The sequence below is a fragment of the Serinus canaria genome, chromosome 5, assembly GCF_022539315.1.
Source record: "Serinus canaria isolate serCan28SL12 chromosome 5, serCan2020, whole genome shotgun sequence".
Lineage (NCBI taxonomy): Eukaryota > Metazoa > Chordata > Aves > Passeriformes > Fringillidae > Serinus > Serinus canaria.
The window spans coordinates 28,628,251-28,771,703 of NC_066319.1; the positions used below are offsets into that span (position 1 = coordinate 28,628,251).

A 143,453-nucleotide genomic window follows, 5' to 3' on the forward strand; every position below is an offset into this window, starting at 1 on the left:
CTGAAGTTTCTCCTAATGCCAGGGGAATTCTGTTTGCTAAACAAATGCTGAATATGCAGTACTCACAGGTTTGAGAGGGGACTTAGTTAAAGACATCTACATGTCTTTATTAAGCCAAGGCTGGACAGGGAGTTGTGGGAAACAGAATTTGCAATACACAGCCTGGCTTATTATATCCTACCTGAGGATGGCTTCTCATTGCCGCAGTTGTTGCATCAAAGAAAGACCGTCTTTCAGCTGTGGGCGTTCTTCTGCAGGTAAAGACAAAAATGTAGTAGTTGAAATGCCATTTCAAACGGTTTCTTGTTTTTTTGGGTTTTTTTTTGTTTGTTTTGTTTTGTTTTTTTTTTTTTTTTTGTGCTTCTTTTGGTCTTGTTGGGGTTTTGTTTTAACGAAGATGCAGGGAGATGTAAGGATGAGATACAAAGCTAGTTAGATGCAGGACATTACAGATGGTAACTGTTGTCTTCACACATAGTTCTGCTCTGTGGACCTGAGACTGTGCTGTTTAGTAGGGCAGCCACTACATCCAGGAGAGCACAGGTGCTCTGGGATCTATTCTCAGATCACACAGGCTCCCTTCAAAGCAATCCAGTGTAAGCTCTAAGGCTTTGTTGAGTCAAGCTCCAAGGGAATGTAGTTTGTTAGAATTGGATTTAGCCTGCATAGTTGTAAAAGAAGGCTGTCATAGGTAAAGAAGAGGAAGACACTGGCTTAGACCAGTCCTTCTGGAAGTCAGCCCTGGGACACCTGCTTTGCAGTGCAGTACAGGGATGTAGTGGTGGGAGCTGACAGAGCTCTAATGCAACTAACTGGGGGTGTGCAGCCCCACAAATCCTTGGCAAGCAAGTAGCACCCACTCTGAAGAGCCAGTACAGAGGCACGGTAAGAAAAGCATAATGTTCTGGCTTCTAGGCAGGCAGCAGCTCTGCCCTTCTTTTTGGTGAGATTTGACTAGGTGATGGTTTGAAGAGAAAACACTGGGAACAAGAAAAAAAAAATGCATAACTCTTCCAACACAAGATACCTGGAAAGAGATTCTCCATTCATGGAGACCATCCAGCACTCTGGGGAGGCCAGTCTTCAGAGCCTTCATAAAGGAACATGCCCCCCATCCCACATGGCTCTTTACACTAGGACATGAAAAAAAATTTGTTTCTAGTCTGACTTCTTTGTCCTTAGCCCATTATTTGAGCATGCATCTTTACTGTGAAACATTACCTTGTTATTTATTGTAAGATTCTAGTCTGAAAGGACCCAAGTCTTTCTCTGGTAACTTTGCACTCATCTCCTACGTCCCTGCCATTCAGCAAGGAATCCTCTGCATTGCAAAACCACTGTGGCAGTAAGAATCATCCTGTATTACAAAACCAAACTGCCAGTGCTGTTTTGTTCTTATGTGATTTACACAGCTTCCTGCATCTTATCTCAGGACCTGGCTGTGAGGTAAACTAGTTATTGCCCCCAGCCTAAGTACAAGCAAAGTGAAGCAGAAAGAACTGATGTGATTTGCCCCAGGCCATGCTGGCCTCCCTGATCTAGCTGGAGCTGTCACTCATGTCCTCCGTAATCCCCATGCAGTCCTCTAATTGACCTCTGCTGGTTGCAGTGGAGGGATATCCCTGTGTCCCTGCTGTGGCAGCTCCCCTGACTCCTGATCTGCTGCTGATGCTTCATGGAGGATAAAGGTTTTAAACCACCAGCCACCACTTCTAGACATTGTCTCCAACCCTGGGGGTATGGTGGGGGAGGAGGGTCTGAAGGTTATATAAGGCTGTGCTGGAAGCCCAGGCCAGGGCAGGATGAGAGAAGGATGCATTAGCAGAAATGGGCAGGAGCTACAGATGGAAATGTTAAATGAATGAGTAAACATGGACTGAGTATCCTTATACCACCCTGGCTTGCTAGAATCACTTAGATCTCTATGTGACAGCATACAATAACACTTTCTTTCAGCACATTAAACTTACAGGGCCCAGTTCATCCCATTAGTTACCTCTCTAGGGCCAGCAGAGTTATTCCAGGAGTGAATACAGTCTAGATATATTAAACTTTTCATTATTTATGTAAATCACAGTGGCTTGGCAGAGCTTATGCTTTCAAGAGCTCAGTGGAAATTTCCTCCTGCCTGAGTAGTACCCATGCAATGGGATGGGAGGGTCACATATCAGCTGATATTTTTAGACTGGGTGACAAATTTGTCAATACCCTGGTGCTGGACGCTGTGTTCTTGGGTGTTTACAAAGCAGTGTCTGCTTTAGCAGCTCAGTGCAGCTGAGGGGAAGAGCAGCTGGCACAGAAGTACCTTGTCAGACAATAAGTTAAACAGTTGGGAGTAAGAGATTTGGCTTTTGTCTGTGGGGCACTACTGGGAATGTTTTGGTTTGTAGGAGGGTGATGTGATAATTTAATCTCTTTTTTAATCACCTCCAAAGTAAGCTGTGCTATTTTTGACAATTATTTAATGATTTATGAGAGGCAGGAATATAAATGAAGGGAGCACAAAACACAGATGTGTAGGTAAAGCTGAAAGCCATTTTTCTTTCCCTTCTGAAAATAGCCATATTATCCCAGCAAGTGAAGGTTTTGTTAAGTGCCACGTTCTGTGCAATTTCTTAGACCCTAGGAGGGGACCACTCTGTTCACAAGCTTTGCTACTTATACACCTGTCTCCTGTGCATGCTGACAAGACAGGCTTCATGTTTACCTCCCAGAAACAGCTATTTCTTCAGGTTTCAAGGAAAATGTGAGATCCATGAATAGGCACCCTTTTCACTATAGAGTGACCACTACACAGCCATCCTGGCTGGACTCGATCCACATCTGACATGAACCCTAATGGAAGAGTGGTACTTTGTTCTCATCAGCCCTCATCCACACAGTCTAGGAGCCTCTGAACCATTTTCGGCTTCCAGCTGAAGCTGTCAAGATGTCCTTGTGTCCTAATCTGATCCTGAGGCTCCTGCTCCCGTTGCCTGCAGCTAGGTAGCTGCGGGGCTGACCATAGGGTGCAGCCAAGTCTCCACATGTCTGCAGAGGCTTCAAGAAAACTGAATTGCCCTGTTCTTCCTTGAACTGGGGCATGTCTGTGCACAAGCAACTACAAGAACTCTCTGAATCTGGGCTTTGGGTGCAGATTGAAAACCTACAGAACTGGGGTGTAATTTACTTCCCCTGCATTGCTTTCCCAGGCAGTACCATGAATGGGGCAAGCATTAACAGCCCCAGTGGAAGTGCTTAGCTGTTGCCCACTTAGACCAATACTTGGCATGGGAAATGGTGTCCCTTCTTGCCTGAGAGGGAAGCTTTCCTTTCTGTAGTCAGCATCACATCATACACAGGTGCTCTGGGGCAGGCTGGCATCCTAAGATACATCCATCCTATGACCAGCTTCTCCTTATCACCTGAACTCTACCAATGAATTCAGACCTAGCTCATAAAGGTCTGCATGACCTGTCATGACAGGGATTTTAGGTATGTTGTGACAGCTATACTTCATGATGTTGCTTTTTCTGTTATCAGTTTCACCTACTGCTGCTCAGGAGGAAGTAAAGCCAGGGAGGATTGTTTCAGTAAACCAGAGCTGATCTGCCTGCTCTCAGAAAATGGTAGGCAGGTAGGCAAGCTGAGAGCTTCAGGGCTTTATGCAACACAAGAACACCTGATGTCTTAGGTTACCTTTAGATATACTCCATACCCCTTTTCATGGTAGCTGTCACTCCAACTTACATCTTTTGGATGCTGTGAGTCCTAATATTTTCCAGGCAGAAAGAACTCTGTCTTGTAACAGAAGTTTTCTGTGATTTCTACAATTTTTTAAAAAACTTGCAAAATCTATTTGCAGAATCAGGTATTTCAATGCATTTTACTTTTGGTTCCATCAAAAAAAAATGTAGTAGAGATTCCTGAATGCAATGATGTTCACACCCAGAGCTGCTGTCCTCTCTAAGTGTCTCTGATCAGACTGTACTGTGCTACTCCAGAGATTTCTTGCAGCTCCTGCTGTCCCTGATAAGCTGCAGATCCCTCCCTGCAAAGCCACTGTACCATAAGGTAGCTGCCACGCAATTCAGTTGCAGCCTGCAAGTCCCCAAATGCACAGAAAACTTGCTGTAAGCTACCAGGGGAATTTCTGCAGTCTCCTGGAACCCAGAGGGCCCTTCCCATCCATCCTGATGCCAGGGCTGTATAAACTCCCCACACAGAACCTGCTGACCCAGTAATGCTGTCTGAGTCCTCTCCATGGCAACGCACTGCAGTGTCCTCAGCTACAGGGAGGCATCCTGCAAGCAGGCAAGGATGGCAGGGAGTCCATGGATCAGATGTATAGAGAATAAGTCTAGCATCAGTTCTTCCATGGGGAAATTGGGGTCACAAAATTACTCCCCAGAGGAAATGAAAGAATGTCTGAAGAAGAAAGAAATAACAAAATTAGTTATTTAAATATCCCTAAAATCATAGGAGATGTGGTTTATATGTCTAATGCAAGAGATGTACATGGCCAAGCAGCTTCACACATTTTAGGTACCTTTGGGGAATGAAGAATAGTGGAAAGTACTTAGGACCTCAGGTGAGAAAGGAATGATGTTTCCCAGCAAGAGTTAGGGCTGGGCAGAGTGGAAAATTGTAGGAAAACTGTTCTAAACATCTCCAGCTATGATGGCTCTCATACCACTACAGCAAAGAAACATGTCCTGAATGAATGGTGGGAGTAAGGATGGAAAAGAGAAGCCTGGCATAAGCACATACAGGACTTAAACAAATGTGTAAAATAACGAAAATAAGACTGGGACTCTACCTGAAAGTCACGAGAAATTGTGAATTTTTTAGGTTTCCTTCCTGGTGAAGGCTCCTCCATTACAGCAGCAGAGAAATGCCTTCTGGAGCACCCTAGCCCAGTGGCTTCCTCTACCCCAGGCCTGCATGGGTGCTGCTCCAGGCAGCTGTCAGGCAGCACCCCACAATGTTAGGAAGGAGCCTGAGCTAAACCACCTCCCTTTGGGCTCTAGGGCAACAGCCAAGAATGCCCAGGGCTCTCCTGTGAAGCAGGTGATGAGGAGCCCCTCTTTTAGTATTTGAATCTGGGCTGGCAGAGGAAAGATTTTACTGTGTTTCAGTGCTAGGATCAGGAGGATGAGCTAAGAACAGGTACGTATCTCAAGACCACAGGATTAAAAAAATCACTTTTCTACTAAAGACTGTTTTAATTCTGTCTTTTTTTTTTTTTTTTTCAGAGTGGGGAAGATGTTGGGTTTTTTCTGGTTGGGTTTTTTGGGGGGGGGTTTTGTTTAGGTTTTTGGGGGTTTTTTGGTTTTGTGGTTTTTTGGGGGTTTTTTTGTTTGGTTTTGGGTTTTTTGTTTTATTTTCTTTTATTTTTCTTTTTAAGTGGTTTGGTTTTTTTCTTCCTCAAAGACCAAATTTAATATCAAACTGCCAGGGTTTGGTAGAGACCCACAGCATGCCCATAGTCCTGTTCTCATTAGGGAACTGGATTGCTGGCTGCCAGTGTTTTGCAAAGACCAATCCATACCCGCCTTTATTTGTAATCAACCATTTCGATTCAGCCACCAGACTCGGGATTGGTTCCTGCCTACTAAGGTCAATTGCCCAAGGGCAAGCACATGGTGACAGCTAGCACATTCCTGTGCCAAACAGAGGAGGCACCACAGCCAGAGTAATCTGAGGCTGGGGCTGTTTCCAAAGAGAGCAGGGACCTCGTGAAAGGGAAAAGCCAGATTAAAAGGGAATCATAATCCTTAACTATGCAGTGACAGTCTGGGAAGAGAGGTTTGCTCAAAAAACCCAAGGGTCTTCCCTCAAGAATAATAGTGCCTCACTGCTGGCAAGCTGGATGTGGGCTCATGTCTCCATCTTCTCCTTCTCTGGCAGGGGTAAGAAACAGAATTACAGCAAAAAGCAGGGGACAGAAGTCTGGCTGTGGGGATGAAACCTCCTAGGTGAAACCCTGTCAGTCAAAGCTCTCCCTGATATCAGTTGCAGACAGAACCCTAAATACCACTGGAAGAGTGGGCTTCAACCCTCAGTTTGTACAACATGAAACCTGGTCATGCACCCATGCTCTCATGCTTTTGCTTGCTTGGAATAAGGCAGGCTTGTAGGACATTCCAGCATGCCAGCTGCATGCTTCACAGCCATATTCTAGCCACAGCTTTGAAACAGCAGGAAAGGTTCTATCTCGTTCTTTACCAGTTCAAATCAGCAGGATTAGTTGTTTATTTAGGAATCCCTTCCCCCATCAGCAGGGGAAAATAATGATAAACCTTCTTTTCATATGTGCCAGCTAGCAGACAGGATCAGTACGCAGAGGGACTCCCTGATTTCTGACATGCCTAAGCCCTCAGACAACTGTGGGGTTTTTGCACCATATGGCTCTATCACTTGACAAAATAGTGCCCTAGATAGGCTGGTTGTTTTCCAGCCTGCCACCAAATTAACTTAGGAGGAAGGGCACACACAGCCACAGTTTCTGCATTGTTGCCACCATTTCTGAGGTCTCCAGACCTATTGCAAGCCACTGCATTTTTGCAGCCCCTCCTGCCCCCCTCCAGGACCAGCTACCAAAGGGATTAAACACAGCATGTTATCTACTGCAGTGGCTTAATCACTAAGCAAAGCTCTCATCCCCTGACCACAAGGTCAAGGAATTATCTTCCTGACAGATAATGCAGCCAGGGCTTGGAACAAAATGAAAGGCTGAACTGTCATTGCCAGCCCACAGGCCACAGTTTTATTGCTGCTTCTGGGGAAGTAGTGCTGCTAAGATGCTGTGAAGTGCAGCGTGACTCTTCACACCTGCCCCAAATGTCTCTTGGTGTCAGGGGAAGAGAAACACAGGAAAAATGGTATTCAATTTTGGGTACATACATCCCCCTCTCTTAAACACCCCTTATTCCAAACCTGGCCCTGTGAGAGCAAGAGGTTGTGATGGTTAGATGTTTTTGGCACTGTGTACTAAAGAAACTGAAGAACTAACTGAGCACTAAGACTGGGCCAAAAGAGAAGTGACCTTGGGGGACACATACATATATAGAAATACAGTTCCAGAGGACATAGATTCTACCCATCAGTTTCAGCAGAAGGTGGGAAGTCCTGTTCCCATGTAAGGTGGCCTGTTAGGGCAGAGCTGCAGGGCCTGCCAGCCCCACAGCTCACTGCACAGCAGTGGGCTGTGAGAGAGCAACTCACACCTATGGGGGGAAAGTTCTTCATTGGAGACTTAAATATAGAGAGCCCAGGTCTTCTGCCACCATGAGAGAGTGGGGAAAACTGACACAGCTACGAAGTGAGGTTCTTGCTAGGCACTAGCACAGGGCATCAGCTCCCTCAGCATTGCTGTGAGTGCCTCAGGACCCTCTGCACACAGCCAGGCAGGATGAGCCATGGTCTCCTGCCTGGTGGCTGCCAAGAGCAGTGTCTTTTCATAGAAGAGAAAGGTGTAAACTGAGATTACAGAAACAGGCTGAGAGGATGAGGCTCTCTACCCGAAGCTGGGTAATACAAATAGCTTGCAGCTCTCCAGATGACTTCCTCATGGTCACATACATGACAGGAACTCCAGAGGAGGAATCCTCGTCTCTACAAGAGTCTAGATCCTGAAGATGCTTGTTGTGGCTTTCAAAAACAGCTAAGCAGTCAAATGACATCTTCTCACCTCCCTCAGTACATCTTGCCTTTTGCAGTCCAGCTGCTCCCTAAAGGGCCTGGTTGTTACCATTTGTCTGTGAAACATTCACACTCTGCCAAGTCTGTGTTCCTTACCTGTGAACAGCAAGGGCCACACTGCAGCCAGAGGCGCTGCTCTTCTCCATCTTCCCACTGGGAGATGCTTCCTGCAGCACTGGTGTGGAATGTGAGAGAAGCAGGTCCCACCTTAAAGCAGAAGGTTAACACATCTTGGCAAATTTCACCGTTCTTCAGCTATAAATCAAAACCAAAAAATGGTTTTGGTTACTTTAGCTCAGAACATGAAGGGTCTGATTGTCTGTCTCTATTAAGCTTGGTGGATCCTCCAGAGAGCTCACTGAGGTTATGTGCATGCTGTTCATCCTCCTGGGACAGGGCGCAGGTATCAGAGCCCTTTCCATACACCCACCTCCACCCTAACAGCTAAGGCACAGCAGAGACACAGGCAGGACAGGCAGGCAGAGTAAATAACCTGCCTGCTGTGCAAGGGGACTGGATGAGCTAGCTGAAAATAAAGGTCCTTTTTCCCTATCTCTTACCTCAGGCAAAGGGGATAACACCCCACAGCACTCTGTGGAAAACAGAGCACTAATAAACATTTAGATTTTCTACTCAACTGCAGCTCCTTGGCTCCCCTCACTTTCCCATCTGCATTTCTCTGTGCCTTTGGGGAAATTGACATTAAGTATTTTCTATATTGTTCTTAATTAGGAAAACAAAAAATCTCCTTCCATTAAGAGACAGGGGGACATGCACTGAAAGCAATCTACCTTGCAGTCTGCCAGGGGCCCTCTCCTCAGTGTCTCTCCCATGGCCACTGCCTCTGCAGCCCCAGGATTTGCAGAAAGCACAATCCAAGCCTCAGTATCACTTTGTCCATAGCAGAAAGCTGCACAACCCCTTCAGAAAAAACACATTTCTCTTCTGGAGCATGTGAGAGAAAAGGAAACTACCTGGAAATCAAGCACTGCTCTTAGCTGTCTTATCTGTGTGTCTCTCCACAGGGATGTGGCTATGAAATGCAGCTGGGTATGCAACCCAGAGCTTGTTCTGACCAAGCTACAAGGTGCTCCCCAGAAAGGGAAATGGCTGCACAGGTTCACCAGGTCAGCTGGGGAATAGCATGAGCTGCTTTCTCCTCCCATGGAGCTCCAGCCTCTACTACATGGCACCTCTACTTACTAATTTCTCCATTTCATTAAGTTTTACCTCCTCCTTACAAGCAGACTTTAATCATGACTTCTCTACATTTCTACCGTGCTCCAGATGACAGCATGGCTACCAAAAACAAGACCATCTCTTCCAGAGGATTCACCAACCTTCAGCCTCCAAAGGTTACAGCACCTAGCCTGGAAAACAATAATCTTCCTCCAAAAATGGTTCATATATGTTTAGATACAAATAGTTCTTGGAAGATGTATGTAATTAAATATAGCCTTTCCAGTAGTGAGTCTAAGGGCCTGGGACAGCAACTGCTTTCTTTTTTCTCCCCATTAGTGGTACCAGATCCTGCCTGCTGTGTGAGATGGGCTCCCTCCCACCAAGCACCCTGGTTCCTCTCCTTCCCCTTGCTCAGGCACTGCCAGCTGGGTTTGCCAGGTTTCCCTTGGGAGCTCCTCTGCCTCCAGCTCTCAGTGCACAGCCAAGCCTGCAAGCCCATGTGCTCCCCAGAGGGCTGCTGCTCCTGAATGCCTCCTGGCTGCGTGTAGGAATGTGTTGGCCCAGGCAGCAGTTAATGCAGCTGGAGAAATCCCCAGTGTATTCCAGAGATGACATGCCACAGATCCTGTTCCCAAGCCTTTTTTGCCATAGATTAAGAACAGCACTAATTTCACCCTGTGGTAAGTAGGTAAAACGTACTTGTCTGTGGCAAACAGAAGAGATTAGAGGCTGTTTTCAATAAATCTCTGAAGATTAAGGAGAAAGGAGATTCCATAAAGTAAAATCTGATTTGTCCTTGGCACAGCTGTCTATCTAAAGATGAGTACCCACATCCCACTTCTGTACAATTCACATTTCTCCACCCACAGCCTCCAGAAAGTGAGCTGAAGTCGTGGCTTTACTACTGTAACTAGCATTCATAACATGGCAGGCTGTGCTATCAGGGCTGTGGGGATGGCAGATATTCACCCATTTCTCCCTAGAAAGGAGACAGGATTCATTTCACCTTACCTTGGAAACTCACACCCTGCCATGGCAAACATCACACAGACAGGCAGAGAAAAAGCTGAATATAGTCCTGTTTGTCCTACTGTCTTCTGACCTTATACAGCACAGCCTCCTTCTTCCATAATTGATGTCTCCTGCTGCAAAGGCAGCCACAGTCTCTGATTATCTGGTGATCCCATTACAGCAGTAGTAAGGGCAAGGCCATCATTCTGCAAAACAAATTAATTCAGAGCCTTAAACCAGGAAGTCTTTCTATATAACACCACTTCTCCCTTACTGCACTGCAACTACAAGAAGTCAGCAGCTCCATCCCTCCATTTTCCCCATGAGCCCATTTTCTGGGACACACACGCCATCTCCTCCAAGGAAAGAGTTTCTTGGTTTTTTTGCAGTGACATTCAGAGATACTTAAAACATCCCTGGTGAATGTAAGAGGGATGTCTTTCCATGGCTCTTAGGATATAGCTGCAGTCTGTTAAATCATGCAGATAGGAAAATGTTGAGGAAATTTCTGGCACACCAGCTGTCTGACCTGACTTATTTACATGATGCTAGAGCTAGGAAATGCACTAGTTTTATAGCCCTTGTGATTTGAGACTGCTTTTCCAGGGAAAAGCAGCAGCAAGGAAAAGGGCACATCAGGCTTTCTACGTGCTTAGCTTCAGAAACCACATTATCCCTGAGCCCCAGGCCCCAGCCCCTGCTCTGGGACAGGCTGCCTGCCCCCTTCCCCAGCATGGGAGCTGTGTGCCCAGCACTGATCACAGAGAGCTGCCCCCACTGACCCTCATCCAGGGCAGCTGGGAAGGTGCTCAGCTGCCTGTCTTTAGCAGGTTGCTGAAAGACTTGGAAAAGCTGAAACCACAGCTGACCTGGCAGTTGCAGAGTGGAGGCACAGACATATCTCTAATGCAGGATTAACAGGCTGCTGTCCTTGCCAGGGCTGCTTGCCCACACACAGCCTTCTCTGTGGGTCTGGCAGTGCAGCTACAGCAGAGACACAGCCACCTTCAGGTACAAAGCACACCAAGCTGCATCTGAAGGTAAAACTTTCTGGTCTGCTCTCTGCCTCTGAGGAAAAAACTGGAAATTACTTTTGGATAAATTATTTTCAGGGAAAATAATAAACATTAAAAAACCCCCTGATTATGAAATATTTCTTTGAATAGATGACAAACTCCTCTGAGCGAAGGTCCAGTGGAGGGGACTGGTTCCTCTGCCTGACCTTCGCCCCTGTGAAACACACTGGGACAGGACCTGGCACAAAGACTCCAAAATGGCTCACTCTGCATGTCCCAGGTGAGGGGACACCCAGCACCACCCTGCCCAGCTCTGCACCCACACGTGGCCCATGAAACAGGGAGGGAAGGTGCCTGCCTAAGAGCCTGGGGTGTTCACTGCCCATCACTGTGCATTTTCTACATGAAATGCTCAAGTCGGAAGGACTTTGGATCAGGATGAGTAATATTTCTAGACAGGAAGCCAGTGTTATGAAAAAAGCATGAGCAGCTATGAGGGTGGTCTCACCTCCTTTGCACTCTAAAGAGAGCAGCCCCCCAGCCCCCCCCCCCCCCCCCCCCCATCCCCACCATGGCAGAACTAACTGTCCTCCCATTGTTCCTGGGTGCTGCAAACCCCGCCAGGGTGAGACTATTTTCCACCTTGGAGAGACAGCCCCATTTAAGCAAAGAAGAATAAACAGAAAGCTGAGGGAGCAGCCTGGAGGGGAAGGTGAGAAACAACCAGCTTGCAATCCTGTTCAAAGCTAGGAAGAGCTGGATAGACAGGGCAGGGTGTATACTCACTGTGTAAAGCAGTATTTGTTTGCTAGCTCTGTGATCCTCTTCAAGCACAGGCAGGATGGAAACTCTGGCTATGGGCAGTGCACCAGAACCAAGGCCCAGAAGCATTTCTCAGGTCTGTCCCCTCCTGTCTTCAGGACACCACTTCTTTGCAGAGCTCTACCCACAACAGCTATTCATTTTTTGCTTCCCTGGTAGGACTGTTCTTTCTTTCCCATTCACCCAGAAAGCAACAGTTCTTTCTTGCCCTTCTCTAGTCCCTGGTCTGGGAGTAAAGCAGAGCCCACACACATCTCCCCTGACAGCCAGGCTGCACTTAGGAGCTGAACCAGGAGCTCACAGCAGAGCACTATGGGGGCCAAGATCAGGAGATGTTCTTCTCCCTTCAGGAAGGGAATAGAATAGCTCCCACCCCTGCTCCCAGTAGCCTTTCCTAAGGCTGGCTCACTAAACTGCTTCCTTCCATTCTGCTGCAGAAATCTTGGTGCAAGTTCTGCCTCAGTGTGCTGCAATCCAACAGGCAGGAGCAGGATGGCAGGAGCAGCTCAAGCTGTGGGCATGGGGCTCTCTGCTCCTGGGTGGCAGCAGAGCTGCAAGCTGAACTCATGCCCACTTGCAAGGGGAAGCCAAAGGCTCCCGTGATGTGGAGATGCTGTGTGTCAGGAGAGGTGTCATGCACATCCTTTGGGGCATCCAGGTTTGAGGGTGCTCCCTGGATCCACAACCACCACCACTGCTTCTGGGCAAGGCTACAACTAAGCAGCAGCTGGCACAGCTGGAAGGATTTTCTGTGTAGCTAGCAGCCATCAAAACTAATTCCATGCCAGCACCAGGAGCAACCACATGCTGCAGTGGACTTAGTGTGCACATTCTCTTCTAGCTCCTTCAGCATAAGCCAGGCAAGCGACTAAAACATTTCCTTCACCAAACAAATCCATTTTCCCTTACAGCAAGGCTTCAAGCTTCAAATACAGCATATCCCACTACTCCCTCTTATCCAAACTTGATATATGTGATAAGCACAATTATTGTACCCATCTGTGATACCTTTGAATGGCTGAGAATTTTCTGTCCTCATTTTGGAGCCCACATTCCCCCTACACAGGCAGGAAATATAGCTCTGCCTGCTACATTCTTTCTCTTAATCTAAAATAAGTTCCACATTAAACCACACTTGATCTGTATTTGTGTGAGGGAGGAGAGAAATTTAGGAGAAGGAGAAGAAGCAGAAGGAGAAGCAGCCTTCACTGCCATTCCCCACATCCCTTTGTGGGTTGCAGCATCTCCCTGAAGCACCACACACTTGATCAGAGAGGGATCTAGAGGGCTGCTGCTCCAGACCTGAGGAGTTTCTGAACACCCAAATCCCTCTAGAGTTACAGGAATTTCCAATATCTTCAAGTACATGTTTAGATACCAAAACCTTTCCAGCACCTTTTCAGCTCCCTTGAGCAGCCTCTGTGTAAAGCCAGTATACCCACAAATACCCACAAAGCATAACTGTATAACCCTGAATCACAGGGACCATATTCCTGCATCACAGGGCATGCCTCATGTTAACTGGGCAGAGGGGAAAAGGGCCTTAGCTGCAGACTCCTATTCTCTGAGCACCTGGGGCTGGACTCCTTGGTTGGATTCACTAAGCTTTTTGCTTACTGGGAAATTCAGCAGCTGTCTTCAAGTTATTGAAATGTGCTTGCCAAAGCACACACTTGGTTTTTGAAACACAGTGACTGCCTGCAGTGCTCCAGATTTTAGTCACACCTCCTGCACTCCTACCTTCCAATCTCCTACCTCTTGGAGCCTCCAACAAGCTCCCGTTGCCACAACAAGCATGAGGTATGCCTTTGGCACAGTCAGGAAAGGAAAGGAGAAATTAAAATGGTGGCTACTCCCAAGCAAGTTACAATCCAATCAATCTCTGGCAATCTTTGCATTAAAAGTCTGCTCCTCTACTTCGTTACAAAAGCCACAGCATTCTCACCTTCTTGCTATGTCATTTTTATTGTTGGTAAGATTAGTGCACCTAAAAGCACAGCCCACCTCTGCCACCCAGGGACCTTGAATGCTCTGTGAGCTGTCCCAAAGACAGAGTTCTGCCAAACGCGCCCTGGTCATGGCTGTGCTTTCAGCAGTGACTGACACAAGCCTTCAGCCTTATTCCGTCAAGGCTGAGAGCCAGAACCTCTTTTGAACAGGGCCTAATTCCATTGCAGGGAGCCAGTGTGCTCACACCCACCACAAACAGCTTGTTTCCAAACCTCCTCATTAACATGGAGATGTCAAAAATATTAATTCCTGATTGCAGAACTTAGATAAAAAACCCCACAACAAAAAATGAACCTGTTTTCCTCATGTCAGAGAGGCAGGGGCTGTACCTTCTGTGGGCAGCCACTGAAGTGTGGAAGACCAGGGAGCTCTCTCCCACCCCAGAATTAATGATGAAGAAACCAATGAGAAGAGCAGCTCTAGGAAAGGACATATCCTTCCACTCTTGGGTGGTTTCCTCAGAGAGGTCTGAGGCAGGGGTGCAGTCAAGAAGAACTCAAGGGTAAGCAGAGCTCACTTAGTAATTTAAACAATGCAAGGTTTGCACTTTTCAGGATACAGCAAAATAAGAGCACATGACCCTGCTGAGTTATTTACTGCAACACCTCTGAGTTAGCAAAAGGTGCCTTTGTTACCCCCCCAAAATGTCCTTTATAATTTTTCTTCCTTTGAAGTACCAGATCTGCCAACACTGAAAAACCTCAAAATCTGTATGTTGGTTCAGGCACAATGTATCCTGCAAAGAGCAGGAAGGACTCACAAACCTGAGTACTCAGTTGGATCTTTCTGCATTCTGGCTGTGGAGATAAGCCTGCAGGAAGAAGTAAGTGTTACTTAATATAGAAAAGGGGATGTTCTCTCAGTACATAGAAATGCAATGCACTGGTTTGTTCAACAAACCACACAGAGTGGCTGAACTCATGGTGACTGTCACCTCAACAGGGCTCAGACCCAGCTCTCAGGTGACTCACTACAACAATTCCTCTTGCTTGGTCATTTCAGTCATTCAAATCCATGCTCTGACTAGGCAGGTAAAAAATTGTACAGAGACTAGGCAAAAAACTGCAGAGTTGTCCTTGTCAGATGGACAACTGACAAGGACAGATGAAGATGCCAGAATTAATGCATCCTTCACAGGCACACCAGCACCAAGAAGCACTGAGTGTCCAGGCAAGCCCCTGCCTTAGGCAAGATTTTCAGAGCATGGGCCACTTTTTTGGGAGCAAACATCTCCTTTCTGGGTACAACATGAGCCAGCTTCTGTCCCTCTAACAACCACAAAAAGTGACTACATTGAAAAGATTCAAAACAGACTATTCCTATGGAAATCTATCATCTTATTTCTATAGAGATATACTAATATTACACTAAGTTCTAAGCAGAAAGCCTGCCGACTATCCAGAGCTAAAAAAAGTGCCACGCTTTGTCACTAAAAACTGCTACCAGTTTATGTCACTTGTGTGCTACACACAGCAATGCACAACATGCACCAGCAACCATTTATCCTTCATTATCCACTTCTGACCCCAAGGGTAATTTCCATTTCTTATCCACTTTCTCTGCTTTAGAAGCAGCGCAGACTGGGGGCAACAGGGCTAGGGCTGCCTTTCTTCTTCTGACATTAACTTCTGTGCAAGAGCAAAGCCTTGGGGCAGTGGGCACTCCAGCAGGAACCACTCTTATTCACTAGAGACTGAAACAGCCTGTACATCTTACAAGGAGGATGATGTTAACCCTTAAACCTGTTAATTGAACCTTTAACAGGATCCATCCTTCACACTGTGAAAAGTAGCCAAGATAATGCAGAGGAAATCAGCAGGCTTCACATTTGGCAGTGTCTCTGACGGGAAAAACAGGGAGCGTCTTCAGAGAGAAAAAGTTCCCAGGTGTTACCCAGAAGGTGGAGGTGGTGAATAATGGCCACAGGTTTTCAGAGACAGTCTATGTGTTCTACAACTCCTGAAGTGAAATCTTAAAGGTGCAAACCATCCTGTATTTTCTTCTATCCTCAGACACAAAAGAACAAGTTAGAGAACTCTTCTCATTGGAGGAAGTTATTACCCCCTTCCCCGTTTTCCCAGCAGAAGAAAGCAACCTAGGATTACTAGTTGTTTGAACAGAGGTGAGCTTCCTAAGTCGTTTTCCTTTTACTGCATTGTGTTAAAAATAGGCAGAGAAAATTGAAATCAGTAATTTCTGTGTCCTTTGAAAGGAGACAGTCACTTCATTTAGATGCTGTGGTGGACAGACACAGCTCTGTGCTGGCTCAGCCAGGAGATTACAGGGTAGTAGATTCCTGTACAGCAGGAAGTGACTGATGGAAAGCACCTCCTCACAGGTGGCTCAGGGCACATCTTGCTGGTTACACACAGAGTCGTTCACTGACTTCAGGTAAGCAAGTGGGAACTTTCTACTTTAGATGTGATACATTCTGCTTTAACTTTATACACAATTTTAGAGTGGGTAGCAAGGGTGAAAGCTTTTTACATACAGCCAATCCTTCTGAGAGGTGATGCTCAGCACGTAACACAACTCAGTGAAGCAGAGGAACTGTGCTGGCAGTAAATGAGAGTGTCACCATGATTTGTTTGAACTCCTGCAGAGACAATTTAACATCATTTGGGTGACAGTGTATCAAAAACACACAAGAATTCATTCTAGTGTCAGCATAACTTTTATTTACTTATTGCTGTCAATATGCACAGTAAAGGAAGACCTGATGTGGCTACCTCCTGCATACAATACTTCTGATGAGTCAGAGATTGTGGCTTTGATGGTAATAGAACAAAAATGCTGTATTCACAGGCCACAGGGTGATTTTCCTAACTGCCTGAATTACAGATGCATTCCCTAGCTATCCTTCATTCTGTCCCTTCCAGCATCACCTAATATAGACTTTGTAACTGGAAAATATCCAGAGATTATTTGGGACTTTGTAACTGGAAAATATCCAGAGATTATTTGGCATAAAGGAAAAAACCATTTCTGTATTGCTTCTTTATCACAGCCCTTCAGCCTTGTAGGAGCAAGAATTCATTTGTGGCTTTCTAGCATATAAACACAAGTAGATAAACCACAGAAGGATCAGGTATGCTAAGGAAGGATGGAGACAATCTTCTCCTACCATATCACCTATTATCACAAAAACATCCTTCTTCAGAGCTGGATCCTGACATGAAACCTCCCAATGAAACCTCCTAATGACTGGCAGAAGGATACTAGTCAGTAACTGACTGAAATGGGAAGTACAGGCTGTGCTTTCAAAGCTTTTCCTCTGGTCACACTGGAGTGATTCCATCCAGGAGCATCACACTGTTACAGGATGTTCCTCCACCCAGCATTAACCACTCTCCTCTGGCTGGTAAGACAAGGCTTGCTTCCCAGCCTCATCCTTGACTTCTCCCAAGGAACAACACTAAATTGGTAGGGAATTATGTAGGCGGCCAGCAGCCAAAGGCTGTGAGTGGACACTGTGACAGTCTGAATGGGACAGTAGCAAGCAACTATCTGTGTGCCACTGGACATACATAATACCCAGGGGTCCTAATGCCATGAAAGATAAAGTAAATCTACACTTTACCACCTCCTAACCCCTAACTGTACCTCTGCTGCTTACTTCATTCACCTTTGCATTGTCCATTTCCTAATTTCCCAATTAATATGCAGGAGAAAACAGGGCATCACTCTCAGCGTGCTTATCCTGTGGTCTGTAAGCACCAGGCAACACTGTTTCTACAGCATGGGTAATTATTAGCCAACTGGTTGCTTAAAATAGGTGGGGGAGGCTGCAAGGGGCTCCACAACAAAGTGACTCCTCTCCTGTACTCTGCTTCCACAGCCCTTAGAGCTTGCCTGAAGTGGCAGTGGCTTTTGTTGCTGGACAGTCCTCACCCTCCTGCCCTCCAACTCACCTCACAGAGGTGTTGAGGAAGCCATCAAAACTGAGTCAAAGGCTTCTTCACACTGAGGTATAGATAGCCAATAGATAACACCTTCCCTAGCACATATTCCCCTGTTCTGACACAGCTAGATGTGCAAGTGCAAAAAGTGTCCAAAGGTGGCCCTGGAACGTTCTGTCCACCATCGACACAACAGAACACTCCCTCCAGTTTCCATCAATGCCATTGAGTTACCTATAAGCTCTTCTCTGTACATGATCCTCCTTGGACCCAAATCCATAGCATCCTCCTGTTGTCTTCACCTTGTGTTGTTGCTGTTTGCTTGAAATGATGTAGCATCAAGACAAAAAGTTTGGCCCTGTGTTTGATACTTTTGCCTGTGCTTGGGAGGCTGGGACTGCTGCAGCCTTCAGGAAATGTGCCCCACCATAGTGCTGATTGACTGAGGGTGTGTAGCAAGCCAAGTCCTAGAGGGGATCAGGTAGAACAGGGTCAGCTGTGCTCAGCTGAGGAGATTACACTAGCTGGAACAAAGGCTGCTAAAGGTTTCCTCAGAAACACTTGTGTTTGGCAAACACTCTACACAGGGAAGGAAAGGAGAGGCACTTCCTAAGCTACGGTCTCTGGTTCACTTAAAGACAGACTGTGGCATCTTGGCCAAACATGGCTTACAGTAAGCAGCTGAAGCAAACAGGTCTGGAGTGGTCAGCAGAGAAGATCTCCAAGGCTGCAGGAAGCACTCAAACGAAAGCAAAGCCAATAACTGAAGGGATTGCCCACATACAATTCTCCCCCACCTTCCCCACCAAATGCCAGATCTCCCTTCTGAGCCTAGTGCCAAGGCTGTAATTTGTGGAGCTGAATGGCAGGTTGATCTCAGAAACCCCCTTCCAGAAAGAGTCACTTTTTGTCCCCTGAAGCAGAATCCTTTTGTGACCTCATGATTTGATAGATAGTTTTCCTAAAGCGCTGGTCCCGGCTGAGTCTTTTGGCTGCTTCTTTCAGCTCTTCAATGTTTTCAGCTTCTGCATGTGAGAAGATGAAGGACTGTGACTGTTTCACTGAAAAAAGAACAGCACAGAAAGGTAAGCACTCTCCATCAGGGACACAAACTGAAGATAAAATTTCACTAGAGTTCATGAGCCACATGACCAACATAACTGAGCCTCAGTTTGTGATTAGGTATTCTGCTGATGTCATATTTAAGTATGTTTTTTTAGGGGGCCAGGACTATCACAGAAGTTTAGCTTTCAACATATATAAAGAAATAGGCAATAAGTACACAGGCTCAGTGCCTGCCCTCTGGGAAAGGAAGCTACAAGTAGCACTGTTGCTCCATTCTGCTGCTAAGGAACATGAAATAGAAACAACATTTGCAGATTTTACAGTTCTGCCAGCCCCACGGGCACAGATCTGCTCTGCAGGACGTGAAGTAGCAGGCTGGCCAACACCTACTGTCATTCCAGGAAGCGCTGGTTCTCCGGCAGCGGAAGCGGCAGCTCTTTATGCGGCGAGTGGCAGCCTTGTGGATGTACACAGAGTTCTTCATGATCACAGGCATCTTGGCCTCCAGCTCAGCATTGCGGATGCACTCCTCAAAGAACTCTGGGAAGAGAACACCACTCTTACAGTGATGGGACACACACTCCAAGCAATGAACCAGTCACAAGGGACTGCACTCATTGGTGGGCTGAGCCAGGTAATGATGACCTTCACGAACAACAATGCATAAAGCTCCAGAATATCATCAGGAAGAACATTTTCAAAGTGACAAAAACCTCCAGTTCCTAACAAATGCATATTCAAATTTAGAAAGAACAGCAGTCATCCATTCCACATCAGTAATTCTCACAACTGCTTGTGACTCAACTGCCAAAAGCCTTTGATACTGTGATAAAACTTCACAACTCTAAAGCCTTGCTTATTATACTTTCTTTGAAGGACTTCTAAAACCAGTCAGGTCTAGCTGGAAAAGGAAGGTGTTGGCAACACCAGCACAGGCACACATGGCAAGGGATTTCTTAATAGCATAGCAAATACTAGCACGTAGTTACATATATTATGAGCTCCAAAAAAAGCCCCATGTCCAAACGCTGACATTATTCTGCCCTGATCTGCCACACAAACTGCTTTTCCTGGCCCATTTCTCCTCTTATGGTCTGACCAGTGTCTATTCTGCCATTCCAGTCTTGCTGTCCTCCTGCCTGTTGCTGGTCCTTTGCTGATCAAAAGCATCAGGTGCTAATGTGCCCAAACTCTTCTATAAAGGGCAGGGCAGAGCTGCAGGAACCACTTGGAAGGACTGAGGCAATCTGTGCTGGGACTAATGTTACGGGAAACATTGCTGGTCCCTTATTTTCTCTAGTGCTCTGCTCATCAGTACATTTTCACTCTTTCGAAAAAAACATCCCCCAAAATCTAAGGTTGGAAATATCAGGAGACATTCAGCATCAGTTACTGATTTATGCCCTGTGAAGCTCTACTTGAATGCTGAGCTCAGCACATCCACTTTTGCTCTGTTTTCTTACCATGGCTCTGAGCCAGTGAGATGAAGTTCAGAATCATGACTGTTTTTCTCCATTTAGAAATCTTATGCAGAAACTACTGAATAATACTTATAAAATTTAAATATATATAAATTATAAGTATGTGAAAAGATATAAAACTATTTATACATTTATTTTTCCCTAACAGTGCTCAGAATACCACAGGACTTTTTGACTTTTCTGTATTGGCCCAGTACATCCACCCTTCACTGAAACGAAGCCTTAACTGTACAGACACAGCACCTTCATAAACACTTCTCCCTGCACTATAACTTGAGTGTGAAAACCAAGCAAGATTTGACTCAATTGAAGCTGCTTATGTCAGTTCTCAAGCCTGACTCAAGCCAAATGCCAGGGTAATGTCCCCCAAAAGAATCCAAAAAGACCCAACCCAAACAAACCAAAAAAAGGCAAAGAAACAGGGATAACTTGTGAAGAACATAAGTCTTTTACACCTGACCTGCACTGCAGTGCTGAGCGGATGCTGTGATTCAGCTCTGAGTAAAGACCCAAACTTCACCTTCTGGGTCATCCACCAGCACGTTGCTACAGCAACCACAGGCCTCCTCGAACTGGTGATATTCTTTTAACCAAGGCTGATAAATAAAACCTTGAGGGGAATCAGAGGACTCCTTATAACTCAGACCTAGTCAGTTGTCAGTTTTTATAGTTCTGCCACAGCTTCCCTGTTTGACATTTTGGAAAGTATTTGCTCATCTCTAGGTTTGCCTTCCACCCAACAGAGAAGGCTGGAATAATTTCATGCTCCTTTGAGAGGCTGGAATAATTTCAACCTCCTTTGAGGGCAAAACACCAACTACCCGCATAGCACGTATGGCTCCTCAAAGGGGAGATGTGGTGGAGGTACAAGAAGTTGGGAGACCACATTTATGTGCAGCTTTGCTAATTTGGAATCTTCTTTGTGTGTCTGGGAAGATAGGTAGAAATATTTCCTCCTGTGAGTTTGCTCATCAGTAGAGAGCATGGATGACTAACTTACTTCTCAAGTTACTGACATCTGCTTTCATCTTCTTCTCTTTCTCCTTGTTGCAATTCAGGGAATTTAAGCCTTGCTCCAAGCTCTGCAAGGCTTCCTCAGCCTCTCTCAGTCTCTTCTCCAGATCCATGCGTACCTTCACTTCAGCCTGAGGAAGAAAATAAGAATTGCTGGTAAACAGCTTTTTTCTCAGTAAACATCCTGGTAACTCACAAGGTCTGCGAGGGACTTGCCATGGATGAAAATGAAAAGACAGTGATGGAAATCCTTAGAAATATTGCAAGGCAATATAAAGGCATTTCTCATGTCTTCAAACAGAATCTGAAGTCCAGATTATTTCAGTAATTTTCCTTTACTCTGACTTCATTTTTCACAGTTTTCCTCCCATTGCATAAACCATATGGAACCAGAGATGGTATTTCAACACATGAATTTGTGCTAATGCAAGTACTTGCAGCTGAGCAGGAACAGAAGGACATCAATCCAGCTGAGACAGACTTGAGATAAAGGCAGTCAATTCCCACAGAGGGATGTACAGTGCTTAGTTTCAGAAACAAAACACAAGAGAAGTTAGAAATACTGTACTAGTTTAGCAAATGAGAAAGACTACACAGCTTAGGTCAACTTTGCTTTAGTCTGGCCAAGTAGAAGGTTACAAGATAAGAAAATATTGGAGGTGCAGGAAAAATTAACATAGGGAGGTTTTTTTGGATAAAGCACTTGCGTAAGGAGCTTGAGTGTCAAACAGCCAATTATTAACATAATCTTCACATTATTTATATTTAAATAAAATACCATATTTGTCCAGTTACCTTTGCATAGATTAACGTATTGTCTGTTACGAAGGAGGGCTGGTCCCTCAGCTGAATCCCTCTGCTTTTGAACCCAAGTTCTTGCAGAGGTTACTGAGGATTTAAAAGTCTTAAGGTTGGTTTTCTGAGCACAAGTAAGGAGGGAAGATGTCTGCTCAGTGCTGCAACATCCATATTAGCATTTCTTTGAAATCATCTTTATTTTTGATTGTGCCTACTTTCCTCTTTTACTTCTTTTCCTTCCCTCCAGCTATAGATTATGCTTTCACAGTAGCAAATTGAAAGACTTGCACTGAATAGATTAATCAGGCTTCAGGATACAAAAATAAACAGTAGTACTACATAGATATAAGATAGCAATTTCATGTGTTACCATGATATCATAGTGCTTTGGGTAGGAAGAGACCTTAAAGATCATCTCATTCCAACCTCTCGGCCATGGGGAGGGATAATTTTTACTAGAACAGGTTTCTCAGAGCTCCATCCAACCCAATCCTGAACACTTCCAGGCTGGAATATCCAAAACTTCTCTGAGCAACTTGTTTCAATGTCTCACCACCCTCACAGTAAAGAATTTCTTTCTAATACCTAATCGAAACCTCTCCTCTTTCACTTTGAAGCCAATCTCACCTGTCCTATCACTATGTGTACTTGTAAAAATTCCTGTAAGGTTTCCTTCTCAGAGCCTTCTCTTCCCTAGGCCAAACAGCCCCAACTCTCTCAGCCTGTCTTCACAGGAGAGGTGCTCCAGCCCTCCGAGCACCTTGGTGGTGCTTCTCTGGGCTCACTCCAACAGGTCGATGTCCTTCCAGAGCTGGATGCAGCACTGCAGGTGGTGTCTCAGCAGAGTGGAGCAGAGGGACAGCATCACCTCCCTCTCTCTGCCTGCTACTATGCTTTGGATGCAGGCCAGGATACGGTTGGCAATATGAAACACAGCTAATGAAGATTTATGACCAAAATGACTAAATAAAACCAGGAGTTTGGCTTGATAGGGAATAAATTGAAAGAGAAAATAGAAGCACTCTGAGCCCCGGGACAGCAATAGGTGACATATGCAGGGGGTACCTTGAGGTCTCTCTCTGCCTGCTGTTTCTCTGCAGTCAGCTCCGAGAGCGAGTTCTGCAGCGCTTGCGACTGCGAAGAGTAAAACTCCCGCTCCTCCTCCAGTGCTCGAGACCGCTCCTCATTCTCCTTCATCCTGGTGCATGGCACAGCAAACAAAGATGATCATTCCCACCCCAACACAACTCACAGGAAGGAAAGGAGCTCTGTGTCATGATGGGGCATGCTCAACTACCTGACTACCCAGAGCAAAGAGACGCTAACAGGAGCACTGTGTACTCCATTCCAATAACACAGGCATTGCTGGAGAATGCAGGTGGACCGTTCTTGAATGGAACATTCTCAACTCCCAGATGAGGCCCAGGAGAACCAAACACTCCTTATGGACAGGCCATAAGGTTCACATGCACAAGTCCTGGTTTGAAAGGAGCAGGCCCAGCTGGGACCAAGTTCAGCTGCCCTGCCTCACTCGGTCTCCTTTGAAGGATTTGTAACCTGAACTCATGCCATTAGAACCAGTCAAGCTTCCAGACTTGCCGGATGCTGGCAACCAAAAAGAAAGTCAGCAGACAGTCACATCATTCAGCACCACTAAGCCTGAGCAGAAGTGTCCTCTTTCCCCACTTCACCTTTTCTCTGCCAGGAGTTTCTCCTGCAGAAGTTGCTGCATCTTCTCTTCAATCTGTCGCAGGCTGCAGTGCAGTCCCCAGATGGGGCTTTGCTCCTTGCTGGGGCTGGTTGGAGGTGGGATCTGGCTCTCATTTTCTTCTAGCATCTCCAGCATTTGTTGTTTTTCCAGGGAGAGCTCCTTGAAGAAGGACAAGAGATTGTGAGTATCAACCAAGTCTAATGTTTCTGCTCCTGTTCCTGCCTGGTTCTTCCTTACTGAGTGCCCCACCCTTACAGCCACATGCCTCATTCAGGTAAAACACAGGAATAACAAAATTTGGGTTTCATTTTATACCTGCTTCACAGGGAGCAAGCCTCCAACACAGCCTTCAGTACAAAGGGGTGAATCAGCAGGCCCCTTTGATGTGATATGCTAGTAAGGACACAGCTCAGGGACTGGAACCTTGTGCTTCCCTGGTGCATCACAGATGAAGGCAGCTTCCCTGCCTTCTCTGCTCCACTTGTGGCAACCAGAGGCACCCCCTCTGTGGTACTTTTAACTGTGGGCAGTAGGACACATCACACTGTTTGCCTCTGAAGTGTTCAATGTGCAATTAGGGCAGGAATGGTACTTCCATAGCTTTCCAGTTCTTTTTGTCACAACTGCGGGCAAGGAGAAGAGCTCAAAGGAACAGATTTTTGGATAAACTTGCAAGATCTGACACAAACATTAAAGATGACCTTGCAGCTTCAGAATGCCAACTGTGTGGAAATTTCACAAAAAGTATACTTTTAGAAAAGACACTTTCCACAAATCCACCAGTAAGGAAAGATTTTAATACATCAAGACTCTGTTTCCTACATTCCCATGTGGTACATGATTTCCTTGGGAATCACGCTCCCTTCTGTGAACAAAGAATGCTCCTCTGCTGCTTCGAATTCCACCGGAAGGTAGGGAGGTGCAGTTTAAAAAAAAAGCTCATCACATACTTACAGTCATGTTGGCTGGAAGGGACCTTCCAGTAGGCTCCTGCCCAGCTTGCTGCTCAGAGCCAGTCTGGCAGCACAGCAGGATATGGTCTGTGGCTGTTTACAGTCTGACAACAGTCCACGATGAAGGTTCCCCAGCCTCTCCGACTGTCTGCCTGCCCATCAGGTGAAAATTCTCTCCCTGCTGTTCCACCTGAGCCTCCTAAACTACAACTTATTCTGGTTATTGTCCTACCACTAGATCACCTGGCACTGCCGAGAAAGTCTTGGTTCAGTTGTGCTCTTTGTCATTCCTCATCCTTTTCTGCAGGGAGTTTTGATCTTCATATCAGCTACCAAATGAACCTGTTCATTCCATACAGCACTTCAACTCTGGCATTAGCAGATGCTGGATTCGTGCCATGTGACAGCATTGCTTTCAGGCCCAAATGCTGTCACTCAGAGGGGAGGAGCAGTCACTCACCTCCAGGGTGTTCTGTAAGGACTCTGTCAGGCTTCGCAACTCTTTCTTCTCTTCCTCCACTCCTTTAAGGGAGCGGGCTGTGAGCTCCAGCTCCCTAAAGAAGCAAAAAGGGTGGCAGCTATTGCAGGGGAACAACAGCCCTGCAGACCGTGCCCAGGCTGTGCGGGCTGTGGTTCTCCTGGTGCAGGACCTGCAACCATCAGCTGGTATAGCCGGTCCTGGAGAGCCAGAAGTTTGCCAGAAAGCATCACATCCTCCCCTGGACACACTACAGGTGTCCAGGAACTTCACTGTGCCTCCTGATCATCAAACCCAACCCAAGAGTTACTGTGCTTCTCCAGCAAGGGCATGGCCATGGTTGTAACTGAAAGAGCTCAGACACAGCAATCATATCTAAGCAGAGCCTGTGAGAGCAAAAATGATTTGCAAAATCACACTGGCTTTTCTGAGATTTTACTTAGGGAGAAAAAAAGAAAAATTAAAAGAGAGTGATAGTAAAAAATGTTCCTTCAACACTTGGGGCAAAGTACTTGGATCCTTCTAAGTACATTTGCTGCTAATATTTTGCATAGTTAACTTCAAAAATTACAAGACTAATCTTGGTAAGGCAACATCATCTTACATTTATCGTCATTCAGCTGATGGTGGAAAACCAGATCCAGGTGTCTGGAACCCACATAGCTGCTCAGTCAGCTGAACTAATTGCCTCTCTGAAATCGTCTCTTGCACCTGTCCCTCGCCATGCTACCCCAACTAAACTGGGGGTTGCTTGTGTCCCAGCACTTTAACATTAAATTTCTGGAGACCTGAGTGCAAAATGAAGCTAAGCTGTGTTCTATTGGCCACAATCAATAGCAAATGCAGGTAAAGAGCCCCCAGCCATTCCTGTTTTGGTCAATGCAGCATCTCCTTCCTACATGCACAAACCAGACTGTTTGGATTCACCACCACAGTGGTACTTTTGCCCGGAGTGGGAGTTGTGTCCTTTCCCTGCCCTGCGTACCGTCGGATCTCCTCCTGCTCCAGCCGCAGCTCCCGCACCACCTCTTCAAAACGCTGCTTCTCTGCTTCCAGGATCTGGTTCAGACGCTCGAGTTCCTGCTCCAAAAGAGAAGACAGGAATGTACTCTGCCAACACAGTTAGGAGAGGCTTCCCTGCTAACAGCACCTGGGACTTTTAACATGGCATTTAACCCAAGCTGTGTAGAGCTACAGGGTGTCTGACTCCACCACACTTTTGTCCTGGGGCAATTAGAAGGATTTGAGGTTGCTTGAGGATTTTCAGACATCCAGAAGTCCCAGCCAGGTTACCAAGTACCTGGAAATCTCAGACATGCTCCCTGCACAGGTCAGCTCAGCCACACATATACAGAAGGTCCAAAACTCCCAGGGAATGCTGGGCTTACTTGTATGTACCATTTTCAAGCACCCACCCATACAGACACAGAAAAGCCACACAGCCTCAGAATGCAGCAGCTCCACAATTTCTGTGGGGCTAGTGTGGGTAGAAGTGTCATACTTCTACCAGCTCAGCCTTTCTTCTCACCCCCACTGGGGCAGGAAAACACAAACTATTCAATTATAGCTTTGCACAGTTCAATCAGCCTGTCACCATATTTGTGCTGATAAAACCAAAATTCAGCAAGGGTCCCTCTCCGGGTCAGGTCCCCTTGCAGCCATAGTTGCTGTGCAGAACTCCTGCTACAGGCCCATGCCAGTCACAGAACAGTGATGGCACTGAATAAATTCATACTAAGACTCTTACTCCATGATGCAGGTACACAGTTTGAGCTGCTTTCCCAACATACTGCTCTGAAGCCTTCAGGCTCCCAGAGGGTCAAACCACTGTTCAGTGAGCTCTGCATTCAGTCCTTCACAGCACCAAATTCCTTCAAACTAACCCAGCCTCATCTGTTCTTTGTGGGCAATGGAGTTATTATGCATGGCTTTGGAAGAGCAGAGATTTGTTCCAAGATCTTCATACAAGGTCATTTCCCCCCACCGTGGCTGTTGGCTGTGCAGCAGGCTACCTCACCATCTCACCAGAGGGAGATGTCTCTCTGCAAAGGCAAAAGGAGCTTAGCCCTAAGCAAGTGCCCAAGCCAATTTTAGATTTTAGCTCTACAGAAATGTATGCAAGAAAAATATAGGCCTGAGAAGCCTAGGTCAGCATTGCCATCTTTTCCTAAGGAGAGGCAGCAGTCATTCTGGATTAACTGGAAAAGAGCATGAGGCACTTTGCAATGTTGTTACACAGTGGTCCATATCCATGCAGACTTTCCAACAGTGTGATAGGACAATCCATTTGCACAGCTATCCTGCCATGGCTTTATGATGGTGCTATAAAAATTGGTATCGATTTGGATCAGTAAATATAAGGATGTACTACTTTTATTATGTTAGGCAATTATAAGCTAGGAATAGTTTGAAAAATAGCTATAAACTTGATAAAGCAACCTGGCCTAGTAGAAGATGTCCCTCCCTGCCTCCCTGCCCATGGCAGGGGAGTAGGAACAAGATGATCTTTAAGGTCCTTTCCAACCCAAACCATTCTATTCTAAGGTAAATTAAGGTATAACAGTCACATTTAAGGGAGTGCTCTCTTGATTTTTCCCTACTACAACATTTTTTATTCTCCCCCTCTCTGTTATGTCCAAAGAACAAATCACAATGTTTTTTGTGCTCCTTGTTTCTCACAACCGTATCTCTATGCTAGAACAATGTTTGTTTACTTGCTTTCTAACTGTGGAGATGGGTCTTAATTGCCACAATCTTCCTGAATCTGCCAAATAACACTTGTGTAATTCAATCCATGAGTGAGTATGAATTTCATTTGATCCTCCTCCCTGGTCCTCCTAGAGTCAAAAAGACAAACCTGCTGCATGGAAAGTAACAGGGAAAGGGAGCAGGAATACACACTCCATGACCCACCTCACGGCACAGGTCTTATTCCTCTCTTCATCCACAGGACCAAGAGCTTGGCTGGAGATTCTTGTGCCTCCACAAGCCTCTCTCCCTGAACACTGACATGCCTTCAAAGCAACAAGTGCCAACCTCCCAGCAGTTCTCTTCAACATGGCAGTTGAAGGAAACTGGCTTGTGATGAACTCACCTCTTTTTGCTCCCTCTGCAAACATAGCTCTTCTGTTTCTTCCATTAGTTTATCTGCAAGCACACAAAAGAAGTCCAAGAACAGAGAAAAGCATTTTATATCCTCAGGATATTTACAAACAAGAAACACTGACTTTTTGAAGCTTGAAAATGCAGCATTCCCTATTCTTTTGTGTGTATCTGTCTGGGAGGCTCCAAGGGCTGAGATGGCACTAATGGGATGTTCTATAACTTCCCTCTGCCAAATAACTTAATCAACTAAACAAGCATATTGCTTTGTACTCATTCTAAGGTTTCTTCTCAATGTTCTTAAAGAGCATTAATGAACCATCCTTCACCATCCTCCAGCTGAGTAAGGAAAATATTCTTATCTCTGCTTCACAGATAAGGAACAAGATACAGAAAGAGGGTGCAGAGGGTCACACAACATGTAGCAGCAGTCAGTTTTCCTGCAGCTCAGTGCCCCATCCTCACCTGCCTAGCCCATCATCCTCTCCCTGGCCTCTGGGCACCACTGCCAACTCCCTACTGTCACCTTGGGATGTCCCAGCCAAGCCCAGAAATCAATCCCTAACTTAGCCACAAAGCTTCTGCTGCACAGAGCAGTTCCCCTCAATGTCAGTTGCTCTTGTCCACTGAATACACACCTGCCCAGCAGAGGCTGTGCTCTGGTCCTCACCCTGCAGCCTGCTGCACCTCTGCTGTACCAGCTCCAAGCTCAGAGGCTCTGCCCTGGGCAGCTCTGAGCCAGGCTTACAGGAACCCAGACAGAAACGCTTCTCGTGGTCAAGAGTCGGGCTTAGCTCTCAGCTCTGCCACCCAGCTGCCATGGGAGCAGGGGCAGATTGACTGGAGCACTTCTGTCTTCCTCTTGTCAGGTGAGTGAGGTGTTACTGGTTTCCCTGGTACTGAGGACCTGACAAGGCTACTGCTGTTGGCAGGATTCCTACTTCTAGGAGGAATGCTATATGCTATATATGTATGTATATGTATATATGTATATATGCTATATACTACTTCTAGGAGGAATGCTACCTCTACCTCCTGCCCAAAGCAGAGCTCCTGGTGCCACAGAAATAGTGTTACATTACCAAAGCTCTGCTGAGCACCACTGCTGCCTTTCTTTCCCACTCTCTCCCTCTTCCCCCTGGCCAGAGCCCAGCACAGATGCACTGTAATTACAGAGGCTCTCCCACCTTCCCTCTTCTGTCTCTCTTGGGGGGCCCAAGCCCTGGACCTGATGGGCTTCTGTAATGTCCATGTTTGACAGTGAAACCTGGATCCCAGCTGGGTGGAAAATAACTCAGTGTGGATTCACGACATTCCTTAGAGCAGTGTTTCCACAGAGAGCTTTGACCTCCTTCCAGGAACAGTGCCTGACCTCAAAGCTTGACTACAGGATGGACACAGATCATCGAAGGTAAGGCTAATGAGGCAGAAGCTTAGCACTTATATAGAAATAGTTCATGTCAAAAGAAAGTAACCAACTGTGACAATTGACCAGCTCTGAATGTTCTTGTCATGGACCAAAGAAGCCAGGGAGATACATATTTGATATTCCAAATATCTCCTGTTTGCCACAGAATGTGTATTCTTCTATTTCTCCACCACGTTTTCTTTTTTCATACTCTTTAGTCTTTAAAGCCCTTTCATTTGCTCTGGTGGTTGCAAAATAATGTTTTGATGAAATTTTCCTGTTTCTATCTAATTTTCCTCCTGTTTGTGTCCCTTCAGGTCCTCCTCTCAGCATCCCTGTTATTCCTTTGTCAAGTGTGGAACCATTTCTCCGTGCCTGCCTCACGTACAAGCCCATCCATCACCTCACGTGGGTGAATGATGTTCAGATGGACAGAGTAAACATGCCTTGAGACATGAGCTATGATCACTGCTACATGTGAGACCATATGCTGAGATCAGCCCTGATCAGCGTGGATGCAGAAATGCCAAAAGCTCCTTAAGATTCCTCCAGTGGCTTGACAATTAGGAGTAAATAGCATGAGCCCCTGCTCAAGGCATCACCAACCTGAAGCACCCAAATTTCTGCTATCTTATTTAAAGCAGGTAACTCTCCAGACAAGTCACTGGGCCCACACCTGTGACCCGCAGCCCCCAGGTCAGAAGTTCTCTGAGACCTGGGGAATGCTGTAACTTAGAGGGCATCTGGGTTTAAAGGGCTGCTCTCCCTTGGCTCTTCCTATAGGCAATGCAGGGAAGAGATGACTGGAACTCCCAAGGCAGTCAGAGCATCCAAGGTATCAGGCCATGCAGAGGCTGGTTCCTAAACAGGGGGTTGGATTACACAATCTACTTCTCTTCGTAACCAGATTATTTCAGGTGCATCTGTTCTTTCTCCACTGTCTACAGAGGGAGCACTGACAAATTAGCCACTGCCATTAGATACCTCAAACAAGCCTATGTAAATGCTCCCACTTCCAAAATTAACAGTGTCAGCAAATACAAAGATCAATTAGAGTAAGACCAAATAAAACACCAGCTAGGTGAAGAAAACCCATGTATGAAAAGCTCTGACCAACCTCAGAAGTATCAGTCCTGTCTGACTGAGGGAGACAAAGGTATTGTCTGTTTGCCTGTGAGCAGCTGAAACCAGCACATCCAAACCTCTCAGGGGTGGCAAATGTTTGTACAGATGAGCCACGGAGGACTGCAGCATGTTGGGCAAAGCACGTTCCTCCTTCACACTCCACACAAATGTCCAGATCCCACCTTAACTTTTGCATGTTTTGACTCCCTTCAGACCTGAATTTCACCTGCTGACTACTCAAAAGCTTCATCCAGAGAAAACCTGTAGCTGCTTGGCTTGACCACAATGACAACTCCAGGAAAAGCAAAATTACTATTTTGGCCTTTTTGGTTTTTCAAAGTAAGAGTTTCCTACCTAAATATTCCTGTTTCTCCTTGGCCAGCTGTAGTCCTTGAGCTTCCAGGCTCTCGATCATGGCTTCTCCCAGTTGGGCATTCTTCCAGGTCCTAGGGAGAGCAGACACAAAGCAGGCTATGTGAGAGAGCTAAGGGTCCCACAGACTAGGATAGGGGACTCAGCCTAGCAAACTGCCAAGGAATTCAAACATGCAGACTCTTATCAGCTGGGACCATGATTCTCTAAAATTTTTCTCCACAAACAAATTGGAGAGATTTCCCTGGCACTCATTAATTTTTTTTTTTTTTTTACTACATGGGCTATATGTCAACACTTCACTGCTATTAAAATGTTTTTTCCAGTGTTTTGGAGATTTTTATACTGAACTTAATTCTGAGGACTCTCCAGACCAATCCAGCACATTCACAGCCTTCAACTGTAACAGGATGTACCTGGAACCCTTTAAATGACAGACTTTGGAACCAGATTTTAGATTTAACTCTAGTAACTTCCCACCTCCAGCAACACTGTCTTCTGCAGCATTTCCTTTTGTTGTTAGAGTCACTCTATCCCTTCAGACTTCAACCACTTATTGAATCCTTCCTGTGGCCTTTTACCTTCAGTCTTTCTGGTATCCATTATACATCCTGGAAGCAATCAACCCCTCCTCTGCTAAAGTTGTAAGCCACTAGGACTTGCTGTCTGGCCCTACACTGAGTCAAATGCTTTATCCTGACAATGAAGAACCAGAGATAAAAGCCAGACAAGATGCTAGCAAATAGGGAATGTTAAAGGAAGCAGGCATATTCAAAGAGCACCTTGTGTTACTGTAGGGGCACTGGCCAGAGGATCTCAAGGTCTCTTAAACATTTTATGAAGCAAAGCTAAAAAAAGGGCCTGTGGAGCAGATACCCATTAGCAATTGAGTTCACAGACAGGCTAGGCTTTAATACAGATATTAAACATCAAGGACAAGCACACACTAAAACCAAAAATAGAACCAGAAATGGAGTTTGCTGCTAACTTCTATTCATGTTTCATTAGAAAAAAATCTAAACATATAAAATGCATAACATTAAAACATACCTAAAATTGATTCCAATATGCTTATATAGATATGTATACAGGAACAGCAATTGTTGCCCAGAAATTCTGCCATCTCTGTTAAATCCTAAGGGATCTTTTTAAATATCTATAAAGCTTCCTGTACTGGGCCTCTTTGTTAACAATTTGAAATTGTAGCTTTTTGGAAAATGTTAATTTGGCAAGCTCCGATTTCAAGGCAAGCTGCACTTTGTCTCTTATAAAATCCAGATGAATAAATTAAACACACACCACCCCAGGGAGCAGGCAGCTCACAGCTCCAGCAGCCCACGCTCTTTGCAGATATATGTGTTTCTTGTCAGCTAATGAGGCTATTTCTAAAGTAGAAAGGAAATTAGAACACTAATGTAAAAGGTGCTATTTTGCCCACAGGTAGACATCTTCATCTTCAGTGAGAATATGTGGGTGTGAATGTGTTTTCTCACTAACATTCCCTGTTACAGGACAAATCTGATCCCAGAGAAGCAAACAGGTCAAGATGGGAGTGGGGGCAACGGCAGAGTTTATCATATGATTACATGGAGAGTATCAAAACATCTGTAGCCTTTAAGGTGTCTGTTTACAGATTCACCTTTTCAGTGCTCCCTCCCTTCCCAGACTAACAAGACATTTCCCTGTCTATTACTCAAAGATGACTGCACCCACTGCTGTGTGACTTTGAAAATGAAATTGGTTCACCATGTAGCATTTAAGCTTTTATTCCTACATCTGCTGGAACCAGTGCTGGTGTAACCACAGCTACAGGGAGGTACCAGGCTATGAGGTACCTTCAGCTGAGGGGCAAGCAAGAGCTTCTTCTATTTTTTATTTCTTTCCAAGTGAGTTTCCATCAGATAAAGCTGCATTGCTTAAAGTATTGGAAAGCACAGGGCCAGGAAGGCTTATAGGACAAGTAGAAAGCCCCTGACTGAAAAAAAAAAAAACCAAACCAAAACAAACCCAAAGCTGTAGAGAATCTCCATCATATATACACCTCAATCACTGTCTGTTCCAGTCCCTCTGCAGCACTGGGAATATCTCTTTAGTTTTCACTGCATTTTACCTTTCTGGGTAGCACTCACAGCCAATTTTTGGAGACACTTAGCACTTTGTAGTCTGCAGGATGTAAGTACTATGTTACTTTTTTTTTTCTCCTGCATTGCCCACCAAGTTTACTTTGTACCAGCTCAGGGAATGCTGCTATGGACAGAGGGAGGTTATGTGTGCCCCTCTCCCCTACCAGCAGCAGCAAAGCCTCTCTGCATGGGAAGAGAGCCTGGCAGTCTGGGAGTCAGGCCTGTGTGCATTTCCAAAAAGCTTTCACAATCTGGCAAGTGTGGCAAGTCTAAGCCACAACATTTTGGAAGTGTGGGGATGCCATCAGTTCCCCTCTGCATTGAATAAGCCATTTCCCTACCAGGGCAGGAGGCTTGGAAAGGAGTGAAGAACTGAAGGGATCACCAAGCATGTTGATAGTGGAAGCAATGAGTTGTGCAGGCACATACACATGATCCACCCCAGATGGAAAAAGGGAGTGGACAAAATTGAAACAAAGGACAGAGGATACTTCCCAGCCTGGATTTGGTTTTCCTCCTTTGCCTATGTCCATATCTCAGTCTATGGAGTTTGTTTTGGAGTTGGGCTTTTTTTTTCTCCTTTTTCTTTTTTTCAAAAAAGTTGTTTGTTTGTAAGTTTTTGGGGTTTTTAGGGTTTTTTTGGTCAACTTTAAATAATTATGGAAACAGCAGGATGATCCCAGCTAAGTGCTGCAGTGCCACTGTCAGTACAATCTTCATTTAGGAACAAAAGAATACAATAACAGAATGCCTAGAATAATCAGCGGTATTCTTTTAGCTTTTCTATTCACTGCAGATTAATTTATTGGCCCATGCTGTCCTTTCTGACTGCTGTTTAGCTCCCAACCTGACCCTGTTAAATCACATAATCTGTGCTTTTCCTCACATGCAGGCTACCTTCAACACTGATGAGACTGGCACTGGGGCTGCACCACTCTCTGATGCAAGAACAGAAGCACAGAGGGGAGGAAAGTTGTCTCAGGTGGATTTTCAACTAGGTGCAGGTGGTCTGCTGTATGATAGCAGCCACTTCTAGCTTCTGTTTTAAATGCTACTGCTGGAATATTAAAGCATGGGCTAGAGAAAAGGCTGGCTCTGTGACAAATGCAGCAATGCAGGACTTATTTGTGCATACCTGTCCTGAGTTGTGCTGCCCTCCTCCTTCCCTCCCATACACACCTGATAGATAAACTTGCTCCCAAATTATTGCCCGTGACAATAATTGATCCTAACATTGGCAAAGCCAAGTGTGGACCTGGGCTATTCAATAAAAATCTCCAAACTGCTCCAGGGCTACCTCTGTGTCTGTCACTTCTCCTCTGCAGTGGCCAAGGCTGCTTGTGCCAAGGGGGTGGCAGACCTCTGCCTTGGGTCTTGTGTCCACAGGACTCCTACTCCCATGAAATGTCATGGACAGCTTAGTGTTGGAGTTCATACACTGCCATGGAGAGAATAGCTTGCCCCAGCACCACAGCCAAACACAGAGCTTGCAGCACAGAGCTTGGCTTGGGCTGATCCACCATAACATTAGGTTCCCCATTAATTAAAAATCTACATTTTGAGCCTCACAACATTGAAATTAACTGAGATATTGCCTTAACATGTACACATACCTGCACACACTGGTATATTACAAGTTAAACTGCTTCTGTCCCTACAGTGATAAGAGACCACACATGTGATGCAGCCAGGAAGGGCAGAGCAAAATGCTCATTGCTTTAAGCCTCAGAGCTGAATGGTAGGCTCTGCTCTACAAACCCAGGAAGTTCCTGTATCTCATTTGGGAGAGTCAAATCCCTGTTTTAGTATTATCTCTTCCTGCATCTGCTGAAATTTAGAAGGAGCCTGCTCTGGTTTGCAGGACAGCTGCTCATTGCACTGTCAGGCTCCTGGGTGCTGGGGGATTGCAGAGCTGGAGGCCAACAAACAGCAAATCTGTCCAGCATTCTCAGCAGAGTGTGAATCAGTACTGAATGCAGACAGTAATCAAACCCTCTCACCTCTGCAGGTGAGCTGGAAATGCTTTGCTAACACTGCCTCTCCTGGGATTTAGGCCATCTCCGCATTTCACAATAAAACTGTTTTGAGAGGCCAAATCCTGCTGCTGCACAGCCTGAGCACCCACAGATCTGGACAGAAGGAATGCACACCCCAGGGACACAGAACTGCATCACAGCTACTGTTATTGATCAGAACTGTGCTGGTGAGGTCCCTGCTCATAGCAGGACATAGAGACACATAGGCAGCTGCTCACTAGCTTCATTCCTTGCCTGTTCTGCTCTTACTTTACCCCAAATTCATACAGAGAGGTTGTCTGACCCCCACTTCCATCAAGCCTGCAAACCTTGCTTCCCACACAAAACGGACTGGGAGGGTTCCCACATCTCTGAGGCACAAGAGAGGGATAGCAGATGGAACTCAGTGTATCAGCATTTTGCAGATGACAGCCTGGGGTGGTGAGCAGAGAGACACACTGCACAACAACATGGGAAGCTTTGCATCAGTTTTAGAGCACTCCCCTTTAGAGTAAGGATGTGTCCAGGAGGCAAGTAAAGCTCTCACTGGTTTTGAGAAGCTTGTCTGACTCCCCACAGCCCTTCCTCTTTATCCTTTATACACCAACAGAGCAGATCAAAGTAAATAAGGAATAGAAAGGAGCTTACACTTTTCCAGACTCCTGTAGCATCTCCAGCCACTGAGCCTGCTCAAACTCTGATTCAGCTGCTAGAACAATGTTACCCTGGAAGAGGGGAGGGGAGGGGAAAAAAGCCCAGATTAGAGAGGCTGGTGCCTTATGCACCTCTGTGCATTCCTGGCATGAAGTTGTGGTAGGAGCAGAGCCCACCACAGCCTTCCACCTCCACAAGAAGCATCACAGGGGAGCAAATACAACCTAGGCCTACCACACACTGGGAAGTGTGCACACAGCAGTCACAGCTGGAATAACACTGATAGGGCAACATGGGCTCTAAGGCTCTTAAAAACCTGTCCACTGGTCTGCTAGTATCATAAAACCTGGGGTTAGAAAGTGCAAGTTTCCTTGTTGGTTGTCCAAGCAGCAACAGCAGCAGCAGCAGCAAAGTCTTGAGGGAACTTGGGATGCTAAGTCACCCTTGCCCTCAGGATAGTCTGTCCAGAGAGAGTAGGCATACCTTGGTGGGGAGGGAAAAGTCTGCCAGTCCAGCTCTGCTCATCAGCATTAACCTGTTCTGTGGTGTTTGGAGGTCTTTAGAGGAAAGAAATCTACTTACGTGGAAGTCTTCATGAGAGATCTTTATGGCATAGGGCATGTTGGCCTCTTCTTTGGGCTCCACAATGCAGCCTCCCAGGGGTATGACACCCTGGAGATAAACCAGAGCACTATAATCAGTCAGAAAAATCAAGTATAACTATCAACTAACCAGGAGCTCCAACCAACCAGGAGCAGAAATTTCAGTCACTTTGTTGGCCCCTTCCTGCCTTGGCTACCCCGGGAGGTGCAATACACACAGTTCCTACAAAGCAGAGGGACCCTCATCACCACCAGGAAACCCTCAGCCAGTATCTGGAAGGGGGTAAGGATGGCAGACCTGCCTTCAGCATGGAGGGAAAGCTATTCGCTAGAACATGGAAGCAGAAACTGTTTCATCAAGTCGGAAGTGATTTCCAAGAGGAGCAAATGTTTCAGAGTCAGTGTGGTATCATGAGAGAGGCTGTGCATCCATTGCAGTCTCTGTCAGCAGTCAAACCCCACAGTGCTGTGTGGGGCAGGCAGGCACCTGGCTGTGACAACAAGGATGGGTGGAATCAGCACCTTCAGAAGCTCATGTGCTACCTCAGCCTGCAGTGACTACAAAGGTCAAAAGCAGCTCAGATCACAGGGTCCCCTGTGGAGCTACAGTGGGCACTCAGGTACTGAGGGCAGCTGGGCCATCAGCAGCTGCCAAGTGCAAGTACAGGTTAGGAAAAAGAGCCAAATGGAGCTCTTAGCCCCACCACTGGCTTTGCCAACATTATTTTTATAGCCACAAGATTAGTTGATTAGATTATGAAAATAAGGGAATATATCTACTATCAGATAAAAAAAAAATAGAAGTCATATGTCTGCTGAATCATTAAATATTCTGAAAAAGTACCAACATGATTCTTTCTTTTTTGAGGATTCCCTGGACTTGTGAGATGTCTGGGATTTATCTCTTCATCACCTGCTGGGCCCATGGAGGAAGGGGGAGAGAATGCTAGAAACAGAATAACTCCCTCCTTGTGCAAACACTGCTCACCTTGGGATGGATGTTGAAGTATTTATTGCTTTCAAAACTTTTCTTCTCACTCTCGGCATAATATAGCAGGAAGCTTTCCTTAATGATGAAGAATCTTTAAGACAGAGAAGGGAAATACAGTCTGGTGAAACGGAGGTTGTGGTTCACAGCAAGAAAATCCCCACCTAACTAAAGCTGCTTTCTGAGCAGGAGAGTTTACTACTCCCACTAAGACTAAGGTGAGGTGCCTCACTTCTGCTCACAGCCAAGAGCTCATGCTTAACAGCAAGTGCCAAGTTGAGGTACTTTGTGTTTGCAGCTCACCCCAGCAGGCACCCACCAGAGCTGAGGGCAAACCACATCTCTCAGGGCACTGGGACAGCACTCTGTGCCTCAGACAGGACCACAGACTTTTGGCACCCCTACGTGTGTGCCCTCTCTAGCTCACATGTTGAATTTAACCTACTGGAGAAAGCTGCTCTTTTATTCAAGGGTCTCTTGTGTGGGCTAAGACCAACTAAATGCTTATTTTGCAATATGTTGTCTGCCACCCTCTTCCCTCCCATCTCAGCACAAGCCAGAGGGAAGTGTTTCCAGTCTAACAGAGAATCACAGCCTAGCATCCCCAAGTGACTCTTGAGGCAAAAATTAGACACCAAAGCACTCTGGAGCAGAAATAAATTTGAGAGATATTTTTAAGCAGAGCACCTGGCAAACTCTCCTGTCACTGACCTTCACAACTACAAAGGAAATGGAATTCTTTTTTTCTCTCACGTGTAACATTAAGATAGGCCTTGTTCTGCTCACTTAACCTTAGGTATGCTCTGGTGATCACTGTATAGTAACCACAAAATACCACAGCTTCTGTAAGCCAAGCCTCTAACTTACTTGAGTGTGTCCTCAAAATTATGATTAAAGGAGTGCCACCTTTAACTTATTTGGATTTTTGAAATGCCCCTGGGAGGGCTCCTCCTCTCTTCAAAAATTGAGGTTGCACGTACTCTGCAGGCAGCGGTACAGGGAAGAGATAGCTGACTTAGTTTCAATCTGGTCTAAATCTCTGCAGCACTCAAATATTATGAAGAGCAGCTGAAAAAAAAATGGGGACAAGTGTAGTAGGGAAGTTTCAAAAGAGTAAATGACAAAGAAAATGTATTGTTCTGTTCTGTACATATTTTCTGACATGAGAAAGAGGGATTTGGAAAGAAAGTGAAAGGAAAGAAGGTAAAAAATTATTTAAAAATGCCTTTTTACATTTCACAAAACACAGCTGTGTAAATCACTTTCATGTGGTTCTGAGGACAAGTAATCATGAAGAAGCTGGAAAGGATAAGGCATTTCTGTGAATAATGAGAACATTCCCAAGAAACCCTCCTGTTTCTGGGAGGGATTAAGAGAAGACCTCCACAGGCACTGCTGCCCACTTGAGCAGCCTGGGCATTCCTGCACCATTCCTTGGAGCCACCATTAGTAATGGGCTACAGGCCGAGGAGGCTGATCCACAAGGACAATTCTAATGCCTTCATGTGCCCCCATGTTCCCCCAGTCCTCTCCTGAAGTGGATGGGCTGTCAGATGGAGCTAAGTTCTGACTCCAGTACAGATGAGCACAGCAATCTGGTACCAGTTTAGTTTCAAAAACTACAGAAAGACATTGAAGCTGACAGAGATATTTTCATAATCATTATAAAATAATACATATCATTATTAAGAATTATTGTTATTTTACTTGGGTGAAAACTTTACTGTTTCCATCAGCTTATGTCTCTTGCTCTTCTGCTATGGCTCTGGCAACACAGATGAAATTGCCAAATGCCATGGAAACAGAGACCACAGGCTCTTGGGGCAATATAAGAACAATGCTAAACTTCTCAAAGTCTGCAGCAAACTCAAGCTCTGGACCACTTAGGTGGGAAGAAGCAGGCACTTTGCCAAGGCAGACATCAGAGACCTCCAGAGAGCAGACAAGGCTTGTTCCTGGTTGCTCCTGTCCACATCACTTCTGTGAACAGCAGCCTTGTGCCTTCCTGATTAATTTTCCCTCACATCTCTGGTCATTAATTGTATAAGAAAGTTTTCCTTTGAGTGGCTGCATCTTTCTGTTTTCTCCAAGTCTCTGTTTAGTTCAAGTAGGACTTCATTTTTTAGAGAGAAGTGTTGCCTTTTCTGCACTATAAATACAGAAATAACATCTTAAAAGAACAAACCTGCCTGCCCAATGGCCTGTGCTTGGTCCAGTGAGTTACAAGGAACCAGTCACTTGTACTGTGGGCACAAGTATGAATCTAGAGATGCCAAAAGTCAACACGCCACATGAAACAGAGAAAGTCAAATCATGATTTTCAACACTCTTTTCAGTCTGACTAATCCCAAGAAACATTTGCCAGACAGGTAAAGATATTGATCTTTAACTCAGTGTGATTTTTTAATCTAAATGTTATCCCCCAGTTAAAGCCAGGGTTTAGTTTGTTACATACCTTTTACTGCTCAGTGCTGTTAATCCTCATATTATAGATTATGCTTCAATGGAAAGCAAAATCAAAGCAAAAATAAGAACAAAACATAGCATAAGTCTCTGAAAATTGATGTGTCTCTCACAGATAAATGAACTTTTAGATCCCTGATTTCACAGATGTGGAGAGAGAATATGGGGATTTGGAATGAAAATATACAAAATAAGAGTTTAGAAAATAGTGAGAACAAAATCCCACTGCAAGTAATGAAGAAAAAACATTGAAAATCTGGTTAGCTTGTGCACATAGTGTATTTATGCTCAGATCATATTCCCTCATGTATCTTTACCTGGAAAGCAACACCAGAGCAACCAAGACCATCACTTAAATGTCCTTCAGGACAAAGTCTCCATGCAACAAACCAGGGGCAATTGATGCAGCATGGTGAAAAGATGGATGAAGTAAAATAATAAAGAGAGTTACAAGACTCAAGAGCAGGTTGAAGACTAAAGCAGCAGCCAGGTGAGTAAGAGCAGAAAGGGAAAAGATGTCAAGAGAGAATGGGGAGAGACACCCAGTTAGGACTGTGATTGGAAGACTTGAGACACTGAACATGTGTCAGAATCAGGCACAGATGTGTCAGCAGGAGAAAAGGGAGTGCTGTAAACGCAGGGGAAGATTTTGAATACAAACAAGAACCCAAAAAAGAAGCAATTTAAAAACATGGCAGAGCTCAAAACCTTGGAGAACAGCAGCGAAGGTGTGAGAGGTGAGACAGGCTGGCACAGCCACACTCCATAAGCAGCAAGGTAATACAAGAGACATTCATGTGGTCAGCTGCTCTTGTCACCCATCCCTGCTGCGGGATCCTGCTCTAAGGAACCACTGAAACCACAGTGTATTAAACCGGAATAGCAGCGGAACAGTAACAATTCGGATGTAAAGCAGAAACAATAGCTCTGTACTGGACAAATTGAGATACCTGATCTCTGTGGAATAAGTGCTCTTTGTATTACAGAGGGCTAATGAAATTAATTAGCTAATCTTTGTACAAGTTTTTGACATGACAATGGCCCAGATGAAGTAGTTACACTATAAAACTGCAGCAGTCTCCCTGGTCCTTTATTCTGATGGTGTTTCTCTGGGCCAGGAGCACAGGGGGCAAATCCCATTTACTAGATCAGCCCAGTACTCCATCCCCGGGGACAGCTCAGGAAACCGACGGGCAAATGATCATTATAAGCATGAAGATCAGAGCTGGTAGTACCTGCCCCTTGCTCTTCCTCTCCTGACAGCTCCAGGTTTCCTGCCTGCCCCCTGCCCTGGCAGCCAGAGCACACCCAGCCTGGCAGGGAGCAGGAAGAGGTTCAGGATGCCTCCTGACCGCAAGCAGCAAAATAGGAGGATTACAAGGAGCAGAGGGAAGCACACGCTTTCGCATGTGTGAGAGCTGCGCTGCCCTGTGCCGCACACGCACGCTGCTCTGCAGCTGTGTGATCCCCGGGGGGTCCTGAGCAGAAAGCAGCCCCAAACAATTATCTTTTCCATCTGTCCTGTGACCACACACAGTGGCTGTTAGTAGTCACTGTGGAAAATAAGGTTATGTGCCTGCTTTGCAATGCCACAGACAAGACTGGTTCAAGAAAAGACAAAAATTTCTCTCTTAACTGTGCTGTGTTTCCCTCCTTCCAACCTGTCATCTCTGATGGATTTATGGAGAGATATAGGCATATTTTGTTTTGTTCTCTCTCTTCTTGTGCATCACCTTGCTTTTCTGATGTTCAGTTGTCCACCAAAGAGATGCCCCTTCCTGGCACTGTTCCACTGAACCCCAAAGTCTCAGACATGGATGGTGACAGTTTAGAGCCTGATACTTCCATATGGGACTGGGATTATTCATAGTAAAGAAGGATTTGCCACTTCCATCCTGGAAAGCTACAGCACCCTATTCATGCCATATGCAGGGCAGGTGCACACATTATACATTTCACTCCAGCCTCTGTGCCAGGGTGGTGCCATTACCAGTAAAACTTTTGTAGTAGGAGAGACTAAATTGCTTGTTAAGCCTTGGAAGGAAGAATGGGGTGCAGTTGTTCAGAAGAGGAGGACTGTTAGTAAGGGACTGAGAATATGATTTTTCCAAAGCCACTCCAGCAGTGACCCAAGCTTAGACTGCTCAAAAGCACCACTAAACTCAGAAGACAGGTGTTTCTCTGTTGGAAGGATATTTCTTTACAAGGGAAGAAAATTCACATTAGGAGTAGAGCTCCCTTTCTTTAAGAGATAGGCATTAGGATGCTGCTAATGGCATTTCAAAAATCAAGCTATGAAAGGCAGCATGCTCAGATGTCAGCCCTGGCAGATGAACACAGCTACACTGGTCCAGAAGCACCCAGCCCACTCTTGGACAGTACCTGAGGCAGCACACAAATATTATATTTGGGCTTCAGAGCAGACCATTGCATGGGCAAAAGAAAGGACTGAAAATGCTCCAGACAGCTGCCCCAGGTCAAGTTCAGCTGCCTCCACAGTTGCCATCAGATTTGGCCCTAACTAAAACAAGGCTCTGTTATCCCTCCCTCCTCCCTGCATAACCTCTACTACTGTGAAATTCCAAAACCTGAGATTTCCATTACCAAAATACTGGACACCATGCCTGGACACTTTTTCCTTCATCCACTATCTATTCAGATTCCATCCTTCCCTGAAACAGTTGCTTTTTTTCTCAGTTTCTCCAGAAGTATTGCTGCTACAGCCAAATGAATGGGATCAAGCCAGTAAATATCATGTATCTCCCACATAGACCCATCTTCATGGCTGATGGCCTGATGAGATCAATCCTCTCCTTACAGTCAGTTTTATCTCCCATGTCTTGGAAAGACTTTCCTTGGAAGTGAGAGTAGTACAGCACTCCTGTAAAACATACATTTATCAGAGACCAGGTCGTCAATAACATCCAGATATAGTCCATCTTTTTTCTTTATTTCACTGGAGTGGGAAACGTCTCTTCTCCTTTTCATAAAAAAATTTACTTGACCAGCTATGTGTTGGTGGGCATAGGAAAAAAGAGGGGGAAATGAATTAATTGCTCCTTATCTCCCCCTAATGATTTGTGATAATAACATGTGAGGTTGTTTTACTTTAAAGCAAGTCTTTCCCATAAAAACAAACAAACCAACAGCACATTGTTCCTCCTGTTCAAGTCTTTTTACCCCAGTACTCACTTCCTTCCAAACCCTAGAGATTCCACGTTCACCTCTAACTGACCTGTGTCTGGTCCCCCAGGACCCTTAGCTGCTGTGCTTGCAACTAATCTTCCACATCACCCCTGCCCCACAGTCACCTCCCCTTCTGCTCCCAGCTGCTACCACTAAAACATTTACCACTTGCCGAAGGTGGGGGTGACTTCTAGGAATAGAACAGCACTAAATAAATAATGACAGAGGGAACAGAGATGGGCCATTTGCCTGCAAGAAATTTTTATCAGGGAGAGCGTTTTAAGAAGGCCTCCTCCATGGCAAATTATCTTCCCCTCTGTTATTCTGTCCATTTCTTTTCCGTAACACAATCACAGTCGTTTCCAGGCATAATTCATTTATTTATCAATATCTGGGAGCTGAGCAGGGAGCATCAGCATAAATTCTTTTCTGGGTGAAAATAAGCTGTTCTTGGCATGGGAGGGAATAAAACACACACACAGGTCAAAGACTGCTACAAACACAAAACTGCTTCCCTAGTAACATTTTTTTTTCAGGCTTTGCCATCTTCACAGATGGGGCAGCACTATGGTTACTACAGAGAGCAAAGCTGGGAAAGCTGGCTTTAGAAATGAATTGTTTGTATCTACACTGCAGACTGCAGCAAAGGTACTTACCCACGAAAGGTAAGTGCCAGAGATTCAGTGATTTGCATTAAGTACTACACCAATTCTACACTTAAAACTGACCCACCACTTCAGTACTATAGAACATACTTCTGTCCTTGGTTAAAGGTTATAGCAAACGCCTTTCAGCTCCAAACTTCCTGGCTGCTGATAGGCAACATACAGCAGCTTAGAACTCCCTAACACCAGATGGGAGAGAACTCAGAGCCACCTTCTCCCCAGGGAAGAGTCTGCATGTGCTGTTCTCAGCACGCAGTTGCTGTCAGGCAGCACAGCAGTACTGGAGATGTGCACAGACCCCTGCAGACCACACACACACTGCAGACCCCCACACAATCAGCTCAGCCCCGCCATCTCGCACCCGAAGGGCTCAAAGAGCTTTGAGTGCCAAAACAAAAAGGTCAGGCAGTTTAGGGGCAAAATACATGAACAGACTCTTCCCCTTTTATGAAACTATCATAATTATTCAGAGGAGGCAGCTAGTCTCTATTACTACCCTGAAGTGCACACTGCACAAGGTCTGGACAGATAAAGAAGAGAGCACAATGGGGTGCCACGTGTGTGAAGCAGACTCAGAGCAGCAGGAAAGCTATGCCCCAAGTTTTACCCCAAGCCTCTGCCTGGCTGGCTGCACTTGAAGAGACAAGCACTCAGTCTCTTAACTTATCCCAGAACCCTTAGGCTTTGTGTTTCACCCGAGCATCCCTCAGCAACTGTGGCTTACCTCCTGGACCATTTGGCTGACTGCCTCCCAAAGGGTCTCTTCCAGAGCACACCGTACAGCTGCACTTTGGTGCTGATGTCCAGAGCATCCGAATCTGCCTGTTCCATGGACGGAGAAGGGGAGACAGAGCTGGATTTTGAAGCAAACATTATAGATGGATCTGGTTCTAACTCACCCCCTCTGTGTGGCAGCTCAGGGAATCCGATTAAATGCAATGAACCAGCAGGATGTAACCAGCCCAGCAGACAGAGAGACTGGGCTTTGGTTTGAATCAATAACTTGACTGCTCAGCACTCAGTCAGTAATTCTCTCCCTGATGCACAGATGATGAGAGTTTTCTCATTGCGTATTACTTCCTGATGCATTGCAAACAGCACACATCCCAGCCCAAGGGAAAAAGAAGAGTGAAGAGAGTCAGACATCAGAAACACAGAGAGGCAGAAAGAGCTCATCAGAAAGAAAGCTCTCAGCAATAACATAAGCCAAAATACCTCTGCACCAGAGCCAGCTTGGAAGGTTATTTCACTCGACATTGCAGCACTCCATCCAGAAATTAGGGCAAGACGGATGTTTAACTGACAGGCATCTCTGACACATATTCCCAAAATCTTGCACTTGGAGACAGGTTCTTCTCATTTGTCCTGAGGAAAATTGGGGCAGAGTGAGTGGGAGCCAGCAAGTTCAATCAGACTCCCTCTGACTGAGGGAGGGTGAGGGGGCCTAGCTGTGCCAGCCCACCTGGGGAGAGTTCACGTGGCTGCTGGGTTTGGACTGGGCAGTGTCCATACTGCACGCCCTGCTCTGCCTTAAAGGGCCATTGCTGATCAAAGTTAGAGCATAAAATTCTGCCTGCCTTCATGCTTTGCTGCATCTTGGAGAGGTGGCAAGAACAGCCTCTCCCCTGCCTCTTAGGTACCAGCTCCTTCTTGGCCCCAATACAGACACATAGGAATGTGTCACACAGCTCAGGTCCGTGTTCTTCTGCTTAGTACTCCCACAGCAAGCTTTTTAATCTGGTTCCCTATGTCCTTGTTTCTCTCTTGAAACCCCTTCTCCCTGTACAGATACAGTTCTCCAAAAGAACCTGTTTTTTGCAATACCCACAGAAAAGCAGTTTAGCCTCATATTGTTCTTTCCTGAATCCTGCCTCCCCTCCAGGATTAGAACTTAGGGAAGAATCCCAGCTGCTAAACCATCTGTGGTTTTGGGATATCCTATAACCAATACAGACATGTACATGCTGTATGGCATGTATGCCATATATGCTGAGGTATTTGCTCCTGATTTAACCCGTGCCATCCCACGTGAATAGATTTTGATGCTGTAATTGTTGGATACCAGTCCTTCCCAATGCAGTGGTCACAAAGAAACATGATGCAGACACATGGCCCTTCCCCATCCCCGATCAGAAACCTGGGATGTGCTGTAGGCCAGGTCCCACCACAGGACATGGGCTCACTTAGCTTTATACAGTCACAGGCACTTGCAGAGCATCTTAAAGAGAGGAGATGCCGACAGCCTGCCTCAGGCTCACAGGCTGCATTCAGTATTAGAGAAATTAGAGATGCAGGCCCCTGATAAAAGTCACAGTTGATCAATAGATGAGAGAGCCAGCAAACTCCATGATTTGTTACTTCCTCTCACCCTGGCTTTTGGTCCCAGACAGGACATGGTCAGAGCAGCAGGACATGTCCCATTTCAGAGTGACATTAAGGCAGAGGGTGGAGAAGAGAGCAGCAGATACTGCCGCAGCAGATACTGCCTCCATCTCACCTGAGCTCTAACTCCTGAATATAATACCGCACTGCAGAAGAGAAGCATTCATGCCATAGATGCCATTACGTACACAGCACCAAGAAGGAAATACTGCTCACAACCAGGAGAAGGAAAATTTTCCCTCAAATTATGTTGCACAAAGGATAAAAATTATTCTGGGCCCTACGGCCTCACTTAACTGTATAAATGTCCAGTGAAAAGCCACAGAGTTCCCATGTAATGATCCAGAGCCCCTGCCATTGTACTGCACCCACAATGCAAAGATCTGACAGCAGTGACTTGCCATGATGAGACAGAAAGATTTTCACCATTTACTTATTTTTCATTCTTATTTTTACCTCCACAGACTAAGAAAGTAAAGAGGTTTCTAGCTCTGAACATCAAAAAGTGATTTTTTTTCCCTCTGGAGGCCTCTAAGACAAGCAAGACACTGAGTAGTTACAGCAAGTTCTTTAAAGTCAACAGGCCAGGGGAGGGAAAGAGCAACTTGCTTTTGTCAAGTGACAGGCCAGCAATGCTAGGGCAGTAGATAGCAGCAAGGTGAATCTTGTAACTGCTGGTGTCTGGACACAGTAATTTGTAGTAATAGTAACTCTTTTAACATTTCCTTTATGTGTGTACTAATCTAATGAAGGGGAAACACATCTGCACATCCTTGAGAGACAGCACTGGACCTTTAATCAGAAAACCTTTCTGTGGAGCAACAGGGTGCACTGTCATGGCAATTATTTTACTAATATGTTGTCTTTATTTTTCCTACACCTCAAGCCAATAAAATTTTGCTAAAATAAATGTTTGAAGCAGACAGCAGTGCAAGCTATACAGAAGTAACATTTCTTAACAGAATATCCTAAGTTGGAAGGGACCTACAAGGAGCATCAAGTCCAACTCTTAGCCCTGCACAGGAACTGCCCAAGAATTACCCCATGTGCCTTCATCACAGGCCACTCTCCAGCTCAAAGGTGCTCCCTTTCAGTTTAACGAGACATACTAACTTCAGCTGCTGAGGAGGCTTGTATTTTGTTTTTTAATCAAGTGAAAAGTTACACCTTCATGTTCTGGGCAGCCTGACAATACTGGGTTATGCAGAAAAGAACAAACTGCTTCTTGGGCTGAGGCCAGTAAGTTGAGATGAATCAGAGCTGCTGCAGTGTTGGAGAGATTCAGATCTTACCTTCTAGTAAGGCAGATTGCCTTTGCTTTTACAGCTTCTGATAGGTTCCATAGCCATTTTTAACCCTGAGAAACACTAGCAATCATGGGAGTTACCAGCAGGTATCCAAACACTGTGGAGAAGTAAAGTCCAGCTCCAGTTTCATTTATGATACATGATTCCTGCAAAGACAAAATGTCACATGTACTCCCCAAAATGATGCTCCAGCTTCCTAGGTGCACAGCTCTGTGCAGAGGCTATTTTAAGTAGAAAAGCAACTACCATTAATTCAGGTCTCGTGAGATACACTAACACAGCACGTTTCTTGTGCACAATGATTAAATTCTCAGTGTCAGATGGAAAGTCGGAGCTGTTCTGCAGAACTCAAAGAAAAGTTACTCAGCAAAAGGCATTAAAGTCAAGTGCCTCTGTAGATTTGCAGCCCCATCAGACATCACCCTTAGAAATGTATTACACCATTTATCATCCCATGGTAAGAATTACATGGTCTCAGTGACCTGTTCCAGCCAAAGCCCTTCTCCAGTCCCAGCCCTTCAAACACACTCAGATCCATGCTGAATAGTCCAGGAGTCATAATAAATCCAGCCATTTGCCATGGATATAGCGCCACTTCGAGAGACTTAGAGGAAGACAGAAAATAAGATATCAGTTTACTGAAGCAAAGGGATTTGATAGCAAGCAGCCAGCCCCATGGCTTGGCTTTTGGGAGGTAGCTTTCTGAGGAACTGACACCATAGTCAATGAATATTTCTATCAGCATGAAGAGAAGATAAATTTAACTTTTTTTTAATCCTACTAAGATATCTCTTCTGGAAGAAAACTCATTTACTCTCATAAACAAAGATTTCTGCTAAAATGTCATTTTTCAGAATACATCAGAGTGGTCAGCTAACTTTGAAGGCTTCCTCCAGAAGACAGTTCACAGGCTTCCTGCTAGGCACCTGTTTTTCCCCCATCAAGCCTAAATACCCAAAATGATCACATGGCTGACAAACAGAAATTGCTTGGAGCTTCAGTAGTTAAATAGGCTGCTTATCTGGCTGATAAGCAGCCTATTTAACTACTGAATCTTGTAGTAACTACTGATATCTTGTCCTGTGCAGGGCCAGGAGTTGGACTTTGATGGCCATTGTGGGTCTCTTCCAACTCAGAAGATTCTCTGAATCTAAGCATGTAACTTGATTTCCCTCAGCCACTGTTCCTCCCATGTGGCACTGGTACTAAATCCAGAACATATACCAGGGCAGTAGTTTGGGTACCATGGGCAGCCAAAAAACAGAAGGATTTGTTAGCATTTCCTTGGCAGAATAATGGAGGAGGGGAAACATAATACCTCTACTTATTAAGGCAGGCAAACAACCAGAGAAGCACCAGCATGTTTCAGATCTGACAAAACAGTCCAGCAAGGAGCAAATGAGATCCAGGGCTGCCCATTCTGGAGAAACACACTCTTTAGCTGTTTCAACAACAGTCAGTATCTCTGAATTCTCCAAGTTCCTAAAAATAGGTTAGCTGCTGGATTTCTATCCACTGCAGAGGTATCAATATTGATTGCAGTTCACCAATTTCTACCCAGTTTCTTCCCTTTGATCAAAAGAAGGAAATCCATAGGCTTAACTTTTGAACAATAAATACACATCCAGGAAAACAGAACTGGGCAACCCCCATTTTTATTTAATCTTATGTCCGTAAAATGCCTCACACGTGCACACAGAGAGCACAATTGCTCTTGTACACACATTCAGGGCTTCCTTTACACTTACCATTGCTGTGATCACTGAAAGCAAGGCTTTAAACAGTACATACACCACAATTAGGACTTCATTCAGGAGTAGAAACTGCAGGGCCCATACCACCAGTGCCCTTCACACCCTTCCCCTATACATTGTGCAATACCCCTCAGCTCTAGTTGCAGCAGCCACCACTTCAAGGTACTCCTTCCTGGTCCTGCTCATCCAGCCAGTAACAGCATCCATCCAGTCACAGCAAGGTCAGGATTCCTGCTGCAAACATACACAGGTCAGGTACAAGACATCTCTTGCCTCCTTCCTATCTACATTCTCAAGTGGTTATCTGAGTACAGAAGCACAAAGATCTACTGCTGCCATCTATCATAGCAGCAGACCATGACAGCTGTATTACAAACCGTGCAATGATGAGGCGAGCCAGCAGCCAAATGAAAGATAAAATGGAAGGGCATTGAAGACTTTGCTCTCTACAACATACAGCAAGCTAAGAGGGCCATCCCCTTTTATTCTCCTGTGAGCCATGCTGCCACACAGCTTTTGTAGATGAGGCTTCTTTCATAATGCTGAACTTTGGATTGAAGGGATAAACATGGAAAAGCTTCCAGATCCACTGCCTAGTCATCCACCTGTACTCAGTCACCTTCACGTGAAGTGTCTGCACAGAGGAGATACCAGGGGTACAAAGTTTTTGTTCAAGACCAGTCACCTCTCAGTTTCTCTGTCAAAAAGAGACAACAGAACATAGGAAATCCATCACAGTCTTAAAACTCACTCATTCTACCAAGAGCATCATCTCTGAGGGCATGAAACACTTGACTAAGACTCACCCCGATTACTAGTAAGGCTTGTAAGCAGGGCTTTTAGCAGGCCTCTTCAACCCTGTGTAACCAAGAGTATTGCACTGAAAGTGTTCCTTCAGACAGCAGAAGCAAATTAACCTCCACAGACTCCAGTAAAACTATAATCATAGACAATCAGTTAACTACCACTTCAGATACTGCCTGGGCACACAGATGCACAATAAGCCTTTTTCCCCTAATTATGTCATTCTGCTTTTAGATTTTCCAAATACTGTGTAGCTTTGGTGTCAGTCAGCATGATACAGCTTAAGTTTTATTAGGTCCACAAGTTGTTCTGAACAAGGCATTTTTCTTTAACCCCCATCCACGAAAGCAGTGTGTTAATCTCTCAGCATCACAGACAAGGGGGAGAAGTGCTGTGAAAAGGAGGGTGGAATGTTGTGCAATTCTGCCTGCAGGGATACTTGGATAAGGCTTGCACATATCAGGAGAAGAATGGCTTAATTTTTCAGCTGGAACAATAGATGACAGCTCGTCATCTTGATGCTGTGCTCATCCCTAATGAGTCGCTCATAAAAATGCTGATGTACATTTTTATTTCCTTAACAAATGAAGGAACACTCTACAGCAATTACCAGGAAGCCTGCAACATCACAGCTCCTAAATTTAAGTTTGTAACATAAATGCACCCAAAGCATTTTCTCACATCTCCGAAAGGATTTACCACAGGCTACAGTGATTAAATCTCCAGTTACAGAGGTGACATGTTTACTAAATACACTAAAAGAATGCTAATATACTGCATAATGCTTCCCCATTAAAACTGAGTTTTACTTGCCAAAAAACAAGAGTCTGCCTGGAAAAAATAGCTTTCCCTTCTTACTGCTTTACATTTGCTTGTACCAGCTTTAACAGCACCTCTGTCATTTGCTTCAGTTCTCCTACTGACTTTACATTAATCATATTCACTTGTGCTTAAGCCAGTATAAAGAGATTACACTTTCTTAAAGACAAGTCCTATGAACTACTAGAAAAATCAAATGCAAGCAACAAGCTGAGAGGATTGCTTATTGCTGGAGTGAAAGAGCTAAAACACTGTGTGACAGGATCTTAGATAAGTCTGTAGACTGCCAGTGCAGCAGAAAAACATAAATCCATTTTTTTAATGAATTGCTTATGAATCATCTCCATCAAGTGCCATCTCTTAAATGGACGAATGAAGTTTGTAAATGCATACATCACTCATGCTGTAACAGCACCATTCCCCTTTCTCCTGCTTTTCTGGAAAAGGAGGTCTAAACAACAGTCCTGCCAGAGGGCAGCTGGAAAGTATAGAGAATATCTATACACGATGTCAACTCAGCAGCTTTAAGAGGAATCTCATCAATGTACACAAATACTTGAGAGAAGGGTGCAAAGGGGATGGAGCCAAACTTAGTGTCAGATTTTTTGGTTTGGGACTGACAAGAGATTGAGAGCACAGGATGGAAAAAAGATGACTTCCTTTAGTTCCAAAGGGTCCTCAAGCCTTTTTACATTGATCTAGAGCAACTTCAAGCCTATCATCTCCTTGTTACCCTCCAAAGAGGTCTCAGCCCAGTAAGCTTCAGAGATTTCCCTGGGGTGCAGGAGATAGCTTCAGGGCAATGCCAACTCCTAAACACTCTGTGAGAGACAGGAGTTGCCAAATGCCCCGCTCAAGCAGAGCTGTCATATCATCGCTGCATTAATACCTCTGAACACATTCAGAGCCATATCCAAACCCACCTGCTATACTGCCTCCCAATGTGCAGTTTCACATTCCAGGTTTACTAGAGGCGCTCAAACATCATAAAGAAAAACAGCAAAAACACTCCCACAAAAATAAAACACTGTCTGCAACGCTTGCATCCATTTAAGACTGTAATTTCTTTCCATTAGAGCTGTCAGAAAACCCCATGCAGTAAATGACAAGCCAACTCCGAAGCACTGCACCTAGTAAAAATTTAATATAATAAAACAAATTGAAAACGGCAATATTATTTAACCATTCACAAGTAAAGTGGAAAAATTATAAGGCAGCCATTCATGGAATGATTTTGTGTACAAATGGTTTGGAAAAAAAGACATTAAAATTACAGTTCCATACATGGAGAAACATGTAAGGTAAACAGCAATGACCACACAATGTTTTTCCCTGGAAAGCCAAGGCTGCTAAGAGATATAACAGCAAAGAAAAAAGATATTTTTAAAAGAAGTCTGATGTGAACAGGAATCTGAAAATTGTGGTAAAGAATCCGATTTCATAATAAACTTTCCCACCATACTGCAATTACTCCTCCTTCTTCCACCCTCAATAGAATACAAGTACACTTGCCTTCTATTTTTCCCAAGGGCCAGCACAGAACAGGAAGAGAGCACCAGGAGCATTTATTCCACAACATCTCTCTCATTTCTGCAATCAGCTGATACCACATGGACACACCTGCTACTGTCAAAAGCTCCTTGAAGGATCTGAACTAGTTCCTGGATAAACACAGACGTTTTCCTGGGCCTCTCGGGTAAGATTAGCCTTTTATATAATCCACCTGGAAATATTCTTTGGAGTCAGCAGTGGGTTTCTATGTTTAACACCCAGCCATCTGACAAGCCAAAACAACCAAAAAATCCTGTCTTGGTCCGACAGCTCTGCCATCCTTAATTAAGTTAATGTCAGTGCAGCTTCTGCCTCTGTCATTGAGTGCTGTAAAAGAAATATTTCCCTTCTTTATAAAAGGAACAATAAAAGTATTAGAACAGTAGGGGAAGTACCTGAAGACACCAGGATCAACAGCAACAGCTTTAGTCCAATTCCTACTGCCAATTAGGAAATCATTAACTGAAAAGAAACAGGTGATGAGAAGATAATGGATTTTCTAGAGGGACTTACAGAAGGAAAGTGGGACATGGCTGACACTTGTTTTAAGCATTTACCTGCTAGACCTACTGCCGCCTACCTCACAGAAGAAAAAAACAGGCAGAGAGGCTATTACAAAGAGAGTAAGAGGAATTTGTTTGCACCAAGGTCTCCAGAGGAGTAGAAAATGATACCAGATGGCCCTGACTACATGCAATGCTGGTATTTACTGCGACAGATGGGGAGATAGGTAGAAAGAAAGGGCTATAATAAAATGGACCATTTACTTTAACTCATTAAAATACTCTGCATCAAGAAAATAATCCTCCATTTAGTACTAAAAATTTGGAAAGGTTTGATAATATAAAATTTTACATTTTCCATATTAGCATAACCAAAAGCTTCTTTAATCACTGCAGTTTCAATTACAGAATTGAAAATAATAATTCAGTAATAGCAGGCAGCCAAAACAACATGCTGTTGTTAATTCTAAATGGGTAGCAGAAAAAATAAAAATCACTGAAGTCTTCCATCACTTAACCAAATGCCAAAATGTAGGTTTTTAGAATTTTTGAGCCAATTTTGAGTTGCCAACATTTCCAATCAAATTCCTTCACCTGCTGCTGTAACTTGGCCCCTATACTTCATGAATCATTAAACTGAGTACTACTATTTCTGATGGCTGCCCCAGAAACTGGAAACACGATGTGAAGGACAGGAAAATGGAAAGATGACAAGACCTCTCAGCAGTGGTACCTGTGATTAATATGCCAGAGGTTAAGTCAGCAGTGAAATTCTGGCGGCCACATCCTCACCAATACACACTGATCCAGGTGAAAAAGGTCCTATCCACATACTTCAGCTGGGAACAAAAGGCATGAAACAGGAAGCCTCTGTCAACCACTATCTTTATACACAACATGAGGCTAAAGGGGAATTCGGGCAGGGTGTCAACTCCCAGGGTGGGCTGTACGCGTACGTGACAGGACAGAGGTCAAAGAATAAAAACTTCCTGCTTTATGAAATGCAAATACCTAGTGCTGCACTAAGCTATCTCCTGCTCTTGCAAACCCTCCAGCTTTTGGAAATGGTTATGTGGAAAGATTCAACATGGTAAAATAGTGAGATTAAGAAAAAAGATAATTAGGGGGAATCAGGAAGAACAGAACTCTGTAGTAAACATCCCTGTGTATCATCTGCCTGCATTAGGAACCTGTCCTGCTGAACTTTTTAAACCAGTAATTTACCAGTTGCATTATGTATGTTGTTAAAATCCCAAAACCAAAACAGACAAAAAAAATTGAAAAACACACAAGAGGATCCTATCCACATCACTAATTTTGCAGTGGCTTTTCAGACACAATATTGAAGGTCTAATGTTAAAAAAAAATGCGTGTTTAGGCCTGAAGGACTAATTCTATCTGAAAATACTGTCTTATGGGAAAATATTACTTCTAATAATTTTGCATTGACCTTACATAGTAAAACATACAAATTAAAAAGCACTCTTGGGAATCAATACTAGGTTCAATTCTGGGATACATCAGTATTTTTACAGAGCCAACAGACAAAGCCATCACTAGTCCAAGAGCCAGGCCATACCCATTACTCTCTGAACTAACAGACAAACAGGACAGTAACAAAAATGTAAAGAAGAGGCACAATGGGCTCTGCAGCTTAAGTAATAAATGGCATGACAAACAGCAACAGTCATTCATATGGAAACAAGAAGCACTTCAGTTAAGATGATATTTCTTCAAGATTCTTTAAAAAAAAAAAAAACAAACAAAAAGAAAAAAAATAGATTTGGCAATGTTATCTTCAAAAAGTGCAGACAGTATAGCTTAAGAGGGGACCAGCATTAAAAAGTTTTCCCCTAAAGAATTTTATGCTGATTCTGTGCATGTCAAGCATTCCTGACTTTTCAATGCACACTAGAGTAGAAAAGGTTTTGCAAAAGGGAAATGGCGCCTGGTAAGACAAAGCTGCGCCCTGCAAACAGAGGGATCTTTTCCCACTCCTCTGTAGTGAGAGACATCAAGAACCGGCAGAAAGTCCTCCAGCAGATTGACCAAAACTAATGCTTACAAGTAAGAGGCAAATGAACAATTCCCAAAGGAAAAGCACAATGTCTAACAGATCCACTGGGAACCTATCAGATTGGTTTTTGCTAGGTTTGAGTTTTTGTTGTTCAGGACTCCTTTAGAAACACTTTGTATTCTACCTGCAGCATAAATATTTAACTAAACATCTTGTTTTGTTAGCCGTAATACCTTTATTTAGTGAAAAACCCACACAGCCCCCCACAGATTTCAGCAGTTCAGGTTTCTGAAAAAGAGCTAGTAAAGTTCTCTGGTCCCTCAATGGCTGTCTCCACCAGATTACTACTCCTCAGAACCCAAAACAGATCTATCTTAAAGGGCACCATGGGTATCTCTCTCTACAGAAGCATTAGTGTATCCCAGTAGCCAATACATAATTCCTGCTGACATTTTTGGTGTTTAACACTTGACTGACTTGGCAGAAGACTATCTCCCAAGAAAGAGTGCCTTTTTAGAATTTATTAACAAGTGAATAAACAATCAAAACACTATTCTCCTTGCTTCTATCCTTTGTTTTAAACGATGGAATACACTGCAAAATTCATTTGCATTTTCTTAACCAGTTGAATTCTCACTCTAATGCTACGCATTGTCTACATAATTTCTTTCCTATCAAGTGACACCTCTGTGACAATAGCAGTGTTATACAGAGTTCCCAGTGCAGCCCACTTCTGCAGTACAATTAGTGGCAAGCATCACAAGGGCCAGTTGCATTGCCAGGACAACGTAGAACCAATGGGGGAGAGCCCCCTTCTTCATTAGTGAAACTTCAACCTCTCACAACGCAGCCATCCTTGGGTTTTGCTCTCAGCTGTGAAAGCTGAACTGCAGGATACTTTGGTGATTGCAAGTTTGTGTGGAGTCGCTATGTTCTTCCCTGCTCACCTTTCTTAAACTTCAAGTTCCATCTTCCCTGAGAATAGGGCCAGAAGTAACAATTAAAATAGCAAATGTCTTCAGAAAAGAAAGTTACATAGAATTTGTGTCCGGCTGCCAAAGTACATTTTGCTACACTAAAAACTTTCCCAGTATTCCTCATTTTGCAATCAAGATTCCCTCTGAATTCCATAAAGTAGATGGGATGAATGATGGGTAAGAGAATGATAAAGGGAGCAGCAGACATTTACTGCTCATGTCTTATTGAAGAGGAGAACATTGAAATTTGAGTGTTTAGTGATGGTGTCCAATGGACAAAACTAGAGGAATAAGGCATCCTAATACTAGGGCTGCCACCTCCAGACGACTGAGTCCTTTTCCTCCAGTTGATTCAGGTTTGTGGCTATGAGCAATTCCTCCTACTTCTGGGAGAACGTGAACTGTGGCAACATAAAGGAAAGTCCCAGCAGAAAACAGCATAGCAACTCCAGTGGCATTGACTTCTGAAAGGGCTTCTTTGCTGCTCTGAAACACAAAGAGCAAAAAAAATGAGAATAACCAAAAGTTCTTCAACCAGTAATAAAAAATAAAAATCTCCCAGTATCCAGGAACAGTAGGATTTCTATCAAGTGTAGTCTCACAATGACAATGGTTTAGTGTGATTTTTTTGTACCTTGCATGTAGTAACTGACACCCTGAAGTTGTGGGGGAGCAGAAAGACACCCCTCCTGCTAGTTACTTCTCTTTGGGCTTACAAAAGAAAAAACCCTTACAAAAGAACCCTCAGAAAAGGAAAGAAGTCAGAGTCTAATGAAGTATCTTGTTGATCAGCTCACAACCATTTTACCAAACAGGTTTTGAAAAAAAATAAAATTCATATTGCAAAGCCAAAAATTTTAGGGAGGATGCTCAAGGTTGACTTTTTTCCTCCCTTTTTCTGAACAAGGGGTTCAAATAAGATGTTAACCTTTAAATATATCCTCCACTGCTCCTCAGAGCAGAAGTCCAAGAACATCACTCATGAAACATTTCATTTGTACGTAGAAGTAAACACCCAAAACTTTTCCAGCATTTCCATGCAAACTCCACGAAGAAATGCATCTTCTGCATCAAAACTGAGCACCTCTTCACCTTCATAATACGATAAAGATATGCTACACATCAGTAAATGCAATGAAATGCAAACCCATGCATATCAGATTCAAATGCATCTTCAATGCTTTCCAACTCAGGTGCACTCTCAGCTCTTGTGTTTACTCTCAGGTCATTTTTCCAGAGAAAGATACATCATCTGAAACTACAAAACAATTGTGACAGCCCTGATGTCTTATCAATTTTCTGTTCTTTCTGAAGGGCAAAATGTAAACCCAACCCTTGATGAGGACTCTTTAAAACAGTAGAAAAGAGAGTTCTCTTTGAGCATTTACAGACCCAGCCTTTTTTTTTTCTGCTGTCTTTTGTACTGTAATGTCAAATATAAATCCTATCCAGCAAGTAAAGGATTAGCCTAGATGATTTATTTAATTTTTCCTCTCATGCCTTGAGTTTCATGAGATCACGTTATATCCTTTACAACGCGGCACCATAGCATGTCACCAGCAGGACACACCACAGCTGAGAAATACAGGAGCATCCCAGGACATGCTATGAGAGGCAGAAACATTTAATTTGGACAGAGATTATAAACTCATGTGCAGTGTCCCATTTCATAGGCCATTTGTTGTACAGACCCAAGACAAAATGATGCTTTATGGAGTAAGGCACAAGGACTGTTCTTGCTGAGGACTCAACTTCTGACACAGACTTTGAATATAGAGGACCCCTTCTGGAATGGTGGGGGAAGCTAGAGATTATTTAAGAATAAAATTAAAAGAAGAATGCATGCAACAATGCTGAAAATTATTTATTTAAATAGGCATCACATAAAACCTGCTATATGAATAAATCGTTCTCAGTGGGGAGCAGCAGAAAGGATAAAAAACAGAAATCAGACTTAAAAAAAAAAACTTACACCAAACTCTATAAAGGAGTTATGTCACTGATTCTGATGTGAAATGCATAGATTATTATTTGTTTTGTGCATTCATACTGCTACCTTTTCATCAACTTTGCTTGAGATATTCAGCAGAATGAAGATATAAGAAGTCTGGAAATGCATAATATGAAACTCATACCACAGTCCTTTCCTGACTTCACCACTAAGCTCTATTTTGGGCAGAACAAAACCTACCTTGCTTAGCCCTAAGTATGTCAGCATTGACATAACAGGTGCTGCTAATGCGAAGACCAGCAAGTGTTTTCTGATTCGATTCCGTTCTAGCCCAGCGTGCATCAGGAAGGAAACCAGGCCAAAGGCAGCTGGTGCCTGCAAAAAACAATACTCACTGCTAGTACAATACCTTCTAAAGCCCCCTGAAAAATGAGAAAAGGTTGAAATACAACTTACTACATTGAAATGGACTGAATTGGAAGACATTCAAAGCAGGCACTCCATGCTGCATCTAACCCGAATTAGGAGCATTCTGCAGACTGTCCCACCTCAATAACCAAACTGAATGGAAACTCATGTTCTGGCTATCAGAAAACACCTACTTGTGTAGTCATTATAAATACTAAAATATTCATTCTGACTATAGTCATTGCTATAGTTCCTAAGACTCCATCATCTTAGGTAATTTCTTTTTTCATCCTGCTACCATCACACGTCCTTAGACAGTTTTTTCATCCGGAGTAGGAAAATTCTACAATTAACATAGGGAGGGAAACAACTGCCCAAAGACAGGTAAGAGTCAACCCGCATGTTAACAAAGACTCGAGTTCTTTTGATTAGTTCATTCCTCTTCTCATCAGGAAGCAAACAAACAATTCCTTCTCCTTCTGCTGGCATCTAGTTTCTTATCCAAACGGCATGTATGTCCCACTACTGACAGAACTGACTATACTTTTGCTTCTATAAAAACAATAGCAATCCACCCTGACAATTCCAAGGTAAGATACAAAACTAAAATACCTTAAGCATTTTTATACAGAGAATCCTTTTTTTTTTATCTTGAAGGAAATCATGAGCGAAAAAAAGATGAGAAAGACAAAAGAAACAGACAGGATCAGAAGAATAGAAAAAAGACACCAGAGAAGAAATAAGTTTTTCTTCTATTAAGAAATATTCATAGAAGAAATTTTCCTCCTCTAAAATTGTACCATTCCAGAAGACAGTTAAGAACATTAAGAATAACAAAAGCAAGTTCCACCTGGCAATAGCCATAAGTTAAGCTCCAAGATGAGACAGTGACATTGCCACCCTCAAAGCAATCACTTGTACGAACATTGAAGAAAAGACATAATAGATATGCATTTCCTAACATTTTGAACATGTAGTTATGAATGATTTCTGATATGAATTTATGACTAACCACTGTAATCTATGCATGTGCTACCATAAGGAAAATTTGATCTGCACAGGTATGTTTAGAGGCTACATAGCAAATAGGTTCACATTCACCCAAGTATTCAGCAAAGATCTCTCCATCTTCAAGAGCCACTGTTTGCTTGTTACCATCAGCAAAACATTTGTTTTCCTACAGAAATGGTATATGAGTGATGTTGAAGCTACTATAACAGAGGTAACCAGAATTGTTGTAACTTAATTGTTCTAATTTAGTGCTCTGATATTCAGTGGTTTCAAGACTAATCCTTCAAACACTAAAACCCTTCACAACAAATATTCTCCCCATTTTCTGAAGAACATCACAGAGCAAGACTGTTGTACTAAGCATGAAACCACTTTTCCTCCTAATGCACTAACATATATTTCTGTGCCTCAACCTTTAGAACTTCTTGGAATATGTCTCTTAGAACCATAATAGCCTTGGATTTTTCTGTTTGTTAAATAAACACCACCATACCAGTTTCAGAAGAAGTCAGTGTAAAGCTGACACATTTTTTCATGAGCTACTCTTCCCTCTCTACCTTTGTGAGACTTTTCCCAACCTCTGCAATCGAGGCAGGCAGTAGGCAGTCATAATTGTCTCTCACTTACACCCTACTCAGACTTAGCATCAATCACGTGCTCTTCTCTCATATCCCATACCCTTGCTTTGTGATCCTTGACATTGTACCAACCTCTCCATTTCAATGGCATTAAACAATTCTGTATTACACCACTAATGAAACTGTAGATCTTCAGCAATTCCTGTGAGTGTTAACAGTCTTTTGAAGAACAAGTAAGATGTTTTGGATGATAACTCACCTTGTGCAACATAATTGCAACAAACACTATCAACTGGACACTAGTCTGAGAAGTAGAAGCTGCTGCACCCAATGCAACACCATCAGCTGAAAAAGGAGTGCAGATTCACAGATTAATCTTCTACATGAGCTTCCCCACCCCTCAAAGGCTGACAGTAGAAAACATGCTGATTTAAGAAGCTCTACTACTGAAAATTACCATTAACAATAACAGCCCAACAGAGGATTCACTTGCCTTCGTTTGTTAAGCCATAACATTTCAGAACATCAGAAAAGCCTCAACAAGAGCTGTCTCATATTTCTCAAGACCATAAAAACCATAATGGGAATCTACTCCGTATTGACACATTCCTTCAAATCAGAACAAGTAACAAGTTTAGTTGTTTTAGTCATCTATACTAGAAGAGATTTCCTCTCTAATCAAAAAATCTGTTTTAAATACTAAGCATTGCAAGACTTTTAGTTATTACCCTTTAAATTGTTTCTCAAATATAAATACTATTGTAAATTTTTTAATCACAATAAATGTCTAAATGAAATAAAAATGGATACTATACTACTCCTTAATATATACACACTTTGTTTGGTGAAGAAGTATCTTTTTGATCAACATCTTCTGACTTACCTTAACAACAACCTTCAGCAGAACTTGAAAGAGCATCACATTTATACTATACATATATAGTGAAAAATCACAATGTGAACATGGTTTGACTGTAACACACAGCTAACAGTCAGTCCTCGCAAGTGAGCCTAAATTGTGTTTCAGTCAAGTCTTTGTGCTCCACCTTATAAAGTCCTTTTTTTTTTTTCCTACAAGGTACTACTGTTTTAAATTAGTATTTTTTTAAAAAACCCATCGACCAACAAGCAAACCCAAAGGAGTTTCACACAACTTATCAAATCTGTTAGCATGTATTGAAATTTAGCAGCTAAAGGAGTCAGCAAAGGAACTGAAGAGGCAGAGAGTGAGCATCACACAACCTTTCCGATGGGAAAAACAAAAGAGTAAAGAGTAAAAGAGAAAATTCTGTACCCAAATAAAACTCCATGAACCACTGCAGCTCCCAGTTAATTCTGGGAAAGATTCTTAGCTCTCCCTGCCTTTTTTTTTTCCTTTCTTTTATACAAAGCCACCTCCAAAAGCAAAACCCAAATGTCTCCATCACACCTAAAGATGACCCACACAGCAATACATACACTTGTCAGCACTAATAATAGGTCCCACATTACCTGCAGCATGGACTACTAGTCCCAGTGTTGTGGTGATTTTGGAGTTGCCTGATCTTGCAGCTTCTGGGTCTGAAAAAGTCATGAGAACAGTTATGATAAAGAGATCAAATAAATAAATTATTCCAGAAAAAATATTGTAAGTATCACTGTACATATCTCCCCCAGCTGCTTAGGCAGTTTTATTCAAGACTACCAGCTTCTGTATGTCTGCATTAGATTTACTGCAAAACAGTTTGACACTTAACACCTTCAAATCATCTGAAGTTCTGCCAACAAACAAGTGACAGACTCAGGGACGATTCTTTGCAATTTGCAGGATCTCTCTCATAGGCAGAAGCAGATGTTTTTCTTAACTTCCTAAAATGAAATGCTAAAGGTCTGGGCCACCAAGAAAAAGAAAAGCTATTTCTGGATCCCAAGAATTCAGAGCTGCTTCAAGAGTCAAGATGATATTTCCCCACACAGCTCAAGGTTCGTAGTTTCCTTCAGGTAACAGTCTGCAGTGATTCCCTAGCAGTTCCTAGTAAAAAATAAAGACTACTTGTCACAGCACCAGTTGGAAAGATTTCCCTTTGATGTTATACATCACAAACGAGAAATGCAGCCAGAGCTGTTTCAGATCCACTGTTTTGACCAGAATTGCCTGACATTTGCAGGTTAGCTCATTACACAGCACAACAGGGCAACATCAATATCCACCACTACATAATCAGTGGTGAAACCATTATAAAGAATCACTGCAGGGTGGGTAAGCCCGACAAACTGTAGAAACATCTTAAACTGTTTCATTTCAGACAGTTTGAACAGCCATGACTGAATTATCCCAGTGGTCTGTTAAACAACTATAAGCACACCTACAGTAACTCTGCAGTGATGACAAAACAGACATTCCAGTCCTTTTCTTTCCTCCTGCCTTGCCCCCTACCCCTAAGTCTCTCTTCATTCCCAGGCACACATGTAGTTTCCCAATGGGTCAGATCTAAACCAGTGCATCCTCTTTGGTCAGCTTTATCTTCTGAATGAAGGGGAAACCATGTGAGTAATTAATTGCACAAGCTGCACTTGCATGATGGGAATGGTATGCTCATGTCAAACAGGAGGAGATATTAATAAAAAATGTTTCCTTTACAATTGTTTTGATTTTTTTGATTACTAAACACAAAGAATCACATTTGACTTCATACCTTCATTCTGGTTTATTGAATTTTTCTAGTTTAGACAAAGTAACATCTAGTCACTTGATAGGTAATAAACTACAAGACATTGATTGGTTCAAGAAAAAAGTGTTTTTCTTCAGTTGCTTTAAAAAACATTACAAAAACACTGCTACATCTCCTGTGAGAGGTAGATGCTTCACTTAATATTCTGTTTTGTAGTGTGTACCTCTAACACAGATTACAGTCTTGTCCTGGTATTTGCTATGATCAGAGATCTTGTCCTGGTATTTGCTCACCTGCATCTCCCTGACATCCTCATTGCCACTCTTTCTTTAGACCAGCTCTGAAAATCAGCTACTAATGGCTGTGGCTCCACATACACTACTTCAGGAGTACACAAGTGACATAGCTCCTGCACTGGCCTTTCATCTGTCCCACCACAGTATCTCCATACAAAAAAGCTGCATTGTGAACTGACAAGAATCCAGACAAAACATATCCCCCTGCCTTTGTATGTGTTTTACTTTTCCTTCAAGATCAATTCCTTATTTTTTCAGGGCAAAATTCCAGCATCAGAAGATGTTGCGTGGGAGAAAATGAGCAGCCAAAGGCAGTAAAATACCTTTTCAAATGACAGAACACCTTTGGTGCATTTCAAGCTACACTCTGAGCATAAAGCCACAGGCAGGAAACAAAGGCAACTCCAGGCATTTTTAGAGTCTTGCACAAAGCTGACAAATCTTTACATAAAGCAAGAAGTATTTTGAAGTATGTGAGGCTTTAGACTAGTGTGGGAGGTCCAGCTATGCAGTTCAAATACCAGAGCTCACATCTAATCATTCTTGCCATCTTGCTTAAGATAACTTGCTGTTCTTTGCAAATTTTACCTACATATAAGACAATTATGTAGGAAAAACAAACAAATGTAAGACTAACCTGAAGTTTTTTAAAAAGCCAAAGAAATCCCCTAAAAACACACAGTAATTCAAGTGTCAAGTCACCCTCAACCCCCACACCACATGTGTTCATACATGTTATTGAGGCAAGCTCTGAAATTATGGTCAATTTTAAGATAGATTTCCAGCATAAACATGTCACATGAACCTTGGTTTATGGCTATGTTTTTAAAGTACCTACTGAAACTCTGGACATGACTGGAGAAATTACACCCTGGTAGCATTAAAAAAAAAAAAAATTCAACTTGTTAATTAATACTAATTAGCAAATCTAATTGAAGTGAATCTTTACTTACCATCTGTAGAGTGCACATGAGAGCTGCCTATCTGATCCACCAAGAGCATGAAGACAAAGCCAAGAACAAGGGACACACCAATGTAGGCGTGCAACCGGGAATGGTCATGGCCATGCTCGTGCACCGCTGGGATTTTCGCTACCTTCTCAGACTCCATCACGTGCTGCATCTCGCTCGCTGGGTGATGCTTTCCTGTGACAGCAAGCAAACAGATCAGGAGACTAAACATGACACAGGCACTTCTTTCCTCCTCTGCCAAAAGCCTTCTTTTCTGGACAATACACAAAAGTCCTTGGTTATGGTCTTTTTTTAGACAACGTTCTTAGCAAAGCCTGGTTGGTTTCTCCTCATACATCTTCAGCATGGAAAATCAAAGAAAGCATTAATATGCTATAATCCAGGTTGCATTTTAAATACTAATTAATTCACAAAAATTGCTGTGTAATTCCTTTTTTAACTGAAGTTGCCCATTTTGTCAATATTCAGAGATACCGTCAAGCAGTTACTTCATTACCTTCATTTAAGTGAGAAAATACAGGATGAGGAGATAAAATAGGTTCCATCCACTAAAAGATTTAATAGCATCTTCAAGAAGATTAACTGATGCTGAGATATAAACAAGCTAGTATTGATACATCCCATTGATACAGACTACAACAATAGTTAAGTCAAGCACACTGACCTACAAATGTTGGTACTGCCCCAGAAACCCAAAGTCCAAGCCCTGGGGATGAATGACGTGTGGTTTCCTATCCCTACACAAGCTATTAAAGCTTGTCTATGGTTTTTTCATTTTTAGAAGGTCTTTTGGATGGCAACTACTGTTCAGAAGCTTTAAAAACTTATAGCAAGACCTTGACTTACTCTAGCAAGTCATTGTCTTGCTGGAATATTCATACTTCCTCTAGGATGAGACAAGTGTGTGTTCACCCCACTATACAAAATGTCACAATGCCATTACTACAGTCAAAGCACATCAGAATAAGCTTGGTAGCAAAGATTTCAAACATATCTTTGCTGAACAAGATTCATTCATCAATAAAATTACTTTGGACCACACAAGATTTTTGCCATCTATATTATGAAGTTGACTTTGCTTCAGATCATTTCAAGCCATAAAACTGTACAGCTCAGGACAATCTTTCTGACAGGGATTATACAGTTTCAGCAGTTAAAACAAAGGACTGAAGTCAGCAATGGAGTTTTATTTGCTGGCAGCACCCAAAAAAAGGTTCTACTACACAGATACACAGGTGTATAATCAAAGAATAATCCCAGTCATGATATGCTATTTGCTCTCAGCCTACAAGGTTGAAAATCAGAAGTTACTTATTCCACTGTCTGTTTACCACAAGTAAATACAGAAGTAATAGTAAATTACTTCTGTATCAATGGAAAACACTAAAATGCTTGCTAGCAAGCAACCAGAGTTAAGCTACACCTGAAAGAGGGAAAACAAAGATTTCTCTTTTTGTTTTTCATTTATATGAATATACATCAATATTTCCCTTAGTTGCACCTTTCTAGGTTTAATTATGTAAATAGGTGAGCTTGAAAAGAAAAAAGAGAAAGCTGTTCTCATAGTCTTAAGTTTAATTTTGAATATCCTACTTCTCTAGGAAAAATATTAGCAATAATTTTTGTAGTTAAATCTGTAATACCCATTAATTCTGTCCCTTTGCAATATAAAAAAAAATTCAGATAGACGGTTGTTAGACATTGAGTCTGAAGCCATTCACAAACTCTTTTTTTCCCTAGGTAAATACTCCTACTATTAATACTGCAGTAGTGTGAAGTGTCTTTTTGCCATTTATTAAGCAAAGTCACAGCCCATACAGCTCTACACAGCAAACTGTCAAGTCATACATGAACAGTATGCCCCATTTGGTGAAAAAGTGTTAAAACCCACTAATGTTCAGAGCAATTGTATTCATTGCTAGCTATACCATTACAAGAGAAAATCAGTCTACTCAGAAATAAAACTGAATGGAGAGCAAACCCACTACAGCTCATTAGAGACATTTGACAGCAGAGTGCACAAATTATAGTATAGTATAAAGGCATAATCAGCGCTTCTTTCACTTCTTGATAAAGGATGATTTTATGTATTATCTTCTATTTATTCCAAATCTAAGCAGAACAACATAAATTTAGTGGAAGCTAAAGCAGTATGCATTAAAGCATATTACTAAAATGAAATTTAGAAGTTTAGAAACACAAAACCCAGAACTACAGGAAAAACAAAGGACTACAGTTGCCTCTCAATCCCAGATGAGCAACAACAGCACACCAGATGTTTGCAAGGTTCTCTACAGCATCAGCTTTATAGCACTTTCCCCTGCAATCAGTAAGCCACTGCCGTTTACCTTCCAAGTTTTGATTCTGAGTGTACTGGAAAAATCTCAGACATGCAATGGTCATCTAATAGCACAAGTCTGCAAGCAAAAGCAAAATTTAAAGTGCTCTCAAAACAGAGGTGATGAGCCCTGGGTATTTGAAACAATGTCAATACCTCATATTGAGGTCTGTTAAGGCTTTTGGCTGTAAGACATGCTCCACACAAACATCCCTGCAAGACACAATCTCTGCTCACTTTGAGCTCTTCATTAGAGATCACGAGGTGTTTACAACAGTGGCAACAGACTAAAACTGGATGTTTGACCGTAAAGATTTAGATGTGTAATGTATACCACTACCCAAGAAGAAATGTCTGCTACTCTGTAAATTAGCCCTATATAACCATATTTTCAGCTAAGCACATTAATTCCAAGATGCTTTTCAGCTTCAGAAGAAATTCTTATTAGGGCAGGGACATGGATGTATAAAACATGTCCAGCAATTGCTTTAATGAGAAGCAGTCTAAACTCCAAGGAGAAGCAGTGAATACCCCATAATTTCATTCTCTGCCAAAGGCACCCTTACACCTTCCTTGAAGTTCCAGCAGAAGTTAAACTCTCCCCAGAATAAGAAACACTACACATGACCTGTCATAAAAGGCTGTTATTCCATGAACAGTACAGTATCCAGACCCACAGAACAGTACAGTATCCAGACCCACAAATGACTGGAAGAACTCAGTAAGAGTCACCAATCTGCATGATCATATCCTTCAATGTGCAATATCACATCATATCACACCTAGAATAGTTTTTCATTTCTATGCTTGCTTTGTGCCATGCTGCTTGAAGCTCTTCCATCAATCTCTTCTTAAAAATGCCAAAAAGAAGCTCTGTATATCATAACACACCACAATCTAAGTTATCTTGAATGAGGCTATCTGGGCTTCGTTCTTACCCTCCAAAATGTCTTCATAAAGTGCATGTACTCCTTCCGGCACAATGACAGCCAAGGCAGTTCCACACAGGAGCCCAGCACCCAGAACAGTCACCAACTTCAATCTCTCCTGCAATTAAGTACAAAACAAGTATCATCTTTAAGAATGAAAATGCTTTCTTTACTCTCCCTTATTAACAGATGTTGGGGAAGGGGGTTACTTGTTACCTAAATACTGAGAATTTAAAATTAAACCTTAACAACAATATAAAAACCTAACATTTTAATAGCAAAGAATAATAGTTTTATTCATATTTTTTGAATAATTTCTATAACAAATAAAAAAACCACACATAGTTTTTCAGTACTTGCTGCTATCAGAGTTATCTTCCTAGTTTTATTCTAGTTTGGGGCAAAAAGCTTAGATTTGGCTTCCTCCCAAACTAATTACATTCTGTTTCACCAATAAATTCATCAATTCACTTCCTTCTGACTATGCTGACAGGCTAAAGTCAACGCCACATACTAAAATCCAATTAGATAAACATATAATGGGGTCTAAAATACAACTCTTAGCAGAGGCCATTACTCAATTTCTGTAAGAACCCCTATCATATAACATGTAGCAACCATGGGAGTTTAGATCCTCCTAACAACTGAGCAGCACACATTCAGTGGCACGATCATCATCACCTTCCATGTTCAGTGAGAAGTCTGAGCACCACCAAAACACTAATGTTAACTACTGAGGACCTAGAGACAGAGGGCAGCATTTGAATAGCAGGAAACCACTTGTTGCATATCATTATTGTTCTACCCGTTCTCCTTCACTCACTGTAACCACACAAACTGATCAGTCTAACTGCAAAGTGCAGCACTTGTACAGAAGAAGCAGGAGGCACTAGGAGATGCACAACCAGCTTCCTGAAAGCAAACCAAACGCAACCATAAGGGAACAACTGCAGCATTACTGGGGAAAACTCTTAACAGTAATATGCAGTAGATGAAAACAAGTGTAGTGTTCCCACAAACATGCACTGTATACTTGCACATACAATAATTACACTTGGTAAATTGTCGTACAGTGGCAATCTACATGAGAAGATAAATTTTCAACATCTGTTCATAAAGTAATTCTGAAAAAATATAGTAATGTACAAGGAAAAAACCATTATTTTCATCTGCAACACTATAGTATTTTTTGCATACACACATAAACACAGAATAAAGTGTCAGAAGTAATATTGACTTATTACAACTGTAAATACATAGTATAGCTTGCCTTATTTGTGCACCTGTGAATTTTAAAGATCCATTAAAAGAACAAGTTATCATTCCAAGGTAAGTCTCCACATCCTTTTCAGTACAAAATAGCTAGGTATAGTGAAGACAGAAAAAGAACAGTCTACATACAGAGGCAAAAGGAACACACCTTTTTATGAGAAATCAAACCTAAATACATTTGCATGTTAAATACATTTGCATGTTAAAAACACAAGAGCAATAATGTAAGCAATGCTAAAATTCCACGCAGCCCTCTGACTTGATGGAAGAGAAAGGCACAGTGCTCTTACTACCACAGTACAACTAAACTCTCACTAGGCCATGCCTCTATAAAATAACCATCATTTAGAAAGAGCAAATCGGGTATTGGAGAATATTAGGAAACCTACAGAGACTGTGACAACTGAAATCACCTCAACAACTATTTCTTAGAAGCACACAAAGATGTTTAATCAGGAACTCTTGTACTGTTTGGGAACTTACCCAATCTATTAAGCCCTCCCCCTCCTTTAACAGTACCTTATGTATCCAAGGTATTTTTCTGAAAGAACGCCTTGTTACATGGGGCAGTAACTTGAAGTTTTAAAGTACTCAAAGAGCTAAGGTTTAATTTTCAACCATGCAAGCTGTGAGTAAATTTGTGAATCCAAGTTTTTCCAAGAACATTCTTGGAATTGTTTCTAAAAGCCTTAATTTGAGTAGCCCACAGGCACATAAGAGATAATCACTGACTTCAGCCATTTCTTATACAAGCTTCTAAGAATAGCCATGCTTATTCGTGTCCTTACACTACGTGCTGAGACTTCGCTTCACCTAGAGCGGACTCGACTCAAATCTGACAAGTTTAAATTGCCACTGTGAAATAAGCATAATTTTAGACAGCAGTTTTGAAGGAAAATTAATATTGCACTAATGACTTTTAAAGATAAAGCTTCACCCTTAACAGCGTTGTCGTATTGCCAGGGGACGGCACCAACTCCTACTGGGGGATCTCTCCAGTTTCTCCTTTAGCAACCAACGAGCAGTTTGGCGGAGTTGTCTTACCTCGGAAAAATTAACTGCCAAGGGTATAATTCCTGCCACATAGCAGGCGACCAGCATGGCCAGGGACAGCAGGCAGATGGAGGGGAAGTCATCCATTTCGCCACTTTCTGACCGCTCCCTTGAAGTGAAATCCAACAGCAACTTTTCCACCTCTCCCCACCGCACGCCTTAACCCGTGCAGACACGGAGCTCCCAGGAGAGGCTTTCAGCCATGTCTCTCTCGCCCGGCGGCAGCGGCCGGCTCGGGCCCCAGCTGGGGGTGCGCGCCTAGGGGGCGGGAGTGGCTCGGCCACCGGCAGGCGGGCCCGGCCCTCACCTGAGGCGGGGGAACTTTCACCCGCACCGTGCTGCTCCTAGGGGAGGAGGGAAGGAGGGTTGGGAGACAACGAGCACGTAGGCGGCTCCTCACGACGGGGAAGCCTCAAGCGGGGCCGAGGGGACCGTGCGGGACCGGCGCTACCACCCCTTGCCCACGGCCGCTGCCCCGGCGGCCAAGTGGCACCTCGGCGCTTCCCCTTCCGGGACGGGCCGCGCCCGCTCCGCTCCGCCCCGCGCGCTGCCCGACTCCAAGATGGCGGGCGGCGCCTCAGCCTGCGATGGGCCGCGAGTTGCTCCCTCACCAAAGATGGCGGCGGCCGCGCCCCGCCCCCGCCAGCCTGGCCGCCGGCCCTGCGGGCGCGTGCGCGCGCGGCGCTCTGGCGCGAGCGGCTCTATGGTGGCGGCCGTTGGCGCGGCGGCGCTTCCGGCGGGCGCGGGGGCCTGTGGGGGATCGCCGCGCGCCACTTCTGCCCGGCGGTGCTGAAGGAGCGGAGCCGCCATGGTGAGAGCGGGACGGGACCGCATCGTCGGGTTTCGTGCGCACCGTGCCCGCCAGGGCAGCCTTCCCTTCCCCTCCTCTCCCTGTCCCCCGGGTCACTGCGGGCGGGAAGGCCGCGGCCGGTGGTGCGGGCCCGGGCGGGTGGCTGCACGTTTTGGCGGGGCAGGGCCGGGCCGGACGGGGCGGGGGCACAAAGGCGGCAGCGGCGCTCGGGGAGCGGTACGCTGGAGGCTCCCGCCCCTCTCCTCCGGCTGCTTCGGTCCCCTCTCAGGACGCTGCTGGGACCTCAGCGCTTTCCCGCGACTGTCGCCCGTCGAGCGAGCCGGCCTTAAATGGCTGATTTGCGCTTTCCGTGCTGCTCTCCCTGCTCCTCCCCTCTGCTCGGAGGAGCGAAAGGCGGGAGCTTGCGTTGGTGGGCTCTGGGAATGGCACGCTGGAGCCCAAAGGCCTCCCTAACAACGCAGTTTGTGGCGTTCATCTCATAAATTAAGATGTGCTAAAGCAACTTGTTGCTGTGCGGTGGGACGACAGCTGCTTGTCGGTTGCAGCGAAGTTCCATGTTTGCCCGGTTCTTGCTCCCATGCAGTTGGCTTCAGCCATGATGAGCAGCTACAAGCCCTGTCCCTGTTGGCCAAAATGAAAGGTGGTCCTTAGACCGCTTTTTCTGCCTGGCTGGTTGGTATTTGCATCACTGTACATCTTATCCTTACAATATGTGTTTATCTTCCACTTTTATTGTTTTGGGGCTTTTTTCTCTTTTTTTTTTTTTTTTTTTTTTAGTCACTTCACTGTCAAATACACTCCAATTGGTGGAAGTCTCTTTGGGCAGATGCTGCGTAGTTTTAAGTCCTGTTGGTTTGGCTCTTGCCCCTGCCTTAACCAGTTTTACAGGGTTCTGCCTTCAGTAGTAGGAGCAATTTCTAAAGCACTCTCTAGAAGTTTGAAACTGGTATAATGTAAACCATGTGGCATCTCATTCTGTGTCCTGCTTCAAAGACGCCAGTACCACTGTGCTTTTAAGGAAAATGCAAAGAAATTCGACATAGGTATCATCATTATAATGGTCCATATTGGACTTCTCCAGGTAACTGGTGCTAAGGCAGAAAGGTTTGTGGATCTTCCCTTGTTTTGGTTCTGTCACCTAGGCACAAGGGCTAGGTAATAGTCAGAGGAGACTTCCCACAGGCTTCTGAGCTTGTCATTTTTTTGTACCTGCGTGGCAGGACAGGACCAGCAATTTTATCAAACTTTTTTTTTCCTTTATAAAGTAAAATAATGTCAAGTTCCCAAAGAAATGTTTGAAAAGCATTAATTCTACAATACGCATGATCCAATGACATTAATTTAAATATTTTCCTGGGCCAGTATCTGATAACAGATATCATATAGTGTCTGAAGTGATAATGTCTTAAAGGCAGAAGCCCAAATGATTTCTGCTGTGAAGTTCTGAAGGAACTGGCTTGCATGTCTGGCTCACTGATTTTTCTATAATCTGATTATTTGGATAATTTCAGAATTTATGCATTCATTTATCACTCCTCAGTGGCCATTTAATTAAAATTATAGTGCTGGAAAAATTGTTTTATGGTAATCTTTGGCAGTCATTTGGACTCCCTGCTAAGACATGCCTGTTCAAATACAATGCACTTAGGAACAGCCAGATACCAGTCTCCCTTGGGGAATTCCCTTCAAGTCAATCATCCTCTGGCATACGTGAAAGTGGATTTAAATTATCTACTCTCCTTTGTATGATTTTTGTTGTTACAGTGTGCAGCTCAGAATTCCCCTTTTTTCGATTTCTGATTAGGAAAAGTCTTGCTCCTTCTTTTTCTCTGTGTACCATTTTCCTGAACTTCTCAGAATCTGCTACTGCTGTGTTGAGACAACTTAAAGAACTGAAAACTGTATTCCAACGATGGGAACACTGTCAGTTATAGGATAAGAATTTGTCCTGGTTTTTGGGTTTTTTCCCTGTAAATCCTAACAATTGCCGTTTTTCTTTTCTGTCACTGCTTTTCATGAGCACTGAATTGCTATCTTCACTGATTTCCAAAATATGGGTCAGGATTTTTCTGTCAGCCGCTGAATAATCTAAGCCAGATGATGTCTTACTCTGCAGTTGCCTCTGTGTTATGTGCTCACCTCATATATTAGCACAGAAAATGTTGGATCCCATTAGCAGCACTGGAAACGGCCATTTGCAGCATGCTTGCAAACTTTCTGTGGTATGCAACCTGTTAATTAGATCACAGATTGTGTACACTTTAAAAATCTTGCTTCTTTGCTCAAATTACTTGCTGTAGCCAAGTGAAAAATGTTATGGAAATAATGGAAGCCACAGAATGTACAATCATCTAAGCCTTCCCTGCAGAAGAACAAGCTTATGAACTCCAACATTTGGAACAGTTTTCTGTGCCATAATTACTGTTTAAGTAAACTCATTGAAGTGGGAAAAACCAGTACATCTGTTTTGCAAGAAATAATCTTGATTGCTAAGTGCAGATTTATTGTATCATTGGTGTTCCCTTGAAGTGAAATCAATAACTCAAAAAAGCTAATTCTGTTAAAATCTTTCAGGTGACAGTGTGGTTAAGTTGGGTCCCCTCCTGGCTTTTTAATTGGGCATTGAAAATTTTACTAACAGCTTGCATTTGGAATAAAATAATTAAATGCACTAATGCCACAGCTCTTACACATTGACTTTATTGCTTTGCTTGTCTGTCTAAATAGAAACTATTTCTGTGGTATTTTTTTTCTAACACAATAGCTGCTTTAATGGTGATTCTACACATTTTAAAGACCCATAAGGATTGATAGGACTTGTTGGAACCAAAACTTACTAACACAGCTTATATAAATAGTAAATGCTATGTGGAAAACGTCCGAGTCTTTGATTGCTAGTCTAATATTTTACTATTACTCTTCTTTTTACTTCTTCTTTCATATAAATAACTTAAATCAAACCAAAATCATTCGAAGTATGCAAGTAACCTGTATTTTTGTGTTTGTTTTGTTTTCCAGTCTCACACAATTCTACTTGTCCAGCCTACCAAGAGGCCAGAAGGCAGAACATATGCTGATTATGAATCGGTGAATGAGTGCATGGAAGGTGGGTGGATGCAGACATGGAAGTTAAAAACTGTTGTTAAAATCCCATTTTTGACATATTCATTAACTTAATAAGAAAATAAGTTGCTCTTCATATTTTTCAAAGGTAATTCACAAAACCCCTCATGCTTTTAGCTTTCCAATGTTCTAGCAAACTAAAAACTAGTTATTTGTTTCTAAAACTTCCTTTTTCTATTAAATGTCTGGTTTTGATTTAACTAGATGAAACCTCATCCAGTTTGGGAGAGTAGACGATATTCTTTCTTTCATGCAGCAGACTTGTTTCAATGCATTTCATTGCAGGATCAGCACTTAATTCTCACTATTCTTTTCTTAGCACTGTAAGGCAATGATTGCTGCTGGAAATACTATATTAAATAAAGGATTGTGTGCAATTGATACAAAATTGCAGTCTCATGGCACATGTGTCAGAGCAAAGATCCTGTGAAACTTTGATACCCACAATTAGCATGGAAAGAAGATTAAAATATTAGACCTGTAGTTCACTTAACATTAATCTTGCAGGAGGTTTTGTGAGGCAAACAAAAGTATAATGAAGACCATGTAAAGTCTCTGTGCTCATTTTAATATTACGTTCTTCTCAAATGTATCTGAATTGTTAGTGGACTAGATTTAAATAAATAAAAGTGTTTTAAATGTATATACAGGTTTGTGCTGTCACTCTTACCTCAATACCCTGTTGACTCTTGGATCAAGAATGATCATTCTTATGAGTTCTTCTGTTTCTTAGGTGTTTGTGCAGTAGGAGTATATGTCCCAATTCCTGTCATAAAATTATTAGGAGGAGTTCCAGATGTCCATTGGAGCTTACTGCATGGAAAGTTACATATTTGACAGAACTAAAACTTTTCCCCATCCTTTCCATGGATCTTACCTGATTTTATAGTATTATGTTTCAATGCAAATTGCTAGGAACAAAAGAATTTCAGCTCTAGAAAATTTTACTGCTTTTTTAGTGGTAAACTCTAAACTTTTATTTGTGGATTAAGAGGTGAAAAAGTTTCAGCTCATACAGCCTTTTAATATTGCATGGTTAATCTTGTTTCTCTATAGGAGTCTGTAAAATGTATGAAGAGCATCTGAAGAGAATGAATCCCAACAGTCCATCCATTACATATGATATCAGCCAATTGTTTGACTTCATTGATGACTTGGCAGACCTCAGCTGTCTTGTGTAAGTTCAGTTGTACAAGTCCATTTCAGTGACTTAGGAAAGTCACAAGTATTCCCTCTAAACTCTTCCGTGAGAGTTTAACATAATGCTGGTTTGTGTGGTTTTTAGCAGTAACTGTAGTGCAGCAGTATTGCAGCTGCCCTAGCAAGTTGCCCAGTCCAATTAAGTGCATAGATACAAGGTACCTCTAAAGAATGCTTAGAAACTAACAGCTCCACTTGGATTTTACTCACATTGAAAGTGACTGAAATCTAGGAGTTAAATACAGCTGACTACTTTATTACTACTAGAATCTATTTAAATATACCTTTGTGCTGTTACAGTTCCTCAGGAGGCAGAATGGTTACAGAATTTTTTTCAGCTGAGAGCAGTACTTGTGGTAGAGTAGAAGGCTACAGATGTGCATTGCAGCCAAAAGTTTGTTTTGATAAAGATACAGCAAGATGAAAGTTTATCTAACAGACTGAAACTAGCCGCTTGTTTTAGGAGGTAGCAGCTGTTTTCTAGGATAGTCTTGTGCCTTTCTTAATTAAGCTTCTAAAATCAGTGTCGTGCCAAATTCTACTTCAGCTTATAGTTTTCCACCAGATGGCACACATAGCACAAGGTGTAATAGACGTGTCTTGTTCACGGAAATTTCCTGAAGTACTTCATGTCTGCTCTTGCTGTGTAGCATAATGAAAGGATTTAGGGATGGAAGTTAGAAATCAGTAACTTTTCCTGAAACTAGCATTTCTTATGTTGTACTAGAACTATTGCTGTATGAACATACACTGAAGCTCTTTGTTTGGCTTTGATCCTGTCTTGCTGGGGTTTAAATAGTAAGATGTTGTACTTAAAAACACCATGCTTAGGGTTTTTTCCTTTGGTAAGAACTATAAATTGTTCTGGAATGAGTTAACTTGGGATTTTTACTTACCTTCTTACCACTGTCCATCTCACCCTTCTTAGCTATCAGAAATAAACGTATATCAAGTTTAAAGACTGACCAGGACTTCAGTAGTTCTTGAATCATTCACTGAAAGTACCATCTTCATGAACAAAATATTGTATAGAAGGACATGGGCCTACGCAGAACTTCACTCAGATTGCTTTCATTTTTCAGTCTCATTCTGTTTTAATTCAACATGCCTGAATAACTGAATTCTCTGGCCCTTGCTAGTGGACTGCTTTTATCAACTATCCTTGAGTAGCAAAGAAAATGCATTATGGGTTCTTGTTTTCAGTTTGCTTTTTATGAAGTATCCTTGTTAGATGTAAGCTTGTCCTCAGTGCCAACTTACAGGAATCCTTTGTCATCTGTGAGTCTGCCTTTGCTCCTGCAAAAATTTGATCTTAAAAATTTTCCAAAAAATTCCATACAGATGTTGAACACCTAAAAACTTAAATAAATCCTTGAAGTAATGTTGAAGAACTGTTTGACTCATTAAGACAAATTAGATTGTTTCCTGGTGGAACTATTCTTCTGCAGGCTGAGCTCTAGGATACAAAGATTCTCTACTTGCTGTCTCCCTTAAGTAATTAAATGTGTGAGTTTAAATGTGCACATACTGTGGTCCAGTTACTTAGTAGTGCTTGTAGCATCTCGTTTTGTTTTAGGCTCAGTCTGATCTGCTGGACAACTGTTTTTTAGAGAACAGGATAAATCCATTTGCTAAGTGGCAATTCCCACCTACTTCTGATACTACCTTCTGTACGCTGCTTTCTACCTCATACACATGAGGACAATTAACTGTTTGTGAAGTTCTTCTGGTAGATGTACCACAGAGCAGACTGACATTTCTTGTTTCCTCTGCAGTTACCGTGCTGATACTCAGACATACCAACCGTACAACAAAGACTGGATAAAGGAGAAGATCTACGTTCTCCTCCGCAGGCAGGCCCAGCAAGCAAGCAAATAATGGGGGCACCATTGCCGTGTGGGTTTGGGGGGGTTTGGACAACAGGTGTGTACAGAGTGTAGTGGTGAACGTTTTGTATTATAGTCATCCTGTTGCCATCTTGATAAACTCGTTAGCCAGGACTGATTGTATTTTTAGAGATACAAGGATTTTGTTGGATTGGAATTTTTTTCAGTGTAAATGGAGAAGAAAGTACAACATCTTCAGCAGAGTTTTGGTTTTTTTCCTCCAGTTTGCTAATGGTCCTACCTTATTTGAACCCCTGGGGCTGTTCACATTGTACTTCACCACATTTGCTGTATGTGCCCCTCTGTGAGTTTTTTTTACATTCAGTTATGTCCTTGAGATGTCTTAATGGGAAATAAAAATCTACCCTTTAGTTAAACTTGAGTGCTCAAATGTTGTGGTTCCTGCCAAAAAACACAAATCTTTTTTTCCCTGTTATCCAAAGGATATGGCTTGAAAGGTCACATGGACTGAACCAGCAGTTATTTCCTGTATTACAGAACAGCTCAAATTCTGGCTTCATCTTGGTAGTTTCCCCTGGATATCTTTGGGAAACAGCAACCCTTTTGCACTGCACAGCTGATCTCTCTACAAGGCATTTTATATAGGTGTGTCTGCTCTGGAATTGGTGATGGATAAGAGCAGGCTGAATGTATGACATCACAGGCCCCTTGAATTTGTCTGCTTACAGTTTTCCCCCAAGAAAGGAATAGGCAAAGCAGATTGCTCCCATGAAAATATGCCCCAAACTTAATTTTCTCTTTACAGAAGATAAAGACTTAACTGTTTGCCCACACTGTAAGTTATATCTGTCTCCATCTATCTTAAATGCTGATGTTTTTGTAATTTCGCTGTACTGAAAAGATTTGGATTGGAGGACACATCAGACCAAAAAAATAGAGCAGGTAGCCAATTACTCTGTTGGTACTCTGTGCCTTTAGAGTTTGCCTGCTGTAGGAACAGACTGTGCAAATTACATTCAACCAAGAGCAGTTCTGGGATTGACAGAGGATTGCAATTCTCTCCAATGCACTTAACTTCCTAATACACATCAATAGTTTCTGCTGGACCTCACAGCAAATGCACTGACTGAAAACAATCTTGAGGCAAAGTGACTGTCTATAGTAAAGCTTTAATGAAAATAGCTTTACTTAAGTGATAAGTAATAGCTGCTGAAGACTGAAGGGATTTAAATTCTTGGAAGGAAACTGGGTGAGGGTGTTAAACCTCTCAGCACCAGTACAGGTTGGAGATAAGACCTACTAGCTCTGGAATATATAGTGACAAGGAATAAATTCAATTTGCTAACATCAAAACATGCTTCCTTTATAATGAATAGTGATTTTCAAAACATTGTGGGTCAGAAATATATTAGTACACTTAAGATTATTAAATCTGAAAATACTTTGGGGCATGTAAGTTTTATGTCCAGCTTGAATACAGTAAGTAATACTTAGAAAATTCATTATTGCCCGTATAATAACATTCAGATTTAATACAAGCAATGCTATTTTAAAAGCTCTGATAGTTTTTCCTCCTGAATAGCACATACTAAAATAACATGTTCTCTCTTCATATGTTTGAGATTGATTACAATTTTTTTTTTTTGTAAAATTTCCAATATTCTCTTGTATGCAATTTTGCAGTCTTTAAATGGAGCCAAATAAGCATTTACCTAATTCTGTGGGCTGGCTTTCAGTTTAAGAAAAAACAGCAATGTGATCTCTTTCCTTACTGTGAAAAGCACAAAGGAGTATGCTGAATCTCTAGTAATCAGGCATTGGAACACAGCACAGCTCTTCCTTCGCAGGTACCTTACATCTGATTTAAGAAAATCTTCCTCTTGCTGGAATGATAACAATGATAACTGTGTGAACTCAGACCAGTAAACAGGTATAAAATATAAATTTCTTATATTAGAGCAGAAAATAGGAAGAAGGTACTTTAAAGGAGGTGGTAATTAACCTTTCTGCTTTTTGAAAGGGACTTCGTGAAGATGATTTACTTAAAGATTAGTTCACTTTTTTTAAAACATACAAGCTGCTGTGGTCATTTCAGTAATGGAAGTTTTCACAGAATTGAAAAGTAAGTGAAAAGCAAGTAAGTGGTCCTTTCATATCTCTGGAGTCAGATTTGGCCTTTGCAGATAGAAAAGTGTGGTCTTTAGGCCACTTTAGAAGAAGGGAGTTGGGCATCATCTCTTTTCCCCCTTTTCATCCCGCTACAGGTCTTTTTTTCTTTTTCTGTAATAAGCTACTAGTGAAAACTCTAGTGCATAGTTCTTGAACTGTTGTTTTTCATAATCCTCCACTGTATTTTATTTGATTAACTATTTATGAAACATTAGATTTGCTGCTGAGCTGAGCAGCTGACCAGATACACTGAAAGGGAGAAAGAATGCTATGGTATCAATCCAATGTGCAACAAGCTAGATAGAAGAATCTGGAAAGTTATCTCCCACTAACCACCTGGTGCCTTCAGAAATTTAGTGGAGAGGGTTGTGAGCACTTCAAAACTTATTATATGCACTTCTAGCAATGTAGGCTGTTCTAGCAGACCATGAAAAGTGACTTCACTTTGCTTTTTAGTTCCTACTGAGTAATGGATGGCAGCAGGGCATGTAGTACCTCCTGCAGTTGCACTTGTCCTCAGAGGCATCAGCACTTTGATAGCAAGAAACTGATAATTGCCCAAGTTCAGCTACTATAAAAGTGAGGTTCAGTAGCAGCATTTTGCAGGTAAAGCCACTAAAAAATTGTATGATTACACAAAGTGTGTCAAAAAAGAATCTGTAATTCCATGCATGCTTTGCCTGCAGCAAATTAACTGGTGTTTCTTAGGTATGGATAGATACAAGTAACTGTGCTGGTCATGCCTGCTACAGTGTGGGAATAAATGAGAAAGGAAATTATATTGGCTGCTTCTGCAGGAGAGTGGTACAGTATTTTAAAACTGGGATTAAGAATGGAATCCAGAGACCTAGTATTTCAAGTGTGTAGAAATACTTAATTTTTTTCAAAAGAAAGTCCATTAAGGAAGCCTAGCCTCAGACCAAGGAGCTGTATGAACTATTTGCCAGGACTGCAGAGGAATTGAGGTGCTTGCCTGACTTCTGCTTGCCTTGTGGACCCGTGAGCCATGCTGCTTCTTTGGTAATCACAGATTTGGGAAGTCCTCCCACAGCTTCTGCACTGCCTGCCATGGACTTCAAGTTGAGGAATGACCAGACTGGCGCAATTCATTTCTTGGCAGGGCTGTTCACTAAGCAAATAGTAGGGTGAAGTTATGAGAGGTGGCTGAGCTGAAGTAGCAGTTCCCTGCTCTTGAAAAGCATAATTCTGCCTCACACTATTGTACAAAAGGGATACTGGGTGTTGTGGGGAAAGGGAGAACAGGACTGCTAGTCAGCACCGACAAGCAGAGCAGCTGGTCACTTAAAAAAAACCCCAAAACTTGATATTTTAAGAACAAGGACAAGCACAGCAGAGAAATTGGTGTGTATATATAAAGCACCCATTTATCTACCATTGCAAGCTCCTGCCAGTCAGTAATGCACTGGGTCAGGGAGTAATCCCACTAAGATTAGAATGTGAGTTGTGTTTGACACCACAACCACAATAATACCAGAATCATTCTTACAGGAATCTCACTCTGCAGCCTCCTTCAGTATGCTGAAGTAGAATTGTGAAAAGCAGAATTTAGTTTGCTTTCCTCCTCTAAGGGTAAAATAAGCTAGGTAGTTAAAATACTTGCCTACTATTGCTTCCATCATCACTTTCTTTTAAAATAGACTGAAATCCTGACATCCATCACAATGCATTATAAGCACAGCAGGAAAGTGGCATCATTGCTAGATCAGTCTGTTCTTGTGCTTATCACCATTGTCAATGTACAGTGGAGGAAAAAAGAAGTAGTCAAGACCACCTTGTTATCTTCCTTAGTAACTAATAAACCTGTTTACAGCAAGAGGAGACTTGACTACCCACAGTATTTTCAAGGCTGAAAGATTTTTTTTTGGCTTGCATTAGAAAAGGGTAAGTTGTAAAGTTGCTGGCTGGGTTCTCATTACCATATGCCAAGCAATTTGTGCTGGTTCATGATGCACTGAAAGCAAGGTAGCTTCTTAGGATGCTTCTTACTCAGGGGGAAGAGGGGAAAGTTCCAGCTGCTAGACTTTGGAGTATATAAATAGTTATGTACATTTGCAATCCCCATTGAGTAAGGGTCTGATTGTACTGGAACTCACTTACACTGAAAATTCAACCCATCAAAAAAAACTAATAAACAGAAAAATCAAGGGTAGCTGGGTTACAAGTGCAAAACAATTAAAACCTCCTGTTTTTTCAATTGCTATGAAACTGGTGTTTTCTACACCCTGGTGAGCATTGAAACAAATTGGTTTACCATTATCATAGGTGGACGGGGGCAGGGAGTTTCAGTTAGCAATTGTCCAGCAGGAGATGGGCTGTGGATGAGGCTAAAGATTCTCAGCCTCAGTGAGCATCTGAGACACTCATTTTAGGTACCCACTTTGAAGTCTAAAAGTGTTGACTTCAAGGTAAAATGATAAATAATTTGTACTAGCTATAGATAATCAGCAAGAGTACATCTGTTAAGATAGAAAATTAATTTTGCACCTCTGTCATACTAGTCAATTCCCTCAAGTTTTCCACACTGAGTGTATTGTCTGTTATAATGTTACTCAGTGTTGCCCAAATACAAGGTACCATTCATGGAAACAGCAGGGGAATGAATCTGCCACTGAAACTCACTGAATGGAGATGGTCAGCTTTGCATAGTACAAGGCAGCTATTATCACCCACTAATAAATGCTTCTTCCACACTAGATCTGAAAAGGATTAAGGTAAAACCTGTCTTGATTTGTCATAGGAAAGCATTAGATTGTAGGAATTAGTTTTCTCATTACTGTAATCTGACCTATGCCTGTAGGACCATTTTATCTGGATGAAGTTTGGGCATAGCTCCAATTCATAGGTTTTATTCAAACTCTTTGTGCTGAGTTTGCAGTGACACACAAGTAAAACTTGCATGCTGCATATGCCTGCTCAGCACCATTCCTGGTGAGCATTAGCAAGGGTTCTGTTACCAATTTTGTACACCCCATAGCCATCTGCTGCTGCATCCCCTGCAGTATCTCCACAGTCCCCAGCCAAGACTGTTGCTGTGGGCTGTTGTGTGTATCAGTGACATCCACGCATCTTCTGGAACTCTGTAGCTGCTGCCTGCCTGTGTCTGTGTCAGGTAAGTCAACAAGAGCTGCAGATGTGAAAAATGTGGCAGTGTACTTGGAGGCTGCAGTATCTGGGCTCTACCACTGGCTAGATCTGACACTTGTATTGCCCTGATCTCTAATGCACTGGGGCTTCCATCTAGTGTATTTCATTGCTGCTTCTGCATCACTTCATTAGCCATGCAGGAAACACCCTCCCAAATTTAAATTATCTTCTTAGTTACCATGGGCACTGGGTTACACACACAACACAAACCTGCTGCCCTGAGAGGTGGGGAATATCCATCCTTGGAGACATTCAAGACTTGACAGAGCACTGATCTGATTAGAGCCATTAGACCCACTCTGAGCAGCATTTGACTAGACGACTTCTGGATCTCTCTTCCAATCTAAATTATCCATCATTCTGTTGGAGTCACTACTAGAAAACACCACATCATGAAAAATGAGAAATCTGAGTCCCTACTCTGATCAGTTTCATACAGCTGCTTGAACTCACTATTACCTAGATCACTGAGGACAATGCTGAAAATGGTAAGCCATTGTGTATTCAGGAGTGGATTTGATTGACAAGAGTAGCATTCACTAGGTTACAGAAAGTATAGCTGCTCCCCAGTGATAAAGACAGGATGCAGAAGGGTCAAATTTGATTTTGTTCTCATGTTCTCTTCATATGAATGCAGGCTCACATGGGACACTGAGAAAAATGCCTTGCCACGGAGATTAAGTCCCTAGAGGTCATCAGATTTGCCACCCAGATGCAACCCTCCCCACACCTTTCCAGCTTTCAAGTAAAAGAAGGAAAAAAAAATATAAAGGCCTCAGAAATCTGTGATGTAGTATTAGGAAAAGCTCAGAGGCATTGCAAAATGCCAGGGGAAGGTAAGAAGCAGGCCATACATGGCAATGGAGAAAAAACCAATTGCACCTGTGCCTCCACACCAACAACCCCCCCACCCACCCATTGGAGGCAAAGGCATCTTCCTGCAGTGTCAGGTCATGTACTTGCAAGGGAAAGTGGAAAGTCTCTGCTGCCAGAGCTAAACATAAACCTTGCTTTCACATTTCTTTCTTAACTATGGCTATTTTCAAGTTCAAGAAGGAAATGAGGGGCAGGGGGGGATTTCTTTATCTCTCAATACATTAACTTGGTCCCTGAGGGAATTCTTGGCTTGTACATCTATTCCATTAGAATGCAGTAGAAGCACTAACCAGAATATAGCAAGCAGAGTAAGTGTTCAAATCTTCTCTTCAAAGGGCATTCCTCAAATCCAGAATTGTGTCTTCTCCATCCTTACAGTCTCTAGAAATTTAGCCTGTGCCAAACCAGTGCTGCTTTCCTTGCCTGGCTTGCAATGGTCTTCTTGAACACATTTCATTAGTATCCTTCTAAATTCTGGGTCAAGTGAGTTTAATTTCAATTTCTATTTAATTTATGTTTGTCCCCTGCTAATGCTAGCAGTTTTCTCCAGGTTTTCCTGTCTGTCCTTGACCCTAGTTTGATGAAATAACCATTGCACCAGCTGCACCTGTAGCTCCAAATGAAGATTACCAGTCTTTCATACTGTGGTAATGATATTTCTTTAGTCTTAACCAGGAATGAATCATTCAATGCCCCCTAAAATTGCATGGTTTGTTTTTGTGTTTACAACACAATTGTTCAGTGCACCCTCTATTCCTTGCCTCTATCATGTCCAAGTAAAAGCACTCATTATTAATGCAAAATTAAAAAACTTCAACTAGAAAGCTTAATAAAGAAACACATGAGAAAAACCAAGTATTTGATCTTAATGAGGACACTCACCTCAGATATTCCAGGGAACTCAAAGCTTGTCTGAAATAAGCAGAGTAAGAGCCACATTTAACTGTGTTGCTCTTTTTCTTGGCAGAAAGGCACCCAAATCAGGTCAGCCATAGCTCCAGGAGTTATTTCCCTTCTGAAAAGTCCAAGGAAAAATAGGCACCTCCCTCCAGCTTACAACTAATGGACTAAACATTTTGATAGCATGTTGCATAAGCCAGGCAGCTCTCTGTTCAGTGTGCTGGCTTCAGTGTCTGTCTCACTCCTCAGACCCCTTCTCCTTGGGTACAGGACACCTCAGCAGCTCACTTAGAGCCCCACAAGCCTCTTATGAGGGAGTAGGGCAGCCAGTAGGGCTTTTACCAGCCTCTACCTGGCCCCAAGGACACCTCAAATAACACATCTTAAGCTCCATAAATCTGGCTTCTCTGTTTAAACTATTTCTATAGAAAATTCATGACTACCTCCAGGCATGCTGTCTTTAGAAGTCAGAGACATCGCTCCAACCTACTTGCAGAGAAAATAAGAGATCCAGCCTCAATGTATTTGACACATAATTATGATGGAAAAAGGTACCTGTGTGTCTGGCCCAGATGCTCTCTTGGCTCTTGGAAGAACAAAAAAGTAAAATGCAGTTCTCAGCCCCATACCAGCTGAGCAGTTAAATGATGAGCACTTTGGTGCACTTTCTCTTTTCCCTCCTCACTCCTGCATCCACCTAACTGATAATCTCCTGCTCTTTGTCAAAAATCTGATATCCATCCTAACTAGCAATAAGTAGGGCTAATTAGTTAATGCAGAGCATCCTCAGAGAATGGAAACACACCTTCTTCCTATTCACTTAGATGAGCCTATTTATAAAGAGAGATCGATGGTACCTGTTAAATGCAAGGATGACAGCCCTAGCTCAGGGTGTTAGTACATCAGAAGTAACCGAGGGCCCTGAGAGTGTTTTGGGAGAGGGAGTATCCTGCAATTGCCCTGTTCTTAGGTTTGTCCCTAGACACTTGGTGTAGGTCATTGACAGGAACAGCTTAATGGGCTTTGTGGCACTTGTGTCTGATCAGATATACAGAAGACCTCTGCTGTTGGGGGGTTTGGCTGGATGTTTTTTATTCACTTGGCAATCATCTCCCACAGATATTTTGCACGGAAGATGAAAGGGTTTATGCAGACCTAAGGTAGAAAGGTAGTGGTTTTTCCCATATGCTTTCCACACATTTTTCTCGTTGTTTCCACGAGTTTGATGTTTTGGGCATGATGTCCTGAGAATGAGAGACCTGGTGATGATGTAACTCTAGCTGACACTGTTACTGTTTAGGAGCTGTTTACTCATGGGCTTCGTGAAAACTCAGAAAATACTTGCTCCAGAATGCAAGTGGTGCAACAAATCAGTTGAAATACATACGTACTTCATGGCACTGGGCAGTGTATTTTCAAAGTGACCCTTAACATGGCAGATAAGCTTTTTTGTAAGCTTAAATGTAATGAATAGCACTGATTTAGCCACATCCGCATTTCTTTGAAGTCTAATGCTTCAGCACTCTTGCAATTACTTCTCCAGATGAGTTCTGGGGGCCTTGGCAATTGCTTGCTGCTGCTATTTCGATCCTGTGCCTTAGGAGTTTAAACTCAGTTATAGAAACTCCATTGCAGTCCATTTAATGAACTACATGAATCAGAGACCTGCAATAAAGCCCAATTAGAAACGAGTGCACAGGGAATATTGATCTCCTTAAAACCTTTGACAGCTTTCAGGATCTGCCTGGTCACTCATCTCTGCAGCAGGCACTGGCCCTTTCCTGTTGGCTCCCTTTCAGTCACAAAGCTAGGATTATGGTCAGATTAAGATGTGATTGAACAGATCAGCTGGTGGGAACGCTGGGGTATGAGGGAGAGCCCCCAGATAACCCTTCTCACACATGCTGACAGTCCTCTGGGTCAGGTTTTACTGCTAATTCAGAGGGAATTTGCACAGCAGTGTCTGCTTTTTCTCTGAGTAACGCAAAAAAAAATATCTGAGATTTTATCACCCTTTTTGTTAATGAACATGGTGTCTGGAGGGTCTTGAGGTCACAGCTGACAGCATTACCATCAAAGCACACCCAGGGTCCTGTAACCTCCCCTCACTCTACACCTTCAGCCTTGTTTGCAGTATCTTGCAGAAGAAAAACCCATGGTGATGAAGCACACATTATTCAAATGAGCCATTTGAATAAGAAGTTTAAGAAGTGTGCATTAAAGGGGATTTGTGGCATTCTAGCCAAAACACCACTCAAAGTCAGATGATTTCAAACTCTTTTCCAGGCTGCACCCCAGATGATGTTTGGTGTCCAGAAGCCCATATCCAAAGGGTATAGGTGGGATTTGAATCGTTTGGATCATTAGATTTTTGGAATTATAAAATGTTCAGTTGTTGTCCAAAGCTAGACACACATCAGATATGCACATTTCAGTCTGCACAATTCAGGATCCGCTTCAACACCCACACAGAAGCACTCCAGTCTCAGCTGTGTTCAGACCACCTGTGTGAGTAAGTGCTAAGGGAGCTCATAAACAAAGTGATTCTCCATTTTGCTTGATTTGATAAGGCTCCTCCCAACACAGCCATTGCAAATAAATAGAAAGACAAGAGCCAAAGGTTTCTCTATTTCACCAAGCTGTATAGGCTTGTCTGGGGCTGGCAAGGAGGATTAGAGGACAAAATGTTGAATGTCTTATGATGAGAGTCTTTTGAAATCCTTGGTATGGAAAATCTGAGGATGACCTGCATCAGAGGGAAAGTAATGATAGTTTTCTAGTAGCAGCTGGGGTATTTACAGGAAGGTCTTTCATTCCAGGCACTGTTCCAAAGGCTGTTTATGAGCTTGAAATTAAATAGTTGCTGAATAAAAATGCAGAGTAATTCCTGAAGTAATCTTGGACTCCAGGCCTTGCTCCAGAGACTGAAAGCTCTTCAACCACTAGGTTAGAACCACACACCCTTTATTCAAACCAAGTTTTATTACCATGTGAAGTCCAAAGGAGAAGAGCTGTAACAGGCAGAGCTAAGAACAGCTCCACCTTGGGAAACCCCAGTTTCCCAAAGAGTCTGTGCCTGCTCTGATACACTGTGTTGGTACAAGGGTGGGGGTGACTCCTGCCCGCCATATGAGGTGCACCAAGCAGCCCCCTCCTATGGATTTCCCTAGCAGGACTCTGCTCACAGTGGGAAAGCCACTGCAGAGCCTTGTGGCAGCCCTGGGGGATTCATAGTTCAGCAGGTGCTACAGATGTCCCTGGGCAAAGGGGCTCCAGCTGTGCTGGCAGCTGCTGGTCCTGCCAAGGGCTCTGGGATGCTGCAAGTACCCACCAGTGACCCAGCTGTATCCTGTTCTAACCTGGGAAAGAGAAGCTGCAAAGACAGGTAGAACCAACTTTTCTTCAACCCTGCTGCTCCAGGCTAAGCTCATCTCTGATTTGGGTTCCTGGCTTACACTGGTGCCAGGCTGGTGTAGGTCACTGGCACTGCTTCTTTTTAACTGTGAGGGTATTGAATAGTTCTGAAGAAATACAGACCTCTTCCCTCTCAGGACAGAGGATTTGTGCTCCAGAGCTTTCTCAGACTCTTCAGCATGAGCTCAGTACTTGCAGATATCTGACAAAATCCTGCCATGAAAGTTTAGAGTAAACAGAGGTGATGTGTGACACGTTAAATGTTGCTAACGAGCATCAGGTGTTTCCAGGGAAAAATGGCTTCTCGTCTTAGATGTGGTAATTATTTTGAAGATCTATTTAGCATTTAGATTGCTTGGGGGGAAAAGAGCTTGGAAAAGTTGATTGCCTTGAAAAATGCCCTGGTACCAAGCGGGTCTCTTTGAACATTGCTTTCATCTCCTGAGGAAGAAAGCAGAGGAGATTCTTCATCTTGGGGTAATTAGAGGGACTTTGACATCATTGTCCTTGTAAGCAGCGTTATAACGTGCAGCCTCCAGTCAGAGAAACGTTTAGGAGAGACAAAATTGAAAGATTGAACAATCTGCACTGAAGCTCTGAGAAAGTACCGTGAAAGTACCAGCTTGAACATTCACACTGGAATTCCACCCCAAGCACAAGACCCTTTGGCACGTTTTTAGGCTTTGCCACACCTGTTGCATTTTTAATTCCCCATTTTCATCAACAGGCTGCCACATCATCAGCTCTCACATGCTAAGTGATTTAGCCTAAACAAACCTCATACCTACTCCAGCACTTCCCTGTCCACTGCTTTTCTGCTTGCCACAGCACTGGGAACACTGCATCCCTTCAGCAGGGGTGAAATGCCAGTCATCACATTAAAAACTCACCAGCATTGACATGATTTCTGGTTTGCCCTCATTAAATGTTGGGAGGACAGGGAAACAAGGTGTTTTGGTGGGTAAAAAATCACACAAACTTTGGTGAACTATAAAATATGTTATCTCTTCAAATAAAGTGTTCTCTGTACTTTGTCTGTAGGTGTCCCCTCTTCTTTGAAGCTGCTGTGGGCACTTCCAAAACTACAGCTATGCTGCAGGGCCAGTTCTGGTACCCAGCTGCTGGAGGGAAGGCAATAGCAGAGAGCAGCAGGTCCACAGGTCAGAACTACACAACCACCAGGAGACCCCATGGCAGCCCCAAGGGGCAATGACAAGAAATGCCAAGGCAGGAGGTGCAAAGGGGCCTCCAGAGGTGGGATGAAGCCTGGGAATGCTCACAATCACCCCAGCAGGTAACAGCCACCATGCTCACAAGGATGCTCAGGCTGCTTGAGAAGGGCACACTGAAATCCACCCCTCAGTGGAGACAGGGATGGGGAAAGCCAAAGAAAGCCAAAGCAGCCCTGCACTCTTGAACAAAAAATTCGGGGAGAAGAGCTATTGGGAAAAGAAAGTAGACAGACCTGGAAGTGCAGAGGGTTTCATGGGTGGCCTTATGGGTCAGTGAGCCCATTTTGTTCACTTCATGCTCATGAATTTGTGCCTCCCCCAGGCACTGGCCGGCTCATCACCCAGCACACTGCTGCTGCTACTGCCAAGCTCAGCTCTGCTGCAGGCAATGGTAAGCTGTACTAGTTTCCATGGAAATCAAAGAGAGAGAAGCTGGTTTCCACCAAAATCACATTCAAAACACAACTTTGTCCCAAGTGGATTATTTTGTTATCTTTGCTTTCATTCTTGTTTTCTTCCATCATGCAGTACAGATGAAACTGAATTTATTTTAATGACTCAGATTTGTAAAGCACAAGTTTCATCAATAAGTCAAGCAGAAGTTGCTATTTCCATTCAGATGGGATGTTTCAAAATAAGGCAAGTCTGAACACTTACCAGTGTCATTTTCAGCACAGAAATACTACCCTGCTCTGGCCTGGTTTTAATTACTGGTCAGTCACTGGTGAGATTTAAGCAGCATTTCTCAAACAGATGCAAATCAGTCAAAAATCCAAAAGGTTGTTCCCTCGTGTTCCCAAGCTTCCCTTGCCCAGTGGCTCCTCTGCAACATGCTGCAGCAAAGAAACAGTTTTTAACACATCTCTAGACTATATCACAGCTGTTTGCAAAACACCTTACAGAAACAAAGTCCTAGAAATGGGAATGGCTGCTACTTTGCACCCCATCTGGGAGAGTGATGGAAAGGAAATGCCTCCTGTCCACACAGGGGCACAAAGTTCTCCCCTGGAGAAGCAGAGCCAGAAGCCCAGCATGCTGCAAATATTCTGTTTATTTTCACAGGGCACTGTACTGCTGATTTTTTGCTACAATAGCAGCAAAACAAACACATTGAAAACAAGTTTTGTTTCAGGTAGATCTAAACATCTAATTTCAATATTTGCAGTTCTCCAGGGCTTCTCTGCTTCTGTTTTAAGTTCTTACAAGTCATGATGAAGGAATGACTCAGCTCCCCTAAAAGGGAAGGATACAGGAGCTGTTCAGCTCCTGTCTAAACAGTCACCAAGCAGTAGAGACCAAATAAGAAAGGATGCAGGGAGAATGTTAGGATGCTTGTCCAAGGAAACAGCAGCAGTCAGGTTTTCAGACGCATCTGAACTTAGAATGTACTTCTAAAATGCTGAAGAAGTCCAGTTAGAGGGCTAGAGATATCCCCTTCCACACACCCTGCACCCCAACAGCAGAGGCTCTTGAGAATTAAGAGAATTCCCATAAGGACTCTGAATCAAGCAAATGCCTTTTAACAACCTGCAGAAAAAGATGGTCCCTTAGCACCTAGATTTGTTACTGCATGTAGCCTGGAGAATACCTCTATTTCTAAGAAAATAATCTGCTTTGTGAGTTCTCAAATAAAGGAGTATTTTTAAAAACACAACAAAAAAGCAATAAATCCAAACAACACTTGGTTTTCCTTTTTAGATAAAGCATCTACTGAATTTGACCTAGCTGTGTGGCTGCTGTGGACATGGTGTTTCTAGGTTTTCAGCCTCCAGGAAAGAAATTACTTCCCTATAATTCTTCCCACATGATGTTCTAGCCTCTTTTGAGGCATCTGTTTCTACTCCAAACTCTTCTGTACCTTATCCTCCTCAGAGGGTAACCCACCCCTCACCCATTTCTCCTTCCCTCCCAGCCCCCCCAAGTCTGCCTCTTCAGAAGATCAAAACCCTATCATTTTCCTAGGCAGGACTAAAGAAGTCTTCCCAGCCATCATTACAGCCTGGGAACCTCCCGGTTCTGGTTTCTAGGGCACTTTGGTGGTCACCACTCAGGGGCTGCATGGCAGGGCTCCAGGGACACAGCCCAAATATCTGCTGCTACAAGAGCAGCACTCAGAGAAAGCCCCAACCCTTCTCATTTTTACTGAGTTCCCACAGCACTCAAACATCAGGCAGCATGGATAAGCAGTGGCTCTGCCCACACCAGATGATTTCCAGCATACCTTCACCCTCCTTCCTTGGACAGATGCTCTGGCACAGCTGCTTTCTGTACAGTCAGACCCAGCTGATCCTTGTTGAAAAAGCCTCTGCCAGGTGAACAGGCAGGCTGTTAAGCCCTGATTCTAAACTCAAAGTCTCCAGATTGGCTGGCTAGACTTTCTTTTTTTTTCTTTTTTTTTTTCCCCCTCTCTCTTGTTTTTCCTTCTATCTCTCTTTTTCTTTTTGCCCTCTCTTTTTGTTTTAAATAATATGAGGTTAGAAAAGCTTACCAGCCTCCTTGGGGAGTGACAATATTTGAAGCCCAGCAATGCATATGCTAGGAGACATCTGTGGCTGGTGATGCTCCTTTGTCCTCAAGCCAGAAGCAGAAGAAAGGTCCTTGGGAGGCTTACATAAAAAACAGGCAGGCTGCTAGCTTAAGGAAAATCTCAAGGAGGGAGTAACAGGAAGAATTAATTGCCCACAACCCCAGCTATTTCTTTCAGCATGAAAGTCAGCCCATTAATTGCCAAGAAGGATACTTGTCTCCCTACCCAGCTGAGAAGGCCTATCCCAGTCCTTTCCAACTGGCACACACCATTGTACCCTAGAAGCATCTCTGCCTGCTCCAGCAGCATCTCTCCTGGGGCAGCCCACAAACCCATGCAGGGAGCTGGAGTATGTGCATCTGGGAACAAACCCAGTGAGAGACAGAGGAGGGACCAGGCAAGAAAGGACACTCTTTTCCAGGAGAGGAAGCAAAGGGGAATAAGAACAGGCTGAAACACTTATTTCAAAATGGATTTTATTCCAGGCATTAAACAGATTCTGGCACATGCTTTTTTTGAAGAAAAAGGAAAACTAATCTGGATTCCACATAAATTACATCTGGCAAAGTGCAACTTACAATTGAGTGGGAAAAATAAACCTTTTGAATCCAATTTCTGTACAACAGTAAATTCAGCTCCTCTTAAATAAACTCCCATTGGTCCACAGCACAGGAAATTACAGTGGATGCTCTGGTACAGTAACAGCTTTCTTTAAGGGTATGACCAATGCAAATTCTCTGTCCTGACAGTCTAGGGGGCTGTTTAAAGTAAACAGGAAAACAAGGGTGAGCAGCTGCTTGGTCTGACTGTTACAATTAGGATTTCTTCAAGCAAACTGACTAACAGACACCTGTTACAAAGCATGGCACTGGGTGGACCTTGGGGAAAAAAGTAGAGATAACATTGTTCTTCCTTCCCTTCAGTGCAAGGGAAATGTAGAGTATGCTAATATTGAGTTTGAACAAGATTTTGTTTATTCCAAGAAGAAGTTCAGTTTGCCCACACTTGACAGCAGCCTTTTGTGATGTATCTCTTTTCAGCAACTGCAAAAATACATTGGAAACCAGCAGCTTCCAAAAGATGATGTGTGGGGAGGTCTGAGTTGAGCTAAAGCAATGCTTTAGCTGACAGAAGAGTGAGCACTTGGGAGGTGACCGGGTAGAATTAAAAAATGAAACTCCAAACTCCACAAGCAATTTGAGTTATTGACATCTAGCCTATGTCCACCTTTGGCCCTTCCTCCCCCAAGCCACAGCACCTGAAGAAGGAGTGTCCCATCCTCAGCAGCCCCAGCTTACAGTCCAAGAAGAATGCCAGTTCACACTCTGCCAGGAGAGCAGTAGGAAGAGAGGCACAAATAAGTCAACACAGCCAGTCCAGGCATGTCTGCCCCAGGAGCAGTCAGCAACCTCCAGCATGGGGGCCAAGCACCCAGTCAAGGGCAGCAGTCACTGTGCTGACAAGAGCCCTTTGAATTAGGGCTGGCCCAGAGACTGGAAACAAGCAGAGCTTCTGTGGTCTGCAGCAGTCAGGAGCATTGTTTGTAGAGGAGCTGGGTCCTGGTCCCAGAGTGGTTATGAAGGAGGAACTGCAAGAAAGCTGCACACACACAGTGGGAGCAGAGAGGAAGGAGGCAGGACCTGGTAGAGGAGGGAACATGCTGTTAGCTGCAACACATAAGCTGCTGGAGAGTGAAATGGGGGGAGGTCAGATGGTCCATTTAGACTGTTTTATGAAAACATGTAATCCTTTCACACTTCATTGTATACACAGCTTACAAAGAGTACCTGCTCAGTGACCCTTCATCTGTCTTTGCATCAATATTTTTCAAGCCAAGTAGGTAAGAACTTGACTGTTCCTGTCTCCTACTGCATAATGATGCTATTCTGAAAGGACCATCTCCTGTATAGTCTTGTTTAAAAATCCAGTAGCTAATAGGATGGCATCTCTGCCCTCAATGGGTCTTGTCTGGCTTGCTCTCATTCCATTCCTAGGCTATTTTCCTTCTTCCTCTGCCCTTTCCTGACCCCACTGGTTCTGGCCCAAAGCATCTCTTTACAGGGGAAGAGAAATCACTGCAGAGTCAGTGCCCTCATTTCCACAGAAAAGAGCAGCTGCACCATTCTGTAAGGATCAAAAGGAACTCCCTTGTGAGTGTTCACAGTGCAGGCAGGTGATTCTTCTGGCTAATTGGGGCTGAGATGGGGATCTGATATCAAAGTGAAGGGGAGACAGGGTAAGAGCTCCTGCCACATGATGGATTTAGTTTTTTTTAACCAAGAACAAAAAAAATTGTCCAGTTTTCACACTAAGCACATGCAATGTATGAAGAACATTATCTGTTCTTTCGTCAACTCTTTGGGCTAATACCAAGCTAAGAGAAAGAATTAAAAAGAGATACAAACATGATCAAAAGCAAACAGCTGTTCAGAATCCAAATGAACAACCTCTTTCTTCTACACAGATCAGAAAGGATCCAGGCAAGCAATTGCCTAATGAAGATGGTCCCACTATCTGGTTCCCTGTCAGGTTCTTGGAAAGGAGGGTTGGTATACAAAATCTGTCTCAAGAGGAAAATTTAACAGATCTAGTTAGGAGAAGGTAAAGTTGTGGGGACTTTACTTGAAGCATCCCTTGGCAGGTTTGAAAACCCACATGTGGCTAGAGCTGACTGGTAACTGGGAGCAGGACTGGGATGCTAGCTCTAGACCACCAGTGTCTTTGGTATTTCCAGAACACAAAGGAGCCTCTCTCAGGCCAGTCCTACACTGTGGCAGCATTTGTGCAGTGGGCAGTTTCAGCTTCGTCAGATAACCTCTCCCCAGGGTGCTCATCAGGAAGAGAGAAAGGGTCAAAAGTAGAGCAGCCCCAACCCTTTTGTCTCATCTTTCTCAAAGAGAGAAGGAAAAGCAACTAGACAAGGGAATGGGTGGTTTGTCATGCCAGGCTCTGTTCACAGGGGCTATGCAGAGATGGAGAGACAAGCATGAGAACTGCAGCCCTGCCCAGCCAGCAGCAGGAAGTCTGCTATGACCTAGGGGCTGTCCCCTTCTGTCTCTCACAGTGGGGATCTGGGTGGGCTCCTGCCACAGCCTGAGCCATGTGCAGCACCTCTGTGTGTGTCTGCTGCCCATGAAGCTCTGTACACCACCTTTGGTGTGGGCTGCAGTGGGCAGTGGCTGGTAGCACCAGGAAGAGCAGCCAGAGAACAGACCCAGCTTCCCTAACACCCACAACTGTTGGCACCTGTCTCTGACTGGCTCCACCAGAACATGGTACCCTGAACCTTGGATGCCACTCTTGGAGGCAGGGCTGGCCTTCCACATATAAAAAAGCTGGAAGAAAGACTTCAACAGGGAATAGTCCCTGAAACAACCCCTGGTTAGGCTGGTACAACAGATTGTCCCTTTTGTCAGCACTGCCCAACCTCAGCACATTTGGCTGTAGGGCAGCTTCTGTGGGCAGAGGAAGGAATGGGCCCACCCAAAAGAGATGAAAAACCTGTCCCCAGGACCTGCTAGCTCCTTCCCAGCCTCTCCACTGATCACGATGACTCTTCTGGCCAGTCCTCACTGAGAGACATTGGCATAAATGGTGCATGATGTTAGAGCAAAAAGCCAGGGAAGCTGAAGAGCTACCAGTGTTTGTACAAGCATAGCCTAAGCTGCTGGACTGAAGGTTGTGCACTCTGGATGCAGAGAAAGGAAAGGATGGGGAGAGCTCCAAGTACTGGGCTGGGTCCTCCTCCATCTCTAGGTGCAGCTGTGCACAGGCACCAGCTACAAAGGAGAACTTAAGACAATAGATGGGAAGATTTTGACAACTGTCCTGATTCCCCTTATCCCCAGCTTCTTTTCTGAAAAACTCAAAAACATCAAGTGCTCAGCTGAAGTGGTGGCTTACTGATGAGCACAATGAAAACATTTAGGGTCAGACATATAAAACCATTCCTCCCTTCCTGATCCCCCTCTGGTCCCAAAGTCTCATGCACAAAGAAACAAGGAGATCTCTGTGCTACCATCATGTTGCTTGTAGCAGCTCCCACTGTTGGCCAGGTACACCTGCTTGGCAGGGGTTGGTCACCACTCTTCCAGTCTGGTTTTCCAGGCAGAGACCGCTGACAAAGTGTTGAATGAAACTGCCTTTCATCTTCCACTTCTGTGAGAAGAGACAGAAAAAAATAGGATGTTACTTCCATTCCCCTACAGAACTGTGAATTCAAGTTGAGGATAATCTCAAGTAAATTCCAACAGCTGGGGAAAATGAAAATTTGGGCATGGGGCAGCATCTCTAAATCACTGGGCTCCTGTACTAATGATACCTGCAGTTAGGTAGGGTTAGGGTTTTGTTGAGTTACAGGGCTGGATACTCAGAAGCATCTAGAAAGCAAACAACAGTAGTGGTCACAGCACCAAGCCTTGGCTGAATTCAAGAGGCACCTGGACAATGCTCCCAGGCACACGATGTGACTCTTGGGGTGTCGTGTGAAGGGCCAGGAATTGGATTCAGTGATCCAGATGGGTCTCTTCCAACCCAGTGTGTTCTATGATTCTGTGTGATGCTATCAACACAAAAATCAGCAACTAATGGCATTTTTAAAGCATATTATAGTCACAGTTCTGGGCCATTCTCTGTCCTTGACACCAAGACACCCACCAAAACTTGGAACCCTCCTATAGTTGCTTTCCAATCCATGGAAAGCAAAGCACTGACATGTCTCCCAACACTGAAAGCAACCTGTCCACATAAAGCAAGAATCACACTTCCTAATGTTTGACTGGATCTCTCTCTTATCCATTGTTCCCTCATCTCTCCTTTCATCAAATTCAAAAGGTCTCATATACAACAACCCTCTCCTGAAAGTCCACTTTGGTTGTGCTACTTGCCAAGAAACAAAAATATGTCATAACCTTGAATTTGAAATTCGTCTGGGAAAGGGCTGTACCTTCCATCCCTCCTGGAAAAAAAACCCCAAACCTGGGAACACTGTGATTGATAACAAAGAGAAAAGAAGAAATGAGTCTGTGGATTTGGGATCTCCCAGATGGGGCAGTGTCATTCATCTCCAGTGGGGCACAGCTCAACACTTGAGAAGATTGTGGGGTCCAGGCTCCAGGGATTTTCCCTTTATTCTTTTCAGTCACACAGATGACCCAGTTAGAATTGTGGTCTGGGTGCTCAGTCAGTAAAGAGCTTAGGAATATTATGAGAATGTGCTGGCTAACTCATGAGACTGATGAAGAAAAATAAACAGTTTGACAATACTGATGGACCTCAAGAAAATGACAGAAAAGATATGCAAAGGGAATTTTAGAATTTCCTGCAGCATCTGGACAATGTCAAAATGTACAAACATTTTAACTCTTGGGTAGCATGGCAAAAGGACTGCCACATGCTGTGTGGTTTAAGATACTCAGTTATGTTCACTTATTGCTGGCAGCTGTTATGTGTCTTGGAGGGCAGGGCAGTTGCAAAGCCCAGAGCAATCTGTTGCTCCTGTATCATGTATTTCATCATCTAAATCCCAGAGGCAGCATCAATTTGCAGTATTGCTAGCCCTGCCTGACAGGACAACACTAAAGGAGAGCTGTTTGTGCAGCAGGAAGAAGCTGATTTTAATGGAGAAGGGGGCAGAGGAATGCAGAGATGACGGGCAGGAAGACACAATGCAGTCTTTGCACTACAATGCCCTCACCAGCTGCTGCAACTCACTGCCTTCACAGGTCCCAGAGCCATCTGGCTCCCATCTGGCAGAAGCCTCCCTACAAAGAGCTGAGGAAGAGTTAATATCATAAAGCAGCAGCTGTAATGATGGAGTGCAAAGGAGGGGGTCTCTTCCCCTGGCAAGCTGAGCTCTGTGCCTGGCTGGTGCCATTGCTGCACGACAGCCTCCCCACCAGTGTCTCCCAGTGCCACAGACACCCCAGTGAAGAGCCTTTTGACCTTCTCCAAAGCACCTTGCCCTCCACTTTCCCACCACCTCTCTGTATTTGTGAATTCTCACTCTCCATGTTCTGCTGTGCATGTGTGAGAGGGAGCTGCCAGCTGCCTCTCCCACACGCCCCACAGCTCACCAAAGACCCTGCTGGAAAAGAATATGCTGAGATTTGAGATGGAGGACAAGGCAAATTACCAAGAGACACTGTTTTTTTTCTTCTCACTCGCTGTTCAGGAGAAAACCAGCACCACTGGAGGCTTGGTCATGTTACTCCTTCAGATGAGAGACCTGCTACTGTGGCAGCCATCCATGCTGAGCAGGTACCCACTGTGATGTCTGTAGGGAGAGTCTGCAGCAACAGGCTCAGCAGGACACCAGCAAGCACTCCCAGGAGCACATCTGCTGCTGCTAACAAAATCAATCAGCTTCTCAGTGAGTCACACCGCTGGAAAGCCCAGCATGTCAAGTCACCCCAGATCCTTTTGTTCAAAGTAAAGTGGGGCAAGGATGGGGAAGGGAAGCAGGAGAGGTGATAGTTGAAGGTGAGGCTCATCTGGGCTGCAGGGAGGTGCCATGTACATAGCTGTTATAAAGCATACCAACAGGAAAAGCAAAGTAGGGCTCCTCATCACAAATGTATGGGCTGTTTTCACAAATTTTACCTATTCTGATCATTCACTCTGCTTTTCTGCCCTTCATGAGATACCACAGCAACTCCCCTGACTTCACCTGAACCTTTCACAAGGCCTGACTGCAGAGCACAGGACTACCAAAGAGAGCCCAACACCCTGCCCTGCACGGACACATCATATCTCAGAGCTCTCAGGAGGGTGGGCAGTGGCAGTGGATGGGAACAGGAGCTAGGACACTCATCTCCCACTGTCAGCCACCTCAGAAAGGAGCCATTCAGTCTGAGCTAGTTGCCTGGTGATGTAGTTATGGAGGGTCCAAGGTACAAGCCCCTTCTGGGAGGGCCCAGCTTTCTCCACAGATCACAAGGGAAGCCTGGACTGGTAAGTTTTAAATGATAGCAGTAATTGCCATCTTCAGCAAAAAAATTAACAGAGTAGACACCTCCTGTATACACATTACAGGCAGTCCTCTCTTCCTCTCTTCCCAGACATTATGACTGGACTGTATGTGGAAGGAAAGCTTTTGGAAGATACAGGCATTGCTCAGTCTGAAAACTTTTGGCTTGAAAATCCTCTTTGGTCTCCCTTTCTTGTACAGATGGAGATAGTACAGTTTACTGGTCAGAGTAGGTGTGGAGTGAAGATAGAGGAAGAAAAAAGAGAATCAATTTTTTCTTTGAAATAGTGGGTCTTGATACTCTTCCCCAGTGTCAACTCAAAATTCCCCCCAGTTTTTTGCCTATCTATCTCTCTCTCCCTCTTTTTTATCTATCATTTCAAATTAGTTTTAGGGGGCTGGATAGAAGCATTCCACATGCAATAACTAAGAGTAAAGTCAGAAATAGCCAGTCTTCTTCTACCAATATATACAAGAACTGAAATTTTTTACACTAGTCTAATTTTTCCAGGATAATCAAAAGTTTTCTTTTAACCCTCAGTCACCCAGGCAGTGCAGGGTTTCTCTCAAAATCTTAACTGTGAAACTATGGAATTGGCCAAGTTCAGGATGTTGTCTTGTTCACAGGGGTTCTAGGATGAGGGAAGAGACGAGAAGGTTGACTCTATGTATCAGAAGGCTTGATTTATTATTATATGATAGATAATATATTAAAACTATACTAAAAGAATAGAAGAAAGGATTTCACTACAAGGCTAAGCTAAGAATAGAAAAGGAATGAATAAACAAAGTCTTGTCTCAGACCGAGACCAGCCGGACAGGTGAACTGTGATTGGCCCTTAATTGGAAACAGCCTGACGAGGCCAATCACAGATTCCCCTGTTGCATTCCACAGCAGCAGATAAGAATTGTTTACAGCTTGTTCCTGAGGCCTCTCAGTTTCTCAGGAGGAGAGAAATCCTAAAGAAAAGATTTTTCATAAAACATGTCGGTGACACAGGAGGCACAGCTGAGAAAGGCAAATTTTGCTCATGAGGACTAAGATGCTTCAAACAGTAATGTATGGAGAGCTGAAAACTGGAGTAGCCAAGGATGTTGTAAGCTGTAATTGAGTGTATTTGCAGAGCCAAGGGCAGCCTGAAGCTGGTCTTGAATGCTAAATTTTAAATATATGAGCAGAGACAGAAGATGGAAAAGCTCACATCAGTATCCAGCAAGTACTGTCTTCCTTTGAGCTCTTAAATTTGTAAAACTAAATCACAACTAGGAGAAACTCTTGTCTCCTGAAAACTACTTTCAAGGTATGGCATATTGCCAGTATTGTTTTACCTACTTATTGTCATGAAGGTGCTGAGTCAGGTGCTTTCAAAATAGACAGGCTTTCTCTGCTTTTCTTTTCAGATACTTTATATAAAGTTGCATTCATCTTCAGGTAATAGTCCCTGAGAAGTAAAGTGGGAAAAATTTCCCAATGGCATACAAAGGGATCCAGGATTTCAAACAGTGTTTGTCTCACAAGAACACTCTCAGTGTCCTCATTTTCAGGCTGAGGTCACATTCCTTCAGAACATTTTAATGAAATATAGCCGTTTAATAGGATTTCTCAGCATTTCTTGTTCTGTTGGGAAATATTGTGCCAATGTTTCTCATTTTCATTCTCTTGTTTTAGGGTCTGACTCTCACTTTGCCTTCTATTTGTCCTCACTATTACACAAATTAAAACACCACTCCTACTGTCAGTCAGAGCCAAAAAACAAAGCTGAAGGCAATAATTTATTGTGCATTCAGCTAAAAATGCCATTCTCCAAATAACATTATGGATAACATCCATCTGCTTTGAAATCTAGTTCTGATTATGCAGAATAGCTTTTGGCTGGTCTTCTGCTAGCAGTGCCAGCTGTTGCTGTTGAATGATCAACAGGATCATGCTGCCAAATAGATTTCATTTCTGCTTTCTTTCAACCCAAGGGAGTCTGACAGCAGCAAAAATCATCTGCGGCGTGACTATTGTCTCATATCCTCCTGCTTGCAAAATTCTAGACTTATTTTGAGGTAATAGTCTAAACACAAATCACAATACTCTAAAGCCTCCACTAGAGTATTACCTATATGTCAGATGGACTGGTTTTAGCACTCAAAATGAACAAAAAATTATCTGTCCTTGGGACATGCTTAATGCAGAACAGCTGTGTAGCATGGGCACAGCTTCAGTATGTTTGAAAGCAGAAACCAACTTTAGGAGTTGTGTGGTGCTGTCATAATGATCTAACCAATTTTCTCCTGGGACACTAAAAACCAAAGCTACCACATATACCATCTTTTGTCAGAAATGTTGCTGTTTCATGACCCAGACACAGGCATGAAATCTATATCCAGAAAAATCCAAACATCTTTCACCACAGATCTCTGATGACAGTGACAGGAGAGATGTTCAAAGCTGGACTTCCATTACTTAGGATACTGTCTGTGTGATGTGTGTGATCCAAGTTGCTCATGCTCACCATCCTCCACTTGGACCACATCACACGCTCAGGGCTCTTGTCATTTCCAACTCTGCAAAGTAGCTCAGCTGCCCTCCCTCCAACCTCCATTCAGCTCCCCTGACTTTCTGAGAAGCCCACTTGAACTGAGAAGTGGGTACACTCATGCACAGAGTGGAAGCACTGCTCTCCCCCAGCACTTGCACTCTGGGCTGTGAGTATCCATAGGGAGACAAGGTAAGCTGTAGGGCACCTGAGGGAATTTCAGCTCTGCTCTTGGAAATCAACCTCTCAAATATCAGGGGGAGAGAGAATGGAATAGTTTACAAGATGACTGACTTCTAGCTCATTAAAATCTAATGTCAGTGTTAACAACAATTACTGTTGTGTTTATGGAAGGAAAGAACCATAACAACATTCCCTAGGAACACAACAAACTTGAGCATTGCAAGTAGAATTGGCTTTATAAGCAGAAATCTGAAATGGGAGTTTGGGACTACAAAAACCACCCCAACGTTTAAGAGCATTTAAACCCAAATTACATTAAAAATTCAAATGCAATTCTCCCACTTCACCCCACATTATCCATTCAGCTGCAAGGCAGTTCAGAATGGCAGCTGCAATTCAAATCAGTCTCTAATTATTTGAAATGCTTAAACAAAATCCTTGCTTAGACTCAGATGGTTAAAGCATCTGCTAGGTCGAGTCCTTGGTGTAAGTGCAGTTTGCTCACATAAGGTAATGGAAAACAACAGCTCACACTCTTAAGTGTGTGTATGTCTTTATAATGAGCATGTACATAATCAACACATCAAGACTCAATAAATCCTATTCCAGCAGCAGAATAAGCCAGCTTGTGTTACTATGGATTAATCTCTCTTCTGGCTTCTGATGCAGCCTGGACTCCACCCTCCTTGAGGGACCCTTGTCTTTCAGTGACAGAGGAAGCAGGGAAAGACAGCTGATTTTGGCAGCTGGTGAAGTCCTCTCTGCTGCCAGGGAGGAAAATACTGAGAGGCACACAAGGAGAAACTAAGTGACCTAATTACACAGCAATGGCATGAGTGATTGCCAACAAGAAAAAGGAGCAGGCAAGCACAACCCACCTGGGATACCCTTGCAGATTAATCCAAACTCAGAGATTTCCCAGTGTATTCATGGTGACAACTCTTCAAGGCATTTCTGCATTAACAACCTTCCAGAGGAAAGTCTACACAGGTTTTCCATAAATGGGCAGGACTGAATTTCAGTACGTTCTTTCAGGAAAAACTAATTTCAAGGATTCATATAGTATTAGAAAGTACTGAGAAAAGAAAATGCTGCTGAGAACTGGTCAGAGCTGAGCCATCTTCTACCTTTGGGCTATCGAAACAGCAGACGTGTCAGAAAGCAGAGTCAGCATAGTCTTAGATGACAGAAAATTTGTTCTTTTTTGGTGTAGAGGGAAGCATGGAAACTAGAAATGAAACAAGTCCAATCTGCTGTCTGCCAGTGTTGTTGTTGCTCCCTTTTGTGCTTTGCCCAGCTGGATAAACAGGCACATCACATCCCTGCTGAGGGCACCCCAGCCATTGCAGAGGCCATCCCTTAGCTAGTGTTGTGAGGCAAAAGGATTGATTTGTCCTGACAGATCAGGGATGCACATCTTGGAAACAGCATAAGTCAAACAGCTGCATTTTGTTGGGAACATTGCTGCTGTGTATTTTTCCTCTAGGGAGCAGTTCAGGTGGAACATACAGTGCTTTCAGTCAGTATCTCTTACATGAGTTGCATGCACTCAGTTTTAAAGGTCTGCTCACGTGTCCAAAGACAGCACAAAGAAGAACACAGGTATTTCACTTCAAATTGAATACACAAATGATGGCACACACCACCCTTCCCTTAGGTATCTCAAAGCAGTTGCCTCCTCTGCCTCTCTTTGGTGCTATGCTTCATTCATGCACCAGTCTGGCTGCACATAAACTTATCCAAGAAGCAAAGTTGGGGTGCTGCTAAGCTGGAGCCAACCAAGCTGCCAAGGGCTCAGGCAGAGCAGACACCCACATACTGCACCTCCTGCTTGGTCACACACCCTCTCATGCATCCAAGCTTATGAAACACACCAGAGAGGGAGATGCAGAAGATGGGAAGGACTTTAATGTGCTTTGGTAGTGCTGGGTTTGATCCTGCTGAGAAAGAGGTGCACAGTTACCCACCTGTCTGCCATCTTTTTGATTGCAAGCTTCCAGTGTGATTTGAGAACCAGTAGAGAAGGAGGCAATGGAAAGACACTTGTCCTGCTGTCTAATTAAAGGCTCACTGAATATCCACTCCTTTGGAATAAGAAAAAGAAAGGTTCCATTAGGATCCCAACAGTGATCAATGAGGGAGAGAGAGCTTCTTCTATCAGATATTTAACAAACCTCCAACTTTTGTTCTCTTCCTACAAAAGGCTCCCTGGGAAGACTACCAGAGCAGATGTCACCTGAACAGAGAAGTTTTTGCTCAGGCTTGGTGCATCATCACCATTTCAAAGCCTGCAGTTGGCTCCCCTCACTATCTGAGGTGTTGATTAACCCATGATCGCATGCAATTCTCGGCTCTGCAGCTTTACAGATTCAGGACCATAAAGCAAGGATGATCCTGAGCCCTTACATACATGATGTGCAACTGCTTCTGTATATTTTACACACCAGACATGTTCTCTAACAGGTATCTGGGACATATAGATTGTCAAGTAAAGCAAAACACATGCAAGCATATCCATATATCACCAGCATGCATAAGGGACAAGTTGCTTAATTCTTTCCTTCCTCTGACTAGATGGGTACCTGATCCAATCAAATGTTATTACTATACTTTCCCCAAGGAAGAGATACAAAATACAGTAAGTTTCAGAGATTTCAGATGGTAATGACACAGAGCAACGAATCAGGTTAAATGGCACACTGAATGCTGGCTGCAAACTAGTTTCCAACAGTTAACAGATGTGAATACGTATTTTCTGGCATAAAATACCCTACTCTGACCCTTAACTTTCTCAAGCTGCTTCCCTGCTGCTTTCAGTCACCAGCAGAGAGTGTGAGTGCAGATCTTCAGCTTGTATATACCATCACAGATCCACTGCAGTTAGGAGAGCTGCAACACATTACTGCCACTGGGGTCAGCTATTTAAACCCTATTTGGGCTCTATACTGGAACACATCTGCAACACAGCACAAGTCAAGTCATCTGCAGCTACAACTGAGCTGGCAGAGCAAGGAAAGTTTCTAATCCCAAAAAAATCTCCTACCCACATGCCAGGGTACTAGCCATGCACAGCCCCAAAATGATTCTCAAGGAGTCTGTCACTCCCTGAGCATCTAAGCACCTGTTGTCCCTGAGAGATGAAAACCTTCACATTCTATGCCTGACTGCTGATTCTGTTGAGCCAACAGAGCTCTGACAGATGGGCTTCTTTTTTTGTTTACTACTAAAATCATTACAGGGTCAAATTCTTTCTTCCTTCACCTCCATATCAACCCACCAAGGCCAGAGATGCCTCTTCATTCAGATAATTAAAAGGGTAGGAGCAGGAGCAAAGCACTGAACTGTAGCCTGCCTTACCTGAGTGACAGGTGGATTGTTCACCGACCCTTTACAGCTTCCCATGCCAGCCAACACATTCCCTGTGGTATCCTGTGCCTGAGACTCCAGACAGCTTCCTCCTTGTCTAATTATTCCTGGAATCAACTCTTTTTCAGGAATCCTTGAAATAAAATGACAGTTGCATGGTACTTCATATACAGAAATGACCAAATTACTTCCACATTTTTAAGGGCTTAATTGGCCCCTGACTGAATGCAGTTCCCTATATTCTACAGAAAAGGAACAATATCATGCTGTCACTGAAAATAACTGGAGGAGGTAAAAATCAAGTGAGAACTTGGTCAGAGGACTAGTACTTTTGTTTCAGAAGGCATACCAAGCTCTTTAGAGGTACCCTAAGCAGTTTAATGCGATGATTCTGAAATTCTGAAAGAGGCTATTTCCAGCAAAAAGCCATATCCACACTGATTTGCTCTGCTTCTTCCTCCCCCTTTTTCAGTCTTCTCCCCAGCTAACACATATTCTTGCCTCATTGGTAGGAATGCAGGAAAGATCTATCAAGGCCAGACTACAGCTGGATGTTTCAGCCTCCACTCACAGCCACAGACTGAGGTGTAAAGATGTTTTGCCTTTTCTGAGGTGTACATATGTGCACATGCCAACAACACAGCTCTACCCAGGCTGCCTCCCAGCTGGGCAAGGACACAACATTTCTGTGTCCTAACCCAGGGCAGAGGAAGCCACAGGGACAGTCGCTTCTGGCATTCCTTAGAGCCTTCTCTGAACCACCCAAACCTCTGCACTGAGGTTGTCCAGTTCTACTTGGCTCAACACCCTCCAGACAGAGCATTCAACGGGCAGAGACCAAGTCAAAACCGGGAGGGCCATAGTGCACTGGCACTTGTCTCCACCCCACATCTCTGAAAACACCACTGTTGCACATGTCCAAGGGACAGCTGTTTGGGGCAGAACAGAAGGCAGACCTTTTGCAGAGCTGCGACAATACAAGCCAGGAAAACACAGGAGGTTTCTCACCAAAAAGAAGAATAGAGAAAACCTTTTCCAAGCATAAGTCTCTCTTTTGCCCACTGCTGTCAAGGCTCATGTTCCCATCGTGACCCACTTCCCAAATCCCTTAGAGATTTCTACAAGCAAAGAACTGACTCACTTGAGCTCGGGGTAGACATTCTCCAGATACCACTGGAAGGATTTACAGTTCAGTTTGTGTCGCAACTCCACCCGGTCTGCAACACTGGAAACACAGGCAGTTTGCTGAGAATAAGGCAGTGAGCAGGAGGGAGGGGAACAATGAAGATTGGCCAGGAGGTTTGAGGGAAATTACATTGCTTTTTGCCATTACTCATTCCCCCATGTAACTGTTGCTGGGTTCAGAGCACTAGCAGTGACCCGAGGCGAAGACGAGGAGAGAGGCAAGTGGCAGGAAACAGAAATGGAAAACAAACACCTTCAGAGAGCTGCTCACACCTTCAGAGAGCTGCTCTTGCACTTACTTTGGCTCAGAGCGATGGCAGGGCCCAGGTCCTACCTTGTTAAATAATACATTGCAGTAAAACTGCTGTAAGATCAGGAAAGTGTTTGTGCCTCTGGGTGCCCCTGTAGAGGCATACCATGAAACCTGCACAACAATCAGCTGCTGAAAAGGCCCAGAAAGTGTTTGTGCACAGGTACATACAGATGATTAATCTGTGTGTGCTAAAGCATGTCTCTAGTTCATGGGAGCAGGTCTAGGCTCAGGTTGGAGAACTGAGATCTGAAGAACTTAATTATTTGTTCTTAAGCAGTCTGGGGAAAGGGTGGGAGTAAAAGGGGAGATTAACTCAACATCTCAGTAGCTGTCTGCTGTGGCAGTCCTTCCACTGCTGATTTGTTTGGCTTTAGCTGGCTGAAGAAGAGGATTTCCCTCCAGCAGTCCTACTGAGCAGTGAGACCAGGAACTCTTGTCTTTAAGCTATAACACTGCATTTGTGTGTTGGGAAGGAATTTCAGTGGTACCCATGTAACTCTCCATCCTCAGCCCACAGAGGCCACTGTACATATACACGAGGCCACATACCTCAGGGGAACGTTCTGAGATTTCATATCCACACCAGAATTGAGGGGAAGGAAGGTCCATTTTAGGGCCAATTGTCAGTGATGGTGTCAAAGGCATTTGCACCCTAAAATCTAGATTTAATGCAGGTTCACCGAGCTGTTATTACAGGAAATTGCCTGAAGTCAAAGTCTTATGCTCTGCTCCAGCTTTTTTTCAGCCAATGCCACCTGTAAAGTCACTAGGAAGTCTGTGCGAGCAAGAACTGCAGATTTTGCCACTAAAATACATGAGCAATATATCCACACACAATATGCAATAGTCTGTTTCCTTCACAAGCAGCAGGGTTACTTGCTATGTGGTCCCAGTCCAGCTGCTGCAGTCAGCTCAAGGGCTGATAAATTAGGTAGGCAAAGCTATTTTTATGAAGATATGTAATGCATCATGATAATAAAGCAAAGTGTACAGCAAGAAAAGTGATCTGGTTGTCATAAATAAGTAGAAGATGCATCATTATCCTGTGCAAATAGCTACACATTTGAGATATAACCACATTTACCAAGTTCCTACACTGATACAACAATAGCCTTTTCTTCACAGGCAGATGAACCCACAGAAGTGCAGCACTCCTGGGATTTTTACATTTATTTGGGAGCCATAGGAGTTTGAGAGCATAGACAGCAAGCTCTCCTCTCATCCCAGCTTTGGTGTCCATCACTGATTTCTGGGTCACAGAGAACTGTTAAGCTGATAACAATGAATCCTGTGTGGCCTGAAAACAGCTTTAGCAAAGGTGCTGTAAGAAGCACAATTCTGCAGCTTGTGTTTCTAAGTTTTACCATCAGCCATGCTCTCTCCTACCCTACAAACCAGACAAACTACCCTCCATCCATCAGGAAAGTGGGAGTGCACCAAGTGCAACATGCCCCATGTGCCAGCCAGCCATGCTTGCCCTGGGATTCTCCATCTGCCCAGGAACTTCAACTCGAGCTCAGGATACAGCTCACATTTCCACAACAGCTTCATGCTGTGATCGAAAAATATTCCTGTCTAGCCACTTCAAATGTCTGGTCTTTTAATTTCATTACAGATCCCTTTGGCCTCCTGCTAACAAATGATTTATGTAGTGTTACAGGGGAAAAAATTAAGTGAATTAGAAGCAAACCTCATTAGCCAGACACTCAAGCTACAACCTCCCTGGCAAGGCAGGCATTAGAGCACCTCTATTTCTCACACTTAGCCTCAGAGAAGACCTAAAAACTATTTCTTGCTACCAAGGGGTTTAGCAGAGCCCTCCTACCAAGGTCTGGGGCAGCTTACCTTCCAAAGGACTTGCCAATAGCCGAGGGCCGGGCCTCGTAGTAGTACTGCTTGTAGTCATCCATCCACACCTCTGCTGTGCGCTTGGTGTTCCTGCAAGGCCAGGGGAGATGCTGTGCTGAGGAGAGGCTCTGCTGCAGAACCTGCCCTCCCCGCCCTCCCAGGAGCAGACCCAAGGCCTGTCTGCCAGCAGGTGGTGGGGGACAGTCCCAAACACAGAACTGACTAGGCAGTATGGATGGGTAGAGATTGATTGTGTTAGGACTACAAAGCCTTGGAATGACACTTCAGAAATTAAAAATTTATTAGCCATAGTTTACCATGACTTTTTTACACATACTTCCTCAGCAGAGACACTGGGCCTGACTGTCACCATCACACTCATTTACAGTATCCCTTTTCCCAGATTTGAATAACATTATGGGATAATTCAGCTTGGAAAGCAGCTCTGTCTAACCTCTAACCTCCTGTCCAAATCAGACTAGCCTCACATTAGGTCATGTTGTTCAGGGTCTTGACTGGTTGAGTTTTGAAATGCCCAATGATGGAGATTTCATGATCTCTCTGCGCCCCTGAAGCAGTGTTTGACCACTTTCATTGTCAAGCACTTAATCTCATCTCTCTTCCCCCATCTGTCCTGCAGTAGAAGTTGTCCTCAGGGTTTGCCTTAGAGCATGTACAGCTCAGAGACAACAGAGATGTCCAAGGGCTGCTGATACCCCCACACATGTCACAGAGCAGCATGTGTGAATGGCCAGGGTGTCTCTCTGGCATACTGCTCCCCATGCCCCTCACCAGAGACTAAGAAGGAATGAGACACACTAATACCAACAACAGAGAAGGGAACAGGTTTTGTTCACAGAAAACAGCAACTCATCCTTCCCTTGAGAACAGATGCTCAGCCACAAGCTGTTCTCCATTACCAGGGAAAAGCACAACAAGGATTTCAGACTCATTTAGACATGCCCAACAGGAACTTCCCAACACCTACTTGATGTAAGTCAGCGCGTTTCCCTCGGGGAAGTCGTAGGGATGGCGCTTCCTGAACACATGTCCCACTCGACTGCAGGGAACAATCTCCAAGCTGCCACCGCACATCCACACTCGGAAAGAGAGCTCTGGAAGAGACCCCAAGAGTCAAACAGCTGCAACAGTTCCAAGAAGGGCAATTCTCTTGCCCTTCTGCTCAAGGTGTATTGCCTGCAACAGTGAAATCAGGGAAAGCAATGCCATGGTGAGAGCAGAGAAACTGTCCTCCCTTTGTTAAAATGGAGGCAACCATTGCAGCTCAGGGACTTCCAAGCCTTCTCCAGTCCCGCTCCTCTTTGGTCTCATTTCAGTGAGACACCTTTGCATTGGTGTCTCAGTGAAATGAGACAAGGTCTTCAAGGTTGCTCAGGATGTCAGGCCCTCAGAATGGCATTTGGCAACAGACTGAGACCACTCCCACACATGCCCCCTGTTTTGGACTTTGTTCCTCTCATCCCTACACACAGATGGAATTAGAAAGGAAGAATTTACTCTGTAAAGCAAATAATGTGAGGAAGAAAGGGAGTTTAGAAGGCAAGGGGAAAGAACAGAACAAGATGAGGGTATAGGGAGTCAATGTCTAGAGCTAAGCCCTCTCCCTCATACCTATAGGCTATCCACCTTACAACAGCTCCTTCTCCTCATTTTGGCTGGCTCTACTACTAATGAACTAGAGCAACTGACTGTGTTGCAGTTGCCTCTGCTGGGGGAACTGCTCAGAGCAGACACCAGTCTCACATAGTATGACTATGAAAATACAGAGAGAATCCTGCTACTTGGAGAAATCCACCCTATCCTGAAGCTAGATTCAACATTTTGCTAAAGGATTAGAAGAGCATGGAGCTTTGATGTGCAGGCACTTATTTGCATCACAGAAGGTATGTGACCTTGCTCAAGCTTTTGGGTTTGTCCTTACTGTTTTAATCACTGTCACACCAGAGGGGTTTTCCACTTTCAACTCATGTGGTGATGAAAAGAGAAGGAAGAAGGAAAATGAAAATTAGCTGGGTGGTTTGGTAGTCTTTACCAAGGGGGCTTCATAATGTATAGACTGATTACTTCAAAAACTACTCAGCTTGGATCTCCCTCCAGTAATGCCCAATTTATGCAGCTCCGATGCTTAGAAATTAAAAAGAAATTATGTATCCAGATCTAACAGATGTTTGAAACCACATACACACACTAACATCTTCCCAAACTTCATCTTTCTCCATTGCTTTCCTCTCTGCATCCTGAGAGGTAGTTCAAACAGTGAGTTGCAGGGTGCGGGGAGATAGTGCATCTAATGCAGCTTCTCAGTAAAAGACCTCATTTTATTGGACTGCATTTTCTAGCATTTCTTAGTAGTGCTTTTCTCTCCTGACTCTTATCCAGAGCTAATTATTTTCAGATTCTTTTTAATAGGGAGTTCCAGATTTGAAGAGAGGAAGGGTTTTAGGAATGAACAAATGAAAAAAAAAAAAAAACCAAGACATAAGTTTCTGTCTGGTGATGTGTCCAGCTGACATCTGCTCTCCTGGAATGAGCTTCTGACTCACTGTGGCTTACAACAAAACCAGAACTCTCAGTCTGGCACATGTGACTTGAAAGTAATGTCTATTTCCAAAGAGAGGACTTCTTACACCATCTTAGACAGCACCACTCTCTCATCTCATCTACAAATGAGGACCTAATTCAAACAGTCCCTTCCCACTCATCAGAACATTATCAATATTTTTCCTTGATCAGGAAATCCAGTTTTCAATTAAGTATGGTAAACTGCTTTTTAAGAGGTTAAATTAACCATTGTGAATTCTTTAAGGAAAATTAATACATTTTGTTATAAAATCCAGATTGGTTTCTATCCCTATGCTTTCAGCAGCAGACTTGATGGAGAATGAGGGACAAGTGACAGGGGACATTGAATTTACAGAAAAACCTCCTAACAAGGCAAAACTGGCAAGCCCCTGTACATGTGGCTGAGTCATACAGCCTGGCCCAGCCACTGCCAAGCTTTACAAGAGCTATTTCAAGGAGAATTAAACAATTTCAGTGGAGCAATTCTGTGGTTTTGATCAGCTCTATACAGAAGAATGGCTGTGAGCATGCAAATAATTTACTGATACTTATGGCAGAGAGCTCTACTTAGCATCATGCTACTGACATATGGACCTAACTACAGCACTGGACTCCCAGGTGGGCAGAAGCAGACAGAGAAAAGCCTTAAGAAATATTCCTTCTCCATCTTTGGGGTCTACAGCTTTTACACAGTCACAGCTCAGAGGCTGGCAGCATGGCCAAGTAACTGGCTTTGCAGCCAGAGCAGGGCTAGGGATAGCAAGGAGCTGAGTTTGGCTCTGCTCCTGAGGGACATAAGGGAGGGGATCTTCATGCCTGGGTAAAGGCTTCCTGTGACTTCTGCCACAGTGCTTAGCTGATGCTACTAGGACTGCTGAGATTCCAATGCGAGCACTATTTCAAATCTCTTTTTAATATAAAGAATACCACAAAACGGAGTCAAGATCTGGGAAAACAGAGAACACTCATTATTAGATATTTTGTTTTTAAAATGTGGTACCTTGAGAGTCTATTATCAGCCCAAAATATTATTTAATGGTTTTAGAAAGTATCTCAGAAAGAGACAGCTCTCCCAGCTGTGTTCAGAGAAACAAAAGTTTCCTCTTCCTGACTATTTCATTCTTTCTAACTGGTTATCCAAGTGCTAGGAAACACCATACAAATCCTTCTTTGAAAGGTTTTATTTACAAATCTGTGACATTTATGGAATCTATAGAAACAGATTTTTTTTTCAGTGTTAGCTACAGAGAAATCTACTGAAGTTGAGCTCCATCTTCACCATTTCTAAATTAATGTCCCAAATACCTGAGGTCTCCATGAATCTCTCTTTAAAACTCATCTTGCTTTTGTCATTAACACCTGGTGACATTGCAGCATCCCTTCATACAGGGCCAAGAGAGATGCCTGGCATATCTGTGTCACTATTCAGCGCAAGGAGATGGGTTTAAGCATCATGCCCTAAAACAGCATGTGAGTGGACAGACTACACTGGGCCTCTGAATTCCTCAGATGTTTGTGATGCCCTAGTCTGCTTCTAAATGTTTGCATTCTGAGTCTATTTGTAACCAAATTCCCTTCACAAAGAGGCTTGTTTAATTAGGAAAAATATCTCTCTAACCTCAGCTCTCTCAAGCTGAGAGAGCAATTCAGATTTATCTGCAAGAGAGGAACAGGTATAAGAAGAGGCTGCAGGAGTGGCTACCCACTTCAAAGCTGGAGCAACACAGAATGTCATGTGAAGAACTGGAGGAATATTCTCCAAAAACAAGCAGCAATTTAAACATCAGGAGGCTCCTCTTTCTTTCTTTCTTGTACTGTGGAAGCTCCTGTATATTAGCACATGTGTCTATAGGAGAGCGCAGCCCTGAGCACACACACTTTATGCTGACAGTGATACAGCTCTGACCCCCTTGGGGATTACCTGACCACGACCCTAACCTTACACTGACATGCTGATCAGATCTCTCACAAAAAAAAAATGCTCTTCTAAGCATTGAAGACTGGGAAGCAGTTCTGCATTAGTGTGTCATTCCCTTAAAACATCCTAAACTTACCAAAATTCTCTCCTCCCCAGATGTCCATTTGAGTATCATATTTTCCCAGGTGGTTAAACCAGGACTTGTCAATCACAAAGATGCCTCCTGCTATGACAGGGGTTCTGGAAGAGAAAAGAGAAATCCAGAAAAAATAATCACACATATATGTAGCCCCACAAACCTAATTTTAAAGGGCAGACAATTTGTCCAGGCATCACAAGTCATACCTCATTTAAAAGAGAAAAACAGCAGAGCTGGAATGTGAGCCTGCTGCAGGTTTGAGATGCCTCTCACTAGATCATCCTCATGCCTTTGTTAGATGGTCTTGCAAGCACTACAAGAGTAATGCTGTGTCTTTTGCATTTATACAAATATGCACAGTGTGCAGGAATGATGGACACTGTTTGATGACTGTGTTCACCAATTAGACATGGTGTGACAAGCTGCATGTACTGCTCTGCTGTTAGCAAGCTGGTTGCCTCTGGAGTGCAAAACAGAGGCTCACAAATTACACTGAGGAATTAAATAATACTTTTATATTACAATCAGGGAGCTGCCTGCCTATGCAGACAAGCACCACAACTCTTCATATCAGGATCTGTTACATTCTACCTGTCTCAGAGCCACGTACCCTGCAGTGAGGTTGGCAACAACCGCTCCAGCCAACAGAATCTCTTTTGTCCATGGACATGCAGATTTAGTAGGTGGGAGTAATTCTATGCCCACATTACTAGGTAAGATTCAGTTTTCTGATCTGCTTTACCCATGCAGGATGACTGTTTATCTGCTCCATTCTTTAAGTTTTCATCTGAAAGGTGGAGGCTAATTAAAAAACCCCAAAGTGATTTCTGAGGCATTCAGAGTGTTGGGTTAGGGACAACACAAGAGCAAACTTACAGAAGAAGAGGTGGCTTGTAGAGAATAGTGATTATTTACTATCATGTGTGCATGACAGTAAATAATCACTAATCTTACAATATTCAGAGAGCAGTACTCTCACATTTAGGGTATAGACCTCAATGTATTCAGAAAGTAATAAGAAGAGTTTGTCATCATCAACATCGTCAACACTGGGGCATTTTGTCCTCAGCAAGGCAGTCCCTATACTCTCCCTGCCCCACTGGTGAAGGCTTAGTAAAGGTATTTGGAGAAGAGCACCCCATGTGTCAGAGTGTACCTTATAGACTGAGTTGGGTCTGTTCTGGACATCTTCTGCTCTATAGGAATCTGTTCCCACTTAAAATGAAGGCTCCAGTCAAACCCTGAAAAGGAAAAAGACATGCCAAATTGGTTTTCTTATTGTAAAAACAGTAGTAATATCTTTCAGTGATAGTCTGCACTGTTATATCACAGCCTGCCCCTGTGTTCCTTCCATGACCTCCCTCACAGTCTTCCCAAAATGGCAATAGCCTATCCTAATGTAGAGCTCTTCAGCTTCTGTCTTGGCATTACAGATCTCTCCTCAATTTCACTCCACACCTTCAGGAGAGTGTTGCCAGGCTGAGATGTAATTCTATTCTAGCCAGTTTATTCTACCAAAGGCAAACCCAGAGTTATGAGGCTTGAATCAAGGACTTTGTAGGATGTGATATATTTGGGGGAAAAAAGGCCTGCAGATCACTGTACCCACCATGTCTTTCAAGACTACCATGTACTTACAGATGGCCCATGGTGGGTAGCAGAGCACAGCAGAGTCACTAACTTTATACCATTCTTAAGGGTAGCCAAAGAACAGGTAGCCTTTGGCTGGCAAGCAGTGCAGAAGTGAGCCCCAGCCATAAAAGATGTAGAAGGGCACCAGGAAGTGGGGTGAACACAGGAACAGCTGCAGGGTGATCAGCTGTGAGGGGAAAGGTGTAAATGCTTTTCAGAAGATGGCACGAGATAGCCTGGCAGATCAAAGCAGCAACTGGAAGTGCCTGACAGACTTCAGTGTACATGCAGCATAGTGAGGACACAGTGAGATATTTATTCAATTAACTAAGTCCTGAAACTGCTAAGCCTTATGACAGGGATTCAAGGTGAAGAGGAAAAAACTAGTTGAGTTTTGTTCTAACTCTTCAAAAGATCTGACTTGGCAAGCTGTAGAGAAAAAGGGACAGATAACCCCTCAGAAAGATCATCACTCTATTTTCTTGGAAAGCTGAAGACAGCACAACTTATTTATCATGCACCATCTCTCAGGTCTAACTTATATAAGCCATTCATTATACCCACCTCCCCTCAAATCTGCTGATGCTGCCAGGTAGGCAAAATTATCCAGACTGATAACATCAATGATTGGACTCACCACTCGGGTATAATCCTGAGAGAGAGAGAGAGAAAGGGGGGAAAAAAGGGGTCAGGCTTTCTTGAATGTCCAGCAAAGCTGTCAGAGATCAGGAAACACAAAGCTGCATGTGTAAATCTTTGTCTGGTTTCTCCAATGTGGTTCTGGTAGCTGTGCAAGGGATCTGTGGCCACTAAATCCAAACATGGAGATGGTGGGTACCAGCCAGCTGCATGCCATGGATGTTGGGAATGGAGTCAGACTCCAGCACCTAGGGATTCTGCTAAGAAGCAGCTCTTTATTTCCTGCCCAGTCACAGGGCATCAATCACTGTCCCAAGGGTTTTGTGCTTGGATTTGATATCTATTGACAGCACACCTGCTCAGCCATCCTTGAATTAGCTCATTAACATCAGCCTAGAAATTATCAAAACTCGAATAAAGCATTTCCTAAGAAGTACTATGAATCAAGACCTCACATCAAGATTCATAGTGCAAACTTTATAATACATATGACACATTGTATACATTATAATATCAAGATATTGTGAGTACTTAATTGCCATTAAGGCATATAGACATTTGCAGCTTTCTTTTGCAATCCTTCTAGTACGCAGAAATTGAACATTTTTTCAACATCATGAGACAGAGCCTCATCCTTGTCACAGTGTTGTGACAGCTGCCATGTAAGATGAAACCGAGCTGGCAATGTCAGAAACAGCACCTTGTTATTGGACAGCTGCCAGCATCCATGCCTTTGCTATCAAACCTTCATTCTGTGCCTTGCAATAGTTCCTCATGATGTACCACACTTGGCTAGGATGGGACAGCCTTGGTAAGAGGATTCATGTTTTTTTCCCCTCTGAGCTGTGATGCTGGCCCAGCCAGAGTGTGTCTGCCCAGCCTGAGACTCCAGCACCCACCTGGCAGCCTGGTGTGCCAGCCACTACTCCAACCAATCCGTACCAGGACTGGCTAGGGCAAGACTGCAATTTATAATAGGATGTACATGAGAAATGTAGAAAGTAGATCAGAAATAGGCTGACTTGAAATCTGCTCACTAAAAAAATTGTATACTAGAGCTAGCACACAGGCTTTTGCATTTTAGATCTTTCCCTAAAGAAATGAGTGAGGTTTTTTCTGCTTAGGAACCCCTGTGCTGGTGCTGCAGCTTGACTTAAAGACCAAAAAGTAAACATTTATGGGCCTTATTGAACAAAAATTAAAAGCAGCTTTTAATTCATCAATTATTCTGAAGTTTCACCTTCTTCTGCTCCCTCATATTAAGCTAATCAGATATGCTTACAAAGCATCATTAAAGCCTCCACCCTTTCTCCTAAGGCCCATTACTTCATGGGATCCTCTTTTCAGAGGGGAACAATCCCAGCCATTTGCAAGCAGGACCTCTACCACAACCTCTCCCCTGCCTTTTCTTACAGCAGAGCGGTATCATCTCTCCCTCCAGCTCTGCAGTGCAGTCAGGGTGACAGCTGCTAATATTTCTGCCTCGTTTTCATTCTTCCAGCCTTCCATCAATCCTTTGCCAAGTGAACCATCAAAGGGGACATCCCTGCAGTCACAAGCAGCTTCTCTGTGACAGGAAGCTGCCTGCATGCACGTGATGTATGGTGGCAGCTCAGTGGGAACATTAATAGAAGGAAAAATTTGTCAGTGACAAGGCAGAGGGGAGGGTCCAGCCGCAGGGGTGAGGGAACCATGGAAAAATTGCACAATGTATGCTGCCCAAGGGGCTGTCCTCCATACAGGTGAACAGGACGAGGAAGCACAATGCCTGCAAGAGACAGGAGGTACAAGTTGGTGGTTCCAGCACTCGGCATTGCATCCCATCTCTGCACCTCCTGCCTCTGTCACACTGGCAGAACAAAATCCCATCAGGGAGAGATCTCTCGCCTATCTAGCTCAGGCTGTACCTTCCTCTGTAACAGCCTGCCTGAGGAGTACCTTGGCAGGCTTGCTCTCACCAGTTCTGCTGAGGCATGTGAGGGCAGAGGATCCAACAGGCCAGGCCAGGCCAGCTCCATCCATCCCAGAGCAGGACATGGTGCTCACCTCTTTCACTCTCTGAAGCATTGGCTGCAGCCACTCGCTGTTGACTTCACAGTGACTGTCCAAGAAGGTGAGGATGTCAGCAGCTGCCACTTCAGCTCCTCGCACCCGAGAGCGAATCAGCCCTGCGAGGAGAAAAGGACAGCGAAGGAGCAGGAAGGTTAGGAAAGGAAACATTTGAGCCTCCTTCAGAAAAAATACTGTGTGTGGCCATTGCAGGGAAAGAGCAGGTGATTCTCCTATACCACATCTCCATCAGGAGCAGAGAGCAGCTTTAGAGAAGGGCATACCCTGGGGACAGTCAGATGAGCCCTCCCAGCACACAATCAATGACCTATCCTGTCACTTCTGCCCATGACACAGAACTTCCACCTGGCTCCTTGCTCTTCCCTTCCTGCCCTCCCCACAGACACCTGGCTGCTGCCTGCTCACTAGCTCTCCCATTGAGCACCCTGCTGCCTCCATCACCAATTCCCCATGGCCAAATTCTTCTCTTTGCTTTCTGCCTTCCTTACTGCTTATCTGCTTTATTCCTATTTGTCCTTTACTCTGCCCTGCAGAGATACCAGCCTGGCTCTCAGATGACTCCTTACTTTCTTACAGACCATTCCACTATGTGGGATGCTCTTTGTGAACTAAACAGTGATTTTTGTCTCTCCTTCTAGATCCTAGCTCCAAACCTGCTGTGCACTGACAGCTTTAAAAATAAGCCAGCACACGTGGGTAAAACTAAAGAGCAGCTGGGAAGTCATTTATGTATGTAGCAGATAGATGACAAAAAACTTTCCTTAATTGTATCTCTTTATGATAGAGACATGATTGGTTTTCCTTCTCCCATGCCTCCTACACAGCTTATCTTGCACTTGAAAGTGTAAGAGTTAGCTTGTGTTTAAAAGGACGAGACTTACATCTGGATCTTTATTCATAAAGATCTTAAAATGCGATCCAGCCAAGGCCTCTGGACACCACTTCTCATTATTTAAGTATTACATGAGACCCCTGAAGCCTGAGAGTTGATAAGCTGTGCTCTCCCTCCACAGAACTTCCAAATGCTTATACTGAAAAAACAAACTCTAACTATAAGAAACAACAGCTGTAAGCAGCTGGGAGGCAACCAGGATCATGTGGAAAAATAGGCAAGATCTTTGTATTTAGAAAGCTTTCCACACTCACCTTCTCGATGGGTGTTTCGTAGACACTTCACCTTTGGGATCTTGGTAAGGAGCTGGCAGTCCTCAGCTTGGGGAAAGCAAAAAAGACATTTAGTACACATACATGAATTATTTGGCTTCAACAGAGAGCCCCAATCAACTGTCCTCCTGCTTCTCCATGGGAGGGGAAATTCTGCTTTCACTTAACACCACATTAATCAGCGTGATGGCCTCAATCCTGTTGTCTATAGAGTACACAGAAGAGCACTGCCTGCTTGCTGTCCTCCTTAGCAGCTGAGCCATGTTTCCCAATTTTCTGAGCAGCCAGGCCTCCATCTCCCCTGCTCAGCATTTCACAAGAACAATGGGGCATGTGCTGGCAGCATGGCATTGGGCACTAATGAAAAGGAGGGAACACAGGGAAGCGGGACTGCAAATCACCAAAGTGCCAAGGAAAAGAGAGTTCTTATCTGCTCTCTTTGCCTTCAGTGGCTCATCTGGGCATCACCTGACATTTGTTCTCAGGGCAATATCCACTTGATTTTATTTAATAAAGGCCCCTGGAATGCAACCTGCTTCCTTGGAGAAACCAGCACATTGACACATGGATGCCTGACCAAGGGCTTTGCTGGCAGCTTGCTAGAAACTCTTGGCATCCCTCTTTTCCATTACCTAGGGAATATGAGGGAGAGGAACATTTACCTGCTCCAGCCAGACACCAATGAGCACCGAGTCTTTAGTCCTCTGTCATCCTCTCTATTCCTGCCCTAGCAGATGTCATAGGAACAGCAATTTCTAACTTGCTCTTTATTCTTGCTCCATCAAATTCACCCCAATTTCCCTGCTTATTCCATATTCCTTTATATGTCTCATGCCCCCTCTTTCCTGCTGTCATCGTCCCACACGCTGAGCACTCTGGGGAGAATGCAAAGGCCCTTAGCCAAAGTACACCTCTTAGCACGTTCCTGTACAAGCACTTCCATTCTCAAGGATCTGTGCAATCTGAAATACTGCTCTTATGTTGGCACTTTGGCAGATGCTGCATCATCCAAGGGAAGTGGCAGGTGCTCTGAATTATAGAGCACGAAGATTTTGGTGGAACTCTGCGACAAGGGAAGGCAATGCTCTGATCTTGGCCAAGTCACAAGTTCAGGTATGAGAAACCTTTTTCAGTCGTTCACTCTGCAGGAGCAGAGCACATGGCTCTGCCTGTAGATACTTGCCAGAGATGACAAACTCTCAGTATATTTGGAGAAACTGAGGCAGGTATTAAAGCATTAAAGCTGAAGTGCCTCCATGAACGTGTCTCAGGGAAGAAGCTATATCCAGAAATATCCAGCTGCCAGGTTAAAAATAAGAGCTGTGACAGGATGGAGGCTTTTAAAAATCTTTATATTTACTGAGGAGCCTAAATGGGAGCTTATGGTTGAACCCTGTGCAGAACAGGTACCAGAAATCCATCACTGTTTATCTGGAACACTTTGCCCCTTAAGAACTGAATTTTTAGGTGCAGAATGTGGAACACTTAGGATTGTTTGTTGGAAGTGCTCAGAAACACTGAAATTAAACAGCTGAGCACAGCTTGGTACTTATTCAAAACACACTGTAAGGCCCTCAGAAACTCAAATCCCTCATCTCAGCATCCACCTTTAAAATGTTTTTTTTTGTGGCCAAAGCTACATAAGCATTTAGCTGCAAAATCAAAATAGCATTGCCTCCTTACCTCAGCAGGCCAAGGCGGGCATTCACAGCTATCTGTAAAGTTCTGAAGGAGTAACTATCGATCATTATAGATGGTACATAACTAGATTGTCCTTGAATCAAGAACACATCATGGGAGAAGCAGGAAGTCTTCTATGCCCACCACCTCACAACCACTACACAACAGCCAGGAGCAAGAGCAGCTGTACAGAGGGAAAGACTCCAGAGCCTCCAGTCTGCAGTTCTGGTGGAACTGATTCAGTAGACACTCCATCCCCGTGCCAAGCTGCAGAAGAAAGTATGGTGCTGTCCAAAGCAGTAACTGTGCCACAGCTTCCCACAGGGACAGCTGGGGTCCCAGGCACACGGAGGCAGACAGCCAGTCTCACCTCAGCCTGTCTGCAGGACCCCAAGCAGCAATTTTCTGTATGCTCCACTGCATCCTCTTTCCTCTTGGTCTGTAAGTACCAGCTCTGCTCACGTACAGCATTGCTACATATATATCTGTGCTAAATGGCTCACAAAATGGTGCCTAATGAAACCTGACAGAGATCCCTGGCCACCTAGCAAAACCTGCCATACTGACAGAAATGGAAGACCCAATGGAAAGAAAAAGAGGAAGAAGCTCTGGTCTCTGCCATGCATGGACATTAAACACAGACTTACTTTCTTTTCTTTTTCTCCTGCAAAGAGACAAGAGGGAATCTGTGAGGGAGGGGGACTCAACAGGGCAAACAAAAACCAGGAAAACAGAAGGGAAGAAATAAATGTAAAGGAAATAGGTCCAAACTTACGATCTGAGCTGAAGTCATCTACCAAAATGATCTCCTGGATGAGACTGGGAGGGGTGCGGTTCAGAACGCTGCAGGGACACAAGAAAGAAAAAGCCACTTTGTGAGCTGCCATAACAGTGACAATGTTAGGACTGATAGAAATCTGCTGTGCTATGCATTACAGCAGGAATACCAAACTCCAGTAAATTGGAAGCAGTGACCTTGTCCTTGTAACAATGTTCATTGGCAGGACCAAACTCCAAGTGAGAATATCCCAGAGAGCTGTGGCGCTCAGCCAGACCTTACAAGGACCCACAGCCAGGAGCTGACTGTGTTACTTGCCTGGGGCAGCTAGCAAAGGATGCTGCAGCATGCTCTGCCCCTAAATAGAGGTGAAATGGAGAGAACCACCTGCCCCAAGGCAGCCCAATGGCCATTCCCATCTGCCAGCCTCTGGGTGAAAGTCATCACTGCTGGAGGGCATAAGGAGCTGCCACTTTCCCCAGCAAGGAGCTCTACCTCAATGCAGCAGGTGTGACCTGCTCCGGCTTTCTCACCAATTACTTTCTTTGGAAGGAAGCATTGTCAGTATTCTGGGTTTGGATTTTTTCCCTTCTTTTTTTTGTCTGTCTTTCAAGCCAGCATGACACTTGCTGAAAGCACCCCCTTTTCCCAGGCTGGTTGCACCATACCATGTAATACCCTCGGGTCTGCAATGAGTTTGCATCTGTAGGACACATACGAGGAAATCAGAGAAAAGCTTCTGCCCTCCTCTGACATCAAAGCATTCTGGTACTTTGGAGTCTGAGCAGCTCAGTTCTGACCTCTTTACCAGTCTCATTCATTTAAAATGCTGGAACTCTTTTTCCATGAACTTCTTCAAATCATTCTCCTGCTTTACTACCACCACACAGCATATTCCCCCTCCAAGCCTCCTCCAACGCCTCTTGCACAGGCAGGTCCCCATTACCTTCAACAAGGTTGCTCAGTGATGCTTAGGCAGTCCAATGAAGAGGGCAGTTACACAAATTTTAACACTAAAAACAGAGGCAAACGCTGCCCTCCTAGTTCTAGCAACCTGCCTCATTTCAGTGGCACCTGCTCACCTGCTCCAGAGCAACACTGGAGTAAAATTTCTGGCTTTTTTCCTCTTTTGGATTTTGTTGTTGTTGTTTGATATAGGAAACAGACAACAAGAATAGTCCCATACTCTTAGGAATGAAGGTGTAGAGAAATAAATTGCCATCTTGTTAAGTAACACCACCGATGGCTTTGTATACAGAGCCAAAGTTCCCTCAGTTTGGAAGAGTGTTCTGCTTTCTCATACAGCAAAATTCTGACTGTTCTGCTGCTCAGTATCACATCCCACTCTATTTCAGATTCACATTGCTTCATACACCTCTCATAGTACTTGTATTTTGAGCTGACATATCCCTAGATGACTGAGCTTGCATTTTCCAAAGCTGAATCTCATTTGCTTCTCTTGGCTCATGTCTCTCTGGATCCTCTAGTATGGTGGGGTGGGAGGCGGGGAGATGTTCCTGTGCCATTCTAAGTGCAGCTTCTCCCAGCACAACCACCACCTGCATATTTTACAGACAAGGTTGCCCTGCACTGAAATTCTTGTCAGTGCAAACACAATGCAAAACAACCCAGGCAGACTGCAGTATAATGGCTGCAAAATGCTATTCTACACCTTCTTCTACTAGCTTGACTGGAGGCAATGCTCACATTTTCTCCACAAGCTTCAGGTCTTTCAACTCAACATAACTGGGAAAAAAGCCCCATTTTGTTCTCTCTTCTTTACCTGTCCACTTATTCCCCAGAAGAGAGAATACACCCCTTGAGGAGTTCACAGCTCATTGTACAGTGCCCTGTTCTTCTCTCAGCTCTGCAATAACTTGCTGTAGATCCTTGGGAAAGGTACTTAATCTTCTTTGCACTTTGTCATCCCTATCTTTTTAACAAGGAACACAGTAATCTTAATATTTCCCCTCACTGAGGCGTAGAGAATGACAAACTTTCAGGCACAAAAATTTATCATTAGAATTCCAAAATCCAACTGCCAATTGCCTTTTACAGCAGAAACATGGACTGCTCTCCCCTCATCTCATGGATTCCCTATCTCCTTTGCCTTTTCTCACAGCTTCCTTCTTCTTTCAGTATCAGAGTCCTTATTCTCTTGCATGAACGTGACATCAGCACTGCCAATGAGTTTCTCTCCTCTGTCCAGCCCTCCCCGAGTTCCCAGATAATCTTGTTTATTCTGGATGCTAGCAGAAGAGTATCTTTTTTTCCCTTTGCTCTAACATAATATTCTTTTTGGCCATTATTTAAATTGTCATTGTAATGAGATGCTACACCAAATGCTCTAGCATTACAACAGCATCCTCTTAATCAGGATTTTCACAGGCCCTCTGCATAGGCACTGAACCACTGACAGCTGCTCAAATCCAGTGACTTAGAGCCTCACAATTCACCTTTACATTTGCACCAAAACCAAAAGGTCCTTGCAATCATGACTTTCTGAGATCAGAAAGAGAAAGAGAGGGACCAAACAACAAAGCACTGGACTTTGTCTTCTGCAAGAATGGTTACAGCAGCAGACTGAAGGTATGGCTTAAAGATTAATCATGCATAGACATCAATCACATAAAATGCCTTTTGAGTGACAATTGTTTCTGAAGGAGAACAGGATGCCAAGCAAGTGACTGATTTGAGAGTGACAGCTATGTCCTAGCTAAGAAAAGAGATCAAAGCAGGCAAGCAGCTCTTGACTGACACACATCTCCTACAGGACTGAGGATGCCAGCAACAAGCCATTTGAACTGGCATGTTCACAGCTTTTGTCTGATGGGCCATTTCCCATTTTTCCCCCTATTCCCCTTCTTTAGACTCTTGCTGGATATTTTTAACCAGTTGTCTCCCTCTACACTGAAAGCATATGGCAGGAGCCCACAGCAGAAGGCAGGCATGCAGCCCACGCTGCCTCTGAAGACCAGGAGGGATAAACAACAGGGAACTTGAGGGAATAAGTTATTCCTCTTCAAGGTCACTCCTCTCTTTCCCCCTCTCCCTCATACACAAACATTTCTCCCATCCCCAAGGAGCAACAACAGCACATCATTCCTGTTGCTTCCACCCAGCAGCAGAGATGTCAGAGACAGGAGGGAGAAAATGACAACTGCTGAGCTACCAGAGGTGTTTAAGGCCATGTGTTCACATGGGCATGTGAGGTTAGCAAGAAGGGCATGCAGATCAGGATCTAGCCTCTAGAGCTTCCAGGTTTAGATCACCCTGAAATAAGCCTGTGATGCAGGAGTATCACCCCTGGGTCACTTCCCAAGATTTTTTGGTACCAGCATCGCCACTTTGTTGAATTACCTTGCAACAAGCCAGTATCTGGCTCAGGGGAGTGCATTTGGGCTCCCTCTGGGTTTAAGATCAGTTCAATCCCAGTACCCTTTTCATGTATTTCATTCTAGAATTTCCAAAAGTCTTATGGCTGGTTTTTGAGTGCCCAAATTCAGATACTCAAAAACCACACTTGCAAAGACCTCACATACGAAAATTTCAACTGGTAATACATTCTCTACTCACCTCAAGAGATTAGGCCTCTAAAAATGTTTTCAGACATAGAAAATTTTGCTTTTAGTGCTGCTCATTTTCATCAGTTTTCCTCCTTCACACCCATTTCTCTTATAGCATTCCCACACTGTAATCATGATAACTGAACTTGGGAAAAGGCCCATAATAACAGTGGAATCATATTTAACTTTTACCAGATGCATCTCAAATGGTTCATTCTAATTATCCAAATAATCATGCTCTACCTGGTTTAAGAAAGCTCTTGCAGATATAGAAATAATGACAAGCTGCAAGCCTGACTAGTCAGCAGGTAAGCAGGCAGTGCAATTTTATGCTTCCTGCTGCTTAATATTACTGTGGTCCTCAGCAGACTCACAGCCAGGTCATAAACCCAACAGAACAGAACAGTCCTGTCCCTTTGATACTTGACTTATCCCGAAGTGCCAGGGATGCAAAGTAATTACATAGCACTGGTGCACTGACTGTGTGTGTGACTTGAACAACAATTACTCTCACAGCAGTAATTCAGCCTGGCACATTCAGATGAGTTTTGCTGAAAGATGGGACTCTCAGGTTACAGAAGAGGCCCTGAAGAGCTCTGTCAAATCCCTCTATAACATCAGTGTCAACCTGTAAGTCAGACTTATGCCTATGCCTCTTTTAGCAGTGCAGCCATGAACCTTTACCTCTGTGTATGGTTGTTAAACCTTCAGTGCTCAAAGACAAGGCTACTAGCCAATGCTTGCTTGTGTGGCACTGCAAATACTGTAGAGCCCAAGGAGGACTCAGCCTTCAGGATCTCTCATGAGACAGCAATAAATTATTGACACTTCTGATGTGATTTAAGGAAGGAGTAAATCCATCAGATGCACTGCCTGTAAACCATCTGGCAATGAGGACCCCAGCTGTAGCCAGAGGTCTGGGAGGAAATCCCATCCACTACACCATTCACAGCACAGTGCAGCCAGTTCCTCACAACAGCAGTCCTCCAGCGGCAGCAGCATTGCAGGGACCAATCTGAATAGATGGGTCACCCATTTTTCAAGGCCTTTGTTGGGGGTTCTGGTTGTAGGAGACCCCATCTGAGAGACTGGTAATACCACATCTTAAGTGCTATGTCCAGTTCTGGGCTTTCCAGGACACAAAAAAGTAGGACACACTACCATGGTTTCTCAGCACCCATTTACTGTCTGACCTATGACTGAAAAGGCAGAAATCTTCTCTGGCTGCCCCAGCAGCACCATGATTCCAAACAAGCCTGCCCATTTTCTGGACAGTGACTCTACAGAACTCATTGTATGGCTCAAATGAAAAGAAAATTATAGAAATAAAAGACAAAATGTGTCAATGCAATATATACAGGTCTCTGAAAACACAATAGCACCAAGCTTGGTGGCAGAAACCTAGCCTTCTAGACATGAGGCCAACTTGAAAAAGCCTGTTCTTTATTCACATAGCACATTTCTTTAAGTCCACAGGACCTGTCAAGGGAAGAAGCGGCAATGATGAATAATGCATTCCTGCTAGTGATACCAGCAGTTCAAACAGCTACAGGACAATTCACTCTCCCTTCAGCCTCAATGGCTGCTCCTGGGCCTGCTTGCAGGCTTCAGAGACCCTTTGAGAAATTACTTAGTAAGTCAGAGGGCATTGTTTTTTCTGTGGGAACTAAAAGGAAAAGAGCCTCCCTGGGTTCTGTGGGGGTGATGGAAGAGGGCAGCTGGAACATCACTTTGTGGTACAGATGACTGCAAACCTCCATCTGTTTGGGGTTGCTGACAGGCCCTGTGCCACCCATTTACTTGGGTAGATTTGGCCACTGCAGATACTCAGTTATGAGGAGACACTGGTACAAGATAGCAAGAGTCCTGCAGGCTCAGCAGGAGCTGTGTGCAAAGCCCCAGGGTACATCTGGGGGACATCAGGTTCAGAAACTGATTACCAGCAAGGGACCATGAGCAAGGGCTCACTCACTGCACCTAGCAGCACACAGTGTTCTCTTTAGTCCCCCCTCACTCTTCCAAACCAAGCTCACACTTGGTCAAGACTTGAGACTGCTCTCACCCGTGGATGCAGGCCCAGCTACCCTTTCTTGCTGCTCATGATTCCCCAGACTGCAGACACAGAGTGGCTAACTGCAGCTGCGCTCTGCATTTGAAGATATGCCCACAATGGCAATCCAAGCCTCTGGCCTGTCCTTGTGGGCCATCCTAAGAGCAGGACGTTATCACTCAGGGAACTGCAGCCACCCTGCTTGTCCAGCTGCTGCAAAATGCCTGGTTTTCCCCAGAGCACTCCCAGAGTGCAGCACGCAGGCCCGGCCCCCCAGCAGAACTGACCTCCTCACCGTGCGGAGCAGCGTGGATCGCGCCTCGTTGTGGAAGGTGATGATGAGACTGGTGGCCGGCAAGTCAGTGTCATAGTGTACAGACGTGCACCTGCAGCACAGGACAGCACAAGTGTGAGCCAAACATTACCTAGCAGCAGTACTGCAACAGGGTACCTGGAATTTCTAGAAATAGAGCAATCTGCTAAAATCAGAACCAGCACAGCTGAGCTGCAGCAAGGGAGGCCTCAGCAGCCCCTGCACCAAGGCCGGCAGAGCTTAAAAAGAACCGTGCCTGTGCTCTTTGAAAAGCAACGTTTGGAGGCTGTGATACCTAAACTCACAAACCTGGATGCCAAGGAGGCCATGTGGGTTTTATAGTGAACTAAGTTTCAGTCATGGATTCTAGTCCCTGGATTTACCTGTGATTCACATAAAATCTTGTTTATTCATGCACAGGACATGGACATGCTAAGGATGCATGGAGCTGATACATCCAGGCATTGCTGTATGAAGCACTTCAAATTCTTTGGACACAAATTTCACAGAAAGGAAAACACCAGCTAATTCTGTGATCTGTGTTGGGGAGTTGCTGAGGCTCAACACTAATGGATCTGCTGGCAATGAAGAGCAATTCTTTCTATCTTCTCATCTGACTATGTAATGTTAGGTACATACACACATTCTCACACTCAGAACCAAGGATTAACTTGCAACCAGGCTGCTTCTCCCTGCGGAGAGCAAGGTTTCTGTGAGGGGAACAACTCACAGACGTGAATCCCGAATCCAGTTCTGGCACATGCTAAGCACAGCTGATTTGGGCTGACCTGCTCCTCCAAAGCATCTGCCTTCTTAACTTCCAGATGGTGCCAAACTGCAGTCAGTGTGCTCTAATCTCCTGTCTGATGAAGAAATCACACCTACTTTTAACTACTCAAGGCTTTGCATAGACTGAATCTCCATCCTGACAGGGTATACAACTCACTTCTTGGATGCACTACTTGTACTTCCACATTTACTTACTATGCTTTTATGACTACTGCTAAACTGCTTTATCATCACTTTCAATCCTACTGGTTTATGACTTTCATTGCAGAGTTTTATTAAGGGAACAGCAGCTTCATACAGCAATTTTCAAACATCTAGAGAAACCTGATGAAGACTAAAGTGGACAATGTGAGAACAGTCCTGAGACAGACCATATTTATTATTGTTTCAAAATAACTCCATGATGTAATGCGCAGAAAATGTATTAAGGAATCAGGAAGTGGAAAAGCAGAACAGGCTGATGTATGGGTTATTTGGGGAAGTTTTCCCAGTATTTTAGCATTACTACAGCATCACAGAGAACAAGGACAAAGTTTGTGCTTGAAAGTTGACCTGTCTTTGCTTTGGATCAAAGAAATAGGTGCATGCTAAGTCAGAAGAAGTAGGATGTAAAGTCAAGCATGTCCATGCTCTGGCTTGGGTGCTTGAAGAAAAATTGATATGTTAGTGACCTACAGACTCCCCTCATTCCTTAAACAAAGAGCCAAGTCCACAATCTAACTTGTATCAGCTGAAATGAGTCCTCATCCTGAGTTGTCATCCCAGCAACTATTCCAATATTGTTATAAGATAGTCAAACACAGATTGCGCATTCCCAAATTGCTCCCTGTAAAGGGGAGAAACATGGAAACAGGTTTATTTGTTCTGATTATATACTACTTTGAACTCCCCATTACTCAAGGGAATACGTGAAAAGCCGGGTCTGAAATGGCTATACATTTGCAGGGAATCACATATTTTGTTTTTCTGACTGAAGTGCACAGATGAGGCTCGTCACAAAAAGCAGGCTCTGCATGTTATCACAGATCAAAATGAACAATAATTTTTCTTTGAAGTGAGCTGGTTTTAGGCCAGAATATGACAGCTGATTAACAGAAAACAGCAATTCTGCATTGCAGGGAGACTTGTCAGCAACATAGAACATAGCACCATTGCCTCTGGGTCACTAGGAAGCCAGTCCAAAATACTATGCTGGAGAACAACAGCACAAGACCTGGATCCCACAACCATGGTCCTGACTGCTTGCCTTTGAAAAACACTCTGAGGGCTGTCAGTGCTGGCAGGCTCACAAAGCTCCATGTCTCCTGGCATCCCTTTCACAATTTCAATCAAATTAGACGCCTGGTTTCCTGCTCTCAGCTGCTGTGAAATGTTGCTTTGTAACCATACCACACCTAGAACCATATGTGGTTCTAGGTTGTGATAATTACATATCCTCTGAACAGAGAAAGGTATGAAAACAATTCTTGTTTTCATTTACTACACTTGTTGTTGTGCACATGTGGAATGCGTTATTATTTACTGAAGAAAAATTTCTTAGGCAATAGTGTTTTAATTAGTTAACCAATTAAATCCACGTGTGTATCAGACTGTCTGGCAAGAACAATGAGTTTTTCTTAATAGTATAATATAGTATAACTTAATAAAGCATTTAGTCAACCTCCTACAATCACAAAGTCAATACTCATTATTGCCCGTGGGGCCCACTACCACAATACTAGGTACAGTCTAGGACTGAAGTAGATTATTGTACACTATCCTATTACTATTACACCTACGGTTTTCAAGAATCTTTTTGTACTAAAGCATTGCCTTTTTGTCCTCCAGAAACTACAAAATAGTTACCCAAGCACTATTAGCAATTTAAGGACAATTTTTTTCAGCAGAATAAACACACCCTCAGTGAAACAAGGACAGAACAATAAGCACTATGCAAGCCATAGAACACTGTATTTGCAAGTTAGTTTCATCCCTACCCCAGCAGCCCTCATCCAGTGATGTTCAGGATGGAAAGAAGCACCAAACCAGCTTCAGACAGGCAGAGCACAGCAGGTGAGGAACACCACAGCAAAGCAAGGCTGCAACAAAGGCGTACTTTGCAGCCAGGACAGAAGGATGCCAAGGGAAGCCATGAATGTTGGCACAGCTGGGCAAAACACAACTGTCCAATGAGCAATCCGAGCTGCAGCGGAGGGGCTGTGCTAAAACAAGATGATGCTTGGACCTGGAAAAAGAGGTGTTAGAAAAGTCTCAAGCTGGGACTGAATTTGTCAAGGTTCTCCAAGAGAACCTTGAGACCTTTCCAGACGAACCATGAAATTCAGTGAAACAGAGGACCAAAGAAAACCCCAAAGCATGCTTTGTCGGCATTGCAGAGCGACAGCAGAGAGCAGTGCACGGCTCGGAGCAGGGCTGCAGGGTACCTGTAGTGCCTGGTGTCCCGGATGGGCCGGTCGCTGCTGAGTTTGTCACTCTCCAGCTGGTTAAAAGCGTGCTGCCGGTAGGGGTCTTCTCCGGCCTTCAGCACCTTGGAGGACAAGTAAGCCTTCTCGTCAAAAGCCCGCCGGCTGCTCTTCTCTCCCGGGGGAGCCCTCGTCATCTAGAGCAGAGACAAGCAGCAGAGCGTCAGGGAGAGCAGCTGGCCCATGCTTAGACAGAGGGAAGGAGTTCAGACATTACCACACATCTGGAAGTAGCTCAGGTATAGGTGAAGGCAGGATAGGCAAGGGCTTGGAAAGGAAAGCAGGAATCCCAGTAGACAGGGTGTAAAAACTGACATCTCTGAGGAAAATTGCAGGCTTTGTTATCCTTACTGACTGAGCTTGGGATGAAAGCTGCTGTTCCTGATAGCACAGGCAGAGCCAAATTCCCTTTAGCACCTGTAACACAGAATGTGTGACACTGCAGGCATTTGGAAACCCTTCCAGGCAATGAATTTCTGAGAGCAGTCTCCAGCCAAGGTGGCTGAGACACCATATTTTGAGGAAAAGTAGTTTCAGCCTTTCAACAATCACTACTGCATACAAACAGAGGCAGCTGATTAAATAGGTTCCCTGCTGTGCCTTGCTCAGACTTGCCCAGTTTCACAGATGTCCTTGATACAGCTGAAAGCCGCACATGACTGTCCCCAGTACCCCATAAGAGTTAAAAGATCAGGGCTGTCCCTCTCCCCTCCTAATTCTCCTCTAACTTTCCTAAGCCACAGAGTCAGTACAAAATCGGCACCTGAAAACCATTCACTAGGGTCATCAGGAGAGAGGACAGGCACAGCTCTAGCCCTCTTTTAGGTAATGAATTTAATTCCAAACGTGACTCTGTTTGGAAACAACCTACAAACTCCTGATTGCTTAAAAAGCAATTAAGACTGTTTATATTATAGAAGCAGTTTAACAAATTGTCTGTGGTAGCTTTTTGATGGACCAAATCATGAAGGCAAAATACTACCAGCCTTGCAGGGGAGCGCTAGAGCTCCCTAAAACTGCTGCAAGAGGCAGATACTTGCACCTAGACATCACATTCAAAGCACTAGATAATCCCCAGATCTTGAGATCCTTCTATGTAAATTAGCTGGGATGCTCTCTACTATTAGGCTTGATCATGTTTCTCCCTCAGCTAAAGGTCTCCTTTTAGAAGTCACAGAGGGCAAGAGACCAGAGAATGGTACCCAGCATCACAGAGCATGTTGGTTGAGCCATCCTAGTGAGCTGGGAAAGAATTCAAGAGACCCAACACCACAGCAAACTCCTTAAGCAGGAGAGTGCTTAGAAGAACATTCATCTCTGCAACTTTCTCTGACAAGGGCTACCCTTCAGTGCAGACAGCCCTAGGAGAACAAGACAGTCAGATAAGATGATGGCAAATGAAATTCAGCATAAAGAAGGGCAAGACAATGAACATTAGAAAAAATAAATTGAACTACTCATGTACATTGATGGATTTCAAATGAACCGTGACCACTCAGGCTTCAGATCTGAGCATCCCTGTGGACAGCTCAAATGAAACCCTGCACTCAGTCTGCTGAGATGGGAAATGCAGCAAATTGAGTGCACTGCAAATGGGACAGAGAAAACTGAAACCGTCACCAGCAGTTATATGAAATCAGAGACAGCCCAGCAGCTGTGGATAGAGCACAAGCTTTGTCAAGCCTCTATCTGGAAGGAAGCTACTGGAGGATGAAGAGACATTAGAGGTTAGGATTATTCCATCTGGAGAGAAGATGAATTAAGTCAGGGAAAAAAAAAAAAAAAAAAAGAGAAGGTGGTCCATAAAAACATACCTAATACAGCCAAAGTTAACCTGATGCTCAGATTTCCCTTTCTCACCATACAAGAATGAGGCAAACATCTTTTCAAGGGGGAAAATTTTAAAAAAAACCTGTTCTTTTCAGCATTGAGAAATTCCTCCAGCCACTGCACAATCAAGCCTGTCAAGAATTCCACACTGCACTGCACAACGTTTATGGATCTGCCCTTGTGTAGGACACACACAGGCACACTCCAGTGGGTGAGTCTGTCTCTGCTCTGCTCCTCCAGGCAGAGAGTGTCCTACTCTGCCACCCCTTCTCCAGGGATGCTGCTGCCATCCCCTCTGCCCCTTGTAGCCACCAGCACATCACCTGGGCACGGTGCTGGGTTACGGGAACATCTTGACTACTTTTATAGCTGGTTGCACTTTTATAGCCTGCTGCCTAGAATATTCCCTGAATTTGCATTTTCAGTATGATGAGAAAACAATTACTTTCATACCTCTAAAGACTGAAAAAAATGCTGGAAATGCTATCTTCAGGAGACATTTTTCCCAGGACAGTGAAAGGGCTGGGGAGCAGGGTCTGGCAGCCAGGGACAATCCTATGCCCCAGCCAGAAGTGGGTACCAGGACAGCTCCCTCACCGGGAATCGGGCACCGCTCTGGGGAATGACAGGATGGGGACCCACCTTGGCAGGGCCCACGGCTGGGCAGGGCAAGGCTATTGGGAGCTGGAGACCAGCCCTGCAGCAGCATCAACTGGGGCAGGGGCTGTGAGACCCTGGGGAGACTCGCCCTAGTCCCGGGGAGTGGGCAGGGACTGGAAGGGCCTTTATTGCCCTAAAAGCCATGACACATTTAAGCTTGAACTCTCAGGGCTAATTCTTCTAGATACTATGCCTCTCACATTTACTTATACATCAAAAGTGGTAAAAGAGCACTAGGAAATGATTGTCAGTTAAGAGTTAAGTCCCACTTGCAGTTTTATCTCAGACAGTATCTCTTTGTGCTCTCTTCAAAGGGAGGATTCAGAGGATGATAGCTAGGAGGGCCTGGCTTCAGCTTCCAGAAAGGCAGCTAATCGATAGATAATCAACAAGTAACCAAGCATCCATCTATGAGCACCAAGAAGATAACAAGGTAATAAATAGGAGCTAGCTGAGATTTGTCAAGACCGAGTCATGTCAGACCAATCTAATTTGCTTCTGTGATGGAGTAATCAGGCTCAAGGGTATGGAAAAGCAGGAGACAGATCATGACTTAGATAACGGTTTTGGTAGGGGCTGTTAAGATGTTGTCATTAGCAAGCTAGAAAAGTAATAGTCTGGGTGAAGCTACTGCAGAATGGGTGGAACTGGTTGGAAAGTTACTGAGGGAGTGTAATTATTAGCTGTTCCTAGAGCAGAGGGGTAAGAGCAGGTCTTTAGGGGTTTGTTCCAGATCCAGCACTATTCAGTATTTTCATAAATACCTTGGATTCAGACACAAAGTTTGTCAAATCCATAGGAAATCCAGAACAAATGCCAGACACATTGGGTAACAGGGTTAGAATTCAAAATTATCTCAACACATAGAAAATACGTCTGAAAACAGTAAAAGCAATTTAATAAGGGCACTGCAGACCTTTGCAGTTCACCAGGTCTTAGCTGATACAAAATATGGCAGAGACAGCACAGTAGCAACCCCTCAGAAAAGCCCTAGACATTACAGTTCATTACAAACCACACGACAGAAAAGTCAGATTAAAAAAGCAGAGCAAACACAATCCTGAGTGCAGCCTAGACAGTTATGAACTAGCCTGACAAAGTGAATATAAAGCTTATCTTTAAGGACTGCCTTGCTTTATCAGATTATATCCCTAGAACATAGATGTTGCACTACAGGATGTTTATTGCTGTTGACAGGAACAGCACAGGTTCTCTATGAAACCTTGCCATCAGAAGGGCGGACTAATGCCTACCCTCCTCTTTCCTGTCTCCTCACCTTAACACCTCTCACTTCAGGAAGTAGTCAATATAAGCAGACTTTAGCAGCTTTAGTATATTAAAGGCACATTATGTACAGCTGAGTGCACAGTCGTGACTTTTACCATGCCAAAAGGACAGTTCATACCCCTAGATCCTTGATGTAGCTACACACTCTGTATTCCCATGCTTGGGGCTGGAAATGAGAGTTAGGGGAGCAGAAGAGCCCAGCAGAAGAGCCCAGCTCATTATGATTGCTGCTCTCCCATAGATTAAAAAAAAAAAAAGCAAAGCTACAATTAAGCAGAAATAAAGATGAATAGGCACTGGAAATGTGAGTGTCTAGACTAGGGATTAGCAAACAGTTTACACAAATTAAGTTTTGTCCCAAACATTGCTGAGACCTCCAAAAAAATTCACATATGAAAATTTCACAAGTACTGTAAACGTTCTAATCTTATTTCACCATTTCTCATTTTCACATATACTTTTCCCTTTCAGTGACAGAATAGAATCAGATGCTCTTCTGCTGTTGAAAGCATGTTCTGATTTGTATTTCAACATGGTCCAAGAGACCAGAAACTGTTTCAATAGCAAAATTAACTTTGTAAGCAAGGGATTTAGGTAAAGAAATTAATGCCATGCATGTCTATGAAAACTCGAGGGCCTCATTTCTCAACTAACACAGGATATTCCTCTAGGCCTGATTCCTTGAGAAATAGCAGGGCTGTAATAGAGACAGTGCCATTCATCTCTGTGCATTGTCACAGTCTGCCATCAGACACAGGCACACCAGCTGCCACATTGTGCTAACAGCCACTAAAACCAGAGCTGGGGAATTCAGGGTCCCAAGGTGCATCTTTTTAACAGCAAGCTTGGCCAAATTCAAAAAGAATAACCAGACTCCAGGGGTCATGAGGAATCACTACTTAATTAGAATAAGGTATGTAAAACTCTCAAAGGTAAGTGCAATTAATCATTTTACAGTTACTGTGAAATTAGTCCAGCAGCAGTTTTATGTGACAGGACATACACTTTGCAGCCCTTGCACTTCTTACAAGCATTAAGTGCCAGGAAAACAAATGGACCAGGGGGTGCCATGCTTCTGCTTTTTTTTAAGCTCATTTCCACAATTGCCTTAGCTCTGTCAAACCCCAGAAGTGAAAAGCATCAATTGCAAGCCATCCCCACTAAGTGTCTTTCCATGGAAGACCTAACCGACCAGAAAGGTCTAATTGACCAATATGGACACAAGGCAAGCCAGGGAGTAACAACTTTACCAAACCTCTTCAGATGCCCCTTCAATTTACCCTGCTGCCACAGCCTCAGGCACTTGCACTGCCATGACCCCAACCCTGCCAGCACCTCCCTCCAAACAAGCTCAGCACAGCCAACTCCCCCCAGCAGATTTCTCTCTTCTGAACTGGTTTAATGCCAATTTCAACCCATCATACTGAGATACAAACTTGCTGGCTGTGCAGATCCTCATCCCTCAGAACAAAGGTAAGAGCCAGCTCACCTCTGAATCGCCACTGGTGCTGTTGGGGCCTGCGTGGTGTGACATTTCTCTGTAGGCTCACTCCACATGCTCCACACACTGTCACCGTCACCTGAAGCAAAATCCCGGAGACAACAAGCCAGAATAGCACAACCAGCAGCAGGAGATGCTGGGGAGCAGAGCAGTGCTTGGGGATGCTACAGAGACAGGCGCTGGTCAGCTCTGTCTGAGCAGTCTGTGTGACCCACACAGTGCACATGGATGGGCTACCACTGGCACAGACCATGGGGCAGCACTGAGAGCTGCAGCAAATCCCAAAACTTCTGAGGGAGCAAGCTACTCTCTATGGGCTGAACCTGAGACCACGTGAGCTAAATCCTGTTGCCAGAAGCATTTGCTTTAGAGGGTGTGCTGCATTTCCAGTTGGCACTAGGAATCCCAGTGCGCACATGGCTTTTGTTATGTCTCATGAAAAATCTGTCCACTTCCCCAAAACACTGTTCCTAGTCCTTAGAGGCAAAAGCCTGTGCCTGACAGCACAAGGCCTATTTTATTCATGCTTTGTTAAACAGTGTAAAGCATTTTAAATGTGGTTTGGGAACGACGCACTTATGGAACTTCTACTATGAAATTTCAAAAAAAATTACCACAGTTAAATAGAACCATCACTGTTCTTTGAGAAGTGCAAGTGCTGACAGCAGAGCCCAGAGACCAATTTGAATGTTTCATTTGTAGCTTGCACAAACTGGAGTAACCCAATGGAAAGAGCAAAGCAATTTGATCAGTTCCCACAGCATCTAGCTGGTCACAAAAGAATTTCTACTGCCATTAACCCTGGGCAATCTTGAGGTGTGCTGCCAGTTCCAAGCTGGAGACCAGCAACAGATGCCCAGCAGAGGCTATTTCCAATGCCCTCTGAGAAGAGCCCACGGTCACCTGCTCACAGGACTTCTCCAGGCCCTGTGACTGAGCTGAATTTGCCATGGGATGTTGAAAGTGAGAAACAGAGGTTGTCTGCTGAATACTGGTTTGCTTTCCAGTATTCATGCTTGCCCAAAGTGCCTCTCTACCTCCTTATTCTTTTCCACAGTCTCTGGACACTTATTGCCTTCTGTGCATGCACAGGCAATTTTCTGTCAGCTCTGCAAGACTTGCATCTCAACTCTCTTCTGGTTTTGCCCTGAGAAGCCTTTTCTCTCTCTGCCTGTCTCATGACTAGAAGGTCATGCTATTCCTCCAAATAATTTCTATTTTGCTCTTCTTTTCTTCCCTCACAGTTTTGCCAGACACTGAGTTGCTGACAAGGAAAGTGTCCTCAAGATTCTGACCTGCAAAGGTAGAAATCCTGTACAAGAAAGGAGGAACAACTACATTTCTGTGTTTGGTTTCCATAGCAATGATCTCCCCACAACCAGCAATTTTTGGATGCAATATTCAGACCCTCCTCCAAGACATTCAGAAGATGGCACAATGTATTCCATTTATTGCCGACAGCACGGATTAGGTGAACGTCACAGGCCTCTATGATGTGTGCCACAAGCAGACATGGGTGGTTGGTGTGAATGAAGAGTTTAGAAAAAGGATATTCCTGACTTACAGGTCACAACAGTGTGTTGATGGACAAGGTTTGGTCACTAACCTTAAAGCAGGCTTGCTGTGGTTTGTCAGCTGGTCTTTTGGGCAGTTTAAGGGAAGAAAGCAACACAAGAGAGCAAAACAATGTGTGGGAAGTTTACAGGGGGAGCAGCAAAAAAAAAAAAAAAAACCTTGAGTAATTAAATTACTGCCTCTATCATGAGCAGTTTTTTTCTGATACCCTCATCTAACTTCCCAGCACACAGAAGGGTGGTATCTGTCCCACCATATCATAGAAATAGGCGATCCCCCAGACAGGGAATAATGTGCTCTGACTCCATGAATCAGAAGGCTGAACAAATGCTTTATTAAGCTATACTATATTACACTAATACTATACTAAATTGCATACTAAAGAGATACTATACTAAAAGAATACTAAAGAAAAACACATGAGACTCTGAGACAGTCAGGGCATAGCTTTGAACTAATTGGCCAAGGAATCAAAACAACCTTCACCAGCATCCAATTAGCTAATCACTTTGGGTAAACAATCTCCATAACACATTCCACATGTGCAAAATAACAGGAACAGTGAATAGAGATAGGAATTGTTTATCTTCTCTCTGTCCTTCTCACTGCCTTCCCCAGGAAAATTCCTGGGAGAGAGCTGTACCTGCTGCTCTCTTCGAAGAGAGCTGCAGCCACAGTACCACACCCCCAGCTCCTTGCTATCCTGTGTAAGTACTCTGCTTCTGAGGCAGCCACGTGGCCTCTGCCTAGTGATCCTACTTAGCCACCTCTTTAGTGTCTCTGTGGAGAAGCATCCTTACTGCAATATTTCATCCAGATCCTGCATGTCCTTGTCTACAGGAGGGAAGAGATGCTTCCAGGAAGACTGGCTGGATCACTTTGCCCAGATCTCAAGGACATGCAATGCAGCGTGGGTTGACAACTGGAGGACGGCCAAAAGTAACACAGAGTGCACAAGTGCCAGCACTAGAGCACACATCAGTGTCATTCATTCTGCAAACAGCAGCCCAAAGAGCATGGGATACTTGCGGCTGTGCTGGTTACACGAGCTCAGCACCACACTGCGTGCAAAGAAATTACTTCCACATACAGTGACTGACTTCCACACCAACTAACCTCTCTCCATGCCCACCTAGATTGACAATCAATGCATAAACCCTGCCGATTTGGATTCCCCTCTGAATACAGTTGTGATGTATAGTCATTGTAGAACAAAAATCTGAGAAGCTGGAATTTATCATACAACCTCTCATGTGACAGGTGCACAACACCACTCTATCCTGCTCTGCTGCTGGCCAAGGCAGATATAGTATATGTAGATATAACATATAGCATAAGGAGATTACTTCTATCAAGCGTGTCCATCTTTGACCCAGCTGTTCAATCCTGAAGAGACTTTCAGCAGTTAACAAGGATTAGACCCTAAACAGTGTTCTGGCCCAGATGCCCAGAGGCATAAAGACACTGCCCATAGCTGGAGGGAGGGGACATGATGCCCTAAGGTATCCTTCTGGTCTTTTGTTTTCAGGAGTGTTGAATAAAGCAAAGCAATGGAAGCAAAAAGGGCTTCAAAGATAGATGCCTAAGGGCACTCTCTCCCAAATAGCTTGGAGGAAATGAGGCCGCTCAGAACCACAGAAATTCAGACCCCAGATGAGGTAATGCAGTTGCCAAGGTGCATTTCTTCCCTCAGTTTGAAGACTATGAAAATGTACAATATATTCTTTTTAATATTTATGATATTTACACACACTGATTTTGTATAAATACACCCATATGTCCAGACTCACATACATGCGGCTTCTATGTTTGTTCAGTCTTTATCTCATACCCTGGAATAATGCCATTTGTTCCCTGTTCAGCAAACTTTGTTGTGTCATGAACACTGCCACTTTTGCTCATAGGAGCCTTTATACTGTTGTATTCCACTCCAAGAGAAAAACAATGTGGAAACCCCCATGAGAAATAAAGAGTGGATAGTTTTCAAAACTGCTAACTACCAGCACAGGTGGGAAGTGTGAGGTATGTAGGGTTGCTGTTCCTTGAAACAGCACTTGTTTTCCAAGCACATTTCCCTGTATCTGTAAATATCCATGACAACATCTGGTGTCAGGGAGAAGACAGACAGGACAGCACACTCTTTGAATACCTAAGGGATAGGCTGCTCATGCTGGCACCCACATCAAAGCAGCAGCACTGTCAGAAAGAGATCCCAGCAAGTAGCTGGGGACACAGTGCCTCTGGGTATGAAGGTTTTGCACAGAGAAGATGGTCACATGGACACGAAGCTGTCTGCATTCAGACATCTGTTTAGTATCACACAGGAAATCTCAGCAAAAGCCATCCAGGTTACTTACTGTATGCAGGAATACTGCTCTGCTAAAGGTCATACCTACACAATCTTAAAAAGTGGGTATTGAGGTGCTTCAGAGTAAAAAAGGTGTTATGTGAAGAAGCTTTTTTTCTTTTGGAAAAATATCCCTGTCTTCATAGACATCTAAATATGCAAAGAATGCCTCTGGTTTCCCAGTGATTTTGAACTAGGAAAACAAAGAAGAAAAAGGAACAATATTCTGTTATTTGTCTTCTAACTGTTAGATACTCAGTGGCCACCTGGGTGTTACCTGAACCCTGATTTATAGCACCTGTATCAAGACAGACTGACATACAGCATTCTGTATGAAGATGATGCCCCCATGGCCACCTGGTAACAGCTAGAAAGCCAACAAGACAGTTCAAAATGAGGGTGGTCCATGTCTTCATAAATCATCAGCACATAAATTGCATCTCTCTCTGCCCACTCCCCCACCTACGCTGTCTGCACAGGCACATGTAGATGTACTAATCTATTCCCTTTGAACTCGAGTGACCTATATTCAGTCCTTTCCTCCCAGTGAATCGCAACTGTCTGCAGTGACAGATGCCACCACAGATATTTTCACAGAAAAGGAGAAGGCAACTTGTGGCCTCATCAGCTGCTAACCCAGTAAGCAGAACTAGTTACCTAAGAGATGAGCAGAGGTCAGCTGGCACTGAGAAGCAGGCACCACTCACCCAAAGTATTAAAGTATTTAATTATGTTAAGCTTGCGGCTCATTTTCTTTGCCTTCACGATCACACTGTAAGGGCTTTTTCTAAGCTGGAGAAAGGAAGCTGAAGTACCTCTTTAATCATTCATCCTCAAGAGCTTTAAATTGAGATTAGAAGATTAAACATAAAATAGTGTGGTTTTGCAGCTAGCCAACATTCACACTCCACAAAAATACTGTGCACATGCACAGCTGAGCTAGGAAGACGAAGGGACACCTCAGGACATTTCACACCCCCACCAGGGACAAAGCCAGCCCCACAGCAAGAGGTGGGAATTTCTCCCTGTCTTCCAACAAGGAAATATTTTTTTCTAACATGATTTTGTTAGCAGGTCTTACTCAAACAGTCATGGTTTTAAATATAAGCCAATTGTGCACCAACTCTCTCCCCATGTTAATCACCAGACTGACCATGTCACACCTCTCACAGGTAGCTGCACTCAGCAGGTGAGAAGAACTGCACATCCTGCAGATGGAGCCGGGAGGCAGCCTGGCCGCAGCAGCCACACTCCTCACACTCCTTCCTGCCTTTGTGCCAGCTGGGCCCAGTACCACGCTGCTTCTGGTGCCTGGCCCACAGCCCCAGAGCCTGCACGGACCTTGTATTCTCAGGAGATAACACCTGAACAGCTTCTGACCTTGACAAGTCAAGTAATTTGCCACAATGCTCCACACAGCTCCTCCTCACATTAGCTTGTGAACATCACAGAGAAAGGCTTTAGGCAGGACATATTGTTTGGGAGTCACGCCCAATATGAAAATACAAATTGTCTGCACACCAACAACCCAAGTGACATTTAGCAGAGTGATTTAACATAGCTCCACATGTCGCTGCTGAATCATGACCTGGTTTCTTAGAGAATTTCAAGAATGACCTTCAGCTCACAACATAAACTTGTATTTTGGAGGCTTGAAGCTATGAGATCTACTCCCAAAGACTGTACAGACATTCCTTCTGCAGTAACAATAGTGATGGTGCATATACATCCGTGATTTATTACAAAAATTAATCCCTTTGTATAAGACCTGCTTCACTCAGACATCTTCTCTGCTAGGCATTCAGCCCTGAGGCATGCAACATTGTTCTCTAATAGTGGAAAAGCTCACTGCCTATTTCCATGAAGATTTGAGACTATCAGGCCATTGCCATTTTGTTTAGGAGCCAAATGATATTCCATTTTAATTGATTAATTTTTCAGTTACTGCATTGCTCCAATTCCAGGACTTAGCAATCAATGTAAACTGACAAAACCCTCAGAGCTGCACTCTGCTTCTGTTTGGGTCTCCATTTGCAAAGGGATTAAATTCACCTCCCCAACAGCAAATTTAATCAAGGATGCATACCAATGAAGAATCACGCAATGGGCTCATATATGCCTGTCAAATATGAAAAACCTGTGTTATGCTCTGCAGGCCTCTGTCATTCTAGACTTCAATCACACTAATAATAGAGGCTCCCTCAACAGCCACTCAGCTCTGCCATTTAGTCACTGTCAACCAGGAAAGAGATGGGCACATAAGGAGGAGCAGAACCACCGAAGCATCACAAAAATACACTTGTGGTATTCACATGCCCTCTGGACAGAGAGAAGCTGTGAGACAAGCAGAGAAGAAGGAAAACACAATTCTTATCTCGCTTGCTGTGCCTGTGTTGTGCTAAAGTAGAAGGCAATATGGAGATTGTTTACCCAAAGTGAGGGTGTTGGGCCAAGAAGTATGTGTGTCTGCGGGACTGTCACAGGACAATCACAAGAGAATCAGAGATGAGTGCAGTTCTGTGCAGGTGCGAGCAAGAGTGAGTGCCTGGCAGATTCAGTTTAGATGAAATGTACATAGTGTAGTATAATAAAGTAATTCATTTGCCTTCTGATGATGGAGTCAGATGCATCACTCTCTCTCCCCTTCGGAGTCGTCTTTGATTTACAAAATACACTGAGGACAGGTATTGCCACAATCACTGCTCATGGAAGTTCCACCCATGCAGAAGTGCCGCAGCCCCTCACACAGCCCCTTGTTTCATTCTGCAGGTGCAAACTGCAGCAAAACAAAGTCAGTGACAGGACCTGACTTTGAGGACCTTTAAAATCAATTACTCAATCAATCCCTGTCCAATACAAAGGGCATCATTTGATTCTGCACACACAATACTCAAAGTTGTATATTGTAAGAACATCTTGTAAAGACAATTCCTGGGTTATGTTGTTAGGACAACTCACAGCTTTTCTATGGACAGGATAAATTTTTGCTGTCAAAGTTGCAAAAAAGAAAAAGGTGGATATCTGGAAATTCAAAACCCAGAAGGTAAAGAACAAAGAACTTGATTTTCAAATCAAGTAATGTTTGAATGTTTTGTGGTCAGCAATAACAGCACTACAGAAACCTTGGGCTACAGTGGCTTCTTTTGTCCTGGCTTAACCATAAATCTGATCAGGCAGATTTAGGGAGCTGCTGGTTTTAAGTTCATTTATGAAAGGGTTTGTCTGGCATTTCTCTTCACATATTCAACTAATGAAATTTTGCCCAACTTCCATTTTGAAAAAGCTCCCAGTCATGCAACCAAGTCTCACTTCCCTCTCACCCAAAAACTGCCCTCCTGACATACCAAACTCCTCTCCTGGCCACCGAGCTCACCCAGCCTTCAGCTCAGTAGTTTCCACTCTGTGAGCAAGTTTTCACTTTTCAAAGTTAATGTATGGGTCACAGCAGGAAATGTGGGTGTCTGTTTCTGATAGCTGGGGCTGTGATCCTAACCTCTGGCTTCTCAAGGGTGCTGTGTTAGTATAACCAACACTGTCAAGAAGACAGTTTTCCCTTCTCAAGGTCTGATTTTTTTTTTAAATCCTCCTCTTCCAAAGTATGACAGTTGAGTATAACCAGCAGGATTGCGTGATCTCCACTCACAGCTCTGGGCAACACCACAGTCTCACTTTCCTCTCATGGCCTAAGGAGCATGGGGCAGGTGCATTTTCCACCACACAGACCTCTTTCACCAGAGAGAGAGAACAGCTTCAGAAAGCCACTGGTCAAATAACCTTGCCCAGGCCTTCAGCAGCCTTCCTAATATGAATGAAAAATAAAGATGGACACATCCAGTCCTGTCACAGCTCCATGAAACCCACAGGGTTGCTCATGAAGACAAGCACTGCTGGGTGAGATCTGCTTTTTCCTCTCCACACAAAGCTGCATGAAGTGCACAGGCTTTGTTTGTGTTCAGGAAAACACAATGTAAAAGTCTGAGTGATTGTACATCACTAGTTAAATTGAGTGGTAGAACTGTCAGTGACATCAGCAGTATTTCAGCCACAACAAAAATACAAACAGGGAGAAACAAACACACACAGAGTACTCACAGAGGACTTAATTTCCTGCCATCTTTCAGAATTTTAGAAAAATTAAACTGCTTAGCTCACTAAGGTTCCCTTTCTTACAACTCTTTATTTGCTCTGGAAAATGGCTCCTGTTTAGAAACCATTTTAATTATGTTGTAAATGGCCTTCATTACCCAGAAGACAAGTAATGTATAAATTTCTTGCTGGAAGTTGTGGTGGTGATGTAAAGATTAAAAGCAAAACAGCTTGTTTGAGGTATGGAGTCTGTAAAACAGCTTTTTCTCCCAAATAGAAAAAAAAGTTGAGACGTTCTTCACATTTCTGGCTTGCTCTTTTTGGGTTTCAGCATTTCTGGCTCCACAAAGGAACATGGGTGATGAACAAACATGAACGAAGGAAATGTGCTGAGAGGGTTGTTCAAAGTAGATTAAAAAAAAAAACAAAAAAAAAACCATAAAATCAAAAGCAGAACTGCTGTTTCAAGCATCAAAGATATCTCAAAATAAACTTTAAAAAAACTCCAAACCCTGAAAACCCACAAAAACTTGAAAGGACTGTTATAGATACGGAGCAGGAGGCCTGTCCCTAGATTACAAAAGGTTAATGAGAGAGAAATTAGCTTGTAATTCTGCATCACAGTCTAGAATAAGCATTTGTTACCTCAGCTGGTTGAATACAGAAAGTGTTCTGTATGAGTCTGACCATGGCAAGGCCATGGACCAACAGCATGCAGGCAGTGTATTCATCTCCATGCCCCATTCCAGGCAGCTCCTCTCTGCCAGTGCTGAAGGTGGTTGGACCAGCAACACACCCAAATGCCAATAAAGAGCAACACTCTTCAGCAAGGCACCTTGTACTGAACAAAACAGACTTAACTGTTCAAATCTTATTTTTGATTAGCACAGAGGCAGCTGCCAGTGAGGTCCCTGCAACCACAATGTGAACATTAGCTCTCATGCCCAGTAGCATTCACTGCTCAGAATCCAGCCAACTGCCAGGACAGCATTCTTCAATCTTTCTCCCTAATTAAGATATTCAAGCAACATGTACTGATGAAGGACTCTTCATGATCTGTCAATATATACAGCTGTCAGTCATACAGCTTACAGCTCTCTCTCTCTTGTCCTTTCCTCCCCAAGCCAATATTTAAAAAGGCATATCTAAGGTTACAGGGTTAGGCACTCAGCAGAAAGGGCAACCCTGACTTGTAAGTGTCAACACAAAGCTACTTCTATCATGCATGTCCTCTAAAAGTTCTAAGTGGCAAGAGTGCACATAATTACATGCCAATGTGTGCCCTCATGCAGGAGACCAAACTCTCTGGAGCTCTTCCTCTGCTTCCCTGCAATC

At 43.8% G+C, this 143,453-nt stretch overlaps 4 protein-coding genes across 7 annotated transcripts in view; 1 reads left to right on the forward strand and 3 right to left on the reverse strand.

The window, feature by feature from the left end:
* Positions 1-16,413: 16,413 nt before the first annotated feature.
* Positions 16,414-48,504, reverse strand: PLEKHD1 (pleckstrin homology and coiled-coil domain containing D1). Of its 3 annotated transcripts, none has more exons than XM_030239807.2 (16): positions 47,501-48,504; positions 45,042-45,191; positions 44,551-44,648; positions 38,380-38,580; positions 37,513-37,606; positions 36,505-36,594; positions 35,917-35,993; positions 31,113-31,204; positions 28,218-28,270; positions 26,109-26,203; positions 25,106-25,199; positions 23,673-23,851; positions 23,047-23,179; positions 21,170-21,314; positions 19,079-19,228; positions 16,414-18,684 (listed from the first exon to the last, which is right to left on the reverse strand). In XM_030239807.2, the coding sequence occupies exons 6-16, from the start codon at positions 36,541-36,543 to the stop codon at positions 18,524-18,526; spliced, it is 1,218 nt and encodes a 405-aa protein (XP_030095667.1). In that variant the 5' UTR covers positions 36,544-36,594; positions 37,513-37,606; positions 38,380-38,580; positions 44,551-44,648; positions 45,042-45,191; positions 47,501-48,504; the 3' UTR covers positions 16,414-18,523. The 3 variants fall into 3 exon arrangements, with proteins under 3 accessions (XP_030095667.1, XP_050831669.1, XP_050831670.1); XM_050975712.1 differs by having other exon boundaries at positions 44,551-44,906; XM_050975713.1 differs by lacking the exon at positions 35,917-35,993 and having other exon boundaries at positions 44,551-44,906.
* A 3,510-nt stretch (positions 48,505-52,014) lies between these two features.
* On the reverse strand, positions 52,015-69,921 carry SLC39A9 (solute carrier family 39 member 9). Its single transcript, XM_009101992.4, has 7 exons — positions 69,390-69,921; positions 67,083-67,191; positions 63,789-63,980; positions 61,380-61,448; positions 60,148-60,233; positions 58,132-58,266; positions 52,015-56,426 (listed from the first exon to the last, which is right to left on the reverse strand). The coding sequence occupies exons 1-7, from the start codon at positions 69,483-69,485 to the stop codon at positions 56,196-56,198; spliced, it is 918 nt and encodes a 305-aa protein (XP_009100240.1). The 5' UTR covers positions 69,486-69,921; the 3' UTR covers positions 52,015-56,195.
* A 136-nt stretch (positions 69,922-70,057) lies between these two features.
* On the forward strand, positions 70,058-76,795 carry ERH (ERH mRNA splicing and mitosis factor). Its single transcript, XM_030240545.2, has 4 exons — positions 70,058-70,209; positions 73,228-73,315; positions 74,389-74,509; positions 76,308-76,795. Exons 1-4 carry the CDS (start codon positions 70,207-70,209, stop codon positions 76,408-76,410), a joined length of 315 nt encoding a protein of 104 aa, XP_030096405.1. The 5' UTR covers positions 70,058-70,206; the 3' UTR covers positions 76,411-76,795.
* A 14,326-nt stretch (positions 76,796-91,121) lies between these two features.
* GALNT16 (polypeptide N-acetylgalactosaminyltransferase 16) overlaps positions 91,122-143,453 on the reverse strand; it is a 75,813-nt gene continuing 23,481 nt past the window's right edge. Inside the window, exons 2-16 of one of the 2 annotated variants that reach the window (XM_030240311.2) lie at positions 128,794-128,969; positions 125,556-125,654; positions 119,650-119,717; positions 117,177-117,242; positions 116,007-116,128; positions 113,886-113,973; positions 112,846-112,930; positions 111,687-111,790; positions 108,038-108,164; positions 107,047-107,139; positions 104,845-104,928; positions 103,695-103,836; positions 102,305-102,421; positions 94,681-94,820; positions 91,122-92,302 (exon numbers count right to left, since the gene is read on the reverse strand). In XM_030240311.2, coding sequence (XP_030096171.1) covers positions 94,683-94,820; positions 102,305-102,421; positions 103,695-103,836; positions 104,845-104,928; positions 107,047-107,139; positions 108,038-108,164; positions 111,687-111,790; positions 112,846-112,930; positions 113,886-113,973; positions 116,007-116,128; positions 117,177-117,242; positions 119,650-119,717; positions 125,556-125,654; positions 128,794-128,969 — 1,509 coding nt within the window. In that variant the 3' untranslated portion in view covers positions 91,122-92,302; positions 94,681-94,682. Of the gene's footprint in view, positions 94,821-102,304; positions 102,422-103,694; positions 103,837-104,844; positions 104,929-107,046; positions 107,140-108,037; positions 108,165-111,686; positions 111,791-112,845; positions 112,931-113,885; positions 113,974-116,006; positions 116,129-117,176; positions 117,243-119,649; positions 119,718-125,555; positions 125,655-128,793; positions 128,970-143,453 lie in introns of both variants that reach the window. The other variant, XM_030240310.2, reaches the window with a different exon arrangement.

What these genes read in the sequence shown, in the direction of transcription:
- ERH (XM_030240545.2), top strand. An exon ending in GGTGAATGAGTGCATGGAAG is followed by an intron (nt 73,316 to 74,388) that starts GTGGGTGGATGC and finishes GTTTCTCTATAG; the next exon opens with GAGTCTGTAAAATGTATGAA. An exon ending in GCAGACCTCAGCTGTCTTGT is followed by an intron (nt 74,510 to 76,307) that starts GTAAGTTCAGTT and finishes TTTCCTCTGCAG; the next exon opens with TTACCGTGCTGATACTCAGA.
- PLEKHD1 (XM_030239807.2), bottom strand. Translation starts at nt 36,543, where the DNA reads ATGCCCTATGCCATAAAGATCTCTCATGAAGACTTCCAC. An exon ending in AAACTCCTGGCAGAGAAAAG is followed by an intron (nt 23,180 to 23,672) that starts GTGAAGTGGGGA and finishes GCCATGCACCAG; the next exon opens with GATGAAGGAGAATGAGGAGC. An exon ending in AGGCAGAGAGAGACCTCAAG is followed by an intron (nt 21,315 to 23,046) that starts GTACCCCCTGCA and finishes TTTCTTCCTCAG; the next exon opens with GCTGAAGTGAAGGTACGCAT.
- SLC39A9 (XM_009101992.4), bottom strand. Translation starts at nt 69,485, where the DNA reads ATGGATGACTTCCCCTCCATCTGCCTGCTGTCCCTGGCCATGCTGGTC. An exon ending in TTATGAAGACATTTTGGAGG is followed by an intron (nt 63,981 to 67,082) that starts GTAAGAACGAAG and finishes TTGCTGTCACAG; the next exon opens with GAAAGCATCACCCAGCGAGC. An exon ending in ACTAGTAGTCCATGCTGCAG is followed by an intron (nt 60,234 to 61,379) that starts GTAATGTGGGAC and finishes CTCCTTTTTCAG; the next exon opens with CTGATGGTGTTGCATTGGGT.